Here is a 125,924-nt window from a genome sequence, read left to right on the forward strand (position 1 = left end):
CTCCGGTCTCACAAAATGTGCCATATAAATTACTATTCTTCAACCACTGGTTCCAGTTGCATACATGTTTATAAGGCTGCTCAGATGTTTGTGAACTCCAGTGCAAAAGATGAACAAACACCTTGACTAACACCTCATCTGACACAGAACAGGTGGTATTTTTGATGCAATGCATTATCTTTTTTGACAGCACTCCAGTGTCACACTAACGCATTTTGAGGTCAGTGATCACAGTAGAGCGGTAACTTACAGGAGTAGAATCAGTATTGTTTTGAAGAAGATGATGAAACCCATAAAGAGACATCTCTACAGTTTAATGAGCAGAACTGGAGAGACGTACTGCGTGATATCTCTAGAGCACAGTTAGAGAGCAAGTCCTGTATTCCTTGCTTAGTAATTAACAGACCTGTTGATTATTAACATAAAGCTCCTGAGTCTAATTGTGCAACCTGAAATTTCCATTTGTTTGGCAAACAAGTTGACTCTGCTGAGAGCGGCTCACTTAGGCTCGTCAGCTCTTTACGCAAGTTCTGCGTCAGTAATCAGGACTGCAGGGGGTTGGACCAAAATCTGTGTCCAAAACAAATTCTGCTTCTAAGCCCCAGTGAATGCAACCTCAGCAGATAATATATTTGCTGGCTATCAGGCAGAATGACAGCCATTGCCAAACTTTTGGCAACAAAAGTTTTAGTGAAATATTAAATGACATGGACAAATGAAAGAAGGCTATATTCATTCAAATTAATTAATTAAAAAGCTGACATAGTAAAAGTGCAATACAGATTTTACACACACAAAGAAAACCTCTGGCACAATTTATGTAATGTGTATATTGGTTGGTTTCATTACAACATTAATGACATAGGAGAATATGATGGTGACAAACATGACTGAGTAGGAGAACAAACTAAACATGATCATAAGTAAAGTACAGTACAGTTTTTGTGCTTTTTTGTCCATCTTTAATAAAACTTGGCCACAGTCTGACTCAGATAATTCAACATTCTGAGAAACTGTAAAGTGGATTGACAGAGCAGGACACAACTTTCAAAGTGCAGGCCAAAATAACAATTATGAATTACAGGAATATTTATTGTCAGAACCAGCTCTGCTTTTAACAAGTGTATGACATTAATTGTTACCGGGTTATTTGCTACATAGGTCTATAATCAACAGCATTAAGATAAAGACTTTTAAAAAGTCCAGTCCTGTAAAAGACAAATAGACAAGAATAGGACACAAGTGTTCAGGTTAAATTGTCATTAAGTTGTTCATACTTATACCATCAGACTGAAGTTGTTAACAGTGTTAACAGTTATCATAGCAATTTAATCACAGTCATGCTCATAACAAGAAATAGAAATAGAAAAAGCAGAAATGGAGAACATGTTTCTAAATTGTAACTACAAAGAAACTGAACTGAGGCCATTCTTTTCTGTTCAAGCTCAAAAAAAAAAAAAAAGTTTAATCCCTGAAGCCATAAATGAGAGGACTCAGACATCTTGGAGCATGAACAGATATGATGTAGTTAAAGTACCTGACTTGAACGAACAATATGAAATCAATCTGAAGTACAGCAGTATCTATGAAAGTGCACCAAAGCTGGGTGAGACAGAGGGGCAGCTTTGGCCACTTTTATCATTTTATCATAGGAGGACACAATGGAGACACACATGATCATGAGGTAGAACTGATTATAGATGACCTAAGATGATCCTAAAATAAACGTCTCCAGCAAGGATACCTTATATTTCTTGTTGATGATAAGGGAGGAATCAAAGATATGACCATGTTGGTGTGCTACATACTGACTTTACTGATTCCTGACTTTTCCTTTAATGCCACATTTTTGGTTTTGTGTGAAGTGCAGGATGAATCACAATGACATGGCATGGAGCTGCTAGCATGATCGTAGACTTCACTAAACAGTGGAAGGATCTTGACTGGCCAGCTCAGTTGAGACAAAAATGCCTCAAAACAAGCAATAAGTGACGGTAGCTGCAGAACAGGCCTGGCAGAGCACCACTAGGGAAGATATCAAGTGTGTGCTGATGTCTATGGGTTGTAGACTTCTTATAGTCATAGATATTTATATTTATTTTTGGCCACTAAAATTGGGGGACAATGCATAACAATTCCTATATGTTTAATATTATGTGGCGGTTAACACCCTAAAAGCTGGCACTGTATATTTGATCTAATAACAAAGTCCACACCTGGCTTATCTATAGTATATAGCAGATCTATATATGTATAACATATATAGTATATGATGTGCATCTTTGTTTCAGACATTTATGAACCAGTAATACAAAAATGGAGCTCCAAGTATTTTTGTTCAGATAATGCACTTCTATATTAATTGTATATAATTTACAATCCCACAATGCAATGTGCAACATTTTATAGATGTAAAAATTGTTGTTGACTCTACAGTGGTCAGTGATGATGTAAAATTATGATGATTAGATTAATTATGATGACTTCAGAATGTACAACAAAAGCAAACACACAGGGCCTTGTAACATCTGCATTTCTGGTCGTAAGACAGACAATCTTAAAGAAATGGAAAATACAGAAAGAGGACCGCTATAGACTGGATAACTAGTTCAAAGAATATATGGACATATTAGCGATGGAACAAGCAGGATGTACCCTTCAACAAAACCACACTGGACAAAGTAAATTGTATGTAAAGACATATATTATCAGTAAGGAGAAAGAGCTGCTGAGAAAGCCTGAACTGATTCACGAAAAAAAAAGGTCATAGTACCCTCTTCCTCCCCAACATTGTGTATGTTTTGTAAATGTTGAGTGTTACGTCATGTCACAGTTTGTCCTTTGTCTGTGGAAATCATAAAATATGAATAAAATTTAAAAAAATACTGCAACTGTATAGACAATATAGAACATGTCTATTACTGTGTCTAAAGAGTAGTGAGTGAGTGAATAACAAGTGTTGTACAAACAATTAACACATCAGGTTCTGCAACCTTAACGTAATTTCTGTTCTGTGGGCCTTTTCAGATAAGGCCAAATACGCACATTTGCTGGCAGAGTCAACAGATCAATGTGTTTTACGCAAGGAGAGGGTGCTGGGGCCTTACAAATACTCACAGGACATGACAGTTGGTAGACGACAAGCAGACTGAAGGGTCACAAGCAAGACTTTTCTCTCTGCTTTTACCAAGATAAATTCTACAAATCTACTGTGAGTGGACAGCAGATTAGTTTAAATTGTGAAAAGGAAGAAAACCTACAGCCAGCAGCAAGTTACTTTAGACAGGTCGTAGCAAATACATCCTACATTTGCAGCAGATCTAATTTATTTGCAAAATGCAAGCTGTTCGACAGTGTTCAGTGTGCGCCGGCCGTACCGCTGGAGGACTTCTGCGAAATCAGGCAGACATTTCACTGCTGAGGACCAACAAGAGTGTGCTCAGAAGAGGAGCTGCCTGCACTCGTCTCCTAAGGTAGGTTATATATATCTAGATGATGTTACGCCAACAAAAACATGCAAAGGATTTGAACACTTTGTGCACATTGCATTGCAAGACATCTTATGCATTAAAAACACACCGTAAAGCTGAACAATTTTAGGCATTCAGCTATTTACTTGTGATTTTGCCATTCTTCCTGTGAAAACTAGAATGTAACCTATACAGCATTACCACTCTTACATGGAAGATATATTTAACAGAAAAAATGTGTATGTCAACTATAGGTTTGACTTCTCAAACATCCCCTAAAGATTTTGTTTGTGATCTTGTCCGCTAAATTTTTATCATTTCAACTCACAGCACTACCAAACTTTGAGCCATTGTTCATGACCATAGTAACTTACAACCTGTCCTAATTTTTCTCCAGCAGTTCTGAGAATGCCCTCTTCAGCAGCAGGAATCTTGGAGTCCAGAAGTTGGGGGAATGGAAAGATACCGCACAGACAAGCACAACATCTTTAAGTGTTGGCCGCAGGCTTTGTGCTGTTCCCTTTACACAGGTGGGTGGGAATATAATATACATACACTAGTCCAATGTCCTGCAGCTGCACAAATCATTTTCCTGTTCTTTCATACGTTGTGCATACAAATTGAAGGATGGAGTTAAAATACAGATTTTTTTCCCTTCTTCTTGTAGCAAGTGGAAAACCTCTCTCATGACTCCCTGATCAAAAGAGCAGCCTCAGTGGTCACAGACAGTTCAAGTACTTTCCTCTCCCAGACCACCTTGGCTCTCATAGATGCCCTCACAGACTATTCAAAGGTAGGTTTGAGTCTCATTTGAAACATTTTATCCACATATGAGGATTACCAACCTAAGACGTAGAGTTTCATTCATCATTAGGAAAAATGGTTGTATTACAGGGTACATCACCACGATTCAGAGTTTGTTGAAGTCCATATATATTGAAAATAATTTGAGTATATCACAGTGAGGATAATACCTCTCAGTAATGACTACTTTGGATTTTGCAGTTGTCTCCAAATTTGGTCTTCCATTTTTTCTACACTTGCACCACAAAGTGATAATTAAATATAGAGTCTTCCTGTCTGTCTTATTTCTGCATTTAATATGAGGTTTACACATCCAGACTTTGGGCTGGAGTTATAAGACTAAAAAACGAAATCTGTTCTACGCCTTTGTGAAGAATAGACACACCTGTCTGATCAGAACAAAACTACTGTCAAACTAATGGTTAGTGTTTAAAAATTGCCCTGTACTGTCCCTGACTGTATGTCCTCCCTTTGTTTGCTAACAGGCTGTGCACACACGTGTTGCTCTCCAAAGACGCTATTTGGCCTCAGTGGGAAAACTGACCCCAGCAGAGGAGGACTCCCTCCGGCAGGTGATCAATGGCCAGCGAGCTGAGGTTAGTCTGTGCTGTGCTCTTTGGAGAAAAGTTGTTTAAAACTACTCGATCATTCAGTTTCTCCTATCAAATTCATCAATTTAAGAAAATAGAGGTATCATATTGAGTTTGTCTTGTCTCTTTGCCCTGCCAGGCTAGTGACAGACTGGATGAATGCAAACGTTTTGAGTCGACCTGGATCAATGCTGTCAACTTGTGTAAAATGGCAGCTGAGGCAGCGTACATTTCAGGTGAGTAGAAAGTGTGCCTGAACTGTTCAATAAATCAACTTAACTAAATAATAACTACCATTTCTGGTGACAGATTAAGTAACTATTCAGCTGGATTTCCTGAGGCATGATTTAATGCTGAATACTGTGGTATTTAGGAATAGTGTTGTTGCTGTCAGTGTTACATTTTGAAAAGTTTTCTTAAGGTCAACATCTACTCAGATAGTTTGACTAAATGTGTGTTTGCATTTGTGTGTTCCCAGGAGCTGAGCAGGCGTCCATCACAGTGAGGACAAACATTCAGTTGGCTCAGTCCCAGGTGGAGGAGGCACGGAAAATGTCAGCAGATGCAGATAAGAAGTTGGCCGAGACTAAAGTAGAAGAGATCCAAAGAATGGCAGAATATAATGCCTCCCTAGAAGATAGTGAGGAGCTTGAGGTTCACGAGGCCTATCTACGGGAGGACTAAGACAAATAGTCAGAGATATTAGATAGCCGGAAAAAAATAAGTGCATGTTAAAGTGCTGTTAATTTCATATTGACACGGATTCACCTTCAAAAGCTTTGAGCTTTCTACAATGTATTATTTCCCTATTACGTCTCTTCTTTTTTGAGCCTGTAGGATGTTTTACACAAAGAAAATCTAATTTTGAGAAGGGAATCAAATAAATTGCTAACAATTTGTAATTCTTTACTGCATCAATCATTATTTAAGACTATTTATTTGATTAGTGAATGCTTTTGGAGCTTCTGGAAAATTATTATCAAATCTCCAGTATATATGGGCTCACAGTGTTGTTTGTTGTGTGGTTTGTTGCCACAAAGACAGTTCTCTTTTTTATATAAAACTATTGTTTGCATTGTTTTTTCATTGTTCAGATTATAATAATAAATAAAATATGTATTTGATTCAATACAGTATATATGTGTCAATGGGGTCTTGTTTGTTGCAATATCATGTAATCCTAAATTACTGTAATGTGGCTCCTACAACTGAACAGTCACCTCACAACAAGAAGGGTTTGAATCCTTGTCATCTCTACCTTTAACAGGTTGTCTGAAGACGAATAAGTTGTGTGAAAGCTGCATTTGACTCTATAGATCCTAAGCTTTCTGGAGACCTTTTAAAACTTTTCAACCAATTCATAAAGAGCCATTAATGCAGATTTGTAGAATCCAAGCACATATGTCACAACTCTCTTTGTTCTCCAATGCTTTTTTCTCCTACAATACTTAACCAAAGACTAATACATTTGAAAAAAAAACAAAACAACACAATTTATTTACCAGTGTAGAAACATGACTGACAAGTAATCTGAATATACTAAAAGCCACAATGCTGCTCAGGGGCCTTCTTGAGAGGCACAGTGTTTTTTTTAAATTCATTTTTTATTTCAGCTCATTGAAAAAGTGATAAGCTGCATTATTACAGATAAAGTAAAACACTTAAAACAATAAATGGTATTGTTTTCCAGACACGCCTAGTAACAAGTCAATGATATTTGGGTCTGTTTATAATTTGTTTAATGCAGTTTATTTAATACAGAAAATATTACCCAGGTATAAAGTACAATAGCAAATGTGCAAAAGTTGATGTTGCACAACTCAGGTTATGGGTAGATGAAATGTTCATGCAAATTCGATTTTCTTCATTAAAAAAAAGGTGACATATTGCCCTTGAACCTTGCAGCAGATGAGAAAAACAACTCAAAGAGCAGTGGATTCATGGAGCCAGAGGCTTCACTATAATGAAACACACACACATGCAAAATAGGTAGCACAAGAGTGTTTATTTTCAAGACAGTTCTCATTGTAACAAGTAAATAATATCAAATTAAAAGCAATTTAGGGATGAAAAGCAGGAAATTGTGCAGGTCAGTGTAATATACTGTTAGTAAATGTACAGGCTGGAACAATGTAATCACACAGTTGTTCATGAATAGCAAATGCAAACATCCCAAAAACATGTATGATTTTCGATCATTTTTGCTGTTGCAACAGGATTCATTAAATCATGTTTCCATAAAACAGTATCATAAATAAGGCTAGAAACAAATGCAAAACATGTTATTTTAGTAGCAAAATATCATGACTTTAATTTGTCAAGCAAGATAAATCTGATGATTGTTTCTTATACAGGCCACAGAGAGCATAGTATTTCAGTGCATGAAAGAACATTTCATCCCTGAGGCCATAAATGAGAGGACTCAGACATCTTGGAGCAAGATAAAAAGTAATGTAGGTAAAGTATCTGATATTGATGAACAACATTAAATCAATCTGAAGCACAGCAGATTCTATGAAAGGGCGCCACAGCTGGATGAGACAGAGGAGCAGCTGGAAAGCATGAAGAATCACCGTCCTGAGCCCTTTCCATGTTGACTTTTTGTTCTCTCCTGATGCAGCTTTGGCCACTTTCATTATTTTAACATAAGAGAAAACAATGGTAATGCACATGATCACGAAGTAGGATTGACTTATAGCTGACCTAACATGACTGTGCCAACTACGCAAGATGAAAATCTCCACAGAGCATATTTTGTCATGGGTGTAGAAGCTGTGGGTAGCAGATGCAAAGAAGAAGGAGTGAATAAAAATACAGGGTATAGAGCTGAGGCCATGAATGATGAGGATGCACTGCAGAGCGCTGCGCGTGGAGCAGAGCTCTGCATGCCGCAGGGGCATGCAAATGGCCACAAAGCGCTCCAGGGTCATTGCTGTCAGAGTAACTGGTGTGATAAAAGTGTAAAGAATCACAACAATAGACATAATGACACACATGCTAATCTGCATGGTAAAACGAAAATAGCTCAAAATGAGCATTATATCAGATATGATTAATATCAAACTATCAGACAGCAGTGTAACAGCAAATAAGATGTAGCGCATGGTTGTGTAAAAGAAATCCTTTGAAAAAAAGGTTACAATGAGCAACAAGTTGATGCAAAGGAAGATTACCACCAGAAGCTGCACTATAATGACCTGGCCATTGATCTGACGCTGCAAGTATGCACCACCAACCGATGAATTATTAGTCATACCAAAATATTTTAGGCACTATCAAAAGTTAACTGATGTATCTTATAATAACAATATCACATATATGTTACATATCTCTTATTACATAGAGACAAATGTTAAGCCCATTGTTCTTTGAAGTCATTAGATGCTATAACAGTATAGGTAAAAGACAAAAATCAAACCTTCCCTTCAGTAACATGAGGCTGTTGAATGTGGGCCACGTTGTGGCCCATACTCAAAGAGTAATGGCTTCAGCTGAGCTCTGTACAGGTGGTGCAGGAAGATTTTATAGGAGTGACAAGAACGTACCAGAATGATACTGAATGAAACTTAGTGCTCAACACAGTGTCATGACTGCCCCTTACTACTAGTATCACTAATTGGCTATCCATAGTTAGAAACTAAAAGTCTCTAGAGTGACCTCAGTAATTAGGCTCCTTTCCATAGGAAATGTTTATGTTTTTTTTTACTTCACTCTGAGAATTTTATTTTATCATGCCAAATAAAAAAGCCTCACAATGTAAAACAGCTGGCTATATATTTACACATCTCAGCAGGCCTAACGGATTTATATATATTTAATTATAGATTGCCTATTTAAATTAATGCAGTGAACAATGTAATGAATGTGTTGTGGTCATCATCACTGTCTATTTGTAAGGTATGCAGAAGCCTGAGCAAGCAAGCTAACTATAGCCTGCAAACAAAACAACAATGAAGAAACCTGCAGAGAAGAAACATTTTTGTACATTGGATGAAATGTAGTAATATTCTATGTTGATAATAACTGAACGCACCCTTTGATGTTGGAAGGTTTTTTTCCTAATTTGGTGGTAGTGGGCATGTGTCACTCTTAAGTGATTGCGCAAAATGAAACTGCATTGTGAAGTTCATCTGAGGTTAACATAAAGCTTCAGCAGCAGTCTGAGTTACCAAAATCTAGTAGGTTTGTGCTGGTAGACATTAGTAGGTTTACTGTCTGTGTTGTGTCCTGGCACCAGACACAAGCAGCAACTACTATGGCTTGAGGCTGAAGCCAACGCGGAAGTACCTTAAAGTGCAATGCCACCAACAGCCGCTGGATGTTGGCTCCAAAAACTGGCTCCAACTGAGTCCCATTCAAAAAGCGTCAACTTCTCCCTGGAAATACTAAGTCAATTACTTTTTTCAACAAGTCATTATGGTCTCAATCACTATATGCGGGTCCTCTGATAAGTGTGCTAGTGGTGATTTTGGAAATCATTGCTCTGTTAATAAGATTTGAAGACTTATAGTAACTTTGATATCTGCCGTGTGGGCGTTGCTGTTTGCTCATCTGCTGCTCTCCCTGGTTCTGGGGCTCAAGTGCACTGCTCGGTGTTCCCAGTAAGGTAGACTTAGTCTGAAGTAGTGTAGCATGTTTCCAGAATGTGAAAGGCAAAACCCCACACTCCTTACATTGAAGGTCCTGGCTCCAAATGGAAAAGATGCCACCAACCATAAGCAGCAACTCTGTTCTAGCTTGGTAACCTTCATGTATAGTATAATCTTTACGGTTGTAGTCATTCTGCAGTCTACAGCCAAGTGAAACTATTGGTTGAGAGTTATTTTATGTCTGTAGTGGTAATGAAAAGGTTGGGTGAGCCCAGCCTCACCTCATACACTCTATTGCAGGCCTGTGAGGTCCATGATGGATGGAAAAATGTACCATTCATGTGTACCTCTAGCTATTTCTCTCTCAACCAGCTTGCAAACTTGCCATTGTGCATGGATTTTAATTATTTTAAATCATAACAAATTTAAGTCTCTCATTTTACTACTCTTACACTTGTCCTCCTAGTAGGTTGTACCAAAATGAATGAAATACATCAGATCATGCTGAGTACACTGTCCAAAGATCTGCACATCTCTGCAAAAGCAAGTGATTTGTGTCAGTAGTGAGATGAGAGGGGTTGTTTAAGTGTCCTGGCTCACCAATATACCAGGAATGTTATGTCAAGTTGTTTTCAAATGCTCCAACAGCCTATGTGATGAAGTGGCGGTTTCGATGCAATATTGCCTGCCTAACAGAAAATGTAATAACACTTTCTGCTGTTGGACCTTCGTGAGAGGGGCACACTGTTAGAAAAAAACAACTCAAAGAGCAGTGGATTCATGGAGCCAGAGGCTTCACTATAATGAAACACACACACATGCAAAATAGGTAGCACAAGAGTGTTTATTTTCAAGACAGTTCTCATTGTAACAAGTAAATAACATCAAATTAAAAGCAATTTAGGGATGAAAAGCAGGAAATTGTGCGGGTCAGTGTAATATACTGTTAGTAAATGTACAGGCTGGAACAATGTAATCACACAGTTGTTCATGGATAGCAAATGCAAACATCCCAAAAACATGTATGATTTTCGATCATTTTTGCTGTTGCAACAGGATTCATTAAATCATGTTTCCATAAAAAAAGCATAATGAATAAAGCTAGAAACAAATGCAAAACATGTTATTTTAATAGCAAAATACCATGACTTTAATTTGTCAAGCAAGATAAATCTGATGATTGTTTCTTATACAGGCCACAGAGAGCATAGTATTTCAGTGCATGAAAGAACATTTCATCCCTGAGGCCATAAATGAGAGGACTCAGACATCTCGGAGCAAGATAAAAAGTAATGTAGGTAAAGTATCTGATATTGATGAACAACATTAAATCAATCTGAAGTACAGCAGATTCTATGAAAGGGCACCACAGCTGGATGAGACAGAGGAGCAGCTGGAAAGCATGAAGAACCACTGTCCTGAGCCCTTTCCATGTTGACTTTTTGTTTTCTCCTGATGCAGCTTTGGCCACTTTCATTATTTTAACATAAGAGAAAACAATGGTGATGCACATGATCAAGAAGTAAAACTGACCTATAGCTGACCTAAAATGATCGTGCCAACTACGCAAGATGAACATCTCTGCAGAACATATTTTGTCATGGGTGTAGAAGCTGTGGGTAGCAGATATAAAGAAGAAGGAGTAAATAAAAATACAGGGTATAGAGCTGAGGCTGTGAATGATGAGGATGCACTGCAGAGCGCTGCGTGTGGAGCAGAGCTCTGCATGCCGCAGGGGCATGCAAATGGCCACAAAGCGCTCCAGGGTCATTGCTGTCAGAGTAACTGGTGTGACAAAAGTGTAAAGAATCACAACAAAAGACATAATGACACACATGCCAATCTGCATGGTAAAACGAAAATAGCTCAAAATGAGCAGTATATCAGATATGATTAATATCAAACTATCAGACAGCAGTGTAACAGCAAATAAGATGTAGCGCATGGTTGTGTAGAAGAAATCCTTTGAATAAAAGGTTACAATGAGCAACAAGTTGATGCAAAGGAAGATTACCACCAGAAGCTGCACTATAATGACCTGGCCATTGATCTGACGCTGCAAGTATGCACCACCAACCGATGAATCATTAGTCATACTAAAATATTTTAGGCACTATCAAAACTTAACTGATGTATCTTATAATAACAATATCACATATATTGTTACATATATCTCATTACATAAAGATAAATGTTAAGCCCGTTGTTCTTTGAAGTCATTAGATGCTATTACAGTATAGGTAAAAGACAAAAATCAAACCTTCCCTTCAGTAACATGAGGCTGTTGAATGTGGGCCACATTGTGGCCCATACTCAAAGAGTAATGGCTTCAGCTGAGCTCTGTTCAGGTGGTGCAGGAAGATTTTATAGGAGTGACAAGAACATACCAGAATGATACCAAATGAAACTTGGTGCTCAACACAGTGTCATGACTGCCCCTTACTACTAGTATCACTAATTGGCTATCCATAGTTAGAAACTAAAAATCTCTAGAGTGACCTCAGTAATTAGGCTCCTTTCCATAGGAAATGTTTATGTTTTTTTTTTACTTCACTCTGAGAATTTTATTTTATCATGCCAAATAAAAAAGCCTCACAATGTAAAACAGCTGGCTATATATTTACACATCTCAGCAGGCTTAATGGATTTATATATATTTAATTATAGATTGCCTATTTAAATTAATGCAGTGAACAATGTAATGAATGTGTTGTGGTCATCATCATTGTCTATTTGTAAGGTATGCAGAAGCCTGAGCAAGCAAGCTAACTATGGCCTGCAAACAAAACAACAATGAAGGAGCCTGCAGAGAAGAAACATTTTTGTACATTGGATGAAAAGCAGTAATATTCTAAGTTGATAATAGCTGAACGTACCCTTTGATGTTGGAAGGATTTTTTCCTAATTTGGAGGTGGTGGGCATGTGTCACTTTTAAGTGATTGTGCCATATGAAACTGCATTGTGAAGTTCATCTGAGGTTAACATAAAGCTTTAGCAGCAGTCTGAGTTACCAAAATCTAGTAGGTTTGTGCCGGTAGTCATTAATAGGTTTACTGTGTGTGTTTGTCCTGGCACCAGACACAAGCAGCAACTACTATGGCTTGAAGCTGAAGCCAATGTGGAAGTACCTTAAAGTGCAATGCCAACGACAGCCGCTAGTTGCTGGCTCCAAAAAATCCCTGGCTCCAACTGAGTCCCATTCAAAAAGTGTCAACTTCTCTCTAGAAATACTAAGTCAATCACTTTTTTCAACAAGTCATTATTGCTAAATTTGTAACCTCTAATTATACTGGCGTATAATTGCCCCCCCCTGGGCAATTATACGCCAGTATTCTCCTGTGATTCAAGATGACACGGGAAATGGGGTGTGCAGGGTCTTTGGTATATAACCTATGACCCCTGCGAGGTTAGGCCATTTTTTTTTCACCCAGCTCTGGTCCATGTTAACTTGACTGGGTTGGGCCCCCTACTGCTTTGCTAAGCGGCTGGGATTATAAAGCAGTAGGTGGGCCGCGGCACTGGCCAGGCTCAGTGAGGCAGTCTGATGATATGGCATGGCAAGGCATACATTCATCGGACTCCGCCAACTGTACCCATGGAGTCCGGTAGAGGGCGGAGCCTGTGTGAGATAGAATGAAGGTTACGATATTGTTACCCTAGTTCTATAAGCACAGGCAGAGCCCTCCACACGTGGAATCCTACTGCTCCCAGGCTGTCCACTGAAGTGGTTTTGGATGGTGCGCGGCAGCGAGATGCTGCTTATATAGGGTGCGGGATGCATGTAATCGGTAGGCATGTCCTGTTTGACAGGCTACGCGCATGCAAATTTCAGTGAGTGTGATTGAAGGAGAGTATTACCCATAGAGTCCAGTAGAGGGCTATGCCTGTGCTTATAGAACTAGGGTTACAATATCATAACCTTTGTTTCCGCAACATCTCCTATCATTTGTATGCTGAAGAAATCCATATTGACTGTCTGTATCGAACAACTGTTTAGATGCAATTAGGAACTGAATGGCAAATAATTTCCTGCAGTTAAATGCAGATAAAACTGAAGTCTTGATTATTACTCCTGATCACCTTCATTCAGTGATCAGACAGAACCTTGGTGCCTTATCCTTGCTCTCGGTTTAGTCTGCGTAATCTTGGTGTGATTTTTGAACAATCCATGAGTTTTGATGCTTATATTAGGACGCTGACAGACTAATATTTCTTTCATTTCAGTAACATAGCCAAAGGCAGGTATGTGAGCTGAATTGGAGATGCTAATACATGCTTTTACGTCTAAACTATTGTAATTCCCTTAATAAATCTTCCTTGGACCACTTACAAACTGTCTAAAATGTTGCTGCTAGGCTTTTAACATGATCCAACAGATTGTCACACATAACACCTATTTTTACCTTTCTACGTGGCTTCCTGTTAATTTTAGAATTCATTGTAAAATCTTGGTGCTCACTTATAAAGCCCTGTATGGCCAGGCTCCACATTATATCGTGGACCTTCTGCACCCCCACACCACGAACCAAGGTTATATCTTCTAACCAGGCTCCTAAGTGTCCCTCAAACACATTTTTAGACTCAAGGAGAACGTGCATTCCAGTTGGCAGCACCTAAGCTTTGGAATAGTCTCCCCTCTGTGGACTCTTTTAAAAAGCAGTTTTAAATGTATCTGTTCAGACAGGCATTTAGGTAGCATGTGGTATTTTATGTTTTTACTTGTGTTTTATGCCTGCTTTTCTCCTGTGTGTTTAATTTGATGTTTATCTTTGATTTATTTATTTATTGTTTTTTTTTGTGTGCCTGTGAAGCACTTTGTGACTAGTGTCTGTGAAAGGTGCTATATAAATTAACTTTACTTCCTTCCTTCCTTACTTATGTGCAAAATAGGCAGCATGAGAGTGTTTATTTTCAAGACAGTTTTCATTGTAACAAGTAAATGATATCTAAAGCAATTCAGGGATGAAAGGCAGGAGATCATGTGAGTCAGTGTAATATACTGTTAGGAAATGTACAGGAAAGGGGCCGGGAAAATGTAGTTGCACACATGTTCATGAATAGCAAATGTAAACATCCCAAAAAATGTATGATTTTTTAAATATTTTTTGTTGTTGTTGCAACAGGATCCATTGAATCATGTTTCCATAAAATACTATCATAAATAAGGCTAGAAACAAATGCAAAACATGTTATTTTAGTAGCAAAATACCATGACTTTAATTTGTCAAGCAAGATAAATCTGATGATTGTCTCTTATACAGGCCACAGAGAGCATAGTATTTCAGTGCATGAAAGAACATTTCATCCCTGAGGCCATAAATGAGAGGACTCAGACATCTCGGAGCAAGATAAAAAGTAATGTAGGTAAAGTATCTGACACTGACAAACAATATGGAATCAATCTGAAGTGTAGCAGATTCTATGAAAGGGCACCACAGCTGGATGAGACAGAGGAGCAGCTGGAAAGCATGAAGAACCACTGTCCTGAGCCCTTTCCATGTTGACTTTTTGTTCTCTCCTGATGCAGCTTTGGCCACCTTCATTATTTTAACATAAGAGAAAACAATGGTAATGCACATGATCAAGAAGTAGAACTGACTTATAGCTGATCTAAAATGATCGTGCCAATTACGCAAGATGAAAATCTCCACAGAGCATATTTTGTCCTGGGTGTATAAACCGTGGGTAGCAGATGCAAAGAAGAAGGAGTAAATAAAAATACAGGGTATAGAGCTGAGGCCGTGAATGATGAGGATGCACTGCAGAGCGCTGCGTGTGGAGCAGAGCTCTGCATGCCGCAGGGGCATGCAAATGGCCACAAAGCGCTCCAGGGTCATTGCTGTCAGAGTAACTGGTGTGACAAAAGTGTAAAGAATCACAACAATAGACATAATGACACATATGCCAATCTGCATGGTAAAACGAAAATAGGTCAAAATGAGCAGTACATCAGACATGATTAATAACAAGCTATCAGACAGCAGTGTAACAGCAAATAAGATGTAGCGCATGGTTGTGTAGAAGAAATCCTTTGAAAAAAAGGTTACTATGAGCAACAAGTTGATGTAAAGGAAGATTACCACCAGAAGCTGCACTATAATGACCTGGCCATAACGCTGCCAGTATGCACCACCAACCGATGAATCATTAGTCATACTAAAATATTTTAGGCACTACCAAAAGTTAACTGATGTATCTTATAATAACAATATCACATATATGTTACATATATCTTATTACATAAAGACAAATGTTAAGTCCGATGTTCTTTGAAGTCATTAGATGCTGGTTCAAGTACAGACAAAAGACAAAAATCAAACTTCCCTTCAGTAACATGTGACTGTTGAATGTGTCCCACATTGTGGCCCATACTCAAAGAACAATGGCTTCAGCTGAGCTCTGTTCAAGTGGAGCAGGAAGATTTTATAGGAGTGACAAGAACATACCAGAATGCCAGAATGATACCAAATGAAACTTTGCTCAACACAGTGTCATCACTGCCCCTTACTACTAGTATCACTAATTGGCTACACTAAAAATCTCTAGAGTGACCTCAGTAATTAGGTTCCTTTCCATAGGAAATGTTTATGTTTTTTTTTACTTCACTCTGAGAATTTTATTTTATCATGCCAAATAAAAAAGCCTCTCAATTTATAACAGATAGTTCTATATTTACACATCTCAGCAGGCCTAACAGAATTATAAATATTTAATTGTGGATTGCCTTAATACAGTGAACAATGTAATGAATGTGTTGTGGTCATCATCACTGTCTATTTGTAAGGTATGCAGAAGCCTGAGCAAGCAAGCTAACTATGGCCTGCAAACAAAACCACAATGAAGGAGCCTCCAGAGAAAAAACACTTTTGTACACTGGATGAAAAGCATTAATATTCTAAGTTGATAATAGCTGAATGCACCCTTTGATGTTGGAAGGATTATTTACTAATTTGGTGGTGGTGGGCATTAGGAGTGTGCCTGAATACAAATACATTATTTCAAAAATTATTTGTTTTCGGAAAGAAAAAAAAAACATGTCTAATACCAGCGCACAGGTCGGTTACATCACCATCTCAGTCTCTCTCCTCTGCTCCGCTGTTATGTCTATCAGCAGGTCTCAGTGAGGGGAGTCACATCCACCTGCTACATGACACACATTTCCTTATTTGGACATCAGTCCCGGAGTTGGGGGTGTTCCTCAGAGATAAAGCTGAGCTAGTGACACATGGGAAGTGCTCTCGAGGGACTCTCCATAACCTGTTATTCCCCTTCTCCTTTCCACAAACTTTGGTTGTATAAAAATAGGCAATAAATGAAAAGTGCAAAGCAACAGTCGCCTTATTAGTTCTTCTCTACACGTTACACAGTGTGCTGTCTCTGTGTTATGGGTGTATAAATAGGTAGAGGTCTGTCTGCAATGAGGCGATGAGTAAAGTTTTAGCTCAGTAGTCAGCACAGTCATCTATGATCTGAAAGACTCCAGTTCAAGACCTGTTGTGGGGACCTCCTTCTTGAGGTAGTTTATTCATGAACACTTATTGTAATTTTCTAAAAATGAAAGTGTAATAAAAACAACTGAATTTTTAAGCCTCTTTCCACTTTTATTCAAATATAAATACAAATATATTTTGCTGCCTCAACAAATACAGATACAAATACAAATACTGGGCCCTCTGCACATCCCTAGTGGGCATGTGTCACTCTTAAGTAGTTGTGCAAAATGAAACTGCATTGTGAAGTTCATCTGAGGGTAACAAAGCTTCAGCAGCAGTCTCACTTACCAAAATAGTGTCAACATCTCCCTAGAAATACTAAGTCAATCACTTTTTTAAGCAAGTCATATTGGTCTCAATCGCTACATTCAGGTCCTCTAATAAGTGTGCTAGTGGTGATTTTGGAAATCATTGCTCTGTTAATAAGATTTGAAGACTTATAGTAGCTTTGATGTCTGCCATGTGGGCATTGCTGTTTGCTCACCTGCTGCTCTCCCTGGTTCTGGGGCTCAAGTGCACCACTTAGTGTTCCCAGTAAGGTAGAGTTGGTCTGAAGTAGTGTAGCATGTTTCCAGAATGTGAAAGGCAAAACCCCACACTCCTTACTTTGAAGGTCCTGGCTCCAAATAAAAAAGATGCCACCAACCATAAGCAGCAACTCTGTTCTAGCTTGGTAACCTTCATGTATAGTATAATCTTTACGGTTGTAGTCATTCTGCAGTCTACAGCCAAGTGAAACTATTGGTTGAGAGTTATTTTATGTCTGTAGTGGTAATGAAAAGGTTGGGTGAGCCCAGCCTCACCTCATACACTCTATTGCGGGCCTGTGAGGTCCATGATGGATGGAAAAATGTACCATTCATGTGTACCTCTAGCTATTTCTATCTCAACCAGCTTGCAAACTTGCCATTGTGCATGGATTTTAATGATTTTAAATCATAACACATTTAAGTCTCTCATTCTACTACTCTTACACTTGTACTCCTAGTATGTTGTACCAAAATGAATGAAATACATCAGATCATGCTGAGTACACTGTCCAAAGATCTGCACATCTCTGCAAAAGCAAGTGATTTGTGTCAGTAGTGAGATGAGAGGGGTCTTTTAAGTGTACTGGCTCACCAATATGCCAGGAATGTTATGTCAAGTTGTTTTCAAATGCTCCAACAGTCTATGTGACGGAAAGGTGGCTTCAGTGCAATATTGCCTGCCTGGCAGAAGATGTAATAACACTTTCTGCTGTTGGACCTTCGTGAGAGGGGCACACTGAAAAAACAACTCAAAGAGCAGTGGATTCATGGAGCCAGGGCCTTCACTATAATGAAACACACACACATGCAAAATAGACAGCATAAGTGTTTATTTTCAAAATAAATAGGTAAGTAAGTAAGTAAATAAATGATATCAAATTAAAAGCAATTTAGGAATGAAAAGCAGAATATTGTATGAGTCAGTGTAATATCTTGTTAGTAAATGTACACGCTGGAACAACGTAATCACACTTCATGAATAGCAAATGTAAACATCCCAAAAACATGCATGATTTTCTATCATTTTTGTCGTTGTTGCAACAGGATTCAATAAATCATGTTTCCATAAAATAGCATCATAAATAAAGTTATAAACAAAATGCAAAACATTTTATCTTAGTAGCAAAATAACATGACTTTAATTTGTTGAGCAAAATAAACCTGATCATTGTTTCTTATACAGGCCACAGAGAGCATAGTATTTCAGTGCATGAAAGAACATTTCATCCCTGAGGCCATAAATGAGAGGACTCAGACATCTCGGAGCAAGAATAAAAGTAATGTAATTAAAGTATCTGATATTGATGAACAACATTAAATCAATCTGAAGTACAGCAGATTCTATGAAAGGGCACCACAGCTGGATGAGACAGAGGAGCAGCTGGAAAGCATGAAGAACCACTGTCCTGAGCCCTTTCCATGTTGACTTTTTGTTTTCTCCGGATGCAGCTTTGGCCACTTTCATTATTTTAACATAAGAGAAAACAATGGTAATGCACATGATCAAGAAGTAGAATTGACTTATTGCTGACCTAAGATGACCCTGCCAACCCCGCAACATGAACATATGTGAAGAACATATTCTGTCCTGGGTGTAGAAGCTGTGGGTAGCAGATGCAAAGAAGATGGAGAGAATAAAAATACAAGGTATAGAGCTGAGGCTGTGAATGATGAGGATGCATTGCAGAGTGCTGCGTGTGGAGCAGAGCTCTGCATGTCGCAGGGGCATGCAAATGGCTACGTATCGCTCCAGTGTCATTGTTGTCAGAGTAAATGGTGTGACAAAAGTATGCAGAGACAAAACAATGTATATAATAAGACACAACCACATCTGTATGGTAAAATGGAAATAGTTCAAAATGAGCAGTATATCAGATATGATAAGAAACAGACAATCAGACAGTAATGTATTAGCAAATAAGATGTAGCGCATGGTAGTGTAGAAGTAATCCTTCATGAAAAAGGTTGTGATCAGCAGAAAGTTGATGCAAAGGAAAACTGACACCAACACCTGAACTATAATGACCCGGTCATTGATCTTTCGCATTACAGATTCATCACCAGCCAATGAGTTATTATCAGCCATGTATTTCTCTGCTATAATCAAATACACAAGGAGTTTAGGCACAATTCCTTTATCTCTAAACACAAATCAAAATTAAAGAAATGATCTATATAAAAACTGTGTTACTATACTCTGAAAGGTTTTCTAAAGGAAGGTGCTTTTCTGTGGTGGAAAGATAAAATAATTTCAGTCCACAAACATTTGCTTTGATTAAAACAAACACAAAACCCAGCAATATTATATGGCATATATGAAGGTTTGAAAGAAATGTATCAACAGGTCAAGAGCATACAATAAGATAATTGAGTTTACCAAACCATGCCTGCAGAGTGCCCTCTGCAGAGTTCTGTGTCGCCTTTTGAGAGAGGGCTGTACATGAGTGCAGAATTTATAGGAGCAGTTGGACAACAGAGCCAGGGCAACAACATGCACCATCAAGTCCTCCAGATTTTTTTGTTTTTTCCCACAGAAATGCAAACAACTCATAATACCTGCCTACTGTATATCAGGTTTGCAAAGTATGTTTGTATGTGTGTGTGTGTGTGTGTAGTTATATACAATCAAATATGCAATACATAAGTAACCTGCCTATTCTGAGCAAATATTAGGGGTTACAGTGTTTCCACGTGACAAATACATACAGTATTACAAACAGTGTAGAAAGAAAGCTTGTATATGTTATGTGGGCCAGTGTTAAAGACTAAAGTCTAATTTGCACCTTATGGTGGGTGACATCTTTTCCTTTTGGAGCCAGGATCTCCCAAATAGGGAGTGCAGGGTGTTGCCTTTCACACTCTGGAAACACACCCTGCTACCTCCAACCGAAGCAAGCGCTAGCTTACTGAGTTGTGCACACTTAGGCTGATTTTAGCTACTTTTGAGCTAAATTGTGCTAAAAGGGCAGGAATCACAATCAAGTAACATTAAATTCACCAATATATTGCAACATATTGTCTATTCTCTGAAAATTAAAGAGTACAGTTCAGACCTGCTCTATGTGAAAAGTGCCCTGAGATGACTTTTGTTGTGATTTGCCCCCTGCGTAGGCCAACTTCTGTGGGGATCTGTCTGTGTTTTTCAACTCAGCATGGGCCACTCTGGGAGATGGCTGATGTGGCAGGAGCTGGTTGTGCTCTGTCCAGCCTGCACGCTTTTCTCCTCACTGTGGTGTTGCAATGATGCACCTCGTCTCCTCTCTGGCTAGAAGAAGGTGCAAGTGGCAGATGGTGGCTCAGCTGCGCCTTCTCCTCTTCCAGCCTCTTAAAGCACGAGTGACAGAGGAAATGGACCCAAAAAGCTTGTCCGAAGCTATTTGAGCTCTCAGGAGATCTCTGTCCTTCCTGTCCTCATGGTGTCTTCTTTGTTATCATTTCTGGTCTTTGTTTACTTTGTTCTGCGTACCACAATAGTTCTTACAAAGTTATTTTCCTTTTTTGCTGCGTAGTCACTTTCTGATAAAAGAGAACACGTGCTATAAAGACACTTGTGGAGCCTCTGCAAGTTGTCAGTTCTACTAAACTGGCATAAATGCGATAACCATAACCATAACCATAAACTGTTGCTAGTTAACGTTAGCTATCGCCCTTGCTAGCAGGGAGGAGAAGAGACCAAGTGTGTGTGGGAAAAACATTTTGCACCGAGTTTCTGAGTGAGTATGGACACTAAGTGAGTACAGTAAGTCTGAAATGGACATTTATATTTAGAAGACAGGAAATGTGTTGGTGTTTGTGAATTTCTGGGTAGTTTGCTTCAGATGCTACCACACATGCTGCTGCAGTAGAGGTGCTCAGGACTTGCCGATGTATGCCAGAGAAACCTGCCTTTTGCAAATGGACAGAGCCTCAGAACAGGTTTCTCCAAAGCACTGCTCACCGCTGGACAGAGGGTTTGAAAAGACAGTTACTAACAGCCTTCTGAGTCTACAAGGATCAGTGAGTGCGGACAGTATTTTACTTCAGGATTTCAAATGAGCTCCAACAAGTGCGCCAATGATATAGTATCTTCTTTGGGTTCTTTTCTTTGGGTCCTGTAATAAATACTTTTTCTGTTATTGCATTCAAGTCTTTGTGGTTTGGTATTTATTCATGTTTGATAAAAATGCAATTCATGTGGTAAAAATAAGTATAAGCTATAGTTTTGCTAAGTATAACAACCAAAGTAGTAAAAAGTTGGGTTTCTTTCACTTGAGTTTTGGATTGTTGTCAATGTTTGTATCATGAGGGAATATTGCACTGATGGTGCACGCTGCAGTCATGGCTTGTTCTCCATGTGGATTTAGATTACAAACACAACGGTGATGCTAATTAGCCATTTCTATTTCTGTATGGATAATAAACTCTTATTATACTGACACTGAACCCCAAATAGCTCCCGATGGTTTCGCCAGCACCCTGTATGGTAGCTTGCTGCCATCAGTGTTTGTGTGTGAAGGGGTGAGTCAGCAGCAGAATCGTTTGAATAGTTTGAATAGCTGCAAAACTGTCAGCAATACTGGGGCAGCGTCAAACACTGTGCTATGTATCAAATTTTTAGATTGTACACATATCCTGGTGTGACTGTGTTGTTCATCAGATAGGAAACATCAGCTCAAGGCTTTATGACTCTTGTCATCCATTTCCCATGTCCAGGAGAGTGGTACATCTCTTGGGCCCCAGCTCCCAGGCAAAGAGGACCGCACTGAGGCCTGCTGATGTGCATTTTGTTCGTCTCTTTTTTGGTCATGTGAAGCAGTGGCAGAAGGGGGAGCTACAGTACAGTCATCTATTGTAGAATTGAACACAGAGTCAGTTGTGAGTTGAATGTGAGTTGAGTTGTGAGTATGAATTCTTATCCAAAGGTTTAATTTCTGAGGAATTCTTAGATTAATGCAAAGTGTAGGCTCTTGGTCAGTAAATGCCAGCTTGCAGAGTTGGAGACACTAGAACAGGATAACCTCTTGGTCCTTATAGGGTCTGCTGTAGAGCATTGTTGACCATTGCTGTCCTTGCAGAGAATGATAACGTAGGATTAACCACCTGGTTTCCCATATATTTGGAACCTCTTTTGGGAGAGTCTGAATATGGAATACTCTGACTACTCTTGTCACAGGGTTGCGCAAAAATGTATGCTCAGAGGTAAAGGAATCAAGAATTATATTGATTTTTTCAGTCCACCTACTCTCAGGTCACATGATTTCTTTTTAAATTAGGGATGTCCCAAACAAGTTTTTTTGCTCTGATCCAGATCCAAGTCCTTTAATATTAGGTATCCCATACTCATATTTACATAGCAGCACAATATTATGAAATGTTGATTAGATATGTATCTGTTACATTGAAATAACAGATGTAGTCAACTAAATTTGGCACATTTTATTTTTATGAGCAACTTAATCCAAACACTGAACGCCCTGGTTGAAGACTATCAAGTTGATCAGTTCCAATGATTAATATGAATGAAAGTTTAACTGGGTGAATGCCACTCCTGGCATTGATATGAGGTGATTTGATAGATCATTTTAATAAATAAGTTTCTCCCATCATAAATGATCTCTGGATGAGTGCAGAGGCAGGCTCAGAGACAGCACATAAACCTCAGCACATAGCATAGCACATAAAAACAACTTTGGCAGGCCACATCAGCTGTAGTTAATTAACATTAATTCTGTGAGTAACTTGATGAAAGAACAAAATAAACAACAGCCAAGTTTCATTTTGTTCTGTCATCAAGTTACTCACAGAATTAATGTCAATTAGCAACAACTGATAATGTAGGCCTACCTCTGATACCTATCCTCAGCATCGGCTTGGGACATCTAAATACTTCAGGAGTCAAACACTTGAAGAATCAGTCATTTCAAATAAAAAGCTGCAACAATACAAGAAAAGAGAGAATCAACTGTGGTTTAAATTGTAAACACCTGGATACTTTTTTGCAATCCTTTTTTTTAATTGAACCATATACAACAAGTAAACAACATGATTAATAACTGACATAAAAAAACAAACAAACATTACATTTGAAAAAGGGACAAAGGCCTGTTTGGAACTAATAACTAATAGAAATTTGTGTGAGTTACAGAGCAAAACCACAGAAAGGATTAACCATTCATCAACAGCTGTACACAAAGAGATCAAGAATAAGTTTTTTTTTCAGTAGCACCATTAATATAAGCAGTATAGAAGTAAATATATACTGATGTCTGTGCATCAGAACACAAACTGCATGCTGTATAATTTGACCACAAGATTTAGATTATAGCTGAACAGTGTATTCATAAACTGTGAAGACAAACTGATTGGAGGGAATATTCACTGATTTAAAAAATCAATAAATATAGTATAGTACATATAATAAACAGTATATTACACTGACATTTTTATACATGGAATAAGGTTCTAATTTGTCAAATGAAAAGAGTATTTCTTGTACAAGCCACAGAGAGCATAGTATTTCAGTGCAAGAAAAAACTTGTCATCTCTGAGGCCATAAATGAGAGGACTAAGACATCTGGGAGCAAGATAAAAAGTTATGTAGGTAAAGTATCTGACATTAATGTATAACATGAAATCAATCTGAAGTACTGCAGCTTCTATGAAAGGGCACCACAGCTGGATGAGACAGAGGAGCAGCTGGAAAGCATGAAGAACCACTGTCCTGAGCCCTTTCCATGTTGACTTTCTATCCTCCCCTGATGCAGCTTTGGCCACTTTCATTATTTTAAAATAAGAGAACACAATGGTTACACACATGATAAAGAAGTAGAACTGACGTATAGATGACCTAATATGACCCTGCCAGCGTTGAAACGTGAACACCTCCACAGAGCATACCCTGTATTGTTTATGGAAGTTAAGTGTGGCTGATGCAAAGAAGATAGAGAGATCCACAATACAGGGTATAGCGCTGAGGCTGTGAATGATGAGGATGCAGGGCAGAACTCTGTGTGTGGAGCATAGCTCTACATGCCGCAGGGGCAAGCAAATGGCCACGTAGCGCTCCAGGGTCATTGCCATCAGAGTAAATGATGTGACTAGAATGTACACAGATGACAAAATGTAGAAAATGAGACATAACCAGATTTGCATGGTTGCACGAAAATAGTCAAAGATGAGCAGGATATTTGATATAATCAAGATAAGACAATCAGACAGTAATGTATTAGCAAATAAGATGTAGCGCATGGTTTTATAGAAGAAATCCTTCATAAAAAAGGTTGTGATCAGCAGAAAGTTGATGCAAAGGAAAACTGCTACCAAAATCTGAACTAAAATGACTCTGTAATTAATACTTCGCATTAAAGATTCACCACCAACCAGTGAGCTGTTTTTAGCCATATTTCTGTCTTTTAACCAAATATACAAGACAAATAAAATCTGTCTTCAGTGGTAATAAGGTAAGTGCAATTTGCACTGACCAAAACTAACAAAGTGCACACCTGAAGTAACACAAAGGCAGACTCCTCCTGCTAAGATCTCTGCAGCCCTCTAACAGACGACTGTGGATGAACACTTTATAGGGCCAACGGTAACACAAGGGGAACAATGAATGTTTGCACTCCACAGTGTCGTCATCGCCAGTTACTGCTGCATGTGTAAAGTGGAATATAACTAAGTACAATTTTGAGGTATTTGTACTTTACTTGGGTATTTTCATTTTATGCTACTTTGTACTTCCACTTCACTACATTTCAGAAGGAAATATTGTACATTTAACATGATACACACAACAAACAGCGCTGTCCATAATTTTGAAACAACTAAACAAAGTCACATCTATCTTGGCCAATAATTTTGTTATTTTTGCTATTTTTCTTACATAGAGCTTAAACAGAGGGGGCAAAAAATACAACTAAGGGGGCTAAGCCACCTAAGAGTATGGCGCCAGGCCCAACACACACACACACACACACACACACAAACACACACACACACACACACTGATGACAGATGTAGCTAAATCAGCGTAAAATCCAATTGTACACCCAATAAAAACTATACCCAATAAACAATAATATTGCAAGAGGCACATGCTGCTGCAGTAGAGGTGCTCAGGACTTGCCGATGTATGCCAGAGAAACCTGCCTTTTGCAACTGGACAGAGCCTCAGAACAGGTTTCTCCAAAGCACTGCTCACCGCTGGACAGAGGGTTTGAAAAGACAGTTACTAACAGCCGTCTGAGTTTCCAAGGATCAGTGAGTGCAGACAGTATTTTACTTCAGGATTTCAAATGAGCTCCAACAAGTGCGCCAATGATATAGTATCTTCTTTGGGTTCTTTTCTTTGGGTCCTGTAATAAATATTTTTTCTGTTATTGCATTCAAGTCTTTGTGGTTTGGTATTTATTCATGTTTGATAAAAATGCAATTCATGTGGTAAAAATAAGTATAAGCTATAGTTTTGCTAAGTATAACGACCAAAGTAGTAAAAAGTTGGTTTTCTTTCACTCGAGTTTTGGATTGTTGTCAATGTTCGTATCATGAGGGAATATTGCACTAATGGTGAACGCTGCAGTCATGGCTTGTTCTCCATGTGGATTTAGATTACAAACATAACGGTGATGCTAATTAGCCATTTCTATTTCTGTATGGATAATAAACTCTTGTGAAACTCACCAAATGTGACGGTTAAATGGGTCATTAATTATTTAAACCATGCTCTGCTAACTTTTGTTCTAAATGAAGTCTGAAAAGTGGCAGCTGTGGCTCAGGAGGTAGAATGGGTCATCTATTAATCAGAGGGTTGATGGTTCAATCCCTGATTCCTCCTGTCTGCATGTCATAGTGTCCTTGGGCAAGATACTGAACCCCAAATAGCTCCCGATGGTTGCGCCAGCACCCTGTATGGTAGCTTGCTGCCATCGGTGTTTGTGTGTGAAGGGGTGAGTCAGCAGCAGAATCATTGTAAAACACTTTGGATAAAAGCGCTACATAAATGCAGCCATTTACCTTTTTTTTTTACCATTTGATAAAACAACTATTAAATAGTTTGAATAGCTGCAAAACTGTCAGCAATACTGGGGCATTGGGGCAGCGTCAAACACTGTGCTATGTATCAAATTTTTAGATTGTACACATATCCTGGTGTGACTGTGTTGTTCATCAGATAGGACACATCAGCTCAAGGCTTTATGACTCTTGTCATCCATTTCCCATGTCCAGGAGAGTGGTACATCTCTTGGGCCCCAGCTCCCAGGCAAAGAGGACCGCACTGAGGCCTGCTGATGTGTATTTTGTTCGTCTCTTTTTTGGTCATGTGAAGCAGTGGCAGAAGGGGGAGCTACAGTACAGTCATCTATTGTAGAATTGAACACAGAGTCAGTTGTGAGTTGAATGTGAGTTGAGTTGTGAGTATGAATTCTTATCCAAAGGTTTAATTTCTGAGGAATTCTTAGATTAATGCAAAGTGTAGGCTCTTGGTCAGTAAATGCCAGCTTGCAGAGTTGGAGACACTAGAACAGGATAACCTCTTGGTCCTTATGGGGTCTGCTGTAGAGCATTGTTGACCATTGCTGTCCTTGCAGAGAATGATAACGTAGGATTAACCACCTGGTTTCCCATATATTTGGAACCTCTTTTGGGAGAGTCTGAATATGGAATACTCTGACTACTCTTGTCACAGGGTTGCGCAAAAATGTATGCTCAGAGGTAAAGGAATCAAGAATTATATTGATTTTTTCAGTTCACCTACTCTCAGGTCACATGATTTCTTTTTAAATTAGGGATGTCCCAAACAAGTTTTTTTGCTCTGATCCAGATCCAAGTCCTTTAATATTAGGTATCCCATATTTACATAGCAGCACAATATTATGAAATGTTGATTAGATATGTATCTGCTACATTGAAATAACAGATGTAGTCAACTAAATTTGGCACATTTTATTTTTATGAGCAACTTAATCCAAACACTGAACGCCCTGGTTCAAGACTATCAAGTTGATCAGTTCCAATGATTAATATGAATGAAAGTTTAACTGGGTGAATGCCACTCCTGGCACTGATATGAGGTGATTTGATAGATCATTTTAATAAATAAGTTTCTCCCATCATAAATGATCTCTGGATGAGTACAGATACAGGCTCAGAGACAGCACATAAACCTCAGCACATAGCATAGCACATAAAAACAACCTTGGCAGGCCACATCAGCTGTAGTTAATTAACATTAATTCTGTGAGTAACTTGATGACAGAACAAAATAAACAACAGCCAAGTTTCATTTTGTTCTGTCATCAAGTTACTCACAGAATTAATGTCAATTAGCAACAACCGATGATGTAGGCCTACCTCTGATACCTATCCTCAGCATCGGCTTGGCACATCTAAATACCTTAGGAGTCAAGTATAATCAACATGACATACACTGTAGCAAACACTTGAAGAATCAGTCATTTCAAATAAAAAACTGCAACAATACAAGAAAAGAGAGAATCAACTGTGGTTTAAATTGTAAACACCTGGATACTTTTTTGCAATCCTTTTTTTTTAATTGAACCATATACAACAAGTAAACCACACGATTAATAACTGACATAAAAAAACAAACAAACATTACATTTGAAAAAGGGACAAAGGCCTGTTTGGAACTAATAACTAATAGAAATTTGTGTGAGTTACAGAGCAAAACCACAGAAAGGATTAACCATTCATCAACAGCTGTACACAAAGAGATCAAGAATAAGTTTTTTTTTCAGTAGCACCATTAATATAAGCAGTAGAGAAGTAAATATATACTGATGTCTGTGCATCAGAACACAAACTGCATGCTGTATAATTTGACCATAAGATTTAGATTATAGCTGAACAGTGTATTCATAAACTGTGAAGACAAACTGATTGGAGGGAATATTCACTGATTTAAAAAATTAATAAATATAGTATAGTACATATAATAAACAGTATATTACACTGACATTTTTATACATGGAATAAGGTTCTAATTTGTCAAATGAAAAGAGTATTTCTTGTACAAGCCACAGAGAGCATAGTATTTCAGTGCAAGAAAAAACTTGTCATCTCTGAGGCCATAAATGAGAGGACTAAGACATCTGGGAGCAAGATAAAAAGTTATGTAGGTAAAGTATCTGACATTAATGTATAACATGAAATCAATCTGAAGTACTGCAGCTTCTATGAAAGGGCACCACAGCTGGATGAGACAGAGGAGCAGCTGGAAAGCATGAAGAATAACTGTCCTGAGCCCTTTCCATGTTGACTTTCTATTCTCTCCTGATGCAGCTTTGGCCACCTTCATTATTTTAAAATAAGAGAACACAATGGTTATAAACATGATAAAGAAGTAGAACTGATTTATAGCTGACCTAAGATGACCCTGCCAGCGCTGAAACGTGAACACCTCCACAGAGCATACCCTGTATTGTTTATGGAAGTTAAGTGTGGCTGATGCAAAGAAGATAGAGAGATCCACAATACAGGGTATAGCGCTGAGGCTGTGAATGATGAGGATGCAGGGCAGAACTCTGTGTGTGGAGCATAGCTCTACATGCCGCAGGGGCAAGCAAATAGCCACGTAACGCTCCAGGGTCATTGCCATCAGAGTAAACGATGTGACTAGAATGTACACAGATGACAAAATGTAGAAAATGAGACATAACCAGATTTGCATGGTTGCACGAAAATAGTCAAAGATGAGCAGGATATTTGATATAATCAAGATAAGACAATCAGACAGTAATGTATTAGCAAATAAGATGTAGCGCATGGTTTTATAGAAGAAATCCTTCATAAAAAAGGTTGTGATCAGCAGAAAGTTGATGCAAAGGAAAACTGCTACCAAAATCTGAACTAAAATGACTCTGTAATTAATGCTTCGCATTAAGGATTCACCACCAACCAGTGAGCTGTTTTTAGCCATATTTCTGTCTTGTAACCAAATATACAAGACAAATAAAATCTGTCTTCAGTGGTAATAAGGTAAGTGCAATTTGCACTGACCAAAACTAACAAAGTGCACACCAGTAGCATATGTTATACAGTATATCCACAATAAATGTGGTAGAAACACATCAACAGCTCAAAATCCCTCAGTTTACCAAACCATCCCTGAAGTAACACAAAGGCAGACTCCTCCTGCTAAGATCTCTGCAGCCCTCTAACAGACGACTGTGGATGGGCCAGTATAACACTTTATAGGGCCAGTGGTAACACAAGGGGAACGATGAATGTTTGCACTCCACAGTGTCGTCATCGCCAGTTACTGCTGCATGTGTAAAGTGGAATATAACTAAGTACAATTTTGAAGTATTTTTACTTTACTTGGGTATTTTCATTTTATGCTACTTTGTACTTCCACTTCACTACATTTCAGAAGCAAATATTGTACATTTAACATGATACACACAACAAACAGCGCTGTCCATAATTCTGAAACAACTAAACAAAGTCACATGTATCTTGGCCAATAATTTTGTTATTTTTGCTATTTTTCTTACATAGAGCTTAAACAGAGGGTGCAAAAAATACAACTAAGGGGGCTAAGCCACCCAAGAGTATGGCGCCAGGCCTGACACACACACACACTGATGACAGATGTAGCAAAATCAACATAAAATCCAATTGTACACCCAATAAAAACTATACCCAATAAACAATAATATTGCAAGAGGCAATAGGCTTTTACAGTCTGAGATGGTCAATTAGCTTACTTTTGATGATTACAACAGGAGACGACAGGGCTTGGTGCTGAACACTGAAATTATTTCATTATAGTCCAATGCTTCAGTCAGTTCTCTTTCCAAGCAGAGCAGGGACAAAGATTTCAGTCTGTATGTCATCATTGATGCCACAATGCCAGTTTTTTATCCCACTGACAACTGAAAAGAGTCTTTCAACAGTACAGCTTGTTGCTGCTGAATTAGCAGTCATGCCTGTGTTGTTACTACTCTGCACTTGGTGAGGAGAAACTGGCACATGAGGAGGTGTCTAGGTTGAGAATGATGACTGAACTTGAGCTGAATTCTCTTCCTCCTGCTCCTCACGGCATCTTGTGACAAATTTAAGCAAACTGCTTCATTTTGCCATGGTTTTTATCTTAACTTATATTAAAAGCAACTAGCTAGTGGACGGTAGGCTTCTGTTCCTCTGTGCAATGTGCAAGCTGTACACTGAGTGAAAGAGCAGAGGCTGCTCGCTGCTCGCAATCTGGCATTTGCAAAATGCACTGCAACTCAAAAATTCTGACCTATCAACATCATCATACAGTAAACAAGAAGCAAGACACTAGAATTGGTTTATTTGTATTGGTCGTGTAGTCACATTTGAAACAGTACTCATTGACAGCTATTCACTGGATATTCAGCAAAAAAGGAAACATTCATCCAAAGCAAGGCACCAGCCCTGTACAGTTGTCATGAACAGGGAAATTAGCTCTAGAGAGCAAAACCGTTTTATTTTACCAGAATGTAAACATGTTTATTTCTGCTGTAAAGTTGGGCATTTTAACATGGGGGTCTATGGGGATTGACTCACTTTTGGAGCCAGCCTCAAGTGACCATTTGAGGAACTGCAGTTTTTGACATTTCTGCGTTGGCTTCATTTTTCAGCCCCAGACGTTGCAGCTTGGTCTACAGGCAGCAGACAGACCCTTCTCCATGAAAAATGAAGTCACTTGACATTATTATGTATGAAACTGTCGATCAGATTTATTTACTTATTAATTGAAGGTGCTGGAACGCCGTTCCGGATTATTCCAGCCCACTTTAACCCCTGGTAAGGCCTCATGACTATGTCATGAATTCATGACTATTGAATTCCCTTTGAAAATTATTTTGTTAATTTTATTTTTTCTAATTTTAATATTATTTTGAATTATTTTCCATTTCAACAGCGTTAAATGGATGTAGTACATTGGTATGATTGACAGTAAATGTCAGATACACAAACATTTGCCTGCAAATAGCACAGAAATAAAATTTGTATGTCATTGATGCAGTGTTGGCCTAAAATGCAGGCAAGTTTGTGACCAGAGGGTTAACTGGAAAGGAGTGAATGAATGGCTAACGCTCACCTCTCCCTCTCTACACTGTTGAACCCCCGCAATCTTAAAGGAAAATTCCCATTTTTTGTCCTAATCTAGGCCTCGTTTGTTTAGTTGTGACCTTCCCAAGAACCAGTGGTCACATTTTTTTTAATTAGTGTGCACAAATTAATGATTAAATATCAATTGCAACAAACTAATAATTTACAGCCCTGAATCACTTTTACCCCTGAACTGCCTAGTTCAGCAACAGCTATATTTTATTACAGGGCTGCTAATATATTAATTGCCTTAAAATTGATATTAAGTTATTTGTAGTCATTCCTGTTGTCCTTTTCCTTCAACATGCTCTTTCTCTTCTAGTTCTGATGCTACATTGGAGGTCATCTCAAATAAAAAGCTGCAACAATACAATAAAAAGAGAGAATCAACTGTGATTTAAATTGTAAACACCTGGATACTTTTTTGCAATCCTTTTTTTTAATTGAACCATATACAACAAGTAAACCACATGATTAATAACTGACATAAAAAAACAAACAAACATTACATTTGAAAAAGGGACAAAGGCCTGTTTGGAACTAATAACTAATAGAAATTTGTATGAGTTACAGAGCAAAACCACAGAAAGGATTAACCATTCATCAACAGCTGTACACAAAGAGATCAAGAATAAGTTTTTTTTTTCAGCAGCACCATTAATATAAGCAGTATAGAAGTAGATATATACTGATGTCTGTGCATCAGAACACAAACTGCATGCTGTATAATTTGACCATAAGATTTAGATTATAGCTGAACAGTGTATTCATAAACTGTGAAGACAAACTGATTGGAGGGAATATTCACTGATTTAAAAAATCAATAAATATAGTATAGTACATATAATAAACAGTATATTACACTGACATTTTTATACAAGGAATAAGGTTCTAATTTGTCAAATGAAAAGAGTATTTCTTGTACAAGCCACAGAGAGCATAGTATTTCAGTGCAAGAAAAAACTTGTCATCTCTTAGGCCATAAATGAGAGGACTCAGACATCTGGGAGCAAGATAAAAAGTTATGTAGGTAAAGTATCTGACATTAATGTATAACATGAAATCAATCTGAAGTACTGCAGCTTCTATGAAAGGGCACCACAGCTGGATGAGACAGAGGAGCAGCTGGAAAGCATGAAGAATAACTGTCCTGAGCCCTTTCCATGTTGACTTTTTATTCTCTCCTGATGCAGCTTTGGCCACTTTCATTATTTTAAAATAAGAGAACACAATGGTTACACACATGATAACGAAGTAGAACTGATTTATAGATGACCTAATATGACCCTGCCAGCGTTGAAACGTGAACACCTCCACAGAGCATACCCTGTATTGTTTATGGAAGTTAAGTGTGGCTGATGCAAAGAAGATAGAGAGATCCACAATACAGGGTATAGCGCTGAGGCTGTGAATGATGAGGATGCAGGGCAGAACTCTGTGTGTGGAGCATAGCTCTACATGCCGCAGAGGCAAGCAAATGGCCACGTAGCGCTCCAGGGTCATTGCCATCAGAGTAAACGGTGTGACTAGAATGTACACGGATGACAAAATATAGAAAATGAGACATAACCAGATTTGCATGGTCGCACGAAAATAGTCAAAGATGAGCAGGATATTTGATATAATCAAGATAAGACAATCAGACAGTAATGTATTAGCAAATAAGATGTAGCGCATGGTTTTATAGAAGAAATCCTTCATAAAAAAGGTTGTGATCAGCAGAAAGTTAATGCAAAGGAAAACTGCTACCAAAATCTGAACTAAAATGACTCTGTAATTAATGCTTCGCATTAAGGATTCACCACCAACCAGTGAGCTGTTTTTAGCCATATTTCTGTCTTGTAACCAAATATACAAGACAAATAAAATCTGTCTTCAGTGGCAATAAGGTAAGTGCAATTTGCACTGACCAAAACTAACAAAGTGCACACCTGAAGTAACACAAAGGCAGACTCCTCCTGCTAAGATCTCTGCAGCCCTCTAACAGACGACTGTGGATGAACACTTTATAGGGCCATCGGTAACACAAGGGGAACAATGAATGTTTGCACTCCACAGTGTCGTCATCGCCAGTTACGTAAAGTGGAATATAACTAAGTATAATTTTGAGGTATTTGTACTTTACTTGGGTATTTTCATTTTATGCTACTTTGTACTTCCACTTCACCACATTTCAGAAGGAAATATTGTACATTTAACATGATACACATAACAAACAGCGCTGTCCATAATTCTGAAACAACTAAGCAAAGTCACATGTATCTTGGCCAAGAATTTTGTTATTTTTGCTATTTTTCTTACATAGAGCTTAAACAGAGGGTGCAAAAAATACAACTAAGGGGGCTAAGCCACCTAAGATTATGGCGCCAGGCCCAACACACACACACACACACACACACACACACACACACACTGATGACAGATGTAGCAAAATCAGCGTAAAATCCAATTGTACACCCAATAAAAACTATACCCAATAAACAATAATATTGCAAGAGGCAATAGGCTACTACATGGTCAATTAGCTTACTTTTGATGATTACAACAGGAGACGACAGGGCTTGGTGCTGAACACTGAAATTATTTCATTATAGTCCAACGCTTCAGTCAGTTCTCTTTCCAAGCAGAGCAGGGACAAAGATTTCAGTCTGTATGTCATCATTGATGCCGCAATGCCAATTTTTATCCCACTGACGATTGAAAAGAGTCTTTCAACAGTACAGTTTGTTGCTGCTGAATTAGCAGCCATGCCTGTGTTGTTACTACTCGACAAACTTAAGCAAACTACTTCGTTTTGCCATGGTTTTTATCTTAACCTATATTAAAAGCAACTAGCTAGTGGACAGTAGGCTTCTGTTCCTCTGTGCAATGTGCAAGCTGTACACTGAGTGAAAGAGCAGAGGCTGCTCGCTGCTCGCAATCTGGCATTTGCAAAATGCACTGCAACTCAAAAATTCTGACCTATCAACATCATCATACAGTAAACAAGAAGCAAGACACTAGAATTGGTTTATTTGTATTGGTCGTGTAGTCACATTTGAAACAATACTCATTGACAGCTATTCACTGGATATTCAGCAAAAAAGGAAGCATTCATCCAAAGCAAGGCGCCAGTCCTGTACAGTTGTCATGAACAGGGAAATTAGCTCTAGAGAGCAAAACCGTTTTATTTTACCAGAATGTAAACATGTTTATTTCTGCTGTAAAGTTGGGCATTTTAACATGGGGGTCTATGGGGATTGACTCACTTTTGGAGCCAGCCTCAAGTGACCATTTGAGGAACTGCAGTTTTTGACACTTCTGCATTGGCTTCATTTTTCAGCCCCAGACGTTGCAGCTTGGTCTACAGGCAGCAGACAGACCCTTCTCCATGAAAAATGAAGTCACTTGACATTATTATGTATGAAACTGTCGATCAGATTTATTTACTTATTAATTGAAGGTGCTGGAACGCCGTTCCGGATTATTCCAGCCCACTTTAACCCCTGGTAAGGCCTCATGACTATGTCATGAATTCATGACTATTGAATTCCCTTGGAAAATTATTTTGTTAATTTTATTTTTTCAAATTTTAATATTATTTTGAATTATTTTCCATTTCAACAGCGTTAAATGGATGTAGTACATTGGTATGATTGACAGTAAATGTCAGATACACAAACATTTGCCTGCAAATAGCACAGAAATAAAAGTTGTATGTCATTGATGCAGTGTTGGCCTAAAATGCAGGCAAGTTTGTGACCAGAGGGTTAACTGGAAAGGAGTGAATGAATGGCTAACGCTCACCTCTCCCTCTCTACACTGTTGAACCCCTGCAATCTTAAAGGAAAATTCCCATTTTTTGTCCTAATCTAGGTCTCGTTTGTTTAGTTGTGACCTTCCCAAGAACCAGTGGTCACATTTTTTTTTAATTAGTGTGCACAAATTAATGATTAAATTTCAATTGCAACAAACTAATAATTTACAGCCCTGAATCACTTTTACCCCTGAACTGCCTAGTTCAGCAACAGCTATATTTTATTACAGGGCTGCTAATATATTAATTGCCTTAAAATTGATATTAAATTATTTGTAGTCATTCCTGTTGTCCTTTTCCTTCAACATGCTCTTTCTCTTCTAGTTCTGATGCTACATTGGAGGTCATCTCAAATAAAAAGCTGCAACAATACAAGAAAAGAGAGAATCAACTGTGATTTAAACTGTAAACACCTGGATACTTTTTTGCAATCCTTTTTTTTAATTGAACCATATACAACAAGTAAACCACATGATTAATAACTGACATAAAAAAACAAACAAACATTACATTTGAAAAAGGGACAAAGGCCTGTTTGGAACTAATAACTAATAGAAATTTGTGTGAGTTACAGAGCAAAACCACAGAGAGGATTAACCATTCATCAACAGCTGTACACAAAGAGATCAAGAATAAGTTTTTTTTTTCCAGCAGCACCATTAATATAAGCAGTATAGAAGTAAATATATACTGATGTCTGTGCATCAGAACACAAACTGCATGCTGTATAATTTGACCATAAGATTTAGATTATAGCTGAACAGTGTATTCATAAACTGTGAAGACAAACTGATTGGAGGGAATATTCACTGATTTAAAAAATCAATAAATATAGTATAGTACATATAATAAACAGTATATTACACTGACATTTTTATACAAGGAATAAGGTTCTAATTTGTCAAATGAAAAGAGTATTTCTTGTACAAGCCACAGAGAGCATAGTATTTCAGTGCAAGAAAAAACTTGTCATCTCTTAGGCCATAAATGAGAGGACTAAGACATCTGGGAGCAAGATAAAAAGTTATGTAGGTAAAGTATCTGACATTAATGTATAACATGAAATCAATCTGAAGTACTGCAGCTTCTATGAAAGGGCACCACAGCTGGATGAGACAGAGGAGCAGCTGGAAAGCATGAAGAATAACTGTCCTGAGCCCTTTCCATGTTGACTTTTTATTCTCTCCTGATGCAGCTTTGGCCACTTTCATTATTTTAAAATAAGAGAACACAATGGTTACACACATGATAAAGAAGTATAACTGATGTATAGATGACCTAAGATGACCCTGCCAGCGTTGAAACGTGAACACCTCCACAGAGCATACCCTGTATTGTTTATGGAAGTTAAGTGTGGCTGATGCAAAGAAGATAGAGAGATCCACAATACAGGGTATAGCGCTGAGGCTGTGAATGATGAGGATGCAGGGCAGAACTCTGTGTGTGGAGCATAGCTCTACATGCCGCAGAGGCAAGCAAATAGCCACGTAACGCTCCAGGGTCATTGCCATCAGAGTAAACGGTGTGACTAGAATGTACACGGATGACAAAATATAGAAAATGAGACATAACCAGATTTGCATGGTCGCACGAAAATAGTCAAAGATGAGCAGGATATTTGATATAATCAAGATAAGACAATCAGACAGTAATGTATTAGCAAATAAGATGTAGCGCATGGTTTTATAGAAGAAATCCTTCATATATAAGGTTGTGATCAGCAGAAAGTTAATGCAAAGGAAAACTGCTACCAAAATCTGAACTAAAATGACTCTGTAATTAATGCTTCGCATTAAGGATTCACCACCAACCAGTGAGCTGTTTTTAGCCATATTTCTGTCTTGTAACCAAATAACCAAATAAAATCTGTCTTCAGTGGCAATAAGGTAAGTGCAATTTGCACTGACCAAAACTAACAAAGTGCACACCTGAAGTAACACAAAGGCAGACTCCTCCTGCTAAGATCTCTGCAGCCCTCTAACAGACGACTGTGGATGAACACTTTATAGGGCCAACGGTAACACAAGGGGAACGATGAATGTTTGCACTCCACAGTGTCGTCATCGCCAGTTACGTAAAGTGGAATATAACTAAGTATAATTTTGAGGTATTTGTACTTTACTTGGGTATTTTCATTTTATGCTACTTTGTACTTCCACTTCACTACATTTCAGAAGGAAATATTGTACGTTTAACATGATACACACAACAAACAGCGCTGTCCATAATTCTGAAACAACTAAGCAAAGTCACATGTATCTTGGCCAAGAATTTTGTTATTTTTGCTATTTTTCTTACATAGAGCTTAAACAGAGGGTGCAAAAAAATACAACTAAGGGGGCTAAGCCATCCAAGAGTATGGCGCCAGGCCCGACACACACACACACACACACACACACACTGATGACAGATGTAGCAAAATCAGCGTAAAATCCAATTGTACACCCAATAAAAACTATACCCAATAAACAATAATATTGCAAGAGGCAATAGGCTACTACATGGTCAATTAGCTTACTTTTGATGATTACAACAGGAGACGACAGGGCTTGGTGCTGAACACTGAAATTATTTCATTATAGTCCAACGCTTCAGTCAGTTCTCTTTCCAAGCAGAGCAGGGACAAAGATTTCAGTCTGTATGTCATCATTGATGCCGCAATGCCAATTTTTATCCCACTGACAACTGAAAAGAGTCTTTCAACAGTACAGCTTGTTGCTGCTGAATTAGCAGCCATGCCTGTGTTGTTACTACTCGACAAACTTAAGCAAACTACTTAGTTTCGCCATGGTTTTTATCTTAACCTATATTAAAAGCAACTAGCTAGTGGACGGTAGGCTTCTGTTCCTCTGTGCAATGTGCAAGCTGTACACTGAGTGAAAGAGCAGAGGCTGCTCGCTGCTCGCAATCTGGCATTTGCAAAATGCACTGCAACTCAAAAATTCTGACCTATCAACATCATCATACAGTAAACAAGAAGCAAGAAACTAGAATTGGTTTATTTGTATTGGTCATGTAGTCACATTTGAAACAGTACTCATTGACAGCTATTCACTGGATGATCCAGCAAAAAAGGAAACATTCATCCAAAGCAAGGCACCAGCCCTGTACAGTTGTCATGAACAGGGAAATTAGCTCTAGAGAGCAAAACCGTTTTATTGTACCAGAATGTAAACATGTTTATGTCTGCTGTAAAGTTGGGCATTTTAACATGGGGGTCTATGGGGATTGACTCACATTTGGAGCCAGCCTCAAGTGACCATTTGAGGAACTGCAGTTTTTGGCACTTCTGCATTGGCTTGCTGGTGAATAAGTGCATGCACACCATCTATTACCAAAAAAAGTTTACAATTTAAATGAGTTGCTTGGGACAAAGCCATTTTTTTGTTGTTTTTTTTAAAAACACTTTGTGTTTAAGGCAGTAAACTGTCATGATTCCTACCTCAGTTATGTGTGTTTCCTTTACCCTTCTTTTAAACAATCACAGTTTGGCTGTATTATCTAAACCACTTATCTGGATATGACTGGTCTGAAATGCAGGTCCCTCACTACATAGAAAATCTGTGTGTGTGCATAGCTACTGTAAGAGTGGTAAGTCAGAGTTGAACTCTTGAACGCCACTCTGTGATGAAACTTCCCAGGATTTTGGATAGTTAAAAGTTTTGGATTGTTGTGTTTGTTGCACTGATTGTGGCACTCTGAAGTCATGGTTTGATTTCCTCCGTGTGGATTTAGACTCCAAGCAGAACTGTGACGCTAATTAGCTGATCATGACTCGTATGGTGACTAAACTCCTGTGAAACTCATTAACAGTGAGGTGTAATAGGCTCATTAATTATTTAAACTATCCTCTGCTGATTTGGGCTCTTGAGTGGAAATGGATGACACAACAGTTGGAAAACTTTTGATTTGTGTGACAGTTTCTATTAGAATTCGTTATTATCAAAACTATGATCAATATGTTTGTATTACAATTTTTTGTACTTTATTGTAACCAGTGCCAAAACAACACAGAGTTCAAAACATCATGTAACACATTCTTCTTTCCTGTGACATATTTAGCATAACTGCTCCACTATCAGAGAAGACAGAGGAAGACAATGCACAACCTTTGCTACCAGATATTTATGTGTTAAAGCCCCTAAAACTTGGTTTCAAATCCAAAGTATTTCTTCATAACATTAAATCTGCATGATTAAATGAGACAATGTTTAAGTTAAAGTTCAGTAAGAAATAATTCCTTAGTAATTATTTATTAAAAGAGAAACACTGTAGAAATCTGCTTCATCAGGACTGTGTGGGCATGGTTTGATCAGATTGATTGACAGTTGCCTGGCAACATAAGATAACCCCTCAACTGTCATTAAAAGATTGGAATGTTGCTACAACAACGGATTAATGATTAGAATATAAATAATTTATTTCAATTAAACACTCTTCAACCAAAATCACTACACAAAATAGCATTAAATGTTGTTAAAGCAGGAAAGTCGTATCAGTCTATATCAGTCTGCGCTGATCTATAAATGAATGTAGGTGATTCTTACAGTATCTGATGTTTTATCTGCTGCTTTATGCTTTATGAAAAGCTTCTCCTTCAGTTCATTGGTGTCCATCCCTCCAGAAGAGTTCCAGAGACTTGTAAAATCAATGCCAAGGCTGAGGAACACCATTCTTCAAAAAGATATTCCCTCATTTGATGTTTTGATGATGGTGGTGGAGAGTGCAGTCTAACACATCAGTCCAAAATCATAGGTGTTCAATTAGGTTGAGATCTGGTGATTGCAAAAGCCATAGCATATGATTCACATGATTTTCATACTCATCAAACCATTCATTGACCCCTCATGCCATGTAAATTGGGGCATTGTCATCCTGGAAGAGACCACTCCCATCAGGATAGAAATGTTTCATCATAGGATAAAAGTGATCACTCTGAACAACTTTGTGTTGATTTGCAGTGACCCTTCCCTCTAAGGTGACAAGTGAACCCAAACCATGCCAGCAAAATGCCCCCCACAGCATAACAGAGCCACCAGATCCCCTCACTGGGTCAAGCATTCAGACTGGTACCCATTTTTCCTTTAATTTGCCACCCGTCTGTATGTATCAATTGACAAACATATCAATTAAAATGATAAGGAATTAATTAATTAAATGCTCGTATTGACTAGTTTTACTGCCTCTGACCCTGTTTTTTTGTCCTGTGTATGTTTGTTCTCCCCTCTGGAGCAGTTCAACTGAGCAGGGCATGTGCCTTTGTCCCTGACAGGGCTGACAGGGAGCTGACACTGTTGTGTTACAAGTCACACCTCTGAATCCAGGACACCAGCATGCTATGTAAAAGCACACACAAGGGCAGCATTATGCTGCCTTTGTTTGGTTCAGTGTAAAAAAGCAAAGGTAGCTTAATGACAGATCTTCTTTATGGCTATAATGCGGGATCTCTGTATAAAAGAGCCTATTGTTAGATGTAGGTAGTTTGGAAACAGGTTGACTGCTCCCACAATGTCTGCATGGTGAAGTTTGTGTTTAGGATAGTAAACACAATGTGTTTTCTTTACCATTACTTTTTTACAAGGGAGCACATTGTTTCTTAATTTGTGCACACAAATCATTGACTCAGGGTAACAAATTTAAGTTCAAAGTGTTCAACAGGACAAGGAATGGTTAAAAACAACCACAGTTTGGCTGTATTATCTAAACCACTTATCTGGATATGATTGGTCTGAAATGCAGGTCCCTCACTACATAGAAAATCTGTGTGTGTGCATAGCTACTGTAAGAGCGGTAAGTCAGAGTTGAACTCTTGAATGCCATGCCTGTAATAAAACTTCCTGGGATTTTGGATAGTTAAAAGTTTTGGATTGTTGTGTTTGTTGCACTGATTGTGGCACTCTGAAGTCATGGTTTGATTTCCTCCGTGTGGATTTAGACTCCAAGCAGAACTGTGACGCTAATTAGCTGATCATGACTCGTATGGTGACTAAACTCCTGTGAAACTCATTAACAGTGAGGTGTAATAGGCTCATTAATTATTTAAACTATCCTCTGCTGATTTGGACTCTTGAGTGGAAATGGATGACACAACAGTTGGAAAACTTTTGATTTGTGTGACAGTTTCTATTAGAATTCGTTATTATCAAAACTATGATCAACATGTTTGTATTGCAACTTTTAGTACTTAATTGCAACCAGCGCCAAACCAACACAGAGTTCAAAACATCATGTAACACATTCTTCTTTCCTGTGACTTATTTTGCATGACTGCTCCACTATCAAAGAAGACAGAAGAAGACAGTGCACAACCTTTGCTACCAGATATTTATGTGTAAAAGCCCCTAAAACTTGGTTTCAAATGCAAAGTATTTCTTCATTACATTAAATCTGTATGATTAAATGAGAAAGTGTTCAAGTTAAAGTTTAGAAAGAAAAACCACCCTTAGTTATTATTTCTGAAAAGAGAAACACTGAAGAAATCTGCTTCATCAGGACTGTGTGGGCATGGTTTGATCAGATTTGATTGACAGTTTCCTAGCAACATTAGAAAACCCCTCAAGTGTCATCAAATTCTGATTGAAATGTTGCTTAACATTACTGATTGGTGCACCAAAATACATGACATCACGTTTTTCTATTAAAGCCTCGCCCACGTCAAACCAGTGAGAAAAGCACAAACAAACCCACAAATACAGAAATCTTGGAAATAAAAGAAAACTGTTCAAACTTTAGCAGAAAATTGAGTGCTTGTGTATTATAAAAGTGCTCATTGACTATAGAAAGAAGCTGAATGAGAAAAAAAAAAAGGTTTTAGGGCCTTTAAGGGTAAAAATCAGTCGGATAAGATGCAATGTAATGCAACGTCCCCAGACTTTGTCACATAACTCTGTCTCTAATGAGGAAAGCCCAAAAAATAACCTTAATTTTATTTTTTAAATAATTCTCTGGTCAAACTGTTCAGAGCAGAGAGTCGCTAATGTAAATATACCATGATATTATACCACAGTGGATGCATTTGGATTAGTTTAAAACACAGCACATGTAGGACCATTTCATTTCTGTTGTCCAAGTTTAGGAAAATTTGGCCACTGTATTATACCAAACACTCCAAGAGAGTCGAAAATGAAAAATGAATGAATGAATGAATGAAAAATGGATTCAACAAGCAGCTTCACTTTTATTGGTACAGGCAAAGAAGAAAGAGAATGTGGTATACAGCAAAGGCTTCTGAAAAATCCAGGCAAGTAAAAAGTTACACAACAGTACAACAACAAAAAGCTGTGGCTTAAATTTTTCACATCAGTTATCAGTTATTATTCTATTGACTTGATTTGACTGATTTGGACAGCTGAAGCCTCATATTAGCTTAAAAAAAAAACTGTTTCTTACATTTTTGCAGAGAAGGAGGGCTGTATGAAAAGGAGGAACAATAACAGCAAGAAAACCCAGTTTCAATGTACATGTTGGCACCTCACTATTGTTTTAGGACAGACTTGAAAAATCATATAATTATCCCTTAAGCAGCATTACAATAAAACAGAAGTGTGTGGGGTGTATTATTAGATTTGTCAGTAAAACAGAACAGAAAATGTACATAAGGCTGAACAATGTGTCAGCAGCTGGTTGTGAAGACTGAACACGGGGCCCCGTGTCTGATGGACAGAGAGAGTTATTACTTTCCAATGGTAATTCATTTATTCTAGGATACATTTTTAAAATCCTAATCGTCACTTAAAAGACTTAACATGGCCAGGCACCCTTCCAGGGTCGAGCTTTTGCTGTGCCGGCACCTCTGGTTTGGAACAGTCTTCTGTCTAGTATCTCTTTATCTGTATTTGTAGTATGTATCTTTATACACCTGCCTTACTTAGATTGATTTGTTCACATAATTTAGCTCTAACGGCATGTCATCATCAGATTTTAAATGTATTTTTAATTGTTTTTTAGCATTTGGATGATATTTTATGTAGCTGTCTTTTATGTAACTTTTATGTGAACACATACTGAGAAATTGAATGAATAAGATGAATTCATTATCCAATGCAATAAACTGCATACTACATATACAGTATTTTCTGTTACAGAATGGTGATTTTAATTTATCAAGTGAAAAAAGCTAAAGATTTGTTCTTGTACAAGCCACAGAGAGCATAATATTTCAGTGCAAGAAAAAACTTGTCATCTCTGAGGCCATAAATGAGAGGACTCAGACATCTTGAAGCAAGATAAAAAGTAATGTAGTTAAAGTATCTGACATCAGTGTACAACATTAAATCAATCTGAAGTACAGCAGCTTCTATGAAAGGGCACCACAGCTGGATGAGACAGAGGAGCAGCTGGAAAGCATGAAGAGCCACTGTCCTGAGCCCTTTCCATGTTGACTTTTTATTCTCTCCTGATGCAGCTTTGGCCACTTTGATTATTTTAATATAAGAGATCACAATGGTTATAAACATGATCAGGAAGTAAAGCTGACTTATAGCTGACCTAAGATGACCCTGCCACCTGTGAATTGTGAACAACTCCACAGAGCATATTCTGTTCTGGGTGTAGAAGCTGTGGGTAGCAGATGCAAAGAAGATGGAGAGAAAAACAATACAGGGTATAGAGCTGAGGCCGTGAATGATGAGGATGCACTGCAGAGCGCTGCGTGTGGAACACAGCTCTGCATGCCGCAGGGGCATGCAAATGGCCACAAAGCGCTCCAGGGTCATTGTTGTCAGAGTAACTGGTGTGACAAAATTGTACAGAGATGACACAATAAACACGATGAGACATAACCATGTCTGTGTGGTAAAACGAAAATAGCTCATGATCAGCAAGGTATTTGTCAAAATTAAAATCAGACAATCAGACAGTAATGTATTAGCAAATAAGATGTAGCGCATGGTTGTGTAGAAGAAATGCTTCATAAAAAAGGTTGTGATCAGCAGAAAGTTGATACAAAGGAACAATGTCACCAAAACCTGAACTAAAATGACCCGGTCATTGAGCTTTCGCATTAAGGCTTGACCACCAACCAGTGAGTTATTGTCAGCCATATATTTCACTATTGTTTGATTAGTTTGCTTTTATTTCGGTGTCATGCACACAGTGCCTAACCCTTGTTGGTATACAAGACACCAAAAGAGTGTCCACAGTTGCTGTAGTCAGACACTTCATTTCATTACAAAACTACAGATTATTACACAGCTCGGAAATATTCTGCCTTCTCTTACAAGCTTGGCAAATAAAATCTGCTACAAAAAAGATTCTCTTCCTGAAGCACAACTCAAGTTTTTCATAATCATCCAGCCCAAAGAAATCAACATAAATGGAGGACATTTTACTAAAAAGTACATCCCTTACCTCCTCGTAGACAAGACAGTAAAACAAAAAATGAACCTCATTCTCAGTTTCACCAAGCTCATACAACAATGTTCTACACTGTAACTATTCTTTATGAGACAATAAGTCCATAATTTTTGTTTATACCATATATCAACACATAAGATACGTCAGTTTACCAAACCTTCCCAGCACTAATGGGGCATCGTGGCACACCGTTCCAAAGACGGATGTTAATGAATCAGCCATCTGAGAGAAATCTTATGTGCGAGAGGAGAATAACAACACCTTTAGCTTTTCACCTCAATGTCGTCATCACCACTCATTACCAGTGCTTCTTATACTGGTGGCTACCTTCAATTAGACACACTGAATGATGGAAAAAAGTTTTGAGTTATAGCAGTAGTTGGGCTCCTTTAATCAGTTCTCAGATACCATTCAACAAAACAATGAATAAAACACAGCAAACCCGTGTTTTTTATTATTTTTTCTTTTAGTTTGACTCAGGCTATTATTATTGTGCCATACTGTAAAGATTATTTAGTGGTGTAATGCAAATTTGCAGATACCCAATATGACTTATATAAACTAGGGGTGTGCCCAAATACAAAATACGTTATTTGGAAAAGCACATATAGCGGGTTTTTTAGGAATATTTGTTTCATACAAATGTTAAATACCAGCGTGCAGGTCAGTTACACTATCTCAGTCTCTCTCCCCTGCACCGCCGCTGCATAGAAGCTAGCGCAGAGCCAAAGATACCCTCCAGGACAATGGGCATGTCCAGGATATTGTCTCTCTGTCCAACAGGTTGGTGAGGTTGAGCCACCATGCTTGTTCCTGTAGGACTATGGTTCCCAATGCTCTTCCCGTGGCCTGGACTGTACAGATTTGGATACGGAGACATAAGTCAGTGATAACCAATATCTCCTCCCACATAACTGGGTCCCGTGTCTGCACAAAATCCTTGCATATCTCGGCATGGTATGCCTTGAACATGGAGAGGACATTAAGCGTTCTGGCCGAAAGCGCTGCCACTTTGTGAGCCTTCTCAGTCAAGGCTGACTGAAACTGGTCAGACTTAGACGGCTGTGTATGGCTCCTCGAGGACATTGTTGACAGCTGCGGGTGAAGATGGGCCGCAACAAGTGGTTCCATCGGAGGCATACCCTGGCCCTGCTTTGTCGTACTCTTAGCCAAGGACAACTTCTTCCCCTCGTAGTGGGATCTGGTGGTCTCCGTTACAACAGCAGGCCAGGGGATGGCCAGTCGGTCTGCAGCGCATCTACACACTACACACATCGAGCATGTCCGAGCTGGGGAGAGGAGAAGCTGGTGTGCTGCTCTCATCTCCATCCAGAGAGGCGGTGGAGTGATGAAAATGCCATCCTCCTTGTCATCCTCTGATATGAGGATATCCGAGGCGTCATCTTCACCTTCTCCATAGTCCAATTCCAGAACGTCCTCCTCTGGTGGGGGAACCGGAGCCAGGTCCAGCCGTGAGCTCCAGCTGATGTTAGCTGCCAGTGTCACCCCCACAGTGACTTCCCTCTCCCCTCTGTTAAAGTTAAGAAAGAAGAAAATATACTTAATTATTATTTATTAAAAGGGAAATGCTGAAGAAATCTGTTTCATCAGGACTGTATGGGCATGGTTTGATCAGACTTGATTGACAGTTGCCTAGCAACATAAGATAACAACCCCTCAACTGTCATCAAATTCTGATTGAAATGTTGCTTAACATTGCTGATTGGTGCACCAACATACATGACATCATGTTTTTCTATCAGAGCCCCACCCATGTCAAACCAGTGAGAAAAGCACAAACGAACCCACAAATACAGAAATCTCAAAAATAAACAAAACTGTTCAAACTTTAGCAGATGTAGGACCTCATTGATTATAGAAAGAAACTGAATGAGAAAAAAGTTTTTAGGTCCTTTAAGGGTAAAACGTCCCGGGCCTTGTTACATAACTGTCTCCATACCCCCAGAGATGCACCCCTGCAACTTCAGTATGTCATATTTCACAGATAATATTTCAAACAGCTAACAGAGCTAATGGCTAACAGAGCTGACAGCTAACCAAGCTAACACATAAAAAGTACGTCAATGTAACTGCTTTGAGGTAAATTCTTAATTTAAACATTAATGACTTTTAATAATGCATTTAAGAGGGTCCCTTGTACAATTTACACATTAGTTCTCTGAGAATCTCTTTAATGTCCAAGCAAAATTGGTGTTGTAACTGAAATACACCTAACCGTATCAATATTGAATCGAATCGAGTTGGGTTGTGGGTTGAATGAGAGAATGAAAATAATTACCATAAATATACTTAACTGGCCCATGGATGTGGAATTTGGCTTAATTAAACAATTACCTATGTAGCTAGCAGTTTTTGTCCAGGGCCATTGGTCCAAATTTGGTCCTGGGCCATCATATGAACATTTGTCCTGTGCCATCATATGAACGTTTATCATATTTATTTAAGACATCTGTTTTAAACATAACAAAACATTTTCTTTTATTACAAACTTTCCAGAGGACCAGAGTAGAGAGCTTGTGAGACACTAGAGAAGACAGCTGTGGATGGAGTGTCGCTCACCTCGGATGGTTTTGCTGGGTTTCACGTCTGCTTTCTGAATCCCTAACTGTACCTACCAAGACTGGCTTTCACAGCGAAACATGCACTCACCAAGCACTTTATTAGGAACACCTGTGCAATCTAATGTAAGCTCTGCCATAAATTCTACTTTTACCAAGCCTATACATATTTTGTACACCCCCTCAGGGTGATGCTTCCTGACTTCATCACTGTCATGCTAGTAATGACAGTAAAACACACCATCTCATGTAATATTGCTTAATTATCACCTTTCTGATAATGTCAACAAAAACTGAAAATTGAATTAATTGAATTTAAACACTGTCTTTTAATTTACTGTATGATTAGAAGAGATGGTTGATCTTTGTACAGTTGATGTACAAATGTGTTAATTCTTCATCTTGTTTTTGTCATATGACCTCTGTCTTCTTCAAAGTAAATAAAAGGTATACTCTCTCTTTGTTTGTTGTTCCCTGCTAACAGGCTAGCAGTGCTTCAGTGGCTCACATAACAGTTACTACTTAAGTGTTTTGTGACTTCACCATCCTATAGATAGTGACAAAGGGAATGTCCTGATATAGTTTATTATTATTATTAATCCAGCAGTGTGCTTTGGTGTTTAGGAATGCAAAGCACAGATTATTTTAATATCAAAACAAAGCTGCTTATTTCAGGAAATATGTAACCGGATGTTTAATGTAAGTGATGGCTTAAATTGTTCAAATCATTAGACTTCTTTTGTGATTAGCTTTTTATTGAACCATAACACAAATGACAAACAAACCACACAAGTAGTCTACAGTAAGGAAAACAGGCCACAGCAGAATTACAAAACTTTTGACATTGAGGTCACAGACATCACCTAAGACATTTTGAAACTATCTCATTCCAGAAATGTGCAAAAGGAGGCCTTCAACTGCATGGTGGATTAACCAGTTGTGGACTACATGGTGTCAATACAATCTAAATAAATGCAAAAAAATATTCAATATGGCATTAATGGTTGAACAGTGTGTCCATCAGAGCAATGTAATCACAGTTGTTATACTCATAACAAGAAACAGACCAAAGTGTTAACACATACTGAGAAACTGAATGAATAAGATACGTTCATGATGCAATGCAATAAACTGTATATGACATAAACAGAATGGTGATTTTAATTTATCAAGAGGAAAAATCTAAAGATTTTTTCTTGTACAAGCCACAGAGAGCATAATATTTCAGTGCAAGAAAAAACTTGTCATCTCTGAGGCCATAAATGAGAGGACTCAGACATCTTGGAACAAGAATAAAAGTAATGTAGTTAAAGTATCTGACATCAATGTACAACATGAAATCAATCTGAAGTATAGCAGCTTCTATAACAGGGCACCATAACTGGATGAGACAGAGGAGCAGCTGGAAAGCATGAAGAATAACTGTCCTGAGCCCTTTCCATGTTGACTTTTTATTCTCTCCTGATGCAGCTTTCGCCACTTTCATTATTTTAATATAGGAGATCACAATGGTTATAAACATGATAGAGAAGTAAAACTGACTTATAGCTGACCTAAGATGACCCTGCCACCTGTGAATTGTGAATGCCTCCACAGAGCATATTCTGTCCTGGCTGTAGAAGCTGTGGGTAGCAGATGCAAAGAAGATGGAGAGAAAAACAATGCAGGGTATGGAGCTGAGGCTGTGAATGATGAGGATGCAGTGCAGGGCTCTGCGTGTGGAACACAGCTCTGCATGCCGCAGGGGCATGCAAATGGCCACAAATCGCTCCAGGGTCATTGTTGTCAGAGTAACTGGTGTGACGAAAGTGTACAGAGACAAAACAATGTATATAATAAGACACAACCACGTCTGTATAGTAAAAGGAAAATAGCTCATGATCAGCAAGGTATTTGTCAAAATTAAAATCAGACAATCAGACAGTAATGTATTAGCAAATAAGATGTAGCGCATGGTTGTGTAGAAGAAATGCTTCATAAAAAAGGTTGTGATCAGCAGAAAGTTGATATAAAGGAACAATGTCACCAAAACCTGAACTAAAATGACCCGATAATTGAGCTTTCGCAATAAGGGTTGACCACCAACCAGTGAGTTATTATCAGCCATATATTTCAATATTGATTGATTGATTTTCTTTTATTTTCGTGTCATGCACACAAAGTGCCCAACCCTTGTGGGTTTACAAGACACCTAAATAATAGTTGCTGTTGTCAGACATTTAATTTCATTACAAATTTATAGATTATTATACAGCTCAGTCTTCAACAAAATATTCTGCTGTCTCTTACAAGCTTGGCAAATAAAATCTGCTACAAAAAAGGTTCCTTCATGAAGCACAACTCAGGTTTTTCATAATCATCCAGCCCAAAGAAACATAAATGGAGGACATTTTACTTAAAACTACATCCTTTACCTCCTCGTAGACAGGACAGTAAAACAAAAAATGAACCTCATTCTCAGTTTCACTGAGCTCATACAACAAAGTCTGTCCTCCTCTGGAGTGGAATTAAACGTGCTGGTCTCTAGGGCAAATGGTAATAGTCCTGAATGTAACTGTGCACATAAGGATCTTTGTCTTTTGTTTAAATTATACTTCACATAAGGTTGCAACTGTAACTATTCTTTAACCTCATTCTCAGTTTCACCAAGCTCACAGAACACTGTTCTACACTGCAACTATTCTTTATGAGACAATAAGTCCATCATTTTTGTTTATACCATATATCAACAGTATTGTAACTAAATACAGGATACAGACCTTAGACTCTGACACAATTCATTTGGATCTGAAGACAGAGCTGAAATCAAGAAATTATGTGTCATTATCTAAACTGTGTCTGTCAACATATTCTGAAACTGAAACACTTGCTATAATAAGATCAACATTTTTTAAAGCATCACAGCTGCAGCTGAAGTTTACTTTCACCAGAGGAAACACAATATACATCTATAGTATCTCACATACAGTCAAAGGACATCAGTTACTTCAGTTTGCCAAACCTTCCCAGCACTAACGTGGCATCATGGCACACAGTTCCCAAGACAGAAGTTAATGCTGATTCAGCCATCTGAGAGAAACCGAGGAGAATAACAACACCTTTAGCTTTTCACCTCGATGTCGTCATCACCTCTCACTAAAAATGTTTCTCATACTGGTGGCTACCTTCAATTAGACACACTGAATGATGGAAAAAAGTTTTGAGTTATATCAGTAGTTGGGCTCCTTTAATCAGTTCTCAGCTACCGTTCAATAAAACAGTAAATAAAACACAGCAAGCCCCTGTTTTTTATTATTTTTTCTTTTAGTTTGACTATTATTATTGTGCTAAAATGTAATGCAATTTGCAGATACCCATTATGACTTATATAAACACACCTGCAGTATACAATGTCTCAGATAATCAGATAAGATACTAAGTAAGAATTTATTTTAAGCCTCAGGTGCATTAATTGTACAATTGTGCATTGTGTTCAATTAATTCTTTTCTGCACACTATGATGTGACTTTAAGCACATATAGATAATAACCAATTAATTGTTTTGAGTCATTTTTAAAGAAAATATGTCTACATTCTCTGATTCCAGTTTCTCAAATGTGATGTGAGAAGTAATGTGTTTATGACAGTAAACTAAATATATTTGTGTTGTGGACTGTTGGTTGGGACAAAAGAAGACATTTGAGGACGTCATCTCATGCTTTGGGAAACATTGATTGACATTTTTCACCATTTTCTGAGATTTTATGGACCAAAAGACTAATCGATTAACTGATAATGAAAATAATTTCTAGTTGCAGCTCTACCAGTGTTGTTGGATGATGTTGCATTGTACTGTGGCAAAATTGAGCCATGTTCAACTTTTTTGCCAGACATCACTGCATCTTTTGCTGAAGACCCTCTCTGAGCTTTGTTGCGGCCTTATTGAAATGAATGAATGTTTGAACACCGTCCACATATACCCATTTGTTATGCAGCGATAAGGACTTTCACATGTAAATGTAGGCAGTTTGGAGACAGTAAAGAATCCTGTAGCTCATAATGCCCTAAATCCTATTAAGCTGCACATATGATACTCGTGTGGTGTAGCAGCTATTTGTATTTTATGAGAATTGGAGTTTTTAACATGTACATACATACATATATAGTATACAGTATATATGCATGTCTGTATTTGTGTTACTATTTAATGTAAGTGATTTGTATTGTATGTGATGCCTGTTTTTAATGTTCAAATTTCATTTTTTTCCTCCTCTGATCTTTGATGCAAAATTGTGTGAATTGAATGGAAATGTAATAAACGAACAAATCAGGAAGGTCTATACTACTTTACAATAAGTATTTATAATGTGCTTAATCACACACACATCAAAAAAATATAGTATATTTGTAATGTAAATGCACAGCTGTGTTCAGTATGTGGCCTGCACAGTCATCAACTTCTGATAGTTAACTTTCGAATATCATGAGGGATTATTGTTTGTCCAAAGGCTTGTTTTTCTTCATGTGATCATGTTTTCTTGAATGTAACGATGATGATAATTAGCCAGCTATGTGTATTCTTGTGTGCAATAATGAACTCCAGTGAAACTAATTACAAGTGATGGTTAATGGCATCATTAATTATTTAAAGACTGCTCTGTTGATGTCTGCGCTTAATGAATACACCTCCTAAAAGTTTACAAAACAATCTTGAATAAAAGAACTACTGATACAGAAATGTTTGAATTTAATATTGTCAGAATTTATATTAAAATATGTTCCAGTTTCTGATATATAAGAAACTATAGTTAAATAAAATCAGTTTTAGTAGTGTAGTTATAACACATCTTTATTTGACGTGTGGCAAAAATAACTTTATTATAATGCAGAATAATGAAGAATTTAGTCAGTAACCAGGCTGTTTCATATTGAGCCTATGACCTTGCAGACCTTTCAACTACCACACTGCCCTTTGTTGATTCATGCCAGTAGTGTAGCTTATGGTGCTATACTACCGTGCTGCGTTTACACACTGGACACTGGAGTATACAATAGATGCAAGGACTCACTTCCCCAATTGAGTCAGTGCTGAAAAAAAAAGAAGGACACATAGTTACACTTATTTGTTATTACTCTTGACACAAAACACAACACAGAACTTTGGAACAAATGTGCATGCAAATCAATTATTATTTGGACAGACTATCACATGAATGTTACTTTTTTCAATGATTGCTTATGTAACATATGCCTCTTGCATGTTACATTAAACAAATTAGTTGTGCTTTAAATGGTCACTATGTCTAACAGCAAAATCTTTAAATATAGAATATAATTTTGTCAGTAATTTTACCTTTATTTAATAGTTGTAAGGTGTACATATTTGTGTTATTTTCATTATTTTATGCTGTTATCTTATATTTAATATTTAATACTTGGCTACATAGTTTTTTGCAGTCAACTAGAAAAAAAATCTGTATCATCGCCAGCACTTTTATGACTTTACAGAGCTCTTATAAAATATATTGTTGAACCCTGCACTCAAATATAACTTTCAATGTTTCCTGGCGCTGTAGAGAAGTGCTAATCATTAAAGGCCAGACTACAATGTCTCATGTTGCGTAAACAGATATTTTGAATAAAATACTGTTTTAGATAAATATGATACACCCCACTGAGTTATATATAATAATTTTGAAACACCTCCTTTAGCTGAATCTCAGAATCAGCTTTATTGGCCAAGTATGTGTACACAAACACAAACACAGAGTCTCCAGCTGGTCCAGAATGCAGCTGAATGTGTACCAACAAAAACTAGAAAAAGAGGTCATATTAATCCCATTTTAGTTTTGCTGCATTGGCTCCCTGTAAAATCCAGAATAGAATTTAAAATCCTTCTCCTCATCTACAAAGCCCTTAATGGTCAGGCACCATCAAATCTTAAAGAGCTCATAGTACCGTATTACCCCAATAGAACACTGCGCTGCCAGAATGAAGGCTTACTCGTGGTTCCTAGTTTCTCCAAAAGTAGAATGGGAGGCAGAACCTTCAGCTATCAGGCTTAGGTTTTTTGATAAAGCTTATAATTAGGGCTGACCAGGCTTGCCTTGGATCAGCCCTTAGTTATGCTGCTATAGGCCTAGACTGCCAGGGGACTTCCCATGATGCACTGAGCTCCTCTCTCCTCCTCCTCCTCTCCATCTGTTTGCATTCATGTACCATTAATGCATGTTATTAATTTGGCTTCTTCCCTGGAGTTTTTTGTGCTTTCTCATCTCGCAGGAAACCCAGGGTTCCAGGCTGTGAGCCTTCACTGCAGGAGTAGTGTGGGGATACTGGCGTGGTCCTGTTGGTGTTTTCTCCGGCTATTGCTGCTATTTGCTATTGCTAGTCATATCTCTATTATTACTATTGTTATTGTCATTATTGCTGTTATTCTGCTTCTCTGTCCTTCCCCCCCTCTCTCTCTCTTTCTTCCTCTCTCAACCCAACCGGTCAAGGCAGATGGCCGCCCACCTAGAGCCCGGTTCTGCGTGAGGTTTCTTCCCGTTAAAGGGGAGCTTTTCCTTGCCGTTGTCGCCAAGTACTTGCTCATGGGGGAAATGTTAGGTCTCTTTAAATTACAGAGTACGATCTGGACCTGCTCTATGTGAAAAGTACCCTGAGATGACTTTTGTTGTAATTTGGCGCTATATAGATAAAGAAATTGAATTGAAAAATTGAAACATGTAGAAACAACAAGTGGACAACAACATAGAGTGTCTATATACAGGTGAAACTGTTCTCTCTCTATTGGACACAAATAGTGCAAAGGTGTGAAGAATCAAGGAGTGCTGAAATAAATATTGTATGGATAAAAAATGATGTTACTTTATATATATACAGTAGGTGGTTATGCACAGTATATATACAGCCTCCTCAAATATATAATTAACAGTAGTGGATTATATGCACATGTTATTGCACATTTTGTATTTTAAACTGAAATTAACACATATAGCTTGGAGGTACAGCAGATGTTTTAGTGACTGAGGTAACTGCTCATCAGAGTGATGGTGTGTGGGAAGAAACTGTTCCCGTGTCTGGTAGTTTTGGTGTACAGGGCTCTGTGGCGCCTACCAGAGGGGGGAAGTTGGAACAGGTTATGTCCAGGGTGTGAGGGGTCTGCAGTGATTTTCCCTGCCTGTTTCCTGAATCTAGAGGTCTGACTCCTGTCTTGTTTGGCGGCCAACCCAAACCAGACAGTGATGGATGTGCAGAAAACAGGCTCAATGACTCAACAGACTCAAAACTGGATCAGCAGCTCCTGAGGAAGGTTGAACTTCCTGAGCTGGCGCAGTACACCCTCTGCTGGGCCTTTTTAATGATAGTGTTGATGTTGGACTCTCACTTCAGGTCCTGGGAGATTGTAGATCCCAGAAACCTGAAGGTTTCCACAGCTGACACAGTGCTTCCTTATGTCTTGTGATCTCGTAGTATGACTGAGAAAAATATTATGTTACTAGCACCACACACAACTCACATTTGCCTCCTCTGTCATCAGTAGTCCCTTTCAATCCTCTGCCATCATTACAACTCACCTTTAATTCACTCTCATTTTAATTCATTCATTCAATTTGTGTTCACAGGGAGATTGTAATTGCTTTATCCTTCAATGATTGGAATGTAAAATGAAAAAAGCATTAAACTGCCCTCATTTCTCTTTGAGGTATGATGCCCTGAAACACACAACTACACAGGGAAAATGAGAGAGAGAAAGCAGATTCTGCATCTGGACATAATATCTGTGTTTCCCTCTGTAGAAATCGTCAAATGCACAGGCCTAAGTGCATTTTGCACACTGAAATGTTGCCAGGTCCCTACAAAAAAACCCTCGACATGACAGGTGATGTTGAACAGACTGCAGTTTAGGTTTATAACAAAATTACTTTTTTTAAAAAAAAAACTCTCCGAGATTCAAATACAAACCTTTATGGCATATTTCAACAATACAAAACGTACATCAGTGTTGAAACAGCACCAAAGACAAAAATAAAACAAAAAATTGAGAGTGAGGGTCCTATTCAAGCAGCATAAACAAATCTAATAAAGAAAAAGGTTTTGGGGTGTTTCTCTCCGTCATGAACTGAAGAGATTTTGCAAATAGTTTGAGTCCATTCTTCCATTCACTGATATGGGTCTTAACCTTTTATTATTTATCAATGAATAAGGTGTTTACCAGAAAATCCAAGTCTTTCTCCTTCATAAGTACTCCAGCTTTAATCGACATGACATTTAGAAGGTGCAGTATGATAGAGGATATACAAGACCACTAAGAGCAATCATTTTTTCAGACTCAAGCTCATCACTAGCCAGTTTACAGTACAGCCATTCAGACAGCAGACCAGACATTTTGATAGAAGTACAACAAACATTATACAGAATTCCAATGATGGGTCTTACAGTAATATTTTTACGGGTACCAGTACATATTGGTATCAGAGGAAATGAAATGGCAGATAAGGTTGCAAAGGAGGCCACAAAAAATAATCACATTCATTTGGCAGTTAGCTTCAGCAAGACAGAAATCGAGAGCATTATTAAGCAGAGATTGAAGGAAAGGTGGCAAAAGTCATTGGAGGAAGAGAGGAAAGGATGATGGTTTTACAGAGTTCAAAGGAAAGTGGGAGAAATGAGGTGTGCAGGAAGGAACAGGAGAGAGGAAACAATAATATCAAGACTTGGATTTGGACACAGTGGACTAGACAGTACACTATTCAAAATAGGTAAACATAATACAGGCAGATGTGAATATTGTGGGCAAGAAGAAACAGTAGAGCAGCTACACTACACCAGCTACACTGGCACTTGATTCAAAACCTTAGAGATAAAAGTACACTTTAATCTAATAGAAATTCTACATAAGAACTCAAGAAATTAGTGTTATTGAATCCTATTTCAGTATCTTAGACTAACTAATTTGATTGAGATATTGCAAATACTAGAAATTCTGATCCAAACTGCATACTAATTGGTGGCAGTAATGCACCAATTTGTTGTTTGCCAACCACCAATTAACCTCAAGGATGAAGAAGAAGATGAAGCAGGTGCAGCAGCAAAGGAAAACTACTGCGTTCCGAATTGTATACTTCTACTTTTTACTTTTAGTACATACTGTTGAATGCAGTATGCATGCTGTACACATATAATTGGGACATACTACTTCATCTGTCATCGTCAATGCACTGTCATTGGTCTATTCTCTCTCGGCGGCTCAGTCGATGTGACGTATCTTCCGCCGTGCAGAGGATTGTGGACCAGAATAACCAGAAAAACATGCTGGCTTGCATACTGCAAAATGCAACTGGATGTAGTAGGACATCCTAGTACTTTTGGCATACTGCATATGACATACTATATATAGGGACATACTAAATCTTTTTCTGGAATACTAAATAGTATGGTAGTATGGGTATTGGAATGCACCCCTACTGGAAATACACTCACGAGTAATAAAACAAGGCACCGTGGTCACACTCATTTGGGTTCCTGTGAACATAGGCATTGTGGGTAATGTGAGAGTGGACAAACTAGCCAAACAAGCTGTTAAAAAAATAAAACAAAACATAGACACTCCAGTTAAACTTTCAAAAGCAGAGGGAAAGGGTTTTGCATGGAAAAAAAATCAATAAAGAGTGGCAGCAGCACTGTGATCAGGAGATAAGAGGAAGACAACTACATGCAATACAAAATAGAGTAGATATTAAGAGAAATAGGGGAGGATATAGAAAAATTACCAAATTACTAAGAAGGACATGATGGAGGGACTGAAAAGATCAGGGCTAACAGGGGCAGGAAGTGCCTGGTCAGCTGCTTTCTTATCAAACAGGATTGATAGGAAAAATCTGACAAACCGGACACTGTAGGAGTTAACTAAGTCCAGAAGATGGCGGTAATGCAACACCAAGGATGCAAGCTGCCGTTAAAACCCAGAGAAGAAAAAGAAGCAAAGGAACCTTTGACCAGTGAGAGGAACATTTTATTGTGCGGACCGACATGGCAGCGCTCCGTAGGTGGGCGGGTTGCCTCAATTTCCTAAGGTACTACAGTAAGATAACGTTATATTAGTAAAGTTTGTAATTTCTTTTAAGCATGGTATACTACGCTAACTGTGTCGTAAGAATGAAATGTCACAGTCGACTTTAACATTGATGAATGAGGATGTTTTGTTCGATATCAGTACTAGCAACGATAACCGGAAGTTGTCAGTGCTCACCTTAAACCTACCTTTTTATTGTCTAAAATGATCAATATGTACACGTTTTCTGGATTGTAGAGCATCACACAGATATGCAAGACGAAAAGTAAATTACGGCACAGTTGAATATATTTTGAAGCTAACCTCCGTTGTTAGTTAGCGAGCACAGACAGCAGTTCAGAGCTGTAATATAAAATCTCTGGATTTAACATGTCGTAGTCTTGTCAAAAACTAATTATAAACACGTTTTTATAGGTAACGCTTAACTTTAAAGGTCCCTTAATTTCATATTAATTTCCTGAAAGTTTTCTGACTAATTTACAGGTATTTAACAATTACTTTTAGGACGTTTTACAGAGAGTTTGGTGCAATTTGGTACAAATTATAAAAAACAAACAAACAACAGTGTTAAGTTGGTTTATTTGGTAAGTACAAACTCATATTTGGGTTCATACGTAGTTGTTAATTTGTATAAATTCTTAATAAATTAGACTCGTAACAATTCTTTAACAGACAGAAATTACTTTAGTTTTCTGTGTGTAGTTTTATGTCAAACAACATTTTAGCATATTAGAGTCTTCCTTTAAAACTCTGTAAGAAACATCTTAATATGCTAATATATTGAGTCTAATTTATTAAGATTTTACTACTCATGAACCCAAAATTAATGGGCACTTAACAACTAAATCAACTTAACACTTTTCTGTTTTTTTCTCATAATTTGTACCAAATTGCACCACACTTACTGTAAAATGTCCTTGTTTGTAAGTGCCAACTCATTATATTTCATTCGTAGTTGTTAATTTGCAAAAGTTCTTAATAAATTAGACTCTCGTTATATTAGCATATTAGCATGTTTCTTACAGAGTTTTTAAGAAAGTCTAATATGCTAATCTATGTGAATCTAATTTATTAAGAATTTATGCAAATTAACAACTACATATGAACCCAAATATAATGAGTTTGTACTTAAACACTAAACCAACTTAATACTTTTTTCCCTGTTTTTTTCTTATAATTTGTACCAAATTGCACCACCCTTTCTATAAATGTCCTAAAAATGTATTGTTAAATACCTGCAAATTACTCAGAAAATTTCCAGGAAATTAGTGTAAAATTAAGGGACCTGTAAATAAAGTTGTACCCTGTTTATTGTCTACAGGAGTTCTTCTCGTGTCCTGTTCAGCAGCAGGAAACCTGCAGTCCACAAACTGGGAAAATGGACAAATATTCTGTACACCAGTATAGCATCTCTAACCGTGGGCGGTGGGCTCTGTGCTGTCCCTTTCACACAGGTAATGCATATAATAAATAACCGAAGCGTTCTGTATAACTAATGTGTATTGTGAAACTGTTTATTCATACATTCTGTTTCTTTGGCAGGTGGATAATCTTTCTCATGATTCTCTTATCAGACGAGCAGCCTCTCTGGTTACAGGCAGTTCGAGCACTTTTCTCTCTCAGACCACCTTAGCACTCATAGATGCCATCACAGAGTATTCAAAGGTAAGTTTTCATCTTGTGTTAAACATTTTCCCTAGATACTAGGATCACCATATGCAGATTCAAGAAGTTTATTTGCCAAGTACTGCATGTATAGTAAACAATCTCATCCATTAATCCTCCACACAATCTGCTAAAATTTACACAATGTGACGTGATGACACTGAGCTGTACACAGCAAGAAGTAATGGAGGATGTCTTGAATGTTATTAGATTAAATATTATAAAACTGGGCCAGTGGTGCTTGTGGCAGCTCGATTTTTTTTAAAATCTATTGGAAAAAGTAAATGAGCTGTCATGGCTTCACCAGGAGCAGGTAGAGGTGTTATGAAACAACAGTTGTATCCACAAGGCTGACGGTGCATAAACTGTTTGCAAGAGAGAACTTAAACACATACCAGAACCTAATCCTCTCAAAGTCATGTAAACAACTTCAGTTTCCTTTAATTTCCTAGCTCCTGATGATGTTTATCAAGCAAAAGCAAAAGTCTGTCCATGTTCTGGTGCTGCAGAATGTAGTGTAGAGACGAGTTGATGGAAATGTTGGCACTGTATGCAAACCACAGTGAAAGCTGTTACAGATCTGTCACAGTCATGTCTCTTTAAAGGCCCAAATCACACAAAACATGTAATTTTGTTCCCACTTAACTTAAGTGATAGACATGCAGACAATTTTGGTTTTATTGGGCATGACTTTAAAATCTCCATTTCTTAGATTTCTGCTGCCACTGCAATACAAAAGATGTGAACGGCATTTTATTTGTGGTGCTCAGAGCATAAAAAACATTTCTTTCCAGGATCATCAGCGATAATCTACAGACCTCAGTGAACAGTTTTCAGCTTTTTTTTTTTCTCTTAAGTTCATATTATGCTTTGAAAATTGTCCGTCCCCCAGAAAATCACCCTCTATGCTGCTCTGCCTCTATAGTTCATAATTTTAAATGTGAATGACTGCATATGTTCTCCCTCTGTTTCCTAACAGGCTGTGCACACACTCGTTGCTCTCCAAAGACGCTATGTAGCCTCCCTGGGAAAACTGACTGCAGCAGAGGAGGATTCCATCTGGCAAGTGATCATTGGCCAGCGAGCGGAGGTTAGTTTGTGTTGTCATGTTTGGAGAAAGGTTGTTTGAAACAAACCTGAACTTAGCAATCAATTTTTGTGCTCATGTACTTATCGCCACACCATAAATATGACAGCGGACCTGCAGCAGAGCTGTTTGTGTTTTATGTTATTCTCTCTGTCCTGACAGGTTAGTGACAGACAAGATGAATGCAGGCGTTTCGAGTCAACCTGGGTCAATGCCGTCAAGTTGTGTGAAACAGCAGCTGAGGCTGCGTACACATCAGGTGCGCAAAAAGAAAATGTCTGCATGTTATACGGCTGTGTGATTGAATGGTTCTGGATGTCATGGTTGAAGGGTGGAGGCAGGTTTTCTCAGGGCTCTTGTTATGATGAATTAAAGCATGTGGCTGTGTATAATCTCCTCAAAGCTTTATACACTACTGCTTGCGCCTGTTCCTATTCAGCTGCTGTCAGTATTACACTTTGGACAGTGTACGGATCATTTGCTGTCACTCGGTAGGGCTTTGTGTAAAACAAAACGGAGATGACAGACAGGAGTGCCTGCGTCTAATGTCTGAACTTGAGGTGGTGTTATGTCAACCCTTAAATTTTCTCAGCAGTTTGACAAAAAAATGTGTGTTTGTACGTGTGTGTTCCCAGGAGCTGAGCAGGCGTCCATCACGGTGCAGACAAACATTCAGGTGGCCCAATCCCAGGTGGAAGAAGCACGGAAACTCTCACAAGACGCAGATAAGAAGTTAGCTGAGACTAAAGTGATGGAGGTTGAACGGATGTCTCAACACGCTGCCTCCTTAGAGAGTAATAATGATGAGGAAGACGTGCCCGAGGCATATCTCCGAGAGGACTGAAACAAATACCCAGAGGTATCAGAAGATAGGGGAGAGCCTAAAAATTGTTTATATGCCTTCAAAGTAATATGACTTTCACCAACCACTACCACAACAACCATGACATATGAGTACGCTACAATGTCTGCAACATACTACATGTCTCATTCTTAGATTTTGTTCAAATATATATGTTCACATCAAATAATGCAGACACATCTCTTTATTTCAGCACTTTGTTTGGTTTTGATGTTTTGAAATGAATGGTAATCAACTCTCTGCAGCATAGAAGACTGTGTTGTATGTGTATTGTGTTTTGACTTGACCAGCATCAGACTCAATTGTGTTTATGTTTTATCAAAGTTGATTATAATAAAGGAAAGGTATTGATCGAATGCACAAAACTTTATTTTTGGTTGTCTGTTTGCACAATACCACCAGAAAATGAAATGTAGCTTGCTCAGGCTAGTCTTTTGTAACATCAAGTGGATGTAAATGACTGAAAAACATTTTTAACCGATGCTAAAAATAGATGCAAAACAATGTTTCCATTTCATAAGGTTGCCAAAGGATGAGTTTGAAAACAGCATATCTCAGATTTGTTTGGATTTAATTGTTGGTGTGATCGGATATCGTACATGAGAGGTGTTTGTGCCAACTATGTGAACAGAACGTCCTCTGTGGTCATCTTGGAAAACGCTCTGTTTGCTGAAGTGACCAGAATCTGCTTCGTAAATAGCGTAAAACCCGGAGACACCACACAGTTGGCTAAATAACTCTGTAATTGTGAAATTCGATCATTCAGTTGGAGGTACCACATTCATTTTTGCATGTTACTGTTAGTGTTATTGAACGAATTCCCCAATGATTCCCACTCACATCTTCTGAGAATATCTTTGCAGGTGGTGTTGTTTTACTTGTTGTTTGTATCTCTCTTTTTCACTCAACAACTCTACCTTCACTGCAAATTACCCGTACCCTGACTGCCTTCTGTAGAGCTTTTAGACTGTTTCTCACTCCCCCTGTCATCACATCATCTACAGCGTCACCTCTTTCCACACTATGACAGAACAGAAAACAAAGCTGTGTGCTGTTTGTTTAAAAAGAAAACTGGTTGGATCATGATGTTTTTATGAGACAAATATGAGGAAAACAAGAATATATTTTATAAATTTGGATAGTTTTCTATTTAAAGGACTTCACACAGACAGGAAATCACTTAGTTATTCTGTTATAACTTGCCTGGTTTTGTTTGCTTTATTCCAGCAGATGGCGATATAAATACATTGCAACACATTTTTAATTTGTATCACTTCAGTTGGATTCCTTGCATTTGCACTTTCATATCTAAACTGTCCATCTCTTTTTTTTTATTCCAACAGATCTGATCCATACTATTTTGTTTGGTGATTGTGATTAAATTGAAACCCTACATTGTTAGAGATCTCTTAATGAGACTATATTGTAAACTTACATTAACATGTAGTCCATTTATGCCAGTTTGCTCTCACCTATGTGTTTTCCTTCACAGTAAATTGTACACTGATAAAGTATTTGAGAAAGTTGAACACGCACACCTAACCTACAAGTCTATTCCAAATCTACACAGTGTAGAATCGTATCCTTTAGTAGTGTAAATATGCGAGGTGACAGGTAAGCTGCTTTAATTGTCTTCACGTATGCCTTCCAAAGGTCACTGTGCACTGCAGAGGGTCATTTCAGACAGAGCTCATTATGGGGAAGACCTATGTGGAGCTGCAAACACAATAGTGTAGTGTCAGCAGCAAGGTGACCTCTCCTTGCTCTAGATGGTCAAGCCTTGGCAGGAGATGAGACCATGAGTGTGGCGATGGGAGGGGGGAGGGAGGGAGGTTTGAGGTGTGCAAGGACTGGCTCACCAGTGTGACTAGAGAGGAATGTTGTGTTTAACAAAGGCTGTTTTCACAGACTGTAAAACCAAATGTCCCAGACAGTCTGTGTGGATGTGCACCCACTGGTCACAGGGGAGGTGGTGCCAGTGCAGCATTGCCTGCCTGGAAGAAAATGTAATAATGCTTACAGGGAAGTATTTTTGCAGCATAAACCCTCAATGAGGTAACCACAATTACAAAGGTCATGGGCCATAAATGCTCATAAACTATTTAGTGCTACTGAGGGGGCTTGAGTATTTATGCAGCATTTATGCAGCTCAACTATCTATGCCAATGGTGTGAAAAAGTTGAACTGAAGCTGCTTCACCCAAATTGGTAGCATTATTAACACATTAAATGTTTTGTGGAAGAAAATAAGATGTGATTTATCATGTCATAAATATATGAGCCTCCTCGTTGCACTGACTTTTCTGTTGCGATGCAAAGTGCCCAGGAGGGGAGATTGATTGGTGAAAAGGGCAGCACTTTCACCTGGGGATTTATAGCTCTTTGAGGATATAAATAAACCACCAGAGGGTATAAAGGCAGGGGGTATAGTGTGGTGACACATCATGGGTCATGCTTTAATCACAGTGAAGCTGAGCTGTAGCGCTGGAGAGGGAGCAGGTTCAATTTTGAAGGAGATGGAAGAGCCCTGCAGAGTTCATGTCCCCTGATGAGGACTCAGAGCTAATACAGGCTATGAAGACGTCACAGAAGAATGAAATAGGTATCTCAGCATGAGCGTACCATATTGAAACAAGCATTTTTTTGCTTATCTTCAGTGAATAAATATGATGTCTAAAACTGCTGAGGGAGCAAGTTTGTCTGTTCAAGGTACAGTACAGTGCATGATAATAACACTGTGCTGCACACAACGCTGGATTCCTGAATGTGTCAGTCTAAAAGCTGTAATTATCTCAAAGAAGATGAACAATGCAAGAAAGAGTTTCATTACCACATTGTTTTAGAACAGTATAGTCACAGTGTTCCTGTTCTGAAGCTGGTGAGAAAACACATTTTCAAACACGGAAATCAATGATGCTTTGGTTGCATGTGACTTCTTTGTCCTTCAGCAGCTGTTTTCCTGGAGTTTATATTAACTTTCACATTCACTTCCTTGTTTTCACCACACTTTTATAACACTGGTTACCATCATCACAGACTGTCATCATCATGTTAGTTGTCTGCTCATTTAGGTAGACTTAGGTCTGTTTAGTGGTTTCTTCCAATTGACGATAAATATGCCTATTATGTCTTAATAGGCTCAAAAAACGTGTATAATTCTATATTTTTACTCTACTTAGCATGACGTGATAATAGCTGTGGCTTTAAATGGTAGCCGCATTCTAATCGATTGAACCTGCTATGGGAGTCTGCAAGCTCTTCCAAATGTGTAGACTGAAAAACAACAGTTATATCGGCAAACAATTAGAAAACTGCACATGAAACGATATAAAGTAGGGTGGGTTAAGTGGTTTGAGAGATGACAGTGTAACCACAGTGTGACAGTTGCAAGTCTCCTCACAAAAACCCAGGAGGCCTGCCGAAAACAGATAAAGATTCAGTGTCTCACTCAAGGAGACTTCATCTGTTCAGTCACTGCCATGAAGAAGATAATCATGATTAAAACATTTATTTGTACAGTTAATGGTCTCAGTTTAGTATGCTGGATCTTAAAAGTGTTTCTTGGGAATAAAAGGATCCTCTACTTATCCACACAATGTTAGACTTTTCTATAATCCCCATGTAAATAATTAACAGCTATCCACTTATGTACTCAGTCCTCTCAAGGGTCAGATTAACCCTGTAAGGGCCTGGGGCAAAAATGAGCCGTGCGCTCCTACTGACCCCCTTATTTCTCTCACTTTCTGCATATTGTGTCTGTATAAGTAACTAGTAATTAATTTGCAGTAATCTGATTAAGCACAATTTTATTTAAGGATATGCATAATGTATTGTAAGTGCAATATAAACTGAAATAATAAAAGTATACACTGATCTGAACATTAAAACCACATGCCTAATATTGTGTAGGTACCCCTCGTGCCACCAAAACAGCTCTGACCCGTCGAGGCATGGACTCCACAAGACCTCTGAAGGTGTCCTCTGGTATCTGGCACCAAGATGTTAGCAGCAGGTCCTTTAGGTCCTGTAAGTTGTGAGGTGGGGCCGCCATGGATTGGACTTGTTTTTCCAGCACATCCCACAGATGCTTGATTGGATTGAGATCTGGGGAATTTGGAGGCCAAGGCAACACTTTCAACTCTTTGTCATGTTCCTCAAACCATTCCTGAACAATTTTTGCAGTGTGGCAGGGTGCATTATCCTGTTGAAAGAACCCACTGCCATCAGGGAATACCTTTGCCATGAAGAGGTGTACTTGGTCTGCAACACTGTTTAGGTAGGTGGTACGTGTCAAAGTAACATCCACATGAATGCCAGGACCCAAGGTTTCCCCGCAGAACATTGCCCAGAGCATCACATTGCCTCCGCTGGCTTTCCTTCTTCCCAGAGTGTATCCTGGTGCCATCTCTTCCCCGGGTAAACAACACTCAGGCACCCGGCTGTCCACATGATGTAAAAGAAACTTTGATTCATCAGACCAGGCGATCTTCCTCCATTTTGCCATGGTCCAGTTCTGATGCTCACATGCCCATTGTGGGCAATTTCAGCAGTGGACAGGGGTCAGCATGGGCACTTCAGCAAATTGTGCTACAGTACCTCTTCTGTGTGATCAGACCAGAGAGGCTAGCCTTTGTTCCCCATGCGCATCAATGAGCCTTGGGCACCCATGACCCTGTTGCCAGTTCACTGGTTGTCCTTCCTTGGACCATTTTTGATAGGTACAAACCACTGCATTCCAGGAACACCCCACAAGACCTGCAGTTTTGGAGATGCTCTGATCCAGTCATCTAGCCATCACAATTCAGGCCATGTCAAAGTCACTCAGATCCTTACACTTTCCCATTTTTCCTGTTTCCAACACATCAACTTCAAGAATTGACAGTTCACTTGCTGCCTAATATATCCCACCCCTTGACAGGTGCCATCATAATGAGATAATCAATGTTATTCACTTCACCTGTCAGTGGTTAATGATAATCCAGCCTTGGTCCTACTTAACAGCAAAAGTCCTCTCAAATATTTTCAGGAAGCAATATGCATGAGGATCCAGTATGTCAATCTATTTAAGCAATCTCTATTTCTTCAACTTCCTCTTTTTTACTGCCCTACTTCTTCCACTTTATGTAGCATCACTACTATTACTACTTCAACAGATGTACCGCTAAGTTACCATCACTGGTGGAAGAAGTATTCAGATGCTTTACTTAAGTCAAAGTACCAATACAGCACTGTAAAAATACTCCATTACAAGTAAAAGTCCTGCATGAAAAATCCTACTTAAGTAAAAGTACATAAGTATTAGCAGCAAAGTGTACTTAAAGTATTAAAATAAAAGTACTCCTTTGTATTATTATATATGACATCATTAGATAACTAATACTAAAGCATCAGTGTGTAAGCAGCATGTTACTGTTGTAGCTGCTGGAGGTGGAGCTAGTTTGAACTACTTATACAGTTGGCTAATTCAGTCAAGTGGTTTCCAACCTTGGGGCTAGGCCCCTCCAAAGGGTCACTGGATATAGCTGAGGGGTCGTGAGATGATTAATGGGAGAGGAAAGAAGAAAAAACAAAGTTCTGATACACAAATCTGTTTTCAGGTTTTGGAATTTTTCTCTGATCTTTGAGTTTTGGTGAAATATGGGATCATTGGAACATTTATTAAAATGAAATCATGTGAGAAGTTCAGAGGGAAAAATCACTATTTGGTGGAGCTGTCACAGACATCTGAAATGTGACCTCGACTACACACTGCTTTTTGTAAGATATCAAGAGCCAAAAAGGCTGGAAACCACTGGTTTAATCTTTAACAATGTGTTGTATTTTAAAAGCTTGTCATATTATTCATTGTGTCAAATCTCCATCTGAAAGGGAACTTAAAGCTGTCAAATAAATGTAGTGGAGTAGAAAGTACAATATTTCCCTCTGAAATGTAGTGGAGTGGAAGTATAAAGTAGCATCAACAGGACATACTCAAATAAAGTACAAGTACCCCAAAATTGTACATTAGCAAACTGAGAATGGGGAATGATTGGGACGTGTGCGTGTGTGCGTGCGTGCGTGCGTGCGTAGGCTGCGTGTGTGTCTGTTTGTTGTCTTGCAGGAGTGGTACAGCCCACGCGGATCGGTCGCTATGGAGAGCAGCTCCACCAGAAGCACGAGCCAGCAGCCAGCAGAGAGAGCAGGGACGGATCCGACAGTGCCAAAGCGCACACAGACAGAAAGGAATCATGGAGAAAAGATCACCGCTCAGGAGGACTTTGCCATCAAACGGACTGCGACTTTTAACATCACTTCTCACCTTATACGGACTTACCTGTGAGTTATGGGTTTCTTTGTCATTTCGCACACACTTCTTTTTTTTTGAGGCCATTCAAAGAAGTTGCGGCGGAGCTGCTCGCAGTGCTGTCCACCGTTAGTCACCGATACAATATGGCCAAAACCGGCTAGTCCTTGTTTTATTGAAGTGGGATATGTTCCGATGAAAGCCGGCTAGCTTTGTTTAAGCTAACGGTTCTTGCCTTTGGACAGTTATCCTAACATTACGTCGTTAGGAAAGTAGCTGCTGGCGTCGGTTCACCGTTAGCTAAACCTCGCTCGCCTTTCCCATTTGACTTCAACTCCTTTAACGTCACCAACAATAGTTAATGTTAATGTCTCTACAACAGAGAGAAACTGCTTATTACACACAAGCTAACTCAATGAAATGTTCAGCCCAAATGACTACACGGGACAGGAGATAACTTTAAGCGCGGCACTGATTAGTTGGTAATTATGCGCACATTTTCTAGCTAACATTACTTCCAGTGTGTCACATCATAGCTAACATTACTCAGAGAGTGAAGGGGAAATACCGTCTGGTTTCTCCCACTCATATGGCCAGCAACTCATTGAGAGGCACCAGTGATTCGTGGTGTACCAAAATAGAAACGAGAAAGGGCATTCTGGGTGTCTTATGGTTCTTTTGTGAAAAGTTTGCCAAGTGGTTGGTTACAGATGGGGGGGGGGATAAACGTTATGTGATACAGGAGAAGGGAGGCTGAGCAGGCTCCTGCGCTTTGGGCGTGAGGGGTGGCAGGGGAAATGAAGACATATTTCGAGGGAGGCACTGCAGTCGCAGAGTCTCTGGAAGTATTGACCTGCAGTTGGGCTGCATGCCAGCCGGAGCCCCTTGCAGTCTTCACACCGACCCGAGTGGTGCAGCTGGAGAGCTTTGCTGTATCCCTATACTGAGCTGGGATTACAATAGATGACAGGCCTGCAAAGACAAAAGAAGAGACAGATGGATAGAAAAGTAAATACTGCCTAGGAATGCACCTTTTTTTTTACCTGAAGGTCAATTAAAAACTTTTCAGATTTGCAGTAGCAGTTTCTAAAAAAAAAAAGGAGCATAAACATTTTCCATATAACAAATACAGAAAGCCTATACTAATAGGGCTGCAATTAATAGTTAATTGTATAATCTTCTGATTATTTACTTGATTAATCAATTAATTGCGTGGTCTATAAAACATCAGAAAACAATGTTTCCTCAGAGGCCGAGGTGATGCCTTCAAATGCCTTATTTTGTCTGATCTACAGTCCAAAACCCAAAGATATTCACTATATAATCAAAGAAGAACTAAGATAACTAGTAAACATTCACATTTGAGAACAAGAACTATGTAATTTTTTTACATTTTAACACAAAAAAAGGACTCCAAACAATTGATTTTCTGTTGATCAGATTCCTGATTACTAAAGTAGTGCTGAAAGTGTAGTGGAGCTTGTGTAGCACAGTCTATACTGGATTTTTGTGGCCAATATCAACATTTGACAGTCCAGTGAAGATATATCTTCTGATCTCCATATTTTTCATACAAACACAATCAAACATTTTTGTTTTTTACAGAATTGTAACCAAGATATTTATTATCAAACACATCTTTGGCACCTCTGCACTGCTATTTCCTGATATTTATCGGTCAACATGCAGTATATGTCCATAACATCTGTGATATATTGGCCACGTTAATTTCTGGAGCTGGCTTTAGTCTGTCGTATCTCTACTGCTGCCGCTGGTGTCATCTCTGTATTGCTTAAACACACGCACACACACACACACACACACACGCACTTGCATACTTTTGCACAGCTGTCTTCACATCATACTTTTCAGTCTGTAACCACAAAACACTGGTTCATAAATCAACACAGAGAACTGATAAACAATGCACTCTTGTAAACTAAGCTGATTAGCTTCCAAACATGTGCTGTTCGGTGCCATGTGTATGCAGGTTCACATTCAGACCAATTACTTCAACAACCAAATTCACAGATTATTAATACAGAGGACAAACTAACCAGCAGAATCTCCAGGTGTTGTGTTTGGAACAAAAATCTGTGCAGTTTTTTTTCTTTTCCGTCAGTAGCATATGGTTGGAGCCCATGCGGCCTGGGCGTTCTGTTGTGTGTTTAGCGTAACACAGATGTTTTTAGTGACTTAGGACATAGTGACACAAACAGTTTTGATGTCAGTTTTCTTGACTGTGTCATTTTCTGATGCCCTGTAGTGTAGACAGGGGTTGTGAGGAGGGGATTCATTTAAGGCGTGGCTATGGGCTGTGAGGTCTGTAATTGAAGACCATAGTTTTGTGGTTTCTTCTCTTGGGGTTGCATGATTCACAATCTAAATAAATAATGTAGTAATGGAGCCACCGAAATTACAGACTCAAAACAGAAATAGATTTGAAAAAGCAGTGCACTGACAGAGCAAAATTTGGTCCATATAGAGGTTAATGTGCTTCAGTGGTTATTAATTAGCAACGAGATGTAGTTTAAGAAAAAGTACGTTTGTCGTTGAAAATCCAAACAGTTACAGATTTGTCACTGTATGACGAAGGGCAGATCAGGTCAGGCTATTCTTTGTGACCTTTTGTTTGGAGGAGGCGATCATTTAATGTTATCGTCAATTTGAACACAAAATTTGTGTTATATACATGTATGTAGAGATATAGTGAGATATAAACTTGCTGTGATAATGAATTTTACTTGACTCACTTGATATTTTACCATGTTTTTTTCCAAATGATGATTGGATATTGTTAAACATAACTTAGAAAAGTATACTGACTTGTAATCCAGTGACAAAATACATCACCATATGGCAAACTTTGGGTGAGGGCTGGGGTTTATTATCCCCACTGGTTATTTGCTGTTGGAATTTTACGCAAGAATTGACTTAAATGTAAGTTTTTAGCATTTGGATGCACATCTGTGGGTCGCAGCTGTTACATTCATCCGATCCTCTTATTTGATCTCAAATCTCAGTTGTGAGGCAGCAGACTGAAAACCCCTCCACATTAAATGCATGCTGTGTTTTCCTTTTGAAGGAAAGCCATCAGCAGATGAGTGGGCTGCTTTATTGTGGGACATGGTGGCAGTGTGTGGGGTTCAGGGAGCAGGCTGTGGTCACCAGCTTCTGTTGACTCCACTCTTTGCTTCCTCTTCCCCCGACAGATGTGACTGTCAGAGGCTCTGTAGGGCGAGCTGTTCCCCGGTGGTCCATTAGTGAATTCAGAGCTGTAACTTCCAGTTTTGGCTTATCTCTGGACGTGGCTGTAACTGCAATAAATAAGAGGACAATAATGTCTGTGACACCGCAGTCAGTTGTAGATCACTTTCAGTTCACTGCTTTCAATAGGAATGAGCATCAATGACTGGTCCATTTAGGACCGTCTCCAGTAACCAGTTTCATAATTTAACTCACTTGTCTAGTTCTAATAAACAGAGATTTCTGAATGTGTTTATTGCTGTTCATAAAATGTGACAGATAAAATCTATTAAATTAGGAAGTGAAAATGCGTAATACTTTGTAACTGGGGGTTCTTATGTGAGTGGTCAAATTGAGCTTCAAGCTGTGACTCAGATCATTATAATGAAACAGTGCGGTAGAGTGAACTATGGGAGATATGCCCTCTCAGTGCAGCTCCTGTCTTAAAAGAAAAAAGTGCTTGGTGACTCCATGTGGATTGTAGAAAACATGTGGCTGGCTAAATTGCATTCTTATGAGTCTCACTGCAGTAATGGGCAGAGACTGAACTTTCATCTGTATTCTCACCATAAACATAAACCTTCACCTAATCTAACCCCAGTCAGCTGTAATCTTAACTAGATTTGCAAAACTGCCAAGTATTTGCTGGTTGCAGCCTCTTAAATGTGAGGATTTGATTATTCGGCAGATTGATCAATAATCAAAGTAGGCGTTAGTCACAGCCCTTCTCTAAACTCTAATAGAGTCATTTTCAATTTTAAACCTTAACATCTCAAGGCCTTTACTGTACCTGAGACTGGTTCTTATTGTCAATAAATCTCATGACAAGACTAAAACCAACAATGTATTGATCCTACTAATAAGAATTGTCTGTGTAGCCAAAGCCTGATAGAGTTTATTCCTAGGTGCCACAGACCTCCATAGTTGTCTAGAAACTATTAAAAACACATCAGTTAGCCACACTGTTGTATTGTAGCCCACTGTTTTAGGAAATAACTTGGCTTTTTAAAAAAAACAAAAAAACCCTTTATATTTGTGATGCTGAGGGCCACAGACAGGGTTGGGAAATTGGAAAGTATTGAGAGACAGACTAATGTATGTTGATTTTGGTCTTTGCATGGGATTTAATGACAATGACACAAATATAGAATCACGCTAGCCTTTGCCTTTAACCCAACCCATTCACAGTGCTTCTGGTAGTATCAATTATTTTGTGTCTACTTCCTCCCTAGGCCAACATTGAGAGTTGGCAGTCATTAGGACCACAGTGCATGGGTAATTAACCATTCAAAATTGGGAGGAAAAGGCAGAAAAATACATAAAGAATGCTAATATTAGCTATTTTTTCAATGTGCCTTAGCTTGTATGTCTTTACTGAGTAAATCTAGCATAGACAGGAACTGACTGTTTCAATCACTGAGTCATAGGAAACTGCGCTGTATAAATGGCTTCCAGATATTTCCATGGTTAATTACCTACTGTGAATGAACAGAGAGAAACCTTTAAAACCCTTTTTTGCCTGCTGTTTTCAGCAGTCAAGGTTTTCCCCTGAAAGAGCAGATCACAGTATGTGCCCGAGGTTAGGGTCACTTGGATACACTGTGGCTTCACAGTCTATATTAAAGAGGTATACATGCAGGATGTGCACAGTCAGCAGTTGAATACCCCAGGAGAAGTGCACCGGGGTTATGGGAAACAGGTGTGGCTGCTTTTCACCCTCCGAGCCTTATTTGTTTCACTCATTCAGCTGTCAGGTGGTTATAATGTTTGAGATGAGCACACAGTCAGTTGTATACATTGACACACCCCTACCACCCAAGTGGGAGATTATTTACACCCACCAGTCAAATACTGGGCCATGCTGACTGTAGTCTGTGGGGTATCAGTGGTGTTGTCTCATTTACCAATGACATGCAGTATGCTGTCACTGATGGAACGAATCTCTCATTGCTTTTGTCACACCTGCAACTTGGATACTTCATCTGCCCTCTGTGTCCAGCCTGGATGTGAAGCCATCTGAATTTGGTAGCGTGCTGTCAGTATTACACAAACCCACATCCTAGTTCTAAGCACTGTGTTTATTTAGTCTCCAAATCTGTGATATGTGTTTAGAACAAAAAGAGACTTTTGGCTCAAGATATTTGGGCAATTTCAGCAAAGTCAGTCAACCACAGTCGTGGCTTTTGTTAATAACAGTTTTAATCTCTTCCTGCAAAGTTGATCTAGTCTTCGCTATTTGAGGGGAAGCTTCTGTTAAGGCTTATCAACAAATAACCATTTGTACACGCAACTGAATGAAGCAGTGGAAACACAGAAAGCATAGCATTTATTATCCCGAGATAACAGGTCCAAAACCATAACTGAGCAGGAAATGTTCACTGCATGCATTATTTACTATAATGGACTTGCTCATGAGTGACAGTCCAAAGCAGTCGAATCAGCCAGCCAATCTCTTGTTAGTGAGGGTGCAGTTCATTCCTGTATTTCAGTCAGGAACACTTACATCACTAAATGCAGACTGTTTGTCTGTGACAAAGCTGTATTAGGATTTAAGGAGTGGTCCTTCATGCAATTTGTACCCTGGAAAAAAGGCTTGTCCCCTAACTTGGAGTTCCCTGATTTAGCTTGTTAGGCAGCTCTGGTCCTTGATGCAAATATATTGCAGTAATGTCTTGAATAGGACTTTGTACAACTATATCCCTGCATGTATTCAGCCAAATTATCCTATATTGCCCTGCCATCCTTGCTACACCTCACATGTCCACATTACCCCCACCCATACTTAAGTTTCCATGCTTCTGTTTTAGTTGCTGATGCTTTCTTTATTTTCAAATAGACTGTAAAGCTGAATACACTACCCATTTTTGATTAAAGCTGTAAATAAGAGCAAATAGACTACAGGTTTAATTACAATTTAGTATCGATGAAAGATGATAAAACATACAGTCTACTATCTTTTTTTAACAGCTTAGCTGCTGTCACACTTTGGAAGAGTCATAGATTACTGCTCACTGCTGACAAACATGATAGTTCAATGTGGTTGCTATTTTTGCCTCTACTTGGATTGTGAAAAGGATCATAACAAAACAAGTGGCCAGTTCTATTTAGGGTGGAAAAACAATGTTGGAATATCAGATATTGCATGGATTGCATTGCATCTTATAGCCCAGAGCTGTTAGACCAACAATAAATGGGGTACAACTGCCTTTTATGTTCTCAGAATATTGGTCTTTTAAATCCAAGTGAGCTTCATATTATGGGAACACCATGTCAAATCAGACATGTAACCTAAGTCTCAGAAAAATACACTTGGATGTTTTTTTTACTGGCTTTTTTAGTCTTTTAGCAAATTGAATCTCTGTGGACATTGTAGATTTAGAAAGGGATGGACTTCTCTCATTTCTGGCCAGTATATATCACTAATACAGACCTGACTTCCTTTTGACATTTTGTCAATATTCTTCCATTGAATAAAGTTGAGAAATACAGTAGTTGCACAGGATGTAGGGCGTAAAATGTCATCATTGAGGAGTGGGCTAAAGGTTTCGCCTGGTATGTTGTCAAATATATGTACCTGTGGCTTTCTTTGAGGTCACTATAGATGTCAGCTGTGATATTTTTATTTAAACTATGTGTCCCAAGTGACCTGTGCACCAAATCTCCTTGCTCCCACTGTTCAGAGTGGGTGGTAAGTGTAAATCAAGAGTGCCACTTTAATCTGTTGCAGAAACAGGGTGAGAGTTTGGTGCCGGGAAAAGTGGGTGTGCCAGGAAAATGAACTTCCCTCTGACCAGGATAATGCTGGTGGAATGCCACACTAACCAAACTACTGTTTTTATTGACCACTGGATACACACAGCACAGAGGTTTTTGTTGGGCTGCTTTACTTCCTCCCCTGTCGTGAAGTGGTGATTGCTGACATGTGCAGTGGTGTTGATTGCTTGAGAAAGCCCAAAGCACATTACTCAATCAATATTGCATCCATATTCTATGGAAGGAGCTGCTTCGAACCTCGAAACGTTTTGGCAAATCCAAAAACAAAAATATTAGTAAAACAGCAAAGCCTAACTAAGACTAATTCAAATAGTATCTATAACCTATAGCAAAACATATAACTCCCTATTCTCTAACTCTATATTGCTGCTTGTGTTTTTTACAGGTGATGTGGCCTTTATTCCCCAAATCCATGTATATTAGTTATTTTAACAATATATAGTATTAAATAAACACAAGCAAGTGAATTTGAATTTGCACAAATAATGTCACTTAAACCTGCATCACACCTACTCCCTTCTGTCACTATTCAACCTATGTGCTGACAAATTTCAAAGTACTAGCAGCAGTTTCCCCTATATTTGTGCGCCGCTGCAGAATTATGAGCACTGCTGCTAAAATTTCAAACGATCATTAATATCAATGAGCTGTGAAAAGACTGTGAACTATGTACTTCTGAATTGTGGAGTTAGACCATTAAACTGCTTGTCACCATTTCTGTGTACAGGATTTTTTGGGTGGGCTTGAAATGGTGGATCCATGACATAGAGGGGTGACTAGCCCGACCCCTCCCCTAACACTATATAATAACTAGAGCACCTCAGCATCAGCTGGGTGTGGAGTCTGTTGTTTGCTAATGGCAGCATGTAATTCCTTCATTGCAAGCTTAGCATTAGTTTCTGGGGGGATGTATGCTGCAGTCGAAACAGTAGATGTAAACTCTCTGCGCAGATAGAAAGGTCTACAGTTAACTGTAAGATATTCTAGTTTAGCAGAGCAGTGCCTCTTGATAATTGCATTGTCTGTGCATCAAGCTTTGTTGACATAAATGCACAGTCCCCCACATCCCTCTGGTCTTACCAGGGTCATTAACTGTTATATCTGCCCTGAGGATGTAGCATGTTTCCGTAAAAATCATGACGATGCAGTCCATAATCCTTTTATGAGTGGTGATCTGCATTGGCAGTTCATGCATGTTGTTCACTGGAGACCATACATTGGCGAGGGAAATGCTGGGTAGGGATAGCCGATGAGGAGTTAGTCTTTTCATAGCCCTTAGCACTCCTCTCTTGCCCCGTTTGTTTACACTCTGTCCTGGCTGGCGTAGCCGGGTTGATAGCCGCCAGTGTCATGGTAGTAGCTGTTAGTGGTGAATGGGGCCATTTTCGGTCAATGATAGTGCTCAAGGTGTCATTTCAAACCCAGCTGAAGCATCTGTTGACAAGCAGAGTCAGTATTAAAGCTCCAGTTCACCCAGAGGATATATCCATGCCTGCTGCTGGTGCAGCACTGCTGCAGGAGCCACGCTTATGTGGCTGCCACTCTGTCCAGTGTCACCTTCGCTGCCTCTGCGTCTGCGATGCAGACGCTACTCCGGTGCTTTTGGTACTCCTGTGGCTGCTACATTCATCCCCTCGCCAGCGCTTCTCAGTGAAGAAGTAACGTTGATATCGAACTTCATTGAAAAAAACGACAATTTAACATAATAATGATGGATCGCATGTTAACTACTCATATAAGTTACATTTTTACTGAAGTAAGTCCACATTTACCTACAAAATATGTGCTGAATTAAACATTACTTTACTAGCATTACTTTATTTTTGAAATATCATCCATGTTGCTTGTCTTACACAACAAACAAGGCCTATTTTAAATTTTATATTTTTTAAGGGAGTTCGACATGAGCATTTGTCAGAGGCTCAGGCTGGTCAGAATACTGCTTGTTTTTCCACAATTTTGAAACTTATTTTATATTCTGCAATCTTTTTTAATCAATCAAATTTGGCTGGGTGGTTAATAAGACATTTTTCTGTGGTGTGAAAAACCCAGAACACATTTATTATTGCTTTACATAGACTTTAAGGAATAGGGCAGTGCATAATGAGTGCGTATTGTGTGTGTGGTTGAGCGAGTGGAGACAGCGTGCGGCAGAAAAGTGACGGTGAATACGAGCAGATCAGAGGAAAAGGTTAATAGTAAGTTGCCAGTCTGGCACTAAATGTACAGTACAGGCTACAGTGTATCAGTTAATAAATGCTGCAGGTCCTCAAAATGAAGAAAAGTCACATCTGTTGTTTCCCCAACTGCTGGAAGACTGAAGGGGGTTAGCCCTGAAGTTAGCAACAATGGGTTAGCCTAAACTGACCAGGCTCACTTACGGTGACTGACCTTTAAGGTGGACCAGCTATTCTCATTTTAGTGTCAATCTCAGCCACTCCTAAACAGAGAAGTGCTGAACTGCTGAGTCTCTCCAGAGTTTTGCCCCCCCCCCCACCTCTCAACGCTGCTGCCCCAAAGCAGTCAACCAAGAGAAAGAGAAAGAGAAAACATTGACTAGACATAGCAAATAGAGTTGCTTTTTTCTTGTATCAATAAAAAGGGCGATAAATATGTTCAAATAGAAGGTTTTTAACTGACGATTGTTCACTCGTAGTCTGTCGTACTTGTCCTGCTGAATATAGTGGTGTGGTTATATAAAATTTTGTTGTTCACCACCCATGAGTACCATTAGCTCCGTCTCTTTTACACCAATAATATAAAAGACATCTATGTTAGTTCCAGATAATAAATATGCAGTATGTGTAGCCTACATGTGATAGTCACTGACACACTGTAAATCCTTGAAAAATACATGTTGTTGGCAGATAAAGGCGTCGTGCAAGAAATCTAAAATTGGACAATCATGGGAATCATTTTAAAGAAAAACAGTCTCGTTCCCTCTGGGGTCTCTGTGGCATGTGGGAAACTATGTTTCCATTATGTTAGATCAGCCTAATGAAAGTACAGTAGCCCATTTAGACTCAGTCAAGGGCAGTGGAGTCTGTGATTAGTAGAGAGCCCTTCCTCTCTTGTCTGCAAAGTCCCACCCACCCCCACCCCCACCCAACATGGGCCAGATCTATTTCTGTCCTAATGAAAGAAAATTATGTTTAGGTTTATAAGATTTTATATCAGAAAATTACAGTATTTTCCAAACTAAGTTGTTTGAATTTGGTGAATCAGCCTGTGCTTAAGCACAATGTATCATTCTGAAATGGCATCTGGTTCATAAGTGTGTTTATATTGCACATTTCTGGGTGTACACTTGATCATTGTTAAGGAGACTGCATTTCTCTGCTCTCTCCCAAAATGTTTGGGAGCACAGTTGTGTAGGACATGTTGGTGGGTGGTGTCTTTTCAGGAGGGGTGGAACTGCAGTGAGGCAAAGTCAAGCAAATGTTCAACAGTTAATCTTTTATTATGAGGCTGTTGTAGAGACTTAGACTTTCATGTCAGCACCAGATGGCCTGTCAGTGCTGCCTTTGTTTGGCTTGACAGTAGATTTTAGGAGATGCTGTGAATAATTTACTGAAATTAATTAAACAAGGCTAACTGGTTTATATAGGAAATGTCTTAACAATTTGTGGCTGTCAACTTTTTTTAGACAAGAAAAGGAGTTTCTGAGAACACTCGGCCACCTAAAAAAAAGTACAAGAGTGGTTTGCAGCACTTCCGCAGTGCAATTTTCAACAACACTGTGGTGTGATGTCAGTTGTTGTGCACTCTCTATTAGCAATAACGTGTCAGGGATGTCATACACTTAAGCTCTAATTGAGAAAGACTATCAAGGCAGATTGAAAAATGCCTTTTCTTGCCTCCTGTAACAGCCTGTGCCTTTTGAAAATGGTCTCTCCTATTCCATAATTGCATGTTTTCTCACACATAGCCTAATCTACCTGCGTGGAAAAACAAAATAACTGCCATCTTTCAGTCCATAGCATTGTGTGCACATAACTAAAAATACCACAAACCCACACATCAAACAATAACAAGTCCCACACAATAAGGCGGGACGCTGTAGGAATGTTTGTGTTTCTTTGGTACACAGTGGCAGACATTGTCCTTCACAAGACCTACAACTGTAGCTGCAGTTGACTCTGAAGAGAGGTTGCAACCTATCCTGACGCTTTGTTTGTCAACAGTATTGATGTTTTTCTTTTAAGCACCGATCTTTAATCAAATGTGACTCGGACGAGAAGGGCACAGAAGTCCCCACCGCTATGGGGGAGGAAAGAGAAAAGGTTTTTGAAGAGGACAGTGACATGTGAATGAGGCCCGCCCGCCTCTTTTTAAAGGCCTGTCAGCCTGTGTTTGTCTCCACCATGAATTAGCCCACTGAAAAAACCTCACACCCTCACAGGATACAATGCTAGGAAGGAAGGGGGTAGATTAGAGTTGGTGTAGAGACTAATGTTTTTGTCACACTGCACAAATATTCCTTACGATAAAGACGTGCTATAAAACATAAACCACTTAGCCTATCCTGTCTTTAACTGATCGGGTCAGAGTTATAAGCCTCACAATAGTGCAAAGGCTGTGTTACGCATATAGGCATTGTGTGATTTGTTTTTTTTTCCTCTTTAGATGGTAACAATACCAAACAAATGGCTTTACGTTGCCTATTGACTCCATTGAGTTTGCAGTGTTTAAAGGCACAGATGACTCAGAAAAAGTAGGAAGGTCAATCTCCATTGCTTTTCTCTAACTTACTTACTCTTTAACTATTTTTTTTGCTTTTCTTCTTGGAGAGCTTGGACCAGGTCAGGATTTGTTGATGTTGTTGTTTTGGGCTCTTAAATTCCATTGAATAATTGATTATTTTACGACTAAATCACTTCATCAGTCATTTATTGGATTCAGTTTGGGTGCTGCTCTGTGTGAGGTTGGCAGAGTTTTTCAGATGATAAAAATGGTTTGTTATCCAGCACAGAAAGTGTGTTAATGGACGTTTTGAAATGTGACCTTGACAATCAGATGGAAGTTTAATAGTCAGCTAATGTTGCCATTGGGCCACACTGGACTAAGGGACTTTAGTGCCTGGAAGGAGTGTGAATTGCTGAACTCATTAAACAGTGATGAGACACTGCCCTTCAGCCCGGACCTACCTCCTACACACATTTGAAAATTACTGAAGCGAGAAAGAGTGTTAAGTCTAGGCTAGCACTTTGGAGAGTGACAGAAACAGCTAGACCCACCCTAAACTTTTTGCCCACTACCTGTAAATCTTCAGTATGATGTCACTAAACAGGGCAGAGTCAGTTTTGCTGCAGTAGTTAAATGTTAACGAGGAGAGAGTGTTTAATGCCAAGTTTAATCCCTCAAAACGGCATTTTGGCGTTTAATTTCTTTTCTCAGAATAAGTCTAGTTCAGTATAACTTGGATCTCATGTTTGCAGGTCTGGACATCCTTTCTGTCAGTAATAACATTGCATTCTCCAAAGTAAGTGGTACGACGGGGCAAGAAACTTTAACAATCAGATGATGAATCAGGATTTAAATAAACCACCTGGTTAACCAAACTTATTTGGGAGATAAAACAAAGGTAGATGGTAAAATAGTGACCCCAAACTTTCTGTTGTAATCATCCATCCCAGTTTATAGACCCGATTCCTGGTTCAACTTTGACCTACTGCACTTATGTAGTTCTGCATAGTACACCCAGTTTTCCTGTGCAATGAGGGGTAATAATCAACATTACGAGTGTGCTAACTTGGCTTAGATAATCTTGCTAAACTGTTGGCTTGTTGACAACCTGTCTGATCATATTTTGTGCCCGGTTGGACTTGGTTGTAGCTTTGTTGCTGCGTTCCCAGATCTCAACCATTGCTTTAGTGAGTGCAATGTTATCATAACTAATAGAGGCAATAGCCAAAGATATAAAAAGCAGAAACTTTCAAGTCTGTGTAAACAGAACAATCTGTCAGACTCATTGCCTGTCATGTACTCATAGGAATTTGTAAAAATGATAGTTCACACAGTTTCTCCTCCGTCCACCTCATCCCTGAATTTCCTCTCAATAGCTGCCCTATTTCTTGCTTTGTGTCCTCATTCATTTCTGAATGCTGAGCATTCAGCGTTTCCTCTTGCTGTAGTCCTAAACCACACTCCCTGCTGCACAGATCTCATGTCTGCATTCTTCTCCTGTGAGGTCTTTAGATCAGTCCCTCATGAGTGCTGTTTGACATGATAATCTATGCATGGAGTTTGTCTACATGAACATGACATATTGTCTATTTTGTTGCTGCTTATGAATGTTTCTGGCCTCGGATCCCTCTTGTCTCACGCAGTTCTGACATGCATTGCAGGCTTCACTGAAAGGATCTCCAGCCAGGAGACAGCCTCCTCTGGGAGGTCAGGGCTGAAGCTAGGTCAGGTCTGAGTAGGTGGAGATTTTGGCTCATCAAGCGGCCTACGTGGAGTGTTTAAGCTAGTTGCCAGGCAAAGAGGAAGGTTTTGATTTAGCATTGCGTCTTTCGAGCAGCTTGTCGCAATTAGTGATGTCAGGAGGGAGAGAAACAAATATGAAGCATTTCTTCAAAGGGCAGGCATATCCTTCCCATGAGTTCATTCTTTCCTTGGGTTTCTCAAGGAAAAAGGGGCAAAAGTGCAGCCTACTCCTCTTCAGTCTAGTTAACTTTTGCAGGCAAGGGCAGTTCCTGTTCTTCGGGGCAGGGTGTCACATTTTGAGTCAACTAAATGGGTTGCAGAACATTAAAACAGTGACGCAGCATAACCGAAATATAGTTTTTCCTGTGAATCGCATTAAAATTCTGAACATTGTTGGTTTGCTGGTTAAGACGGATAACCAGTAATGAAACTAATGACGGTCCTGAGCTCTGCAGCTGTATGCCTATTTCCTTGATGAAACAGCATGACAGCTTTTTCTAACACACTGTTTACATTTCATTTGCCTGCAGTATTTTAGGTAATATTTCACGCTGCTCTAGTTTGCGAGCGCTGGCCGTGTTCTTCATGGTCTCTGCTAGCGGTGCCAAGTTTCCCCACTCTCCTCCTGGCTGTAGGTATCCCATGCAGAGGCCATCTGTCTCGCCTCCTCCCCTAACGGTAAGGGTGGAGCCCACTTTAAGCACTCCCCCCTTTCTCTCCCTGCTTTCCTACTTAGTCCCAAATGCTCACTGTAAAACAAACAGAACATAGCACGGATGGAGTCCAGTTTCTTCGTATGCTTTGACAGGCCTGAAAGCTGACACAGTGAGATAGACAAACTACGTACGGTAGCAGTTGGAGTGTCGTGTCAGGTAGCTGCAGTATGTGGAGCATGTTCGGAAGAGGCCTGGTCTGAGACACGTGTCTGCAATCTGCATGCATCAACACAATGTCATGCATGCCAAGCATGTTAGTTTATTACACAGGCAACCGGTGCTGCATGAGGATTTGTATCAGTCATCTACTGCAGATATATTATTCTTGCATCTGTATTCTTGTACCAATTATATACATACAGTCTGTTTGTAAATATTTACCTCACAGTCAAGCTTTTGTCACTATGGTATAATTTTGTTATATTTTGTCAAGTAGAACAACCAAGGTGCACTGGTGAGGTGACAACAAACAGCTGTCATGTCAACTCAGATTGCTGTGAAGTAGAGAATGCGTAACGTACACAGCTCTGACCCTGATTCTCCCCCACACCAGTGCACCCAGAGGACTCTGGCAGACGCAATGCAAACACTGGGCAACACATGCACTGCAAAGTGCATTATAGCAGTGTGAGGGTTTTTTTAGACCAGCTCATGAATCAACAGTGGGGGAAAAAAAGATGTAAACGGATCCCTAAATTATTGTGGAGAGATGCGACTTTTCCAAGTGAATGGCATATAAGGCAGCCCGAATTAAATGCTTTAGGTTAATAGGTTAAAAGCCTAAATACAGTGCAGATTAGTTTAAACAGTAAGTCAAGAAATACAAGGAAAATATTTTGAAAATGTGGGTCAGGCTGAGCAGAGGAAAAAACAAACAGGAAAGCCCGAGCAGGGTTTCCGCCAGTGTATTGCGAGCCCGGTGGGCCGCTGGGCCTAAGTTGACTCCCAGCTGGGCCGAAGCATCGGAGAATTCTTTTTTAAAATGCATTTTTAAGATGTTTATTAAAACTAAAACGTGTTGCCAAGTTCCCCTATCTTGCTCGCCACCCAGCTGAGGTGAAGGGGGTTAGCCCTGAAGTTAACGACAACTTCGGGCCAGACTCGTGCTCTGCGCCCCCCCTGTCCTGCCCCTTGGGTCTAACAAGTTTTCTGGCGGAAACCCTGCCCGAGTATTATAGCACAGCAGGAAACTTCACAACACAATGCAACATACATTTAGGATCCAACAGCCATTCAAACAAAATGCCTGACTCTTAGACATAAGATCACACACTTATTCCTTATTTTGGAAGAGAGAAACCGTGTGTGTGTGTGTGTGTGTGTGTGTGTGTGTGTGTGTGTGTGTGTGTGTAATCACTGAAATTACAGGGGACGTAATGGAGCACAAGGAGCCTCAGCCTCCTTGGCTATATTCCTCACAAACCAAGATAGCATTGCTGTGGCTTACCGCTCGCATTCATGCCAAAGACTCAAAATATCAGCCAGAGGACCACTTTTATAAGCTTTACTCCATACACATCCGAGACTATGTACAAAGTGGAAATTTATGGCTCCCAAATATAGCTTACTCTTGACTGCCTCCATGTCAAGAAAGCTGAGATGTATGGTTTGAATATTTTGAATGAAATCAGCCTTTTTACACGTTACCTATAAAATAAGCACTTTCACAAGGTTTAATGTGAATTTACTCTACAATTCAGTCTTGACCAGTGTTGTAAATCCTTGTATAGACTCTTTTTTTTTTAAGTGTTCAAGCGTTTCTATCAATGACTCATGTGTTATTGTGCTCACAAAAAAACCTGAGCCTATGATGGATTTTTTTATTCCATTCAGAGCTGCAGCCATAACCTGTAATTTAGGATTTATTTCAGGTTAGTTTTCCAAGATACTGTATTCATTCCCACAAAGCTGGTAATTTTTTTGCCATCAACTATAACATATAGTCCTCACATTATTAACATGAAATCACATCATCTTTAACGTGGATATCTTTCTCTTTATTTAAGTCGAAGCGTGATTGTTCGCTCGTGTCACGTGCTCATCTCGTCTTAGACTTCAGGACATTAATAATTTACAGCCATCAAAGGAGCCTTAAATGTACTACACAGAGTTTACATGTTGCATTACTTAAAAATAACTCTATCATCCTCAAAAAAGAAGAAAAACCTGCGGTGGGCTTAAGTGAAATTAAGGGCCTCATAAAAAGAAGGAATAAAACCATCAAATTCCACGTTTTGTTTCATCTCGGTCCAGAGTTGTTTCTTTTCTTTCCTGCTTGAAAGGTGCTCTGATAATTAGCAAAAGGGACAGTCTGAGTGTCCTGCGGTGAATGTGTGTTGCTTATTAAGAGGGAAAGCAGAGTGGCACAGATGAAGTCTGGTCTTTTTTTCAACCCGAGGAATAAACGTGTCTGAAATAAATAATGGATGTTAGTGTGACTATGGGAGGACTAGTAATATTGACGATGAGTGAGGGGAATGAATTCATAACTGCAGCTTGTAGAAAGATAATCAAGACTTTAATAAGAATATAAGTTGGACGACTGCTTTGATATAAACGTTTTGAGGTTGTAATAAGGAAAACCTAATATTTTTGGTGTATGGTTCTTTCAGTTGGCACTAGTAACAATAAAACAAATGTAATCCCAGTAACATGCGCATCAGTGCAGTTAGACGCACCATATCGCATCAGGATACACCACTCTCCTATATCCCAGCATCAACATGACTATCCTCGACTACATGACGCTCCAGAGAAGCAGGTTGTTTTTTTTTTTTTTTACACCCTCGCTCACATCATCTTGTCTGTTGTCAGCATGTCTGCCTCAGTGGTGTTTTAGCCGTCACAGGAGTAAGCTATTGTGACAGAGCAGTATCCAGACCTCTATGAGACACATTCCCAGCAATTTAATTTTAACATTTAAAAAAAAATGACATGTCATGGTGAGGAGGAGAGCTACTGCAGTAGGACATAGTGGCTCAAATTGTTGAGGAGTATTACAAAAAAGACAAATGTTTGTTCTCTTGTGTATGTACATTCCAGGGAAACAAGGTCCTTAAATCACTGACAGCATGTCATTGCAGAGGAACAGCCCTGTTCTCCGCTCTGTGTCCTGATCTTCAAAAGATGAAGAAAAAGAGCACAATCATTACATTGCAATCTATTTCATGATTTTCTCATGTAGAAAACCACATTTTCATTGACGTTATAATCCACGTTTTTCTTGCAAAACCATATAATACGACTTCAGGAGAAAATAGTCCCGTACCTACATGTTACTCCTATCATCTAGATTTTAATTCACCGCCAGACACCAGAGAACAAAAACTGTAATCTTTGAATCAAGTTTAATTATAGCTGCAACAATGGTGTGTTCCCATTGTTTATTCGAATCTAATCTCTATCCTTTTGTCTCGGCAGGTGTGAGCAGTAACCAGGTGATTGTTCCTGAGAAAGTGAATGCGGTGCTGGGGAAGAACATCACACTGGGCTGCAGAATAGAGGTGGGCTCCAACCTCAGTCTCACACAGAGTTCCTGGGAACGTCGTCTCCCTTCAGGCACCATTACCTTGGCAGTGTTCAACCCCGAATTAGGAATCTCCATCTCTCAAGAGTACTCCAAGCGCATCTCCTTCGTCTCCCCCTCCATACGAGACGCCACCATTATCCTTCAAGGAGTCGGCTTCGCAGATGTCGGGTCGTACACCTGCAAAGTGGCGACGTTTCCTCTGGGAAATACACAAGCATCAGCCTACGTTAATGTATTAGGTAAAGTAGACCTGTGTCACTTTCATCTTCATCGTGTTGAGTGCTTCCTCGTGCTGTCTTTAATCTTACTTTTCAAAGCAGGACATCGTTGGTCGTGATTGAGCCACTAAGTGTTTGCCCAGCAGGAATAGTACTCCCCGAATCCACCTAGCTTTAAAATAACTACCTGGACAGATGCCATGTACATTTAAATCTCAGTAGGAATCTGCAGCTGTTTACGTTGCTGCGGTGTGGTCCCACTCATCTTACTCACTGCACTGTCACTCACCCTAAAAAAAAGTGCTTTGTCACTTCTTTTATATATTTTGTCAATATAATTTCTTCTTAGAAATCTTTCATCATTCCTCAGTAAAGCCCATTACATATTTATGCAAGTTGCAGACTACAGCATGTACTTGTGCAAACACATAAACAGAATGCAGAAAGTACGGACAGTCCCAATGTATTGCAATTAAGTTGCATGCAACAACAAGTTAATTGTAGGGTGTGATGCACAGTAACTCTCATGAAATTCGGTTACATTCAACCAAGCTGCATGGAAAAGTTTCATATATATATAGCGCTATTCTTAATGGTACAATATGCAGCTATTTTCCTTTAGGTAGTGAAGGTTGTTGTCGGTTGTGCCCTCTTCATCCTCAGCCCCAGTAATTGTCGCTAAAACTTGGGCTCTGTGTTTCTCAGGCTAAGTTATCAGCATTTGTAAAGCTCTCAGGAGGAGCAATGAACAAGCAGATGGTACACTCTGCAATCTGCAGTGTAAAACGTGTATTAAAAAAATACTATACTTTGGGGTGCTTTTGGTTGCCTTTCTGTGATAACTCCAACAAAAAGCAAAGAAAACTTGGCCACACAGTATGTAATAAATGTAAAAAAAAAGACTTTATCATTGCTAATTATATGAGTGAAAAACCTTTTATTTTTGATTTCCCAGGGTATTGCATACATGATGTTATACAGTCTGTGCAGTCATGTGTACATCCATATTCTGCACTGTATGGACACAATAGCCCCTCCTCTGTGAGAGCCATGAGTGTTGAACTTTCTCTCTGGGCAGAGCATGTTTCAAGGCCTAAATGGGTGGTTAGATTGCACTCAGGCAGTGCTGAGAGGAGACTGCACTATAGGCAGTAGTTTCTCGTCTCCCCCCCAGAGACCAAAGGAGACTCTGATGACTAATGAGTGGTACATTAAGTGCTGCTGTGACAGCCACAGTGTCTGGGACCTCACAGAGTTCAATTACACCTTGCTCTCCTCTCTGAGCAGCTTCTCAGGTGTGGTTTTTTTCACACTAACACACACACATATATACACACACCCATTCACAAACACATGCTTAGGCCTCCTTTACAATTCAGATGTAATTAGGGTGTGATTATAGTAGAAATGTATGTTCTGGGCAATTTGATACATGACATGTGGGAATTAGGTTATCCCATAGGGTATTTTTCTTACAATTACAAGACCTCAGCTCAGCAGATTCAAATTCCCAAGGCTGCAGTGAGAAAGTGCTTTCTCATCTCTGCTTTGTTTTGGGTTGACTCTTACCTTTTTCACAAGACTGTTTAGAGAGAGAACAAGGTGCAACAGCAGCGTCCGGAAACATTCTGGAGAATATATTAATGTAAAACCAGATTTGATTAACATATTGTTCTAATATACTGAATATTGGTTATTTTGCGTGTATTTGTTTCAGTTTCAGTTGTTTTTTCCAACTCATAATTCACAGTTTTGATCCATATTTATACTTTGAGATTTATGACAGAGCACTTGACTTCATTTTCATTCCTTTCAAATGAACTGAACCAAAGCAATGAACAAAGGCTCAAACCCATGAAGTCACGATACACATCATAACAATTACCAGGTGCAGTGGACATCACACTTTATAGAAACGTTGTCAATAACAGCATTACAGTTAAATCAGTATCACAAGACAATAATAAGACAATGAATAATTGAGTGGAGAAACATAATGAATGCCGATGCTTCCACACAGGTACACTGCATGATACAATTAAGCAATCAACATCCAATCATGCTCTGTGGCAGGCCCAGCTGATTCTGATTTTGTATCAAGGTGGCAAGAGAAAAAGATCCAAGTGACTTTGAAAGAGGGTTCAGTGTCGGGGCACGGATAGCAGGAGCTTGAGTCACAAAGACTGCTCGACTGGCTAGTGTTTCAATAGGAACAGAGACTAAAATGACATCTGCATCTAGATCCATGGGAAATATCTCATTAAATAGGGTCGGAAATTATGGTCGACAGTGCACATTTGATGACTTTGATTCTTGGGCATTGGTGCGATATGTAAGGTAAAACAGAAGAGCAACTCTTCCTCAGGTGACTGAGAATGTCAATGTCAGCAAGAACAGTTCGTCGACAATTGCATAGAGAGGGATATTATAGTAGGGTGGCAGTGCATAAACCCCTCATTACAAAGATGAATTCACATTCGAGAGTTCAGCGGTGCAAAAGACAGGCACTGGTCTACAGAGATGTGGAAAAAGTGATATGGTCAGATGAGTCATCCTTCACCATATGCTTGACAAGTGGGCAAGTGTATGTGTGGTGTACGCCAAGAGAACGGTACAGGCCTGAATGCTTGGCCCCTACAGCGAGGGGATCTGGTGGCTCTCTTATGCTGTGGGTGGCATTTTGCTGGCATGGTTTAGGTCCCTCCAGAGAGGGAGACGAGAAACTAGACTAGTGATCCTTCCCTTAGGAGAAAGGGTCAATCAATACAAAGCTGTTCTGAGTGATCAACTTTATCCTAGGATGAAACATTTCTATCCTGATGGGAGTGGTCTCTCTTCCATGATGACAGTGATGACAGGATGACAATGATGACAGGATGACAATGCCCCAATTCACAGGGTGTTGTGGAAATTGCCTGCAAATACTTAGCACTCAAGAAACAAACACCCACAAGCATTGAGGGCTGAAGATGAATATATTATGACTATATATGGAGACATAACCTTCCAACACAGGAGTCTACCATCTCAAGGGAATGAGAGGTATAGTGATTTTTTTTTTTTTCATAGTTCCAAAGAACATGAGAGTCTTTAACGATTGGTTGTCCTGCTTACATAAGTCGACTAACCTCTCTGAAAAAACAAGCTAAACTAGCTAAAGCTTAACCTGCTTAATTATGAAATGGCACATAAGATAAGTACATCTTTATATAAGGCAGCGTTCAGAGTTCAACATCATTCTTTCACAAGCTCCAGCGCACATGTACAGTTTCCCGTGACAGAGACATGTAGTACAACAGTAAAGAAAAAAAGCACACAATATAGCAATAAACGATAAACCCATAATCTTTCATGTTACTTTCACAAGGGCACGAGGGCTCACTGAGTGGTTTGATTAGCGTGAAAATGATGTGAATCATAGGCTACGGCCTTCATAGTCACCAGATCTCCGGCGGCACGTCGTGGCTCAACACCTCAGTGAGACAGTTCATGTTGGTTTTTCCTTTAATTTGTCACCCGCCCGTTGTTGGCCCACAGCTTTCTTCCTTTCTTTTTCATCTGTGTGTCTGCAACTACTGATAAAAAAGGCTCAAGCATTTAAGAAACTCTTAAGGAGGAAGTGTGCGACAGTACGTTAGCCAAAAGTCCCAACCAGTAAGCAATAGGAAGGAAGCAGAGGAGAGAAGTACATGCACACTGAATGAATTAGAATGACCTTTTGTTTTATACTGCTGACAGGTTTATGGGAAATCTGCTGAACAATAATCGACTTTCTTAAAAACAAAACATAGACACACGCTCAGTTGACAAGGTTGATGTTAATGACAAACAGCACTGCTGCAGATAATTCTCCAACTACGTATGAATACAAGCATTCAAACTTCATCCTCACACTATGAACAGCTTTCTTTTTTTCTTCTTATTTTGGAAAGTTGTCTGCTCATTCATGTGGCCAATAATGCAGCTCTTTTTTTTTGCTGAGTCATAAAATTGAAAAATCAGCCACACAGAGATATCAAGAGTTGCTTACTCATGAAAGCCCAAAAGAGAAGAAGAGCATCAAAGTGTTTCTGTTGTTCATTTCTCTTCTCAGTCTTCTCAAATAATGCTGTATTTTCTGCATAGAATATGACAGCAAGCTATATTCAATGTTCTACAATCTCATGCTTTACTAATTCAGCTAATGAGGCAAGCCTTAGCTAACGGTTTTCTTACTAAAAACCTGTTTTGGTGCTCGACAGCATTGAATCTTTGTTGTTTATCATCAACAGCTTTGTGCATCACAGCATCCGAAATCTATAACATAAAATGTGGCTGCCAATTCCTAAGCTATCATCATACTAAAGTGACTGCTTTAAACAATAAAAACTGCCATCTTATAGGTTTTTTGTTGATATATTTCTTAGTAAAAAATGTCCAAAACATGATGTCTAATCATTGAACATTCTTTATAGGGGTTCCCGCTCTGACGTCAGTGTTCAGTGTGCATATATAGAGCTGCGTGTATGTTAGCGAGAAAGGGCCAATGCAGCCAGTTTGCTGAAGGCAAATCGTTACCCTTTCCCCTAAAGCATTCCCACTCATCCACAGCGCCTCCCCTCCCTTCCTGACAGCGACTCCAAATTAACACGTCTCTCTGATTTAGTCTTTCTGAAGGTTCAGCCAGCTCGCCTCCAAACATAGAGCAGCTACTGTTTATAGTCGGATGCCTGTGAGGAGGGGCAGAGAGAAGTGAGTGAAGAATGTGAGGTGGATGACTGAGGACCGCGTCCCCGCCCATGTGCTGGATATAGGAGACGCCAGGTTATTTTTGGGAGAAGGGGTGCCAGAAGTTATTTGAATTTGTAGTCGGTGCTCGGCAGGGGAGGAGGAGGGTGGCAGATGTCTTAAAGGTGATGGCCTTGTCTTGTGGATTAGATCAGTGTGTGCCTCCACGTGCCGCCTTTAAAACTGTCACCATTGCAGTAAGTGGAACAGCTGTTAGTGCTCTTTTAAGAGGGACAGAGATGTAGGAGGGAAAAAAGGGAAAAAATGAACACAAGACTGAGGGAAAGGCTAGGAATGGTACAAGTAGTGGAAGCAATGATGAAAACGGAAAATCAGCTTGGTATCAGTGTCTCGTGTAACCTGTGTAGCCAGTTTACTGTGCCTTCTCTCCGACGTGGCCTTTCTCTCCCTCAACAGACTCTCTTTTGTATCTGGACCGTCCTTTATCCTCCTTTTGCTCGCTGAACTCTCCCCAAGTGTCGTTTCTGACAGGTTGTGACTATTAAACAGGCCCTCATACGTTAATAGTGTAGGATAAATTGCTTTACTGCTTTGTGTCGCAGGTAGAGAGGGCTGCGTCATTTTGGCCACATCCCTCATTCATGGATCTGTTTTGCTTCTCTGTTATGTCGAAACCTCCTATTATTCTCAGAAAGCCAGTGTAACATTACCACAGCTCTAAAGCAGAAGTGTACAGTAATTTAGCTTCTCATCTTCCAGCAACATACAGTCAAACACAAACACACCACTGTGCTGACCACCTCGGATTCTGCTTTGTTAAGGGTTTTTCCCCCCAAAGTCATATGCATAGTTTACGCACTTATATGCTTTTGTCAGATCCATACAGTACGACCAATAGATGCTTTCTCAAACACACTATATGTTTGACAGTTGACACACAACAATAAAGAGTCTCCACTGAAATGCCTCCATATGATTGACTAGCATGCTTCATCAATTTTTAATGCATACATGTGAAATGGAAGACGTCAATCTGCTCTCTCTGGCAGTTAAGTGTACTGAGGCCACTTCCTTCAGTCCATACACTTGTCTACATGTCTGATGGACATTATTTATTCATATACGTATACAATAAGATCGATATTCATTTACTAATATTTTCTCCCCCTCTTCGCTCTCCCTCACACAGTGGAGCCAAAGGTGTTCGTGTCCGCCGGCCCCACGGCTCTGCTGGACGGCGGGAACGAGTCGCTGGTAGCCACCTGCAGAGCGGAGCAAGGCCGTCCAGCCGCTGAGGTGTTCTGGGAGACGGAGCTGAAGGGGAGAAGTGAGAACCGCAGTCAGGATGAGCTCAACGGCACTACCACCGTACACGTGCGCTACTTGTGGCAGCCGCAGAGCTACGGCCAGGGGAAGACGCTCACCTGCGTGGTGCGGCACCCGGCCCTGCAAACAGAGTTCCGCATACCCTACACGCTAAATGTCCACTGTAAGTGTTGAATTATACAGTTCCTATCTTTTCTTACAACTTAAAGAATGAGGCTGGTGATGTATTTTTTTTCGTATTGTCAACAAATCTCATGAAAACAGCAAAACCAACAATGACTTGAACCTACGTGAACCTAAGTGTTGCCTGTGTCACTGAAGCCGGATGTAACTCCTTTGTGTCACAGGCCTCCATTGTTGTCCAAACAATCGACTCATAACATTAAGTGCTGCTACCTTTCAAATTTCTATTTTATTGCTTTAGGAAAAGTAATAAAAATTGGCTTTTCATCAAGTACAGAAGAACACGTTCTGCTCAGTGTTGTTCTTTTCATAATGTAATGAAATGGAAACTTTAAAGGAGGCACTTAACAATGTTGCGAGTCCTTGGGAGGCAGAAATCACAGTCACAGTATTTTCCACTCAGAATCAGAACAAGAAAGATGTGGGTGTGTTTTGTACACTTTGTGTACATGTACTGTGGCTGTATGACATATCTCTTCATTATGATGAACCCGGACACTGCAGTTTATTTTGAGTCAATTCCTCAAACTCCATCCTGCTGGTGTAAATACTCACTAGCACACTACGCCCGCTGTCCCCAACAAATGTACAACAAATGCAATGTTTTCTTAGGTATGAAAGTATATATTCATGCTCTGTTTTTAAAGATTTATGTCTTTAGTAGGAAGGAATGGGCTGCTTGGGGCTGAGTGCCACAGACAGAGCAGAGAAGTAATATTGAAAGACGGACAAACACATTGTTGGTTTTGGTCTTTAAGTGGGATTTGATGACAGTAAGAAAAATATAGAGTAAATTATCCTTTAAACTCCAACTCAAAATGTTTCGATAGATATAAATCAAATCAAATTTTAGTCCGGGGGGATTTTGTGGTATCATCCCGTCTGTTTCACCAACTGCACCAAATTGTTTTTCACGACTTTGTATTGGGCTGCTCGACTAATTGCATACAGTTATGCAGTATACAGAAATCACTATTGAAATTTTGAATTTCCACTGTTGTCAGTCAAGAACAGAGCAAAATAATTTAGTTCCTGAAATAACCAAGATGTATAATCATAATCACAATATCTAAGAAAATAATGATTATTAAAGCTTTAAATTGTCAGCCCTGAGAGAGGTACAGTATATCTTAGCGATATTACCCCGTGCTGATAGCTTGATTTATGAATAGCCTGCTCACTACCTCTACTCCCTCACCCATAAAAGAGCCATTTAAGACTCATCTTAATGTTATAATCATTGATGCATACTTCCCTGGCGAGTGGTACCTAGGGTTAGCCTCTGTTTGGACTGTGTGAGTGCAGGCTAATGAAGGTATTTTATGAAATATTGATCAGGCCTCAGCAGCAACACAAGTAGCAGGAGGCTGCTGGAGGGGCAGCGGACGGAGAGAGGCAGAAAAAAAAAAAAAAACAAGGGTTATACAGGAGGAGAGGCTTTCCAGTTCAATAAATCATGTCAAACGCAGAGGCAAGGGATTTTAAGTGCAAAAGAAGCACAATTTCAACGTTGAACTGTATGAAAAGGGTCAGCGGACAACACGAACAGAGGCTTCTTCCTGTGTGCAGTAATGAGTTCCTCATTTGTCCTCCAGAGAAATCAAAATGAAAAATTGGATATCTAAGTCAGTGTTTGCTGTGTTTTATTACAGTGGCATGTGTTGGGTTCATTTAGGACTCCTACTGCTTCCTTTTGTTTTTTTTTTCTTTGTCATGGTGAGGCAGTGGAGTGTATTATTGGCTGCAGTACATCTACTGTATGAGTGAGTCTGTCATTTTCTAACTTTCCACCGACCCAGGGTCATTCGTTTGTTCTCTTGGCTTGCATTCACCAGCAGATCCTGTACCCTGCCGCAGTCCTGTAAAGCCTTTGTTTTTGTCATCGCTACTGTGCTTATAATGCACACTTTGTTCCTTCTGGAAAAGCTCATTTGTCATCAGGCTGCCCCTGGATCGTAATGACTGATTATTAAGCCCATAGTGTTTTACCTTGTTGCAGCAGATAAAAAAAAAATAAAACAGACTTTAAAAAAAATGTTTCTGTTCTTTGTAAATGATGCAATTTATTTTTTCAACATTTTAACTTTTTGTTTAAATTTGTTTTACAGTCGCACCGATGGTATCAATAATAGGAATTGACAAAAATTGGTATGTGGGACAAGAAAATGTGAAATTCGTCTGTGGTGCCAAAGCCAACCCACGTGCCCATCACTTCACATGGACCAGGTCAGTATCCCTCCAAAAACTACTTTGATGTGGAAAAACTCTCGGATCAAATAACCGTCTCAGAAGTTGTTGTCGTCCCGTAGCTGAGGAGAGATAGCTGCGTCGGAGACTATGTTATGATTTGAATCCATAACATGCAGTGATATCAAGTAACCACAAACACATAAAGCTAATGCAGAAGTGTTTCAAGATGCTGTTTCTCTAATGGTGACTCAACGTTGGCTCCAAAACAAACCTCACTGGATTGAAGTGATGAAGGAAAACCTCGACTTCTCACTGGAAATACAGAGTCATGTTTTTTTTTCAAAGTCTGACTCCTTTCTCTAAGGAGTTTCTTGGCTGAAATTCAGTTTGTTATTGTTTTAATTGTTAGATAATAAGGCTTGTAGGGGTGGGTGTCTTGAAAAATAACTTGATATGAAATGAAACAGCACTATTTGAACAATCCATTCAGAGCTGCACCTTATAGGCTACCTGAGCTACATACATCTAAATATGGACTTTTTGAGTCTACGGCTTGATTAAGGGGCTGCGTCCTTCAGAGAGGAGAGTACATGTTGCAGTTGCACAGATTTGGTGGACTGAAATGCAACTTCCTGGAGATAATGAATTATTTTTTTTGTATATGATCCAGTTGTAGTCCTGACTTTTTAGAATATATAACTGGAGCTTTCTGCGTGTGTATTTGTTTTGTTGATCATCAAAATAACCAAAAGATGTACATTTTCTGAGTGACTAATGTTATCACTAATATTACATGACAGATCAGCTGCTGTTCGGTCCAGTTGCACAGATCTCAACTGTGTTTAAACAAACTTAAATGAAGCAGCGAAGAAGCGACTGTCTATAATTACCTAGAGCATAGCTTTGAAGCCTGGACACTGGAGCTGTCGAATGCACGGCTGCACCCATCGGGAAGACTCCCTGCTATAAATAAAAGATTCCAAACAGTTCATGCATCAGAGCAACACTGGTCTATTGGCAGCTCTTTGTCATCATCTTGCTTTGAAAAGGAGAAATATGGTCTCATTTGAGCTGACAGTACTAGTAAAGTCTAGAGAGCCAAGCTCTTTATTTTCTTTTGTTTTCCAGATGTTAAAACTTTGTCTTCATGTAGAAAGCTTTCATTTGACTGATGGAACTGCAGTCAGCTCGAATTATCACAGTGATGTGATCATATTATAGTCGCAGCAGGCCAGCTGAACCGGCAGAGCAGTGATGTCATTGCAAGTCACGTTTGGTTTTTCAAATGATGTCTCCTACATTACAACACAACAACGTGTATACTTTGAGGTTTTGTATGCGGCTCTTCACACTGTAATATATCGTTTTTGCACAGGTTGGATGGATTGATGCCCGAGGGTGTTGAGATCTCGAACAACACCTTTGCTTTCATTCGCCCGTTGGAGCGCAATGACTCCGGAGTTTACCGCTGCGAAGTGACGAACGACATCGGTCTCCGCAGTAAAGATGTAAAGTTCTGGGTACAAGGTACTTTTTGATTTTACCATCTGCTCACTTGTATTCATGATCTTTAATTGCTGGTTAAGTTGAATCTCCATGTTCTTCTTGACATTCGTCGGGCTTATTTGAAGTAAGATTACCCTCCCAGTATGATCACCCTCAGTTCAACACTTCTAGCAGAGTTAAGTCTCCATATAAATGTCCCTGCCCAGATCCACTTTCACACATTCCTGGCAACAGAGGAGCACGGAGTGCAGATGAAGAGTATCAGTACCAAACGTTTCCAGTATTGTGGTTTTGGAAACATTAGATCTCTCAGATAAGGAAGAGAGTGTTTACCCCTGCTGGTTCAGCAAACTATGCACCCATGTAGCCTTTTTCTTTGTTTTGTTTAAGGTCAAGTTTCACAGAGGGACATAATGAATTGTGTTCGCAGATTTGCAGAACACAGGAGTTTGAATATAACCCATAAAATGTGTTATTAAACAGTATATTTTACTCTTAAAACAGTTGGCCAGCATTCCATACAGTAAATTAAAGCTGTGGGTCTGACAGAGGACCTCCCACAATCATCCAGAGGAGGTCTCCTGACTCTGATTTGTTAAATGTTGGTTATTTATTGACATAAATCTTCACCAGAAAACTCACAGCGTACTAAACAACTCCTGTCTGCTTCCTGTGTCTGTCCGTGCTTTGCTACTTGAGTTCATCATTGTAAAGTTAGGGTGTGGATCCTGAGAACTCGGCATCTCTTTTTATTTTCATTTTTCCTCTGCTCCTTTTAATCCTTTTCCAAACAAAGCAACTGCTGCTCTTGGACACGTTTTCGGCTAACACACACAGTTCTTGTCGTTTCTCACTGTCGAGAGGAAAGAGTTGGAGAAGCCCCAAAAAAAAGGCTGTCAGGCTCCATCTGTTTACAGGCCCGGTTTGGAATCCTGCTCCAAACGAAAGCACAGCTGACATCCTGTCCAGGAAGGAATTGCACTGAGCAATTATCTTGCCTCTCTTGTCAAATATTAAGAATTGGGCATGCGGCCTCTCGCCTCTCTTCCCCCCGTAGAGATAGCCAGGTTGAGCGCAGCTACAGTCCCTCCCCCGCCGTGACTGCTTGGTGTAGCTGTTTCACATTCCCAGTTGTCCCTGTGGCCTTGTGGTTTTTGGCTGCTCATCTCTCAGATGATCGGCTACATGTTTGCAGATGCTCATAACCTACGAGAGCTTAAAATGTCCCCCTCTAGGGTGGGATTGATAGTGACTGACGAAGGAGGTGATTGCCAGTATATCAGTTCACTGACCTTGATCTGTCTCCATTATCCTTGATCCTTCAGGCACACACACACACACAGTATATAATTGCAAGTAATTAGATTCTTAGTCAGTTACACAAATTGTGGAAATCATTATAGCTCTACAGGGATTCCGGTTTTTGATAACTAGTACCTAAAAACCTCCCGGAGATGCAGACCTCTGTTAATACGAGTCATATTGCTTTGTAGTCGGGCCTTTGATGTGTTGTTGCAGAGATCGACGAGTGGTATCAGGCTGCTCTCAGCCCCAGAGGCTGCAGGTCAGAATGGAGACACTTATCCTGACCTTGAGCTCCGCGCAAGCCCGTCTCTGGCTCTGGCTGCTATCACAAACGCCAGCCACCGGAGGACAAATCAGATGCAGGAACCTCACATCGATCACAGTGTTTCATCTTCTCACATGACTTCCCCACAGCAGGGTTTAGAAAGAAAGGGGGGGAGAGCTAATCACACTCAGTCAGATGCTCATGAGTGCATATCCTCTGTCCTTCTCTCCCTCTCTGTCTCCTCCTTTGTCTCTCTCATGCTCACACACGATGACTTTTTGCACTTAACCTCCTCCTGCCCCTCTCATTTCCCCCTTTTTGCTCTACAGCACAGTTTTAATAGATTCTTTGGTCTCACGAGAGGCATGTCTCTGCTCTAACAGCGCACATTGTTGTTATAAATTAATCTAAGAACCATTCACACTTGCTTTGTCATTCGTTACAGAACATAAAGTGCAGTCTTTCTTTTTTTTTTTATGACTTCTCAGTCCATCTGCCGTCCTTCCTCTTTCGTTTAATCTTCTCATCACTTGTTCACTCTGCAGATCCTCCCCCTACCACGACCACCCCCAGCACCACCGCATCCCTGCTGCACGACACCTCTGGAACCGGCACCGCTGCAGACCAGCGGAGAGCCCCGTTCACCTCCCCGACCCTGGCCTCCTTACCTGACAGCAGCCTGGGTACTATAGTTGGCGGGGCGGTGGGTGGAGTCCTGTTCCTGATCCTCCTGTTGATCCTGGGTGGGGCATGCTTCATGCGCCAGCGCAGAACCTTCAGAGGGGACTACTACACCAAGCAGTACCTGGGACCCTCCGACATGCAGAAGGAGTCTCAGCTGGACGTGCTGCAGCCACATGAGCTGCAGGAGGTTTACGGGGACAAGACGAGCAAAGGCAGCCAGGAGCTTAAACCCAAACTGGGTGGAGACATCATTTACCCCGACTACACCCCTGAGCGCAAGGACAGGGACGACTGGGTCGACAGGGGGGAGGGCCACAGGGGCCTCACGGAGGGAAACTACTACCCTGATCACTACAACACCCAAAACATGCACCCCTGCGGGCCTCCAGTGCACAGCCCCATAGTGAACAACGGCTCCCCCTACCTCCCGGAGGACTGCTATGACAATGGTACAGACAGCGACTATGTGTCCCACATGGACGGATCTGTGATCTCACGCAGGGAATGGTATGTGTGAGGAAAGGGGAGGGAAAAAAAAAAACGGACAAATGACTGACTGAGAATAATTTAACAAGTGACAGATATAAGTATCATTAAAGGTTGTTTCATTTCAGTTAAAGGATGAATACAATTTCTCAGCTCAGTTTCACAACGAGCGCTTTGAACAATACTGCTCTGCCTTGATTGTAACCACTTAACCTTAAGGACTTGTTTGTGGATTGTGTTACCACTTTTGTAGCGTTTCACGGAGCTACAAAATACGCTGGAATGCCTCATTGATATTATCTGCGCAGGCTCAAGAGGCTTTGGCATACGGTGAAGTTTCGACTGATGTGAATGAGGTTTTGTATTCTGCTTGTATGTTCGTGCACCTGTCTGTCACACAGGTCACAGGTCAGGTGTTCAGACCCTTGTTAGTAAAGTATTTATATCCCTGACTGACATAAAACCTCACAACTTCTGTGGCATTTTGAAAACGGTCTCTTGATTGCTTACAGCATTTTCATACAGGTGTTCATCATGGCTGCAACTAGTATTTAAAGCAAGTTATATTGCATGATTTAAAAAAAAGAACAAAGTATCATTAAGTTAAAGGGAAAGTCACATGTTTAAAAGGGAGAATTACAGAGGGAAAAGCAAGCTGACTGATGCAAGTGTGTTACAAAAAAAAACACTGCCCCTTCTAAAATTTTGCTCAGCGGTTCTTCAGTGGCTTTGGCAAACTTGCAATATCTTCTGTAAATTATTCATGAAATGGTAAACCAGACAGAGTAATTTTACTTTCAGCTTCAGTTTAACGTATTTATTTTACACATATCGCTGTCGTTAACCAAATACACTATCATCAGTATTGAAATGTGTAAACTCAGTCACATTCTCGCTGTGAAAAAGCACAACTCCGCTATTACAGTTGTCAGCAAACATCAAAAAGAAGCCAACCGAGCCCTAGACTTCTCCACCTCGCCATGATAACAGGCTATATCGCTGCCTTTTCCATTTTGCCTCCTCTGTATCCTCTGATTTTCTGTCTGGAAGACTAACACCAATTGGTCATTATAGTTTTTTATTTTAAAAGCGGGATCAAAGCGATGTGTTATAAATACCAGATGTGACGATCCCAGCTGTCATCATCTGAAGTTATGCGGCTCCATAAACCACCGACATTTTCACTGCTCCCGCTCGACACTCCGCAGTCGTTATTTATGATGGTAAATAAGCAAAATACTTGTTGAAAGGGCGGCGCAGAAAAAGAAGCATTAATAAGCTTCAGTTTGCATGTGTTGGATGGATGATTATCCCAATACCTTACGACACAGTTGGAAACATTGTGAGCGGCTGACATCACTACTGATCACAGAACGGGCTTAAGTTGAGGTTTGGCTCCTCAGCAATTCCTCTGAGGATACACAGCCATCATGGAAAGTAGAAATTTAATCCACAAGTGAAAAAATTGGTTTAAGAACCCTCTAGGTTAGAGCTGTCTGTGTAATGGCTCTCCAAGGGATATACTATTTTTTTTCTTCCCTACAAACAACAAACCCAGTGACATTAAGTTGAAACAAAAGAGTTGACATCATCAGTGATCTCATCTCTCACTGCTTGATTTGACCTTGCACTTTTCTACTTAGTGCTTTTTTGGGGAGGGGGGGGAGTGTTGTTTCCTCAGGAATGATACATGGATCAAAGTGGCCTCTGCAAAGCCGCACAGGAAAGGAAAAACATACCCTTTTTGGGAAGGATCCCTGCTCAATCAATCAGGGTGTAGCTAGAACAAGGCACAATATATGGGTATTACATTATGATCTGAACGGGAAGGGAGGTATATTTTGAGGTTTCCTTGTGTCTTATTGGGGTTTTATAGACTGTGGGTGCACTTTTTTTTTTTTTTTTTTAACCCTTCTCCACCCTTGTTTTCCCACACGGCTCTGCCAGAGCTTTTGGTCGAAGGTTTAAGAAGTCTGAGAATAAACTACTTTAATCTCTTGAGCTCGCTCTTACTCTCATCGTCGCACACACGCACCCGGCACCATACATCTGCTCTCAGCAGCCCATATTCAAAGAGCAGTCCTCACCTCAAACCTTGAGCTTTTTAATTAACTTTTATTTTTTTCTCATCACACTTGGCAACTAAGTGCTCTAACTCGGTGATATATAGCACATCCGTGTCTGCATGCACACATTTTCTTATTTGGCTGATTCATAGCTGTCAGCTTGTTTTGTTTTTTTTTTTTGTATTTGGCAAAGTCGCTCCAACTCCGCTTTTAAATTCCAGGGAAAGAATGATCTTTTTATCTGCCTCTGCTTAATCTCTAAAGACTGTTTGACAAAAGCATAATGAGCTGAAGTGATGAATGTTCTTTATCCTTTTCGGATCCGTTTTGGTCACTCACCAGCCGGCTGCATGTAAATTAAGTTATTCGCCGCCTACTATGCTCATTATTTCTCATCACTAATGTTTATATACATGTACATAATGCTAATAGGTTAGCGTAGGATCAGCTGACATCTCAGCGGACGTTTGATTTATAAGTTCATGTACAGTTTGTTCTGGAGTCCCCTACTGAATAGTTGGTGCCTTAGATGGGCTGAGCAATGCACAGAAACTTTAAAATATGACAATTACTGAAAGGATTAAAGTAAAGGCTACTAATATCACTAGAGAGGAGGACTGACTGGTCCTTTTAAAAATGTCTTCCATCTGGATATTTAAGAATTGCTGTTATCAAAAACATCAAATTAGACAAAAGGTTGATTGTCATGCCTTATACATTTTGAATGGACACATGTAACGAGTTAGTTACTGAGAAAATCATAATAAGTAAGGTTTCACTGGGAATTTAGGCAAGCCAGATTCATAGAAAATATTATTGTCCTGTATATATGCTGGCTGTTTTTTTATTATTATTGAAAAAAAAAATCTTATTTTTTGTATGAGGTCTGTAATTTTCACAGAGTATTAGTTTATCTTACGAGCGTTTGAGGAGCTCTTGTCTCATGATACATAGAGAGCAATCCTGTTTTCACTGCATTTTATATTTGTTCTGGAGAGTTTCTGACCAATTATTTTGTATGCTGTTCTTTGAATGATTGATGTCTCACAGGAATCAGCGATGAAAGTGCGGTAGATTGTAGTTTGTTCCTTTTGTTTGCAATAAAAGACCACCATTATTGCACTCACATGTGTCCTGACATTCTGCTTTCAGAGATGACATCTTCCTTTTTCTTCAGTGTGACAAGTTCGTTGACCGCTGCAGCCACAATGACATGATAATGGCACGATTTCCCTTCATTTCTAAAGATTCTCTTTGGTCTGTCACTCTAGAGGCGACCTGACTGAGCCACAAGCCAGAAATAATAAACATGTCTCCAGTTGAGGTTCTTTGTGTTTCATTTTTGTGATTAAAACAAACGTTTAAACTGTAAAATAAACACTAAAATGTAGTGTAATGGTAGCACAAGAAGAAAATAGAAGCAAACTGACTGATGTCTGGTCATATCAGAACAAGTAAGGCTGTATTTCCAAAATACAGTGTATTGGATGTAAGAAAGATTAAGTCATTTCTTTCAAAAGTTACATAGCCTCACTGGATGAGTATGTGTAAATATGATGATGATGATAGATAGATAGATATGAGGTGGACAGAATTACAAAAACAACTTAAAATAGGTACAATACCTAAAATAAGAGACAAAAAAACCTGTACAATGTCTATATAAATAGTTTTCTGTTAAAAAGAGTACTGCATTCCCATATTAGACATATGGTAGACAGTTTCATAGAAAAGGATCAAAATTTATGCAGCTGAAGAGATAATGTCTTTTTTATGCCACGCATATGTCTTCCTTGTCAAAACTAGGTGCCTACATTACCCACAATCCAACTCGACTTGGCTGTACAGATTCAGATGTGTTTTGTTAGTGACGGCTAACGTAGCCTTGAGCAACACTAGCCTTCAGCAGAGATGAGGAGGAAGCTACAAAGGTCTAACCTCACTCTAACTCCACACCCACAGATGTTTTACATTTTCAGACTTTGTAGTCTTCAGTCCCGACTGACTCAAGGGACATCACTTTTTTCATCGACCCAACAGTGGACTTTGCTACTTGAGGAGACTGCTATTCGTTTCCCGTTTCCACCCACGAGTCTCACATTTCCAAACAAGCCTGGATAGTTTTTAAAAAACCATAACTACGATCATCCCCTAACCTTAACCCTGTGGTTATTGTAGCCTGACGACGCAGGTCGCCTATTTTTAACTCACACAACATGTTTCTCTAACCTTAACAAAGTGATATTTTTGACCCAACCCATGATCTTTCCCTAAAGATCATGATCAAACCCCCTGGTTTTTGTGCCTGAACATAATCAGACCTGAACCAGACCGTTCACTTCAGCATTCACATCAGCCAGATTGGAAAACACCCCTATGTGTTGTTCTGGAGTGCACATGGTCAACAACGTATTTAGTTGTTTAAAGGGAACATATTATGCACATTTACAGGTCTATATTTTTAATCTGGGGCTTGGCTGGAATCGTTTTACATGATATACAGTTAAAAAAAACTTGTTATTTGTCTTATACTGGCCCTTTACACAGCCCCTCTGTTCAGCCTGTCTGAAACAGGCTGTTTTAGATCCTGTCTCTTTAATGAGCCCATTCTGTTGTGATTGCTCAACTCTTAGAAGACTTTCGCCAGCTCCGGAGGTGATGTCAACAAACCATGCAACCAACAGTAGTAGTAGGGTTTCACTACTTTCTGTTGTTCTTTACTTGAAATGTAAAGGATGTAATTGACGGCTGTTTATGGGCATGCTCGATGGTCTAACGTCAGCTCGTTGACAAGGTAGAAAAAAAGTAGCCAAAAAAGCATTTAGAGTTTGATTTGCACGGAGCATTTCTACATACCTTAACTTCAAGTTTGGGAACTTTGACTATGTTTAACATAGATATCCGACATTATGAAATGAAATAAATAACAGAAAGTCACAAGAAGCATAATATGTCCCCTTTAATTGGGAGTACTTCTTATCCGCAAGACCTGTAAACAGACTTTGATGTGTAAAATCGTATCCCTTTAAGATCGTCACAGCACTTGATTCTTCATTCAACTTAGCGTTTATTTTTAGGCTTTAGTTTATAGTGATGAGAAAATATCTTCTCAAGTGTCTTTCAGTCAGTATTGGTGAGGGTTATCTCATTCTTTGCTTTTTTTTTCAGTATTATTTTTGTGACTTTTTTAGCCACATCACCTCATTTTACAAAATGTTAAAAAATATATAATGTCACAGCTACTATCAAGTCAGGATTGCAAGTTAAAAGCTGGACTAGTAAATTGAATAACCCATCAGTTACATAAATTATTAACTCAAGGCCTTCTTACTAGATTTTTTCCTTGCCTCTAGTGATAGCCACCATCAATAACCAATCAATAATGACTAAAATTACATTTTTAGGCTATGAGATGACAACTTAACCATCTCAATGACAATTAAGCAAGCTCCACCAACCTAAGAATTGTTGTCAGACCAATATGTGCAAGGTAAATGGTGGAAAATGGATGGATGGATGGATATTTCCAACTTCAAGAGGGAAGAATCAGTTGATTGACAGAAAATTAACTATTTTGATTATTGATAAATCAAAGTAATTATTCATTTAGCCTATTACAAAAAATATAAAACATTTGCTGGTTCTATCTTTCCAAATATGAGGGTTTGCTGCTTTTTTCTGTTTCATATCACAGTGAATTGAGTCACTTTTGTGTTTTGGGCCATTTTTTGGACAAAAAAGTGAACTAATCATCACCTCATGACTTTGGAGTCATTTTCTGACATTTTATTGACTAAAAAAAGAATCAATAAATCAGAAAAATAACAGGACAGGTTAGTTGATGAGTTATCAAGATGATATAAGACAGATTTAAAGAGAGTGCCTCTTCTCCTCCACAGATAAAGTGAAGACATTTGTCTCTTTTAGGGCCAGTGGCCATCAGTCTCTGTCATCTTCAGCCACTTGGACTGTCCACACCTGTGACGGTAACCCATTTCACGCAACTCTCCATCCTGTCTAACTCAGCACCCTCTTCATCACCGGTTCAGGGAAAAACGAGTGAGTTTTTGTCACACCTGTGCTGACTGGAGGGTTGCTGACCACCCACAGCTACCTCGTGTCACCCTGCAGCCCTCAGAGAGCAAGATGTGTCTGGTTAAATATTGTGAATTTGTCATGCTGAAATCATGCCCTCAAAACATTTACAAAGGAATTTACAATGGCATCCCTAATCCAGGCCCTCCCACTCTAAGTGCCTGTGTTTAATCCCCAGCGTTAACCTGGCTTTGGAAGTGCCATGAACACTATCAATGTATGTTGTTTAGGAAAGTGACAATCATTCCCTCCAGTCCAGATTAAGGGCAGGAGGAGAAACCAGATACTTAATCCTCTATGGCATGTTGGTCAGTAAACTCCCTTCTTGGACTTCACTTTCATCACTCCAGCGTCCACGTCACCCTGGCCCAAAAGCACTCACTCTATTATCACGGTGTTGCCTGACTGGGATAACCCCGGCCTAATCCATCACTGCTACCATCTGCATGTTTGTGCAGGCAGTATGGGTAAATAATGCTGTGTTGGTGGGCTTGGGTTACCTCTCCTTTTTCCTTCTTAAGTTTTTGGCAGATGGCTGCAAGGGGCATTTTTTCACACTTAATGAATCCGTCAGCAAAATGTGTTTTGTTACCTCGTAAAACAGCAGCGGGTCCTTTCAACATTCTTTAAAGCCCCCACCCAAAGACGTTAACGTGGAGATGGACTTCGGCATCAAAATTTAACCTTTAGAAACTATTCTTGTAAAAGAAATCCTGTTTTCTTCTGCGTATCAGCAGTGTGCAATTTGTTTTTTTGTTTTTTTGTTTTTTTTTACTTTTCATTCTTTTATTCATTCAGACTGAAGACGAGAGAGAGGTAGCCACTTCTGTTTTGTGCTCCCACCGCCTACTCTCCAAAAACACTGATTGTTAGCTAATGAACACGACCACAGCAGCGGGGAGCTCACATCAAAGGCCACAGCTGACTGAGCTGAACAGACAAATTGTTTGAGCTCATGGGTTTGGAAATAATGAAATGCTGCAGAGGGTGGGAGAGTGCGGAGCAGTTACAACAAAAATGTTGTCACATGGCCTGCGGTCTCGCTGCCCCTCTTCTCGGTGTGAAGTGTGTGAGGCTTCAGGGCCGCAGCCACCTGTGGCTGAGACACTATGAAAAAGAAATCTCTCTGAGTCAGAGGCATTGGCCGTTGTTTTTGTTTCTCTTTACAAAGGAGAAGCTGATTTTAGATTATCTCGTCTCAGTGCGCAGTCCGGTTATTCTTTCTATTTCTATATTAGCCATGCTAGTGGCGTGACTATAGGAATGGTAAAGTTGCTTAGTTGTTTCACCACTTTGATCCAGACTAACATATCTCAACTATTAGATGGATTTTCATGACATTTTGTACACATATTCATGTCTCTCTCATTTTAATAACTGGTGATCCATAACTTTTTACTCTAGTGCCAATTTTGAATTGTCTGATACTTTGGTTTATGACCAAATACCTGTAAAACATGACATTCCCATCACCTCAGCTGTGCTTGGTGTTTATTGCCAATTAGCAAATGTTAGCATGCTAACTAAAGTGCCCCTGTGCCAAAGCACAGCCTCACAAAGCTATGGCTGTAGACTCTTAAAGGGGACGTATCATGCACATTTCCAGAACTATATTTATATTCTGGGGCTTTACTGGAATATGCATGATTTACTTCTTATTTATCTTATAATGGCCCTTTATGCAGCCCCTCAGTTCAGCCTCTGTCTGAAACAGGCCGTTTTAGCTTCTGTCTCTTTAAACCTCCTCCTCTCCCAATGAGCCCATGCATACATACATTTTGGACCTTGTTTTTTTATGAATATTCATTTCATGCAAATATTTTTAAAATGTTGTTTTCCGGAAGAAAAGACAACATTCAAAAAACAGCACGTAGGTTGGGAGCTGAGCTGTGGCTGACTGGTCAGCACAGATGTCCGTGGTCTGGGAGACTGGGGTTAGAGTAGGTTATCGAAGAATACCTGACACTTAAATATCCTAAAATTATAAGTGTAGTAAAAATAAAAAGAGGATTTTTTTTCTGTTACTCAAATACAAAATACAAATAATTTTGCTACTTTCGGCACTTTCATCTGGCCCATATACTGCGTGGAATGATGCACTTAGGCAATCCGCTCCTGTTTCCCAGATCTGGGCCACAAGCAAGCCATTACGATGCCGTATGTCAACCAAGAACAAACCAAATAAACCAGAACTGGCCCACATCAAGAATACACATACCTGAGAGCACCACATCTTTACCAAAAAAAGGCCCACATTTGATTTGGGATATTTCTACCATATTTACTATGTTATATGTGGGCCATTTCAGGCTCACATCCATTTTGTCTGGGCCAGAAGAAGGCGCATCATCACCTGAAGTGGCCCACCTCCGTATGCTGTTTGGGTTAATTTGTTGGGAGAGAGGTAATTTTATATGATGACCTAATCTTAGGCCACGCATGGATTTTCATTCTTTGTTTTGTGTTTTTAAAAATTTCCTCTGTTCTCTTTTTTTCCAAACAAATGAGCAAAGTAAAGCAGTAAATGAAAGAATGTTTAACACATCCACACATACCTACAAAGTCCAAACAACACAAAGGCAAACAGACAAAAGAAAATATCTTCTATTCTTTGTTCTTGCCTTTGTAAGAAACCGTGCAGCATAACACTGGAAAAAGCCTGTGGCCTCTGGTTTGACTGTTTGTAAGCTACTGTTTCACTCTGCCTTTTGTGATTTACAGGCCACAAATACAGGGTTACCATACTGATGTACGATGGAGGATTTGAATGACGCAGTATATCACCAACGTGACAGGCATAATGTAAGTAGTCTTAATTATCTGCGTTGTGCTGCAGTGTTGATCTCAGAAATGCCTTCCTGTAGGCTTTTCTTTCTGTCACAGGCAGAAGCAAAGGAAAATTCTCTGATAAAAAAGCTCAATGCTTTTTATCTGAATCATCACACAAACCATCCTACATATACTTCACCTCTCAGCAGTAAATTTGACTTGTTTGTAGTATAGATGGGCGTACTTTTGACAAAGACGAGAGGTTGGGCACGGGGACAAAAACCCCTTTGTGCAGCGACTCCTCTGAGACAGCGAGCAAAGACAATGAAGGTTTTCATCGATGAGCCACATTGTTACTCTAGATTGCACTGGGGGCCATTCACAGATCCCGTGTGCTTTTCCCAGCCCGCTCTGCTGCCGTGGAAAAGCTTGCTGCTGAAGCACTGTGAGGCTGCGTTTCTCTGTGCTGACTCAGAAAATTTTCCAGAGACAGTTTAAAGAAAAGTACTGAGAGCAGCATATCTTATTGCACAATATGAAATTAAACTGGGATAAAAGAGTGGTTTTCTCTGGGGCCTAATAAATAAGGTATAAACATACCGATTGGGAATTGAGGATGGTAAGAAAATATCCATAGGATCGTTCTTCCTTTTGGCAGACTGACCATCGCTGCTGCCCACTGATGACACAGGCAGCTGTTGGAGAGTAAAGAGGCACACCATTACATGAGTTTTACATACAAGGCTCTAAGTTTTTCTTATGGATCAGGCTCTAATTGGGCTCATGGCATGCTACAGGCTCTGATCAGAATGGGTGGGCAGCCATCTTACGGGCTGTGACAGGGAGACCCCCACATCCCCCGTCATTGTTCTGCAGTGCTGGAGCAGATATAATCTTCAGTGAATTTTAATCCCTACAAAACAATGCAATGTTCCCTGGGAAATGTCCTCAGGGTATATAAACAGAAACAACAACACACAGTTGTACAGAACCAATTCAAATACAGCTAGAGATGGAGAGGTCCTGCATCTTTAGGTTAGAAAAATATATGAAGTGCTTGAGGAAGTTTATATTATACAGTTAAGACTAAGCTAAGCCTGATGGGAATGCCATTAGTTTTATTATTGTTTATATTTATACTTGATGATGGCGTATTTGTATCAAATTTCATGGCAATCCATTCAATAGTTGTTTGGATATTTCAGTCTGAACTCATTGACTGACAGACCCTGTTCAGACTTGATATACTTAAATTTGACACCTTTTGGTCAACAGAAAATAAATAAATGAAGTACTCGTTGCAGAATATACACATTTTCAACCCTTTTTTTTTTTTACTAAACATATTATACATAATTGGTCTATGCATCAATGTTAAATGAAAAGTTTTGTGAAAATAATATGTAGTCTGATAAGATAAGTTTTTTGATCAAAGAAAAGGTAAATACACCTTAATAAGCCTCATACTTGAGCGTTTAGACCTTCATGTTGGTAAGTAACATTTACAGAGGATATAACTGATACAGTACCGAATAAAAAATAAAATATAACTGATACAGTAAGTTAACTGACTAAATAAAACATGACAAATCTGTGCACTGGAGTGATGTGGACCTCATTATTTCTTCTTATGGTCCTGAACATATTATACATATAATGTATTATAATATTGCTGTTATGGTTGGAAAAGCTTTCACTTGAACTAAATGATTTCTTGGTCTTTTATGTGACCTCTCGGGCTCTGAGTGCTCTTATAAATCCCCCTTGTTGCCCTCAAATTGCATTGCTCTCATTTTTCTTTGACATTACGTGGTTCCATGCCTCCGACAGCAATGCAATGCAAATGTTTTCTGGCATTACAAAGTAGTAAAAAAAAAAGCCCACCATCGATCACTTACAGGGATTTCTGTCTGTCTTTTTGTCTGTCTGCCTATCTGTCTGTCTGCATGCCTGCTGTCCTCTGAGACCTCCCTTGTTATTTTTAGTGTTAAAGCTCTGTTTCCTTCACCTGCCTGTGTCTGTCTGTCAGCCCACAACTACTACAAGGCCCAAGAAACAGCATCTAATCTGACACTCCCTGCGTCTGATACTCTGCATGCTTCCCGTGAACAGTTGGGCTCGGGTTGTTTGGATGCAGTCTGACAGCCGGGCCGGCCAGCCACTCTCTGCTCTGCTGCCACCAACTGTGAACATTTGTGCACGTTCATATGTGACTGCTGCCTGCCTCAGTGTGTGCTGTCAGAGCTCAGCAGCCAGCAGACCACCACTGGAGGCTGTTGTTGTTAGTTCCGAGTCCTTGGAGCAGATGAGTGGTCATAAACCTTCACCTCACATTACTGTAAGCCCTGGCAAGCTCAGCTTATTACTAATCAGTCGGCTAGTTTAGGTTTTATAATGTTTTATCATCACTTTAGCTCTTACTTGTGTTTGCTGCCCACCTCTCAGTCTTTTATCTAACAGGGAGACCTTTCCTGACTGGGACAGATGAGCCTGTCACACTCAGCTGTTCGGCTGGATGATGTATCACCAGGGCTCGGGCTTACAGTCAGAACATGTGCTTTTCTGCTACAACAATATCAGCGCGGCCTTAACATATCTGATTTATTGCTCTGACTTATTGCAGAGGTAGACAGAGCTTTCCCATATCTAAAGCAGATAGAGGCCTGTATTCTTCGAAGTACAACTCCATTCATTTTCTGATTTATATAGTCATATCATGCCATATTATTGTTATTATTATATAATCATTATCTTACTGAATAATGTTGCTTGTTTTCTTTTATCAGACATATTGTTTTTTTCTAATTTTGAACACATATACTCCACTTACTAAGTTGTCTTTTGTGCATTTTGTGTGCATTCTTGAAACGTGTTATTTTGTTTTGATAGGTTTTTTTTTAATTATTATTATTTCTACCCTCAAATTTTAACTAAGCAGTTACACAAATAAAACATGATTAAGAGTGTGCAGTCAAACTAGCAGCTCTGTGAGGCTGCAATACTCATTGTGAAGTAAAGAAAACCCAACTATTACCATATATAAGCCAGTATTGGACATTTTCTAGATGAAATGTATTATACAAGTTCTAAATGTAAGGTCAGAAGATCACTATAGTTTGCATTAAATTGCATGGCAATCCATTTTTGAGACATTTTACTTTAAACCACAAATTTCAACCTCATGGTGGCGCTAGAGGGAAAGTCAAGGGTTCACCAACACACTAGGATTTTCACTCTGGGTATCATGACTGTCTGTGCAACATGTGTGCCAATCCATCTGGCAAATGCTTAGGCTGGGGCTACATTAATAGTCAGGAGATCACCAAAATCTCTATGATTCATCCTCTGTGCATTGTTGATATCTGTACCTAATTTCATGCCAATGCATCCAGAAGTTTCAATAAAAACCATAAATGTCAACCACATGGTAGAGCTATAGAAAAAGTCAGTGAGATTCATCCTCTGGGGAATGTGAACGTCTGTACAAAATTTCATGTCAATTCATCTGATAGTTATTAAGATATTTCAGTCTGGACCAAAGTGGCAGACCGACTGACTGACACTGCCATCCTGCGTGCAACATTAAAAACAAACTGAACCAAACTAAGAAGCTCACTGGATCTTTTAGGGTATAATGGATTGAAAAGCAACAATAATTCATCACCCCAGAAGATCGTCCTAGTATGGCAGGGAGGAAGTGCCTCTCTTTGTCTTGGACTTTTGTGTCTTTTTACAATAGTTTCCTGATTGACCACTTGACTTCCTAATCATCTGAGCTCTCTTTTAAAGGGAGGCACTTGTGACTTAATTAAACACAACCATGATCATATAGCGAAGTGGGGAAGACAAAAGCAAATACAGACAAAAGGAGGAGAGGAACTCTATTGTTCTTCCGCAACACAGGCGTGTGTTGCAGGAGAGGCGAGGATGAGGTGAAGCACAACTCACGTCAAATCGAATAAATTACTTTCAACAGGGAGGGTCGGGGGGCTGCGGGAGGCCCATTTAGGAGCTTTTAAAGTCGAACAGCGTGAAGTCTTAATTACTGAGACTTAACACTGGCCAGCACTGTTTCACGCTGCGACGGTCAGGAGTTGGAGGCTGCTGCCCCCGCAGAGAAGACCGAAAACTGAAGGCAAAACAGAACATTTCCAGCGTCTCTGCCAGCAGGAGGGAAAATAAAGGTTGATTAAATTTCATTTCATTTCTGGATTGTTAGATAAAAGCAGCGACGGCCTCATCCTGCTCTCCACTTGGTGTCAGGATGAGATGGATTTCCAACAAATTACACCTTTTTTCCACCTTTATCCCTCCTGTCAGACTGAACCTTCATGCACACTCGGGTTTATTGGCAGTAATGATCCCAAGTTGTTCCCCGCTGACCAATCACATGTTAGTGCTTGCTGTTTGGATGAAAAAGTTGGGGGTGAGGGGGGTTGGTTACTTGGAAGAGGACCAGAAATGAAGAGAAGGTCCGGTTCCACAAGTAAGAAGGTGTGATGGTGTGAGCGGGAATAAGGATACACATGTTCACCTTTGACCTTTACTTCCTCCTGTAATGCCAGGCTTCAAACGTGACTTTATTGCCTCACCTCACAGTTTGGTGAAAAATATGCACAGAATCACATTTAATTATAGTAAATAAGCCAAATTGGTTTTGGTAAAGACACTGGTACAGAAATTATCCTTTAGACAGAAAACAGTGTTTATGTTGACAACTATTAGTCTGAAGTCCTAAAGATCGCAGAAGGTGTGCCACAAGGTTCTCTCTTGGCAGCTCCTCTGTTTTTCATTTTTATAAAGTTATTTAATGAAGATTCAGTCAGGGGATATTCATTTGTTTGCAGATGATATATTTACCTATACAGTCATCACCAATCTAAATCAAACTAATACCGACCCCTAAACTGCCTTTCACACGCCTCAATTATCATTTTACCCATTTAAATTAACACAAATCTGACATTTTCAAGAAACCATACCTATTTTGTACAAAACCTTGCTAACACTAGATGTACTTCGATTAGAAAACCTCTTCTCACACAAGTATCTTGGAACATAACAACTTTCTATACTTACATTATTAAGCAAACTCAGACTTATATTAGGTTTTTTATTTTTGTTTCAATAAATGTTTTGCAGATTTAGCAATAAAAAATCTTGCTCCAAATCTTGTGATCCAACTGTTCAGAGACGGATAGGCCGACCAGGCAGTCCCATTTACTGTGTAGACTTCCTCCCCTGTGCTGTTAAACAGCCATACCATATCCAAATTTTAGGCAATTTGTCAGCCAGATTGATACATATACAAACCTAAACTACTGTAATTGAGCTGTTTTGCCTTCTCTTTCTGTTGTATATTTGTATATACAGTTCATTTATACCATGTCGAGTTGTGTTTAGCTGTTTTGTGTTTTAATAAAACTACTTACTTTAAATTTGGATCATGACCTCATCACTTACCTCATCAAATACCAAAACGATCCTGGTCATGACAACATTTAACAAAAGAAACTTTATTAAACCAAATTAAGCCAAATTAAAGAAGTAAATAGATGTAATTAAACACACAATATGTAATTTCAGCCACTAGGGGTCTCTCAATCAAAACAATAACAAAAGACGGAGTGTGGTGACGGTGTGAAGTAGCAAGGGATCATGGGAGTTGTTGTCTTCGTTGTTAAATAACCAGCTTCACCGGGATAGGATTACGCCAGTGTTAAGCGTTCAGGATGTTTTTACTGGGAGCCGAATTACCTGCAGTGGTCTCCTCCTCTCCAGAACAAATGGACCCATCCAGGACGACCAGGACGACCACTGGACTTCCTGGATGGGCTGTTAGCCGAGCTGCTGCTAACGTTTGCCCAGTTTATTTCTCTGATAACTTAAGATCCAGACGTCCAATGACGAAATCCTTCTTCTGGCTAAAAGATATAGTTAAAAATGACTTAAATTTATCATGAAAATGTGGCTTAAAACTGAATAAAAGTCCATTTATAACAGATTCTGTGGAACAACCACAACGCCGATGTATTATCTTGTATTTGTGTAAGTTACTCTTTGGTAGACGCCATTGTAGTGGACAAACACAGCGCTGCCGTATGCATCTCGTGCGTGTTTACTCTTTGGTAGAGGAGGTATGACGCCATTGACATGCGACCAAATGAAACAGTCCGTTACTTTGATTAAATTACAGATTTCTCTGGGTTTGAAAATTGTTGCAAACATTTGGGATAATGTAAGAACACAACTCAACAAAATATATAACATAGGTCTAGTTGTTTTTAGACATTTTAATGTGGAATAATTACATATTATACCTTTAAAGCTTGGGGTGTGGATATTAATAGCGCCAGTGGTGTATGGTGTGTATGGGTGTTAGATATGTGTGTGTGTGAGTGTTGTAAAATGCAAGAAAGCAAAACATAACTAAACCAAACCAAAGCAAGTAACTGCAGGGGAGAACAGAGAGCTGCACACAACAGCAGCCACAAGCAGTCAGAGGAGAGTGACACAGCCTGCAAGCTGCAGCCAGGCTTTATTCCCTGGGAACACTGGTGCCAGGTGCTCCCAGTTGAGGTAATGAGCCACCTGCAGAGCAAAACAGACAGGTGAATAAGTAGCAAAGCCCCAAGATGACAGGGGTCATCACAGTATGTATCTTTTATTCTTTCAAGACATTTTTGTTAAGCTTTCTGTCCACCTCTGTGAAATGTTTCTTCTTGTTTCTAACAGCTATCATCCCAGATCATTTACAATCTGCAATATCTCCAGTTCTGAACTTGGCAAAACTGCATTTACATACTTTGCGTTCTTGACTTGGAATAACTTACAAGATAAACCTTATTTGGAAATGCTGCCTTCATATCAGCAGTGCTGGAATGTAACTAACAGCATTTACTCAAGTACTGTACTTAAGTGCAATTTTGAGGAACTTGTACTTTACTCTTTTATGCTACTTTACACTTCTACTCCACTCCAGAGAGAAATATTGTACTTTCACAGTACATTCATCCGACAGCTGTAAGCTTTGTATGAAAGCTTTAACACACAAAACATATCAGTCAATCAAACTTTATTTATATAACACCTGTCATAAAAGTCAAATGCAATTCAAATGCTTACAGGATGTACGTATTGGGATACCAAGATACAAGTAATTATGAAAATTAAAACAAGGTGACAAAATGTAAATAAAACTAATAATGAAAGATTTAATAAAACCTACTTTAAAAGAATTTATTGAATAAGACAACAATATAGGATAAGTAAATGGTAAGAGAGAAGTTAAAATACAAGAAAATACAAGCAATAAAAGGCACAAGTCAAAAGCAAATTATAAAATTAAATAGATAAAACTGTGAAATATTAATTTAAAAAAATAATGAACAATAAAAGCATTAAGAACCATAAAACTATAAAATACTACATAAGAGCCACACTAAACAGATAGTCTGGTCTTAGTCTATGTTTAAAAATATCAATATTCTCAGTTCCTCTCAGATTCTTTGTAAGGCTGTTCAAAGAAGCATCACGGAAGGTGTTTGTTCTGCTTTTCGATATAATAGGATGCATCGATAAAGAAGTGGTTTCACAACAGTACGTACAGTAAAACTAGTTAATATCAGTTCCATCTCAAACCATCTACAATGTTAAAATGCTACTTACACATTAATGCATCAGTAATAATCAATAAATAATATTATATTAATATATATTTAACACTCACATGGGACTTTCTCCATTGAATACTTTTGATAATTTACCAACATTTTGCTAATGTTACTTAGATACTTAAAAAAAAGCATTTTCAATGCTGAATTTTTATTTTTAAAGCATGGTATTGTTACTTTTACTTAGATCTGAATATTTCCTCCAAGAATGCATATCAGGCATTAAAACAACACATTGAAACAATGCTAAATGAGGAATGTAACTGTTTTAAATAAATTATAAGTCATGCTTTTTTTTCATGCCCCTGAGATAATGTACCTCAAGAGACTTTCTGGTATTAATTCCTATGTTATTTGGTGTATTGGCATGTTGTATATTTGTTATTATTATTTATTATGAGAGCAGTTTTACCAGAATAGTTTAATTATAAGTAAACAAAATCTCACCTGATTTGAACTCCACATTATTCTGCACAGTGTGGGCTCTTCTGTGTCCTAATTAGCTGAATTTCCGGGGGTCTCCTGTGGTGATATCAGAACAAAAAGTCATGGGGCATTCCTCTTTTGGCCAGGGTATAGGCTACATGTTTGCTCTTGTATGAAATTTTCCCCAGGCTGTGTTACCTTTAGAGGTCATGCAGTGGCCCTCCTGCAGCAGCGGGGATCAGGGGTCTGGTAGCCGTGACGATACACTTTCATTTCAGCCAGCGAGTAATCCCACAATGCAATAAAACTGTCTGGCCCCTGCGTCTGGCTCCAGTCAGACCAACTTTACAGACAAAAACCTCTCAAACCCCCCCCTCAATATTATTAAGTGGAATGTAAATCTGAAAATAGAAGTTGAGCTCATTTCTCTTTTCTCGTCCAACATTTTTGATGTCATTAACCAGCTATTGGGAAGTTGTGAGTCAGTAATTATATAGCGGGAGACGGTTATGTGTGTTATAATGAGGGAGTGCATCTCAAGCAAACCAAGACACCACTGGGGGACAGAGGTCACTACAGTATGGTCAGGCTTTGTTTACGTTGGCGAGGTAGTTGCAGCTTTGTGCAGAAAGTGTGTCTCTGGGTTTAGACATTATCTCACAGCTGGTTTTAGTGAACTTTTCAAAACAAACAAGTGGCCTTTGCAGTGTCCTTTACTGTTTTACATGCTGTGTTTCTTAAAGGAGAAGGTCGACATGTTGAGAAATATGTTACTCTCTTACCGAGAGTTAGATGAGAAGATTGATACCGGTTTTCACACTCACAAATAATCAAATGTGTGTATTTCCTAAAATTTCAAATAGTTTTATTTTTTAAAAAACAATTTTTTTAAGAATAATGGATCAATTATTTTTAATCAGTTGAAATGAACATTTGACTAATTTAAAGATTTTTTCTCCCTCTGTGAACTTTTGAGGAGGAAAAAAATACGTATTTTCCTCATTTTGCAGAATCTATACATTAATAATCCCTGCAGCAGTGACAGACCATCTCAAAAACTCAATGCAGACACTTAATATAGAAAATGTGAAACCTATTGATGACTTCAGTTTCCTTAATACAGATCAATTTCATACACTGTGGGCCTGAGTCACTGAAACCTGACTCTCATGTATTAACCTTACCTCCTGTATCATGTGTTCACTCTACATGTGAGGTTTTGAGCTCAAAATGACCCTCTGACCCTCACATGAACAAAATCTAATTACAGACAAGAATATCTTATGAGGTAAAGCAAATTTAGGAAGGTCCAGAGGTGTAATTGTTTGACTGAGGAGTATGACCCAATGTAGGGTTTTAGTGGCTGTAATCATCCTGCTACCTGTCTCTGATGGGATGCCAAAACTCATATTTATTCAGATGGTGGGTCCACATTCTTTTTCCTTGTCTTTCATTCAGCAGAGGATTCAAATAAATACATCTGTGCCCAGACAAGACTTCTTGCAGCAAAGATTAGATCAGATTAGTGCAATAGAGCAAAAAGAAACTTTTAAGAGATTAATTATTAATGTTGCCTGCTATTTCCAGACGTCTGACTTGCTGCCAACATCCTTGATTTCTTGCAAAATTAAGCTTATTCACTTTGTCGCTGAAAGTTTGATGAGAAAATTGATACCAATTTGATAGCTTAGTTTAGCATGAACACTGGAAACGGGGTTGAAACACCTAACCTGGCTCCATCGGACGTAACGAGGTTACAAACTCCCCCTACTAGAACTGTAACAGCCCTCTGGTCTATTTGATTGTGCTGTGCTTCCTCTTTCTGTTGCAGGTACATAAAATTGGTGGGCAGGCAGTTCATTTGGGTTGACTGGGAGCACCTGGGCCCACTGCTGCCAGTCATTATAATGGCTGCCACCTTAGTCCTCTTAGAGAGTCTCTCCTCATGCGCTTTGATTGATTCCCTTATCATTTTCTCCCACCAACATTCACACTTTGCACTCCCCACACATCCACTCACTTACGCCACTGACTTCCACATACTCTTTAGACGTTTAATTTATGTTTTTGTAAGTAAATAACTTTCCCCTTTATTTGCCAGTGATGACAGCACTTCTAAAGCTCATTAATCAACACATTATATCTTTTTTGTTTATTTAGCACAAAAACTGAAATGTAAATCCGACAAATCACCATCACTCACTACTGATTGTTTAGGGCTGAATAACCCCTTCTCCAAAACAGAAAACGGCTTACACAAACACAATGTCAAACTGAAAAATAATGATGCAACAAATGGCAACTCTGATTTTTAATAACATTAATGGACTGTTGATGAGAATTCTGCCCTCTGTCTCTTTTAAATCCGAGTGACAGCTCACAAAATAACAAACTGTTACTTAGAGAAAAACTTGTGTATGGTAAAACATATTGCTCATTGTTAACTTCCACCCATTAGACGAATCAATCAGCCTCTGATCAGTCAGAGGTCTGGTCAGAATTTATGGCTGCAGGCTTTTTCAGGCTTTTAAAATGCAGTTAAGGGGATGTTGGACTGATCCTTGACAAATGCCTCTCACACCCACTGGGCGTCACCGGCAGCATAATCACTTCACATAAGCAGCAAATGCTGAGTCAGTGTAGGTAAAACAAAGGTCACGCTATGTGATGGCAGAGGCAGAGGGAGCGGTCACTCAGGGACACCAAAGACACCTCCTGGCTGAAAAGAATCTGTGTGTATTGATAACACCCTGCAGATACAATATCTCCTGTTAGAGGCTAAACGTGTGGGAATGCCCCTTTAGATTCTGTTGTCATTGTGTAGAAACCTGTGTGAACATGGGCAGGCCTACACTACAGTGTGCTGCAGGAATGCACTGGTTGAGCAGTCATTGCGTACACAAGAGGCGCCACAGGGATTTCTGAGGGCCCCCGTCTTCGGTGTGTGTGTGTGTGTGTGTGTGTGTGTGTGTGTAGTTCCCTGTGTGGTTCATGACTGCTCATACTGGCTGCAACTCACCTCAGGAGCTGACTTTATCATTAGAAGAGGCTTTTAATTATTTACAGAATACATATGCTTTGCTGATTTAGGGTTAATTAGATTTGATCTAATCAATGACACCAACAATATGAAATGTAGAGAGGAGTTCAAATGAAGTCGACACTGCACTACAGAATATCAACGCGGGTGGCGGCTGTGGCTTGTCCATCAATTTCAGGGTTGGTGGTTTGATCCCGGCTCCTGCTGTCCACATGTCAAAGTGTCCTCGAGCAAGATACTGAACCCCAAATTGTTCTCAGTGTCCAGGCCAGTGCTTTGCGTGGCAGCTCCCCTGCCATCAGTGTGCGAGATGAGATGCAAATTGTCCTGCTGAGGTTGGAGAAGCACTAAAGGACAGAGAAACAAGTGTGGAAAGTAGTTGCTTATGTCTGTGTTTCAAAAACATGACTTCTCCATTAATCTGGAGTGTTTTGTATCTTTCTGTACATAAATGCATGGTTTTTTTTGTTGTATAATCTTTATTTGTGTGTACCTGTTATTGTATGAATCCTCTCTTTTGCATCAAAATTCTAATTAATTATCAATTCCGCCTATAGATGGCAGCCATGAGTTTTGTTCTGAAAGTTCTGAAATTCATAACACAGACTTGTGGCACAAATTTTTGCATCAGGTACTTTTCCTCTTTTACATTTGTGACTTGAAGCTTTACACTGAGAAATGCAGAATGGATTCATAACAACTATAAAACCAAACCCAACAGTCAGAATAGAGTCTTCACATCAACTAATGGAGGGAAGAGTGTAATGATCTGCATCACAGCAGTCGCCTCTCTCCTCTCCAGAGCAGCCATAAGACAGAAAGATGAATGAATGTAGCAGGGCTGAGAAGGAACATTTAGGCATGATTCAGGTCTATAAACCTGTATTGATTTGCTGCTCGCCTTGCTGCACAGTCCCTGCCTGGCCGGTGCCAGTGTAATTTGTCCCCCAGGTCTAAGGTTGCATGTGAATTTTCTGTTGTGTCAGCTGAGTTTAGTGCAGTGCATGCTTGAGAGGAGGTGAACTCTCATTATTGCACACTGCTTTAATTAAGAGCCTGCTGTCAACGAAAGCAACATCTTTAACTCATTTATTACTTCTTGCGGTAGGCGTCTCCAAACGGCAATAAGTAATATTTCATCTTCCACAGTGGAGTGTGTGTAACGTTGTCACGAATACTTCTGCAGCACACTAACATCTAACAGAAAATTAAAACTGTGTTTAACAGAAGGGGGGGGGGGGGGTAGTAGAAGTTAAGGTAAAGGTCAATCAGCACTTTTTCTATTATTTTATTATCCTTCCTTTAACTTTGACAGGAAGATATACACTCACCGGTCATTTCATTAGGAACACCTGTGCAATCTAATGCAATGCAATACAACAGCTCTGCCATAAATTCAACATTTACAAAGCTTATACATTTTCAGTTTTTGTTGACATTGTCTGAAAGGCAATAATTCTACTTTATGGTTATTATTGAGGTCATAGTGGATGATGATGGTGTACTGGAGTGCATTATATTGGAAAGTGTTCCTAATACCCCCCCCCCCTCCCCCCTCCCTCATGTATGTTAATGGAGTGGACAAAATATTAGGAACACCTAAGCGACAAGACTAATAAGTTTTGAAAGCTGCAGCGGTGAGACTGAACCGAAACAGTAAAGTTGTGGGCTGTGAAAACCAAAACAATGAGCTGAAAGATGCTAAAAAGCTCCATTGAGCTGAGGGGAAGTGCAGAGTTCAATGATGATGATCTGTGGATTTGTTACTATGAGCAACACCTTTCATATAACACATAGTCATTGGTCCAATTGTTAAAGGGCGGGTACATTATTATGCTTTGAGTTTTTGAGGTTTTTATATCATTCTGTAGCTTTACATTAGTGTTCCATATGTACTCAAATCTGAAAATTCAAATTTTGGTCAAAGAACATATGTTTTAGCGTCAAAATGCTGTTTTCCCAAGCCCTTCTAAAAGCTTTTCCCCTCATGACCTGACGTAGGTTTCTGCAAAATGACATTGCTACATATTAATCGATATGAAGCCCTAGCCCGCCTAGCCAGTAGCTAGGGATGGGCAATAAAAACTTTTTTAATTCAATATGATACCAATACCTTCTTTTACAATTTTAATGATACCAGTACTGAATTATTTAATTAAATAAGTTTAATATTAAAAACATAACCTCCGCCAAATTCCTTGGCATAGGTAACAACTAATCTTGGTGCTACCTGGATACGCTTTGCATCTCTGAAAACTCTCCTGCAACATCTTTTGTCGGACGGAGGGTCTTTTTGTTCAGCCTCGTTATAACTTTCATAGTGTGTTGTTTTTAAATGTTAGAAGAGGTTACTCATGTTGCTGCTGTGTGGCACTTTCTTGTCAGAAATAGTGCATCTTGCTGTACTTTTTATCTATAGGTGAAAAGTAGCACCACTCCACGCAGAAGTGTGTGCAGCTGTCCACAGTCATGGGACACGGGCCAGCTCAATATGTCAGGGCTGTTTATTGGCACAAACGTTTAGTATTTATATAATGTACTATCAATTTTTGTTAAAGGAATTGATACCAAAAGAGTGGCTTATGAGCATCAAAGTATGAATACCACAATATCGATCCGCCCATCCATACCAGTGGCCACAGAGACTGACTGAGCACACACTGTTGCTGCTGCTCTGCTGAACGTGCTAACATACACACAGAGACGGAGCACACACTGTTGCTGCTGCTCTCCCCCCGCCAGTAAATGGCTTTGGATCAGAGGTGTTATTTGTCCCGAGGCTCCAGCTGTGCTCTCAGCTCTCTCCTCCAGAGCTCCCGGCACTCAGCAGCTGTACCTCCACTCCATCCGGTTCAGTTATATTTACAATATTTATATCTCACACACTCAGACTCAGCTCTGCAACATCGCTCAATTTTTCATTCTCTAACTTACAGCAAGTGAGTATGTTAGAAAGACACTGTCAGCAAACTACGTGTGTGTGTGTGGTGAGGGGTGGGGTATCAGTGCTCTGGCTCTAACCCATGACACTGCTTTTTTGCTAATGACCAAGTGGGTGTTTCCATTTAAAGAACCTACAAACATATGCACCTAGCATGTCAAATTTGAAGGTCTCGAATGACAAAAAAATAAGGATGAGCTTCAAAACCCAGCAACGTAACCGCTGATCAGCCTTTTTACATGGCCACTACTGGAAGTGGTTACTGAGGTGTGGCCTTTCTGTTTCACAAAAACAACAAGGTTGCGGTCCATGAACTAAAGAGTAAGCATAGTTTAAATGTTACTCCCTAAATTGATTGTGTATCATAACAGAAAAGTGTCCACATACTTCAGGCGAATGAGGTCTCGCTTTTGGGCCTTATTGAGACTTTTTTTCAGTAAATGGCATCATTTCCTTGGATGAGCCTCAGTAACTCGCCGTCTCCTGATTGGATTTGTACATGCAGCATTAGTGCACGCTCACAGTCTGCTCGCTGAAGAGTCCTGTGGAGGGGGAAGGCAGGATGGGTGCCAGGTCTGGAGGGGTGCAAAGGCCTAGCCATTCTCAGCATGTCCCAAACAACCGGTGCACGAACCAGAACCATCTGCTGTCCATTTCACTTACATTCTCATTTGATGCTCTGCCAGCAGCTCGATTTTCACCCCTGGAACGAGACTAATCCTGCCGTCCTCACATGAGCCACCAAAGCTTCGCCTCAGAGCCCAGTTCAGCTGGCAGGACTTCTTTCTGTTTGGGAAAACAAAGGACTGTACTTCCCTGAAACGTAATTCAAAGCGGAGTCATTTATCACAAACTCTCAATCCTGCTTCATCCACTACTTACTGTAATGATCAGATCGGCCTATTTGCCTCTCCACTCTTACCTCTCATTTCCATCAACTAAATAACCATTAAGCACTCAGCAGTACTGCCTCAACTGTTGAACTACATAAATGACTCATGACCTGAACATCAGATGCATCATCTTCAAGACTTCCACATCACTGTTTGAGTAATTTCCACCGACTAAATAACCATTAAGCACTCAACATCCTCAACCGTTAAAGCACTCTGGGGCATCAAACAAGGAGAGATTGATCAGAGACATTATGACTCACAGAGAACAATACAAGAAGTTGCAGTAGGAGTTGTTTTTGTCCCTTGAAAGCTTTCTATCTACAAAAAGGAGCTTTTATTCCATTTTTACTCACTCATGCTTACAGTTGTATCTTTGTACTCTATACTGTGTGAATGTGTTTGATAAATTTTCAGATGTTTCCTGACTGTAAGAAATTTTATGAACTAGTGTTTCAGTATTAGTCATCTTATTCTATAGACACAGGAAAGGTGCATCTAGAAACATATGATTCTTCAAGAATCACAAGTGATGTGCTCAGTGAAATTTCATGCCGTCCCAGACAAACCATATTAAATTGCAACTTTTCCATTGTTCTTTTTGGGTAAGGTCATAATATTGAGTGATGGATTTGAAAAGAATGAAAAGTAATGTGACTTTAGAAGGCTTTCAGACAACAAGTCATAAACATTCATGAGATGATTATGATGCATTATGGATGTATAATGTTTTATAGGAGCTGTTAAAATGCATCAGTAACCATTATGTGCTCTTAAAAACAAGGTCAGGATGTTTTGTGAATGAATGTCAGCTTGTGAGTGCATACAGTACATTATGATGTTTAAAAGTTGTTGCTGTTGAAATGTTGCATCCCATTCTGCATTAGAAGTGTTTAAAGTTTTGTGTAGTTGTGTCTTTGTGGTCAGCACCTCTTCAACACACTGTTGTGCACTTCAAAGCACTTGTTTGTCTGCAGAAAGTACTATCAGCCAACCAATCAACCACCTTTCATTTACCTTAGATGACTGACAAACTAATTCAGCAAAAACAAAAGATGATAAAAGTTACATTAAATATGCAAAAACTATTAATGCATTAATTCATTAATAAAATAAAGTTTAAAACTACAATAAAACAATAAAAGTACAATTTTAAGGTTGTAGTTTACCTCAGTACTTCCATTTTATGCAACTTAATACTATATATTTTACTCCTCCACATTCATCTGACATCTATAATAACTACTTTGCAGGTTTTAATTTACATGAAAAATATATGATCAGTTTATAAAGAATGCATTAAACAACTCAGCACAACATAGAGCAATTAAATTGAGACCCACCTTGACCAGCTACAACACTGAAATGCTGCTTACATGTTAATTCATTATTAGAAATAATCCAATAACTGAATATACAATGCTCTATGAGTACTTTTGACACTTTAAGTACATTTGGCTGATGATACTTCCATACTTACTTACTTTTTACTTTTAGTATAGCTTTAAGTGCAGGACTTTTCTTGTAACAGAGTATTTTTACATTGTGGCACTACTATTTTTACTTCAGTAAATCATGTCTTCTTCCACCACAGCATAAAACCACTCTATTATTTGTACAGTAAATATAAAGCTAAAGCCTGCAGATGGTTAGCTTAGCTTAGCACAAAGACTGGAAACAAGGGGAAGAGCCAGTCTGGCTCTGTCCAAAGGAAACAAAATCAACCTGAAGCACTTCTAAAGTTCACTAATTAACTTGTCATATCTTGTTCGTTTTATCCAAACGAAAACCCGAAGTGTAAAAACGGAACATTACTGTTTTACAAGAGATTATGTGCCAGACTATTTGTCACACAGTGACTTCCTTTTTACACTTTTTTTTTACACTTCAGTGTTTGAGGTATAACATGTTGATAATGACCTTTTGAGGTGCTGCTAGTTTGTTTTTTAAACTTTGGACAGAGCCAGGCTAGCTGTTTCCTCCTGTTTCCAGTATTTCTGCTCAAATAAGCTAATCGGGTGCCAGCTCTAGCTTCATATTGAACAGCTAGACAAAAGAGTGATAGGTCTTCTCATCTAACTCTGCAAGAAAGCAAATAAGCGTATTTCTCAAATTGTCAAACTTCACCTTTAAACCTTTAAACCTCTCTTTTCACTTCATGTCTATTTGCTTCCCATCCGAGGATGCTGCAAAGAGAGGCCTTGCCAACCAGACTGTTTCATCTTCTCAAATATGAGTGCTATATCCGCTATCAGATTGTACTTGTAGATATTCAGACCTGAGAAAGTGACGTACATACTGATGCTGCTGATCTCTGATGTCCTATATCATTATTTCTCTTTTTACATGAGTGCCAGCAGTTTCACAAGATAATACTGCGATGTGACTCAGATTGAAAGTGCTACATCCATCAATTTTAGTGTCAGAGTGGAATCTGTGAAAGTGTGTGCATGTGTGTGTGTGTGTGTGTGTGTGTGTGTGTGTGTGTGTGTTAGTGTGAGGGCTGGGGGGTTTGGTGATAATTCTGCTGTAAATGAATAACAGCAGGAAGAGATGGTGCAGATGATCAGTGATTTTCCTCCCTCTGAAGAAAGTGATGATAAGGTTCCACAGAGTTAAGTAGGTTTCCACGCAACCTTTTACAGGCACATTATTACTGGCTGATCACCAACTACCCTTTTCCAACTGAATGTCCATAGAGAAAGCGAAAAAGAGAAAGACAGCGAGGTGAAAGGGACGCCAATTGTACATCTGTGAAATCTATAAATACCTTGTCTGTGAAATGTTAACAATTGGTTTTCAGTAAAATACATTAGCTCACAGACAGTAGGGCACACCCGGAAAGGACTGAAAGTTTCCAGACTCTCTCTCTCCAAACGCCAATCCACCTCCGCCTATACCTTTAGGGAATAACCACTTCAGGTAATTTAATTAGCTAGAAAAATTGCCTCCAGCTCCATGTTCATGTGATCACGTGTCAGATGTTTGCCCTCAAAATCAAATGTTGCATGTAATTTCTATAATAAACTGAGTTGCGTTTTACCTTCCGGAGATATGATCATCCACGCAATCAAGTCAGAGAGCAGACTGGAAGTAATAAGGCTTTAATCTCGCTTAGATCACGCCGACAAAACCTCTCTCATCTGTCCGTGTGGCTCGGAAGCTGATCTTGTGTGATTTGTAGATGTGAAGAAAAAAACATCCTGATATGCTTCCTTTCATCTAATGGCAGTGTTACTGAACACTATAATTCAAGAGAAGATTAATAGGTATCATTTTTTTTCTCGGTTAACACTCCTCAAAAGCCCCTTCAAAGATTTAATATGAAATTCAAGGTGAAATATGCATGAATAAGTAACTTAGAGGGATGAAATATCTGAGTTTGATCCTTCACCAACAAAAGGGGTCTAACTTCTGCATTTGAAGTATATTTAAAGGTCCTGGCCTGTTAGGGTGCAAAGAAAGATGCAATAGAGGAATAAAATTGAGCACGAATTTGCATGTGTGCGAATAAAAAAGCACTTCAGGCTTTTCAAAGGATGTTTTTACACTATAAGCCATCCTGAAGATTGACTTGCTGTGTGTGTGTATATGAAAGAGAGACAGAGAGACGGAGTATGAAACAGGAACAACGATTTTTTGTAAAACCTACTTCCACAGGCTACAAAACGTCTCACGACTGCCGGTTTCATATCATACAATTCAAAAAAACCGTTACAAACCGCACACCACCAAGTGTGTTGGTAGCAATTTTTTTACTTTATTTTGTCAGGTCATTTCATTCACTGTCATCCTTGTGTGGCCACAATGACTCAACATTGAAACTGATCAACTTCAACAGGAAATAAAAGAAAGCAACCTCACATGAAACAGACTTAAAATTGCTGTGCAATGCTGAACCCCTGCAAAAATTCTTTCTCATCCACATTTGTTTCTGTTTGCAGTTTTCCGCGAAGGCTCCTACTGTGACAAATCGTGCTCAGCAAATACGTCTGAATGAAAAAAACACAGCTTCTAAGTGAATTAGAGATGCACTATGTCATAAAATAATGCCCAGAAGTGAGTGATTTCCCAAACAGCAGCGCATGAGCAGCAGCAAGCTTGCCTTGCAGATGGGCAGTCTATGTGGGCCCCCGCAGGGATGAGATGGTATGAATGATGCATGGCTTTACCACTACCCAAGGCGCCCTGCTATATG

At 39.4% G+C, this 125,924-nt stretch overlaps 13 protein-coding genes across 14 annotated transcripts; 3 read left to right on the top strand and 10 right to left on the bottom strand.

The window, feature by feature from the left end:
* The first annotated feature begins 3,119 nt into the window (after positions 1-3,119).
* LOC137186759 (diablo IAP-binding mitochondrial protein-like) lies at positions 3,120-6,000 on the top strand. 2 transcript variants are annotated; one of them, XM_067595809.1, is made up of 6 exons: positions 3,120-3,473; positions 3,868-4,000; positions 4,138-4,263; positions 4,760-4,870; positions 5,004-5,100; positions 5,343-6,000. In XM_067595809.1, the coding sequence occupies exons 1-6, from the start codon at positions 3,337-3,339 to the stop codon at positions 5,546-5,548; spliced, it is 810 nt and encodes a 269-aa protein (XP_067451910.1). In that variant the 5' UTR covers positions 3,120-3,336; the 3' UTR covers positions 5,549-6,000. The 2 variants fall into 2 exon arrangements, with proteins under 2 accessions (XP_067451910.1, XP_067451911.1); XM_067595810.1 differs by having other exon boundaries at positions 3,871-4,000.
* A 1,173-nt stretch (positions 6,001-7,173) lies between these two features.
* Positions 7,174-8,118, bottom strand: LOC137186881 (odorant receptor 131-2-like). The gene has a single exon (XM_067595912.1). It carries the CDS (start codon positions 8,116-8,118, stop codon positions 7,174-7,176), a length of 945 nt encoding a protein of 314 aa, XP_067452013.1.
* Positions 8,119-10,603: 2,485 nt separating this feature from the next.
* Positions 10,604-11,548, bottom strand: LOC137186882 (odorant receptor 131-2-like). The gene has a single exon (XM_067595913.1). It carries the CDS (start codon positions 11,546-11,548, stop codon positions 10,604-10,606), a length of 945 nt encoding a protein of 314 aa, XP_067452014.1.
* Positions 11,549-14,670: 3,122 nt separating this feature from the next.
* Positions 14,671-15,609, bottom strand: LOC137186883 (odorant receptor 131-2-like). The gene has a single exon (XM_067595914.1). It carries the CDS (start codon positions 15,607-15,609, stop codon positions 14,671-14,673), a length of 939 nt encoding a protein of 312 aa, XP_067452015.1.
* A 2,908-nt stretch (positions 15,610-18,517) lies between these two features.
* LOC137186760 (odorant receptor 131-2-like) lies at positions 18,518-19,620 on the bottom strand. The gene has a single exon (XM_067595811.1). The coding sequence runs from the start codon at positions 19,561-19,563 to the stop codon at positions 18,643-18,645; it is 921 nt and encodes a 306-aa protein (XP_067451912.1). The 5' UTR covers positions 19,564-19,620; the 3' UTR covers positions 18,518-18,642.
* Positions 19,621-23,918: 4,298 nt separating this feature from the next.
* LOC137186884 (odorant receptor 131-2-like) lies at positions 23,919-24,857 on the bottom strand. Its single transcript, XM_067595915.1, has one exon. It carries the CDS (start codon positions 24,855-24,857, stop codon positions 23,919-23,921), a length of 939 nt encoding a protein of 312 aa, XP_067452016.1.
* A 3,598-nt stretch (positions 24,858-28,455) lies between these two features.
* Positions 28,456-29,394, bottom strand: LOC137186885 (odorant receptor 131-2-like). Its single transcript, XM_067595916.1, has one exon. It carries the CDS (start codon positions 29,392-29,394, stop codon positions 28,456-28,458), a length of 939 nt encoding a protein of 312 aa, XP_067452017.1.
* A 3,053-nt stretch (positions 29,395-32,447) lies between these two features.
* LOC137186886 (odorant receptor 131-2-like) lies at positions 32,448-33,386 on the bottom strand. The gene has a single exon (XM_067595917.1). It carries the CDS (start codon positions 33,384-33,386, stop codon positions 32,448-32,450), a length of 939 nt encoding a protein of 312 aa, XP_067452018.1.
* A 2,859-nt stretch (positions 33,387-36,245) lies between these two features.
* On the bottom strand, positions 36,246-37,184 carry LOC137186888 (odorant receptor 131-2-like). The gene has a single exon (XM_067595918.1). It carries the CDS (start codon positions 37,182-37,184, stop codon positions 36,246-36,248), a length of 939 nt encoding a protein of 312 aa, XP_067452019.1.
* Positions 37,185-43,196: 6,012 nt separating this feature from the next.
* Positions 43,197-44,398, bottom strand: LOC137186761 (odorant receptor 131-2-like). Its single transcript, XM_067595812.1, has one exon. The coding sequence runs from the start codon at positions 44,391-44,393 to the stop codon at positions 43,455-43,457; it is 939 nt and encodes a 312-aa protein (XP_067451913.1). The 5' UTR covers positions 44,394-44,398; the 3' UTR covers positions 43,197-43,454.
* Positions 44,399-48,453: 4,055 nt separating this feature from the next.
* Positions 48,454-49,445, bottom strand: LOC137186889 (odorant receptor 131-2-like). The gene has a single exon (XM_067595919.1). The coding sequence runs from the start codon at positions 49,390-49,392 to the stop codon at positions 48,454-48,456; it is 939 nt and encodes a 312-aa protein (XP_067452020.1). The 5' UTR covers positions 49,393-49,445.
* A 7,791-nt stretch (positions 49,446-57,236) lies between these two features.
* On the top strand, positions 57,237-61,312 carry LOC137186302 (diablo IAP-binding mitochondrial protein-like). Its single transcript, XM_067595124.1, has 6 exons — positions 57,237-57,343; positions 58,664-58,796; positions 58,885-59,007; positions 59,987-60,097; positions 60,257-60,353; positions 60,730-61,312. The coding sequence occupies exons 1-6, from the start codon at positions 57,300-57,302 to the stop codon at positions 60,936-60,938; spliced, it is 717 nt and encodes a 238-aa protein (XP_067451225.1). The 5' UTR covers positions 57,237-57,299; the 3' UTR covers positions 60,939-61,312.
* Positions 61,313-63,392: 2,080 nt separating this feature from the next.
* nectin3a (nectin cell adhesion molecule 3a) lies at positions 63,393-101,011 on the top strand. The gene is made up of 7 exons (XM_067595125.1): positions 63,393-63,557; positions 67,025-67,270; positions 84,824-85,171; positions 91,068-91,367; positions 93,496-93,613; positions 94,953-95,104; positions 97,199-101,011. The coding sequence occupies exons 1-7, from the start codon at positions 63,494-63,496 to the stop codon at positions 97,852-97,854; spliced, it is 1,884 nt and encodes a 627-aa protein (XP_067451226.1). The 5' UTR covers positions 63,393-63,493; the 3' UTR covers positions 97,855-101,011.
* The last annotated feature ends 24,913 nt before the right edge of the window (positions 101,012-125,924 follow it).

This window comes from Thunnus thynnus, chromosome 7 (genome assembly GCF_963924715.1).
Source record: "Thunnus thynnus chromosome 7, fThuThy2.1, whole genome shotgun sequence".
Classification (NCBI taxonomy): Eukaryota; Metazoa; Chordata; class Actinopteri; order Scombriformes; family Scombridae; genus Thunnus; species Thunnus thynnus.

Coding starts and splice junctions, on each gene's coding strand:
- LOC137186759 (XM_067595809.1), top strand. CDS start 3,337: ATGCAAGCTGTTCGACAGTGTTCAGTGTGCGCCGGCCGTACCGCTGGA. Junction 4,001..4,137: donor GTGCTGTTCCCTTTACACAG/GTGGGTGGGAAT, acceptor TTCTTCTTGTAG/CAAGTGGAAAACCTCTCTCA. Junction 4,264..4,759: donor CCCTCACAGACTATTCAAAG/GTAGGTTTGAGT, acceptor GTTTGCTAACAG/GCTGTGCACACACGTGTTGC.
- LOC137186881 (XM_067595912.1), bottom strand. CDS start 8,118: ATGACTAATAATTCATCGGTTGGTGGTGCATACTTGCAGCGTCAGATC.
- LOC137186882 (XM_067595913.1), bottom strand. CDS start 11,548: ATGACTAATGATTCATCGGTTGGTGGTGCATACTTGCAGCGTCAGATC.
- LOC137186883 (XM_067595914.1), bottom strand. CDS start 15,609: ATGACTAATGATTCATCGGTTGGTGGTGCATACTGGCAGCGTTATGGC.
- LOC137186760 (XM_067595811.1), bottom strand. CDS start 19,563: ATGGCTGATAATAACTCATTGGCTGGTGATGAATCTGTAATGCGAAAG.
- LOC137186884 (XM_067595915.1), bottom strand. CDS start 24,857: ATGGCTAAAAACAGCTCACTGGTTGGTGGTGAATCTTTAATGCGAAGT.
- LOC137186885 (XM_067595916.1), bottom strand. CDS start 29,394: ATGGCTAAAAACAGCTCACTGGTTGGTGGTGAATCCTTAATGCGAAGC.
- LOC137186886 (XM_067595917.1), bottom strand. CDS start 33,386: ATGGCTAAAAACAGCTCACTGGTTGGTGGTGAATCCTTAATGCGAAGC.
- LOC137186888 (XM_067595918.1), bottom strand. CDS start 37,184: ATGGCTAAAAACAGCTCACTGGTTGGTGGTGAATCCTTAATGCGAAGC.
- LOC137186761 (XM_067595812.1), bottom strand. CDS start 44,393: ATGGCTGACAATAACTCACTGGTTGGTGGTCAAGCCTTAATGCGAAAG.
- LOC137186889 (XM_067595919.1), bottom strand. CDS start 49,392: ATGGCTGATAATAACTCACTGGTTGGTGGTCAACCCTTATTGCGAAAG.
- LOC137186302 (XM_067595124.1), top strand. CDS start 57,300: ATGGCAGCGCTCCGTAGGTGGGCGGGTTGCCTCAATTTCCTAAG. Junction 57,344..58,663: donor GGTTGCCTCAATTTCCTAAG/GTACTACAGTAA, acceptor TATTGTCTACAG/GAGTTCTTCTCGTGTCCTGT. Junction 60,098..60,256: donor TCATTGGCCAGCGAGCGGAG/GTTAGTTTGTGT, acceptor CTGTCCTGACAG/GTTAGTGACAGACAAGATGA.
- nectin3a (XM_067595125.1), top strand. CDS start 63,494: ATGTCCCCTGATGAGGACTCAGAGCTAATACAGGCTATGAAGACGTCA. Junction 91,368..93,495: donor CTACACGCTAAATGTCCACT/GTAAGTGTTGAA, acceptor TTTGTTTTACAG/TCGCACCGATGGTATCAATA. Junction 93,614..94,952: donor CATCACTTCACATGGACCAG/GTCAGTATCCCT, acceptor GTTTTTGCACAG/GTTGGATGGATTGATGCCCG.